The 144,179-nt window shown below is 37.6% G+C and overlaps 4 protein-coding genes across 14 annotated transcripts; 1 reads left to right on the forward strand and 3 right to left on the reverse strand.

The window, feature by feature from the left end:
* The first annotated feature begins 6,173 nt into the window (after positions 1 to 6,173).
* Positions 6,174 to 20,459, forward strand: LOC126827865 (chitin deacetylase 7). Of its 2 annotated transcripts, XM_056102384.1 has the most exons (2): positions 6,174 to 7,190; positions 17,789 to 20,459. In XM_056102384.1, exons 1-2 carry the CDS (start codon positions 6,515 to 6,517, stop codon positions 18,757 to 18,759), a joined length of 1,647 nt encoding a protein of 548 aa, XP_055958359.1. In that variant the 5' UTR covers positions 6,174 to 6,514; the 3' UTR covers positions 18,760 to 20,459. The 2 variants fall into 2 exon arrangements, with proteins under 2 accessions (XP_055958359.1, XP_050413391.2); XM_050557434.2 differs by lacking the exon at positions 6,174 to 7,190 and having other exon boundaries at positions 15,661 to 20,459.
* Positions 20,460 to 24,018: 3,559 nt separating this feature from the next.
* LOC126826749 (serine/threonine-protein kinase TBK1) lies at positions 24,019 to 71,663 on the reverse strand. Of its 5 annotated transcripts, XM_050555822.2 has the most exons (20): positions 71,359 to 71,663; positions 61,539 to 61,602; positions 45,469 to 45,642; positions 44,543 to 44,680; positions 43,553 to 43,679; positions 42,835 to 42,925; positions 40,387 to 40,477; positions 39,362 to 39,522; positions 38,384 to 38,494; positions 37,873 to 38,052; positions 36,935 to 37,137; positions 36,044 to 36,194; positions 35,024 to 35,279; positions 33,969 to 34,078; positions 32,513 to 32,629; positions 31,172 to 31,273; positions 29,947 to 30,043; positions 29,130 to 29,179; positions 28,727 to 28,831; positions 24,019 to 25,426 (listed from the first exon to the last, which is right to left on the reverse strand). In XM_050555822.2, exons 3-20 carry the CDS (start codon positions 45,586 to 45,588, stop codon positions 25,405 to 25,407), a joined length of 2,232 nt encoding a protein of 743 aa, XP_050411779.1. In that variant the 5' UTR covers positions 45,589 to 45,642; positions 61,539 to 61,602; positions 71,359 to 71,663; the 3' UTR covers positions 24,019 to 25,404. The 5 variants fall into 5 exon arrangements, with proteins under 5 accessions (XP_050411779.1, XP_050411781.1, XP_050411778.1 ...); XM_050555824.2 differs by lacking the exons at positions 61,539 to 61,602; positions 71,359 to 71,663 and adding an exon at positions 59,621 to 59,753; XM_050555821.2 differs by lacking the exons at positions 61,539 to 61,602; positions 71,359 to 71,663 and adding an exon at positions 56,723 to 56,794.
* A 4,707-nt stretch (positions 71,664 to 76,370) lies between these two features.
* On the reverse strand, positions 76,371 to 99,334 carry LOC126826752 (proton myo-inositol cotransporter). Of its 4 annotated transcripts, none has more exons than XM_050555833.2 (10): positions 99,266 to 99,334; positions 94,950 to 95,583; positions 88,855 to 89,011; positions 86,267 to 86,478; positions 85,134 to 85,245; positions 81,302 to 81,465; positions 80,777 to 80,891; positions 78,715 to 78,956; positions 77,275 to 77,427; positions 76,371 to 76,750 (listed from the first exon to the last, which is right to left on the reverse strand). In XM_050555833.2, exons 2-10 carry the CDS (start codon positions 95,467 to 95,469, stop codon positions 76,584 to 76,586), a joined length of 1,842 nt encoding a protein of 613 aa, XP_050411790.1. In that variant the 5' UTR covers positions 95,470 to 95,583; positions 99,266 to 99,334; the 3' UTR covers positions 76,371 to 76,583. The 4 variants fall into 4 exon arrangements, with proteins under 4 accessions (XP_050411790.1, XP_050411789.1, XP_050411791.1 ...); XM_050555832.2 differs by having other exon boundaries at positions 99,161 to 99,299; XM_050555834.1 differs by having other exon boundaries at positions 76,730 to 76,845; positions 99,161 to 99,299.
* Positions 99,335 to 109,836: 10,502 nt separating this feature from the next.
* On the reverse strand, positions 109,837 to 121,146 carry LOC126826765 (steroid 17-alpha-hydroxylase/17,20 lyase). 3 transcript variants are annotated; one of them, XM_056102554.1, is made up of 11 exons: positions 121,003 to 121,146; positions 120,095 to 120,330; positions 118,607 to 118,690; positions 118,345 to 118,443; positions 116,907 to 117,000; positions 116,490 to 116,645; positions 115,314 to 115,525; positions 114,133 to 114,258; positions 113,269 to 113,373; positions 112,491 to 112,625; positions 109,837 to 111,609 (listed from the first exon to the last, which is right to left on the reverse strand). In XM_056102554.1, exons 2-11 carry the CDS (start codon positions 120,300 to 120,302, stop codon positions 111,263 to 111,265), a joined length of 1,566 nt encoding a protein of 521 aa, XP_055958529.1. In that variant the 5' UTR covers positions 120,303 to 120,330; positions 121,003 to 121,146; the 3' UTR covers positions 109,837 to 111,262. The 3 variants fall into 3 exon arrangements, with proteins under 3 accessions (XP_055958529.1, XP_055958530.1, XP_050411812.1); XM_056102555.1 differs by having other exon boundaries at positions 121,000 to 121,122; XM_050555855.1 differs by lacking the exons at positions 116,490 to 116,645; positions 116,907 to 117,000; positions 118,345 to 118,443; ... (1 more) ...; positions 120,095 to 120,330; positions 121,003 to 121,146 and adding an exon at positions 116,443 to 116,473.
* Between the last annotated feature and the right edge of the window lie 23,033 nt (positions 121,147 to 144,179).

Genomic DNA, 144,179 nt, shown 5'->3' on the forward strand with positions numbered 1-144,179 from the left:
AATATTTAAGAATAAATAAAAATTTTACCATAATGCGTCTCAGCGCCATTTGTAGCAAGAGACCCGAAGAACAAGGCTAGACATATTCCACAAGTCATGTCAAACGGTAACGGCATATTGTTATCTTGAGAGCATGCGCAATAAATAATATCGGTGTAGACTGGAATAACTAGACGCTAGAGATCGTCATTCGATTGAGACTTCTGGCGTAATTCGCCGATCATAATTACAGTAAAAACGGAAACGATCGAATGTAAATCAATTTATATACATTAATATTACATTATTATATGTGTTCGATCCCTGCATTGGCCGAGAAAGTTCATCCAGATTTTCCGGTGTGGTTCCCCATTGTCAGTGATACAAGACGGAGGGCCTGACAAGGACAGCTGTTTAGTCGTGTACACATTGGGGTGCACGTAAAAGATCCCTTGACAGTTGGAATTCGATATAAGAGTAGGCCGTAGTGCCGTTGTCCGAGCAAAATTTCCCTCATAGCACACTGTGTGGCATATGCCCGTCTTCATTAGCCCAGTTCATTTACATTAGTATATGCATTGCGACCGATTTGTGTCAATATCACGCTGGCTATTTTCTGAAAAGCATCATGCATGACTTCGAAATGAAAAGTATTAAAACTAACGCTAGTTACGCGAATTTTCCGACAAATAAGAATTAGTGTCAACGATTTCGAAAACTAGCATGCCCAAACTAGTGCACGGCCTAATGCGTGGTTTCGATTCCTAGCTTATCAAGGAGTAAGGTCGACAATCAACCTCATGGTTTTCACCGGGTCTTCTGGTTTCCTCCCACTGCGAAAGACCCATACGCGAAAGTTATTTATTTAAATAAAATTGAACAATGTGTTAATTCCGAAATGATCTAGTTTGTGTCGAATGGACGTTAAAAGTTAAACTCTCTCTCTATCTATCTATCTATCTATCTCTCTCTCTCTCTCTCTCTCTCAGTGTGGTGTTTCCTTGCTAGAAGTGCAGGATGTCGGGCCGCGCCCAATCGTTCAGATTGCACGGAAAACCGAGTGACATATAAATGATGAGTATGTAAAGGAACCCCAGACAGATAGAATTCCATGAAAAAAAGACCCTGTTATGATGCTGAAACATACAGGGTTCCGTAAACTAATGAACATTACATTATCATCTGAGTGGATTTGTCTTTTCTCTGGAGTCAGGTTATCAAGATAGAATCAGCATACTCGTGAGAAACATATCATCCCTGCTGCCATAAAGTCTTACTATCCGCCATCTTGTTGGGTTTTTTTTAAATCAGAATTCCGATCAAGTGAGTCGGTATTTCTTTTCACAGTAAATATTCTACCAGAACCTTGTGTAAACCCTAAAATCATTAATTCTATTGACCTTTTATTTTCCTTATTTTTTTGTTAATTGATTGTTTAATCGGTTTTTTATTTGCCCGTGTTCTTCTAAAAGGATGTGGAATTATTTGTTTTGGGTCTGTTGGTTATTCGAGATGAGTTTCCACACAAACGGATGACGCCAGAATCTAAGAGGGTTTGGGTTGGTAATCGGGTTTCAATATCGGTCAATAACGCACCCATCTTTAATAGTCTGTAACTTTTTTTTCTCACATTCTAGAGCGCATGTCCCTGTTTGCCTTCGTCTGTGACCAGTTCTTGTGAAACTTCCAGAATGCAACAACATGAAAAAATCATTACACCAAAAATGGCGGATGTAACGGTGACAATGTCGAAAAACATCCACAATAATGACAAAAAATGTGCATTTCTTCTCAAAATAGAAACACATTTAAAATTAGAAATGACCCAGTAAAGCCTGAGACATTGTGTGGATTTTTTCAACAAGAAAGACATCTTTTTTACCATGAGGGAAAGAAGTCCCATATTAGTTACAAGAGAGAGAGCGAGAGAGAGAGAGAGTGAGAGGAGGGGGGTAACGTCCACCTGACACAAACTCGGTCATTTCGGGACTAACATATGGTTCATTTTCATTTCAATAATTTGTATGCGCGTAGGGATATTTAGCAGTTGGGCGGTGGGTATCTCCATTTTCTATAGGATGAAATTCTATAGTATTCTACAGAATTTGGAGGGCTTGTAGGAAATAATGGCCCCAAATATTCTACAGTGCAAATCCCATAATTTTTCCTACAGATTTATGCTAAAATTTCTAAAGGGAAAGATCAAGTATTCTATAAATGTTTTTATAGTGTTATCTGTGGTCAAATCTACATTTGGTTTGATTTTATTTTAATAATTAGCTTGCGAATAGGGGTATTTAGCAGTGAGAGAAAACCAGAGGACTCGGAGAAACCCACGAAGTTGGACAGGCTACTACTTGTACAACCTTGGAATAGAAACCACACAAGTTGACTCGATGACAGACCTTATGATACAATGACAGATCAGTATTAAGAAGTAGAATTATCTGTAACATGACAAGCCAATTAGGACTGTGTTTTAACATTTTCTTACGGCACCCCGTGTTAACATTTATATCACAGAGAGAGAGAGAGAGAGAGTGAGAGAGAGAGAGGGAGAGAGAGAGAGAGATAGGGTTTAACGTCCACTCGACACAAACAAGGACATTTCGGGACTAACATATGGTTCAATTTTATTTACAATAATTCGCTAGCAGTTGTAGGAAACGGAAACCGGAGGACCCGGAGAAAACCCACGAGGTTTGACAGGCGAACCTACTCCTTGCCACGTACAACCGATTAATCGAAACCACACCAGAAGACTCATTGACAGATCTTATGATAACGCGCTTGCGCTAACCATTCCGCCCCCCCCCCCATATCATAGACGTATGAAGCGGAAGTACAAATCAATAATCTAACAATATATTCGCGAATTCGATTTTAAAAGAAATTCCATCTGACTAAAGTAAAGTTTTTTGTTTCCTTAATGCTAGATGATGTTTATTTGCTAGTATTTCATTCAGTAATATAAAACCTCCAAATATCCATACTTAAATAATTTACTTCTGATCTCATCCAGATAATTCTTTAATACGACGACAGAAAACAAAAAAATGTTTATAAAGGACAGAAATATGGTAAAAATTTAATATAGAGTGCTTGTTTTTCTTGATATACATCCGATACATGTAAATAGTTAAAGATAGGCCATGTGAAATATGATAAAAATAATATTTGAACCAATAAATGCAAGTGTTGTCGATCAGTGGATATACATGCCATGATATTCTATACATGTTGTAAGTTATTGAGCTTTGATCAGGTTTCTGTGTTTGGTATGATAACAGTATTCGTGACAAAACGTGCTGTGTCTATAGGATTACAGATATCATAAAATACTTCCGGAATAATATCAAATTGGAGAAAGAAAACACTTTTATATTGTACTTGAAAAATCTCGAATAATATGAATTTCTTCTAGGAAAAAGCAAGTCATTTTAAAAACGTTTGTTCTGTGTTAAAATCAATTAGAAATTATTTGGTTCGTTCTAAAAAATTATTTGTTTTGTTCTAGAAATTATCTGTTTCGTTCTAGAAATTATCTGTTTCGTTCTAGAAATCGTCCTGTTATTTTAGGAAGAAGACGATTTAGAACGAAAATAGGAGATCCTGTGTCCATTTGCTTCATTCCGTCAATCTTATTGGGGTTTTCTCATTCATTTTTGTTAGGGGTGTGGGGGTCAATGCTTTAGATCATAAGGTCTGTCATTGAGTTAACTAGCGTGCTTTAGATCCCCCACTTGTTCGCTGGGGTGGGATGGCCGAAAAGTTAAGGCGTGCGCGTTGTATCATAAGGTTTGTCATTGAGTCAGCTGGTGTGGTTTTGATTCCCCGGTCGCACGAGACAAGTAGTAGGGTAGCATATCCATCCTCTTGGGTTTTCTACGGGTCCTCTGGTTTCCTTCCACTTCTAAAGTCACCTACGTTCAAGCGAATTGTGGAAAAATACAAACATCAAACGTTCTAGAAATCTTTTTATTGTTTCATTTTGTATTAACAAAATCTTACTAAATATCGACAAACATCCTATATTCTTTTCTTCTTTCTAGTAATAGCTTTTGGTTTTTAAAACTAATTTAATATTTTTCTTTTCTGAAACAGGACAAGTATAATTTGAAAAAAAAACAACAATTAACCCCGTATTATTATTCAAAGGAAGTATTCTTAAAATTTCGCCGCGAACGTTGCATTGATAATATTTGAAAATATAATATCCTACGTTTATGTTTGGCAATAAGTAATTTCATCCTGTTATTTGTAAAAGGAAGGTTGTCGAAAATTTTCGAAAAATCAGGAAATGAAATCATCTCTCAATACGGCTTTTAATCGTTGATTCTTGTATAAAATAAAATCGTTTTGAAATTTATGATAAATAGTTTTTGTAAAATCTAACTATAGATTTCAGCATTGTTTTAATGACGGCGTTTTAAAAATGGTTGTCTTCAATGATGATGGGACTACACCTCTTCAACCCACACAAAAACGAGAACGGCTCTTTGATGAAATGCAACGGGTGGAATATATTTTAACCTAAAAGGCCTATATTTATTCTGTATTCAAGACCTCAAATTTATTAACTAATTGATTATTTCTTGTGGTGTATATACTAAATATTTAATTTGAATAGTGGATGGGGTTGCTGATAGGTGTTGAAACATCTTTCTTTATAACTTATTTTCAAGTTCAGGTCGTACTTGACAAGGATGATACTGAACAACTAGATGTTCTTTCCGTGCGACTATATATATATATATGGTAAGAAACCAATTTTCACGCATAATATCCCTTGGCAGTAGGATTCCCCCCCCCCCCACCCATCCACCCTGACCCCAAAGAAATTGAGATTTCCCAAATGTCCGACGAGACGCGGGATTCTAATCAAGGGACGTTCGCCGGTCCCGTACTACCGTCTCGGGTTCATGTTGGTACAGTCCTCAGTAGTGGAATTCAATTTATAAATTTGTGGAAACGTGATAAAGTAGCAAGATACATAATAACACATTCTAACCGTGTTTTATTTAAATATGACATTTTCCCAGGGGGTGAGGATGGGTTGTCTCAATCACAAAAATGTGATTTTTCAACTGAAAGCATTCCGTGACGAGAATTGTAGATTTGTGTTTAAGACAACTGATATGTAGACGGTGTGTTCATCAATAAATATATTTACCATGATCCCAGTACAACGTTTAGCATTACTCGGGGACGGGGGTTGGGTTTTACTGAGATGTGAGAAACAAATGTTTTAAAAAAAACATTCCACAAGTCATACGGCTACATCGGATAAAATATTTAATTTTATCAAAGCTGGTGATGAGGGTTGAATAAAATATTTACTGGAGACTACTGTCGAACGTTTCTCAGGTGTCTAGAGTTGGTTCTGTTCATGTACAAAAATGGAGGGATGAATAAAATCAATCAATATTTACTGGAGACAATTGTCGAACGTTTCCCAGGGGTCTAGGACATGTTCTGTTCATGTAAGAAAACTGTATTGATATGTGGTGGGAGTGTTTTTTCGTCAACTCCAGTCTTTGCAAACGACATGTTGTAGATGTAAATGTCGTTCATGCAAATCTAGATTTTGCCTACCAGTAAATGTTACAACGTTTCAGCTGCTATCTTGTCTGCTAACATGAACGTATGAATTGTTAACACCTCCGTGTGGTGAGACCGCCGCTGTATCATCAACTAAAAATCACAAACCGACGTGAGAAGTCTATCTTGATTGTAACAAAGTTACCTAAAAACCACAAAGCGCAAGACTTTAACAGATAACTGCCTTCCCTCGCAACCCTTCTCCACAAAAACACATACAACAGCACGAAAAATAAATAGGAGACAAAAAACACGAAATATTGGCACAAAAAACTTGTTTTAATTGGGTACAAGATGACATGATTGTCCCCCTAGAAGAGTTCCAAATATGTTAACCATTTGTAAGAAAAAAACTAAATTTAAAATAAAAAAAACGTCGATTAATCGATATCCTGTAAATATTGACTGGTTTTCTGGTGGTGTAAGATTAGTGATGGAAAGAGGGAGAAAAGGAAGCCGTGTTTATTTGGAGCTTCTAAGCTTTGTCTACAAGCAAACATGGAGAAGTTAACACACACACAATTATGTCAACACTGTAAATAGCTTTGTTTCTTTCCTCATCGTCTCTCGAGCCGTATAAAAGGCCCAAGTGTCATCGTTTAGCCACATTCAGTGGTAAACCTTCAGAGCGATCACAAGTCTTTCTTTGTATCGTCCTGTTCTACAAGTCTTCCTTTGTAATCGTCTATTCTACAAGACTTAGAAGACTTCCAGTTATCACTGCTTAGGAATACATTTTTATTTTGTTGGAAAGCAACAAGGACTACAGTCGTTATTTCAACCTGCTGTAGGATTATCTCCTGGAGTTTGTCTGTTCACCAGTCAAACGAACTATTCCACTGATATTATTTATACGGAGTGTGAATCTTTACGAGGACTGACAAGAAGATTTGATTTATTTTTTTTGTGATTCTGAAATCTATCACCGATCACAATGCTGACCAGGTTATTCGGACTTATAGTAGTCTTCATGCCCTTGGCATTTCCTGCTACAAGATTAGATGTTAAATGCGGAGAGAATGGTGTCTTCAGCTGCCATCACTCTGATCCGACGATATTCACCCGATGTCTAGAAGGACAACTCTACGAGTTTTATTGTCCCGATGGTCTTCACTTCAATACCCAGACCCAGACGTGTGACTGGCCCGAAGCTGCTGACTGCACGTACAACATGGGCGGCGACAATATGGTCCAACAAGCCGCGAAGCCGAGCGGTAACGGTGACGACGATGTTGTTGATGACAATATGGGTGGTGGCGAAGACTGGATGAATGAAAATACGATGCAGAAGAGCACCGATTTACCCTGGTGGAGACCAGCCGGTGTTGATCCCAAATCCTGGGAAGATGTTGATGGTATTTGGGAATCCCCCATAGAAGTTAAAGGTTTTGTTCCCGGACAACCACCAAGAAAGAGCCCCGGTGGTGAAGGCGGTGAAGACAAACCCAAGTCGAAACCATCGAAACCCAGCAAACCCGCACAACCGCCACCAGCCTCCTCATCAGGCTCATCAGGCTCTTCAGGCTCATCAGGCTCTTCAGGAGTTGTTTCTGCTTCAGCTGAAAAGATTTGGAGACCAGATTTGGCTAGTGCCTCTAAACCCGATGGACGTAAGTACCTAGATTTACTAAGTCTTAATAGTTTAAGTTTCTAAATTTTATCATTTATTGTTTATTTTGAGAACAAGGTGCTTGGGTATATGAAGTATTTCTTGTTTTTGGTCGATTTAAGCAAAGTATTCAGTTCAGAAAGAGTTACATTCCAGAGTTTAATAAATTTGCTAGTGTCGGTAAATTGTCATCTGTGATCGTTTTAAGATCGTGGGAATCTCTCGTATTTAGTTAAAGAAGTTCTGTACTGAATTATTAAAAGATAAACCTAAGTCACACGTCTAACATTGGCAATACATACACTTGGAATTATTAATGAGTATCACATAGTAAAATTTTAAAATTTTCGGAAAGTTAAGCTATCGTATAAGTCCTTTCTATTGCATAGATGTAGTTAAAATTCTAATATAATGATATTTACGAACACCCATGACAAGTTCCTCCAAGAAAATCAGCTATCGTATAAAAGTGTAAATGCGTGCTTTATGTTGAGTAAAATTCTAAAATATTGATATTTGCAAACACCCATGACAAGTTCCCTCCAGAAAAATCAGCTATCGTATAATAGTGTAAATGTGTGCTTTATGTTGCATAGATTTAGTCAAAAGCTAAAATAATGATACTTACAAATACTCATAAAAAGTTACAAAAAAAAGATTTTTAAAAGAGTGAGAGTTTAGATACATACCTGGTGATTAACAACCACTATGGGTGGATTAGTAGATTTGTACTCGGAAAGTTAAGCTATCGTATTACCGTGTTAAATCGTGCTTTATGTTTCATAGATTTCAGTATATTTATATGTCCGTTTAAAGGCTGTAAGGTCTATCAAGATATTGTTAACCAAGTCATTAAAACAATCAGAAGTTTCTATAGCTTACTGCACTCTATAAGGTTGAGATTGGTGTTCATCCATGGTAAAGGTTTCTTAAGAGAAAATGTGCTTGAAATCGACAATATAACCGCGGTAGGGACGTAGATCTGATTAAAAAAAGTAATTGTTTTACATGGAACCCTTAATTTAATGTATTTCCAAATAATCAACGCTACACGAGTTACAGCCATCTTTAAAGGGAAAGATTTGGTCTATTGCTTAAATTCTGAATTTCTCGTAGGGTTTTCATTTAACAGGATCTTTGTTGTTTCAAGGTTGACGGATAGTTACTATTATTGAGGTTAATCCTCGATTTAGGTCTAAAAGTTCGATACAGTAGGGATAATTTTTGTCGACGTTGTTAAATGGTCTTTTTACAAGAAATGTTCATGCTTTATCATTAAAAAATGTCCTTTAACACCCCCTCCCCCTTAAAAAAGTAACAACCTATTTACACAAATAAAATCTGCTGAATTGCCTTTATTCCGTTACCATGTTATAAACTTGATTAAGAACCATGTTTAGGCTTTGAAATATTCTAAATCCTTTTAACTTAATGCCACAGCTCCGTTTGTGTTCGGAGTAACCGGAATAACGCCCTTTCGGTCGTCACTATCAAATATTTAATAGCCGGGTGCGCTACTTTATAAAAAATTAAAAATAAGTCACTTGTTTGTTTTCTCGTGGAGACGAGTGGCTGTTGGTTGGCTGGCTGACGATTTCTACTCCACTTTCGACAAATAATCCATCGAAAAAAGAAAAAGAAATAGAGATTAACAGGCTACAAGATCTGGATAGATCTCAAAAATCTTATTTAAAAAGATTAATACATTTAATCTGTAGGTTAATGGCGGCTAAATTTCTATTGTCTTGATAGTTGGAAATCAAAATAAGAGTAGAGCGTAACGCCGAGTTCTTGGCCACAATTCCTCATAGCGCACCTTATGGCGTACCACCGTCTTCATTAGCCCAGCTGGCGCTGAACAATAGGACGTTAAATCCCATTTCATCTGATTTCATTTGTTAGCGATTTTATGGTTGAAACGATATTTTGCAAATACTTTGCCGACTAAGAAACCATTGTATGACTTAAACAACATTTTGTAAATATGTCCCCAGCTAAGAAACCATGTCGATATCAACCTCTTAAACTATTATATCGATGAATCCTGTTTTGTTTTTCCTTCAGAAGTTTATTTGTTACATTAAAAACATAAATTTGATATGGTCGTTATAAATTATTTTCACAAACAATTAGAAATGCGTGTTTGGCATGCGGTTAAAAGATGATTATTCGACGGATTCCGAATTTAAATCCTTAATATTTATTCAGAGGCTTAAATCATATTTATTGTGTCAATTCTGAAGCTCATCCGTATTTGTCTCTGTGGATTTTTTCGGTTAAACTAATATTTAATCATCCGCAAAGTAAATCATTTAAATTCGCTAAAGCAAGAAACTAAATGAAAATAAATTTTTATCAAGATTCATAAGAGTTTTGACGAGTGATCTGAAGACTGCGGCAACATTTTACGAATGGAGCGGATCTGTCTGTATTTCTAAGTTTCCCCTCCGGCTGATGTTTGATCTTGCAAACAACAAATAATTTAAAATCGCTAAGCAATGAAACTAAACAATCATAATGTTTTCGAAATATAGATATTCGATATCCCGCCTTGTGAAACGCTTGGTGCGCCGTGTGCAATTCGGGGAAAGACGTCATTGAACAAGCGACTAGCGGTATTATCAATAACAGATCAATAGATGGCTAACATTCAGTCGTGTTTTAACATTATATCAGATTGCTCTCTGTTGGCGATATCACTTCGACGGAAGCTAACGTTACACACGATGTCTTGGTTTATGGGTTTGGGCGGCGAATGCATGGGAAACTTAAATCAATCCGTACGGCTCCCAGCTTTATGAATTTTTTAGAATCAATCGCAACAATCGGTGCGGGACATTAGAATTGAATCAACCAAAATATTCTCGCCCATCGAGGCATCGTGTATTTAGGGCGCGAACTACGAAAATTCTATAACCTGTCACTGTTAATTTCAACACTTTCCAGATTTCTTGAAAAACAAAAATTGTTTGAAATTTAATTTTAATTTTTTGATTAGTGCCTGTTCAGTTTACCAGGTGTATGAATACACCTGTAATACACCTGTAAAGTTGAAGACCAACAAGCAAGTTCTAATAATCCTTCAACAAGATTTAATACCTGGGTGTTAAAGTCGTTTAAATCGTTGTAAAGCTCGCGATCAACATTGCAACGAGTTTTTATTCTTTCTGTGATAAGATCTCGAGATAATTCACGTTTACATGTGATATGTTTCCTCTCACTAATATTTCCTATTCTAAATTGCCAAAGAAAATAAAAATGTAAAAATCCACATTGAAAAACAAACGTAAAGGGTAAAACATAGAGATATACGAAATTATAAGTATGGCTACATATCAATGATGTTTCAATTGTTGAATTTTGTAAATGATTATTTTAACTTTCTAAATTTAATCAAGCAACTTTTACATTATGAAAGGTCCGTTTTCCTCGAGTGGTTTATTTCAAGTAGGTCCGTGAACCACGGTGGCTCATTGGGTATGGTTTAAACATCTCAATGGATCTTCTCGGCAGTATTGGGAATCCGAATTCAGGTCCCAACGAGACCGTAGTAACCCCATTCAATCCCCACCCGAGACAAGGTAGGACAGCGTCGCTGTCTGGGCAATTCGAGTCTACATTCGCCTCGTTTTATGAAGTGTCTAGTCTTGTATTCATTGTCCTAATCATGGCGATTCAAACATCAATTAATACTAAATGTACTTTAACTGATCATTGTTACACTTTAACTCATCTTTTGTATTACCTTCCTGTACAAGGACAACCATCACCAACTACAAGTTTCACACCTTGTCAATAAATGACTTACATGACGTCACCCTAGCTATTACAATAGTTGTTCGTGACATGACGAAGTGATATGACTTTTAGGACGTGTGTAGGACGATCTCGTTACTGTCTCTTGTTTTAGGGTGTTTAAAACTAGAATGTCCTCGTTCAGCAGATGCCGGAATCACTTCATTTTTATCTCCCGATTTTTCGACATCGGTTATCTCAAACCATTTACAATGGGTTTAACCGCCTATTGTTCCACACCAATCGAGTTATACGTGCTATGAGGCACATTTGGCCCAGTACTTTTGATTACAATTTTAATATATTCATTTTGCAATATCCATCTTTTAACTATTATAGTAAGAACGACCAAATCTTTATCTAAATCTTACATAATGAATCTTTAAGGAAGTGGATTTCTTTTCTTAAACGTCATCGTTAAAAAAAAACTTTGTAGATTAGATGTAATATTTGGCTTATCCCTAATCTTAGCGGAAATTTGATGAATAAGACGCGGGGGCTTTTTACTTTACTTAGTGACCTGCTGACCTAGCCAGACAGGAATGTAGACGACAATATTTATAATAAATCAACGATAATGTTCAATGTCTGATGTTTAATAGGAGAAAAAACACAGATTGTTAACTGGATTATTAAAGATTAAAATAGGGCTTTGTTAAATATTCAAATTCCGTGAAAATATCCTGCGTTATTTTAATAATATAAAAGTTCAATGAACGTTATAGGTAGCGTAGTCCTCAAAACACCGACAGACAGAAATGGCGGTTAACGTGCACTTAACACAATGATGCTAAATATTCAGAGACTTCCTACTTCTAGAATAGATCTCTGCCGTGAATGGCCGCCATATCCAAAAATTATTTTTTTTAAAATAGTATGATATTTAATAATGCGGTACTACTCCATTTCACACAACGATTAAATAACGTTTTCAATTTAATTACATGAAAGCGGAATACTTCTCAATCTTCTCTAAGTCTTCGAATTAAACCGTCGATTTGGGACTCAAAGTGTCAGTCAACTAACTTAGTGTCTGTTCTTAAGCAGAGCTAACAGGCAGCCTAAGTTTTATATGGTCCATTCAGTAATGGTCTTAATATTGTCTAAATATTGTTTAAAACACAAGTCAGGATATTGTTAAATGTTGCTTGAACCATAATAAATTAAATACATTTTGACAAACAATATGTAATACTCAGGGACCCAGTAACGGACTAAATGTTTAATAAAAACGAAAACCAAGACGGTGTTTATAAAAACAGAAATAAGCGAGATTCTAGTTAGATATTGCTTGAACTACTATTAATTAAAATACATTTTGAGAAACGGAAACCGGACATGTAATACTGAATGATGTTTAATCGGATTCGTTAACAACATTTGTTAAATATTTTTATAAGAAAGGGGTGAGGACAGTGGTTAATTATTTGTACTGTATGGTCTCAGTGTTTAAAGTACAAACAGCCATTGTTAGTGGGTATAGGTTTAGTGCCAAGGACGTGCCAGAACAGACTGGGTTGTATTTAACAAGTTGTTAGGCCATTGTTTTACTTATCTAACATCTAGTCCATGGTCTATCAGATGATAAACTCCTCCTATTCCTTAGAAACCCAAATCAGCAAATTTGTGAGGTTTTTTTTATGACACTAATTCTCATCCATGATCTATCAGACGATAGACCCACTTTTCACTAGAAACAGATTATGGTGTATATCGTTCTAGTTTGTGCCTTGACATAAATACGTAACCTCCCTGCCCTTCACTAATACGATATTAATTAGGTTTTATAGCGACCACAGTTTAATTCTAAAAATGCTTACCCCCTCCACCCACCCCGATCCATTCTCTTCACTGACGCTGTTAGTCAGACTCCTAGAGCGACCAAAGTTTAATTCTAGAAAAAAATTTAATGTTCGGTGCGGAAATGTAGGACGTTAAATTAATTTCAGTTCAGTTCAATTCTTTCCGTTCGTTTTTACACTCCTATTATTTGATATTTGTTTTGTTCGAGTGTTGACATTAAACTTACCGATTAGTTAACCAAATGGCGGTCATGGCATCATTTGGCTAAACTCTCTCAATGTAGTGTTGAGTATTACAAATATTCCTATTGAACTCAATTTTTAGACTACTCTCTTAACATTAAATAAATATTGACGAGGTGGCGCAGTGTGAAAAAAAAAATCTCAACTGTACATAATAATAAATCCTAATAGCTTGATCAGCGGCGGTTATATTCATGTAATCTCCGGCTCAAATCCTAATCCCTCGCAAAAAAACAATTTCTTTAAAGGACTGCCAATTATGTCACTTGGATTTATTTTGAGAATGTGGGCTTGGCTAGTTTTTGGCAAGCAGATTAACCTCAGTGATGCCAAAGAGGGCTAACAAGTTTGTTTAGAGATGGTCCTTAAGCCTGGGACAAAGGTTGTACTTGCACAGATGGCTTAAGATTTTCCTTCGTTTACAAACAGTTCATCATGTTTTTGTGTCGTGGGCAGGACATGTTGAATTATCACGCATCTAACAATCTTTTTGAAATTTAAAAACAACTGTTCGTGGTGGAATTTTGTAAAGTCGAGTGTCATAGATTATAAAATTTGGATTCCCCTTGCTACAGTTTTATTTGTCCTTTCTCTGTTTTGTTGTATCGTATTCTTGTATTGGTAATAATGTTATGTCCTATAGCGTGCATTATTTGTTCTGCCTATGTATTGCTGTGCTGTGTAATGTATCGCCAATGTTTCATCATTGACCATCAGTATGTTTAGAGTATGTCCCCAGTGTTATGCGTTCGACAATATTGTTGGGTGGCCTCTACCTTTAGAATGTATCGGCAATGTTTCATCACTGACCATCAGTCTGTTTAGAGTATGTCCCCAGTGTTATGTGTTCGACAATGTTATCGGGGTTGCCACCACCTTTAGAATGTGCCGGCAATGTTTCATCATTGACCATCAATCCGTTTAAAGTATGCCCCAAGTTATGTGTTCGACAATGTTGTTGGGCGTTCTATAGAACCTATGGTATATATATTTGTATAAACGAGAGATTAAACGCAAGAAATTGTTTACTCGACCAACAGACTGGGGCAAACAAAATTATAGTACAGAAAAGTTACTGAGCTGCTGAAATTAAACTACATGCATTTCCAAGCGGGAACATATCGGTTTAATAGTACAAAAAGTTACAATATTGTTAAAATTAAATGACATTCGTTTCCAAACGGGAAAATATCGGTTTTATAGTACAAAAGTTACAGAACTTTTGATATTAAACTATATTCGTTTACAAACGAATTTAAGGCTCTTGCCGAGTCATATGTTTGCTCTAACATTTGTGTTAATAGAAATATACACACGGGAGTTCTAACAATGTCACGTGATTAATTATTAGCCATCTTGTTTCTAACATTGACATCGGATATTGGTATATTGGTCCGTTAGTCTCTATCATCCAGAAAAATATTGACAACGGTCCCAGACTATCCGTATGTTGAAGACTAGGATGTTCTGGGTGACCGAGACTAATTGGTCCGTCAGAAAGAAAGGACCGATTGTTGTTTTGTTTTATTAGTAGGTGGTTGTTAAACTGACATCATGATTATAATTTATATTCTCGAGTAAAAATCACATTATTTAATTGGTTTGAGTCGAGATCAGCGTTAAGGACTTTAAGGACCGTGTGCATTTCCCTTCCAAGGGGTTAGGGTGGCCGAGTGGTTAGCGCGTGCGCGTTGTATCATTGGGTCTGTCATTGAGTCAACTGGCGTGGTTTCGAGTCTCCGGTTGTATGTGACAAGGAGTAGGGTCGCCTGTCAAACCTCGTGGGTTCTCCGGGTCCTCCGGTTTCCTCCCACTGCTAAAGATCCCTACGCGCAAGCTAATTATTCAAATAAAATTGAACCATATTATGCTAGTCCCGAAATAACCTAGTTTCTGTCGAGTGGACGTTAAACTCGCTGCTCGCTCTCTCTCTCTCTCTCTCTCTCTCTCTCTCTCTCTCTCCCTTCTCTTGTGCTTATGAAGGATGTGCTGGGGTTATTTATGCCCTGGGAATGTCAGTCACATAGGCATAATATTTCTCCTTTTTAAAAGTCCACTACCCTGACTGGTCTTTAAGTTGTCCAAATATGATGACTATGACTATGTATATTTCACTGTTTGCTGCTCTTAATGGGCGTATTGATAAATCAAATCTTATCTTAACTACTTATTAATCAATCTTTTCTTTTTCTCTCTTTTATATTTCAGGTAAGTACAAGGCGACATTTTAAGTAATGTCTACAAATTGTTACAGTATTTAACCACCTGCACTTTTTAATATATTTTTGCAAAATACAGTAGATTAATCGTGATTCAAGGTAAAACATATGAAACAAAACCGTAACGTATCAAAAATATACAAAAGAGAACTACTACTGGTTTCGAGAAACTAGTTTAGGTAAACCGGTTACAGTGAGAGGTGTTACTTCCTGTGAGTATAATCTATATATAGAATATGTCGTCATTGTGACGTCAAATTACGGTGGAGGAATTTGTAACAAGACTAACCCGTTTCTTCTTTATTACTCGTTGTCTTTTTGTCTTCTAACAAATTAACAAATCTAACACATTTTATTAATCCTAAATTAACAAAAAAAAACTCGCGCCTTTTATTGTTTGTATCTTATATATATTCACAGTTTTCGCAATATTCTAAAATATCTAACAGTTATTTCGCTTTCGTGTTGATTTATTTTCTTTCTTCGTGTTGTTACTTTGCTTGTATCGTGACTATTAATATCTTAACAAGCTTACACCCCGTGATAACCTTTAACCTTTTTTTAACATGATTAAAATGTTTTGATCCTATTGTGCTGCTATACTCTGTATTTTTGAGAATCGTTCACCATGGTTTCGGGGCTTTTGCTTTGCATTATTATTTAGTTGTTGGTTTCTGGTTTTTGGTAAATTAGGGATTAATCAAACGGTGCAGATCTAAAGTTGATTTTCACTGATGCATGTTGATAGAAGGAATTGGAATTAATTAATAAATGTGCACGACAAATGACTCACGACTTTAATGCATTTCTGCGAACAATGATCCAAAATTTGAACGCAACAATCTTAAAATATAAGAACGAAGTTGTTCATTTGGTAAAACGAAATTTTATGAACAACGATCCAAAATTTGAACGCAACCATCTTAAAAAAATAAGAACGAAATTGTTCATTTTGTAAAACGAAATCTTATGAACAGCATCCAAAGTTTGAACACTACCTTCTTCAAAATTAAAGGGATTTCTTCTATGAACATTGAATCTATTTAGACGATCAACTTTAGACAGGAATATATTAAGAGTCAGTTCAGTACCGTAGTCGAGGTAAAACACTTTTTTGGCTTTATTCTATAATTGTTGCTAAAATAATAGACTAGGTGGCGGAGTCTATGTGATCAATTTTGCAGCTATTTTCGAATGACCAGTACGTAATTTCACGAGTGTGTTTTGAGGTATTGTCGGCCCGGTCTATAGGTTTTGGCATTTGGTCGCTGTTTGATCGAGTCTACACGCGTGTTTTATATGTTTATAGTTTTAGAGGGTAGTCATTGGCTGGGATAATATAATATAATCAGCTATTTTAGAATTAAAAGTCCTTATAAGGCGGTGAGGAGTGAGAGAGTGTGTCTTGTACCAGCCTATCACTGAATGCAATCTAACCAGATAGGATGTTACTCGAGAGCTTTATTTTTGGAGTGGCTAAATAATGTAGGACTTCCCTTATAGTGTACATGCATATACATAGACATTGACAACCCTGGTGAGATACCAAGCTTAATGGTATGTCTATATAAGGCAACACCATACCCAGAATGCTTTTATTTTAGACACCATGGCACTTCCGGTTTTCTTCGTCCCGGCATGAGTTTGTAGCCCCGCCCCCTTCGAAGCAGATAAAACACTGGTTGGTTAAGGTGTTGTATGCCTTGATTCATGGGTTTGGTTTTTTGCAAATTCAAATAATCTTTTCCTTCCTTCGTTAGAACATTTCATAGGGTCGTCCCCCATTTTTTAAGTGGCTCGAATTTTGCTAGTTGATTGAGAGTGAGAGTTGGTGTAGATCAAACCCGGATCTTAAGAGTAAGTATGGAAAAACTATTTAAACCTCTACACGAGAATTACAGTAAGTATGTTCAACCCTGGATCTCAATCAATCCAGATGTTTTCAAGTCTAGATGTAGTCTTTCTTATGGTGTTGGTGATTTTTTTCTGATTTTTTTTTTATTGTCATTCACCCCATCCTTCACCTTCTTTGGATATTTTTTTTCTTGTCGAGTTTAGTACATAAACGTCCCGTACTTAACTTAGTCTAGTTTTTGTTTATTTTATATTTACATTTATACCATTTCACTCTCTGCTTTCTTCTGCTCATCAGCACATATTTCTATCTATGAACGCTTTTAAATAAATAAACACAGCTTTTATATTCTTAAGCACCGATATCATTCTAGAATATTCACAATCAGCAGATTCTGTCCCACAAACGCCAATTTGGATGATGCATCAGAGTCTTGTATCATTTTTTTTAAAAAAAAATAATTTTTGATTCGATGCTATATTTTGGATTTGGTATTAAGACGAATTAAAATGATAAACAAACAGATGCAATATCCAAATAATGGCATTTTAGTTTTAAGGATTACTCTTTTCGGTGACAGCAGGTGTCCGTGATGTGAGTTGATTAGCTCTGTGACCAGCTATCACCGGGAAAAGTGGTCTCTAGTATACAGTACCTATAATAGTTTTTATTGATTTATTAACAGCTTGTGGAGACCACAATTGTCAACTGCCCGCATGTTACTGTGCTGGTAGCACCATCCCAAATGGTATGCCACCAAAAGATACACCACAAATGGTTATGCTCACCTTTGATGATGAAGTCTCTGCTGCTTATTATGGTTACTTCCAGCGATTGTTCCGACCAGGCCGTTACAACCCCAATGGATGCCCAGTACGAGGTGGTCTATTTGTTTCTGGTGATGGTACCGATTATGATCTTGTCTATCCACTTTACGCCATGGGTGTCGAGATTGCTAGTCACACCATGACCCACAGATTCCCTCACACTTGGTGGGCAACTGCTTCTTATGATGAATTTTATGCTGAGATTGAAGGTATGAAAAGGGCCCTAGCCGAGAACTCCGGTGTACCATATGATGCTATCCACGGATTCCGAGTTCCCTTCTTACAACTTGGTAGCGACAACATGTACAAAGCCATCTACGATTCCAAACTTGTTTACGATACCTCCATGTTTACCGGTTCCGTCTGGGAAGGAGGAGAACCAGTCTGGCCATTCACTCTTGATTTCGTACCCCAAGAACAATACTGTCAACATGGACCCTGCCCTAAAAACCAATATCCAGGACTTTGGGAAATTCCTGTCCAGCGATGGTATGGCGTTGATGGTCACTCCTGTGCTATGGCTGATGGCTGTACTTCAACTGGTGATGCCGATGAAATGTTGGAATTCCTCCGAACCAACTTCAAGAGATACTACAACACCAACCGAGCTCCTTTCGGTATCTTTGTACACGCCAGGTGGTTCCACACAGAACACCACATCGATGCCTTGGATGCATTCATCGATGAACTCATGAGCCTCAATGATGTCTATATCGTCACACCCAAACAAGTTATAGAATGGATGAAGAAACCCACGCCCCTTAGCGAAGCTCAGTATTTCCGACCATGGTCTTGTGAAGGATCAATCCAGGACCAACACAGACGATAGTTCGTTTAGGTTTTGTGAGAATCAAGATGACATTTTGGGACTTTCATGCAATTTTCTGTGATTTATGTCAATTGTCGGTCAGTACATGAAAACTATACAGGATGTGACGTCAGATCTGAATGAGATGAATCTGTGAGTGAATGGACAAGAAGTAATGGCTGATAGTTTTGTTAACCGTTTGTTAGATATTTATTAATTATAAAAAATCTCATTCAATGTCTAATCCTTAAACTCGAACTATTTTCAACTCGAACTATTTTTGTAAGAGTATTAGACATATACAACCTGTATAAAATGTAAATATGGCGGACGATAATCCATTGGGAAACCTCAAAAACCTCAAATTAATGAAACTGGTAAATTGGTTCTTTTCATTCCAGGCTACTAACAAAACATAGCCAAAAACAACGAGTGTTTAGTAGAGTTTAACAAACATTGAAGCAAATGGATGTGAAATTATCTAAATAACGAAATATATTTTCAAAAGTTTCTTTTTTTGGCAAAAATGCTAGTACACACATAAAAGACAAATGTGGTATATTCGACTAAAAGAAAATTCAATTGGTGTAAATAAACTTTGTATATTTTTGTTGAAAACCCCGCTCGGTTTTATCGTCCAACACGTAGTCATAGTTCATTATATATCTTTTAAACATAATATATTGATAACAAGTTCCTCTTAATATGGCGAAACTGATTCGGTAAAACAGGTTCTAGATCACCATAGCAACAACAATCTTTTTGGCTCTCTGTCACGATCTTTTGTTACCCGATTTTTTACCCCGAATATATCAAAACGCTCACAACAAAAATTGAAGTAGACTAATTTCTCAGAAAGTTCAAGCATCTTGTCGCATAATAATAGAACTATATCATAATGTTTGGTTAGCAATAATGACGTTAACGTGAACGAATATTCGGAAATTTCGGGAATTTAAAATTTAATGATGCTTTGATATAGTATCGTTTCCGCTCTTGAATATCCATGTTTAAAGAGGCACGGGCAGATAACTCGTAACATTTTTTTTAACCCGGAACTATTTCCATACTCTTGGTAGTCATCGTGTTAGGGTCACGCTCTTCACAAAACGGGTAAGGCTTCGAAAGTTCGATTACGATCGAAATGAAATTTGACATGCCTATTTATTGTAAAATTGCGCATCGAACGAGGGACTTCGATCTTTGATAGAATTTTACAATTCCAAGATGGCTGCGATGACGTCATGATCGGTTACTTGTTCATATAGTGCGGTCGTATACTTAGTGATCGACATTTCACTTTTTAAAAAAGAAAAATCTAATAACAGCGACTCCACTCGTTCTTATTCCAAAACTAAATGACCCAATGCTGCGGTCTGGAGTTGACCTCGGTATGGCGCGTGATTCGGTCTAGAGTTGACCTCGGTATGGCACGTGATTCCCTCTAAAGTTGACATCGGTATGGCGCGTGGTACGTGATTCTGCTCGTGTTTCTGTTACATCAGGAAGATCTAGAAACGGCGAGGTACAGTTTCGTCAATCAATGGGGAGCTACTTGTATAAAAAACACTCTTAAATTATGTATAAATTGTTTAACATGTACAATTGTATAAAATCACCCCCGATGTTTACATTTTTTAGCACTGATGTCAATAGGCTTGTGTTTTATGGCAGTGTAAATAAACACCGTGCATTTATAAATAAATCTATTTTATCAATAACTTTTGTCTTGTATATTTTAACACGATGCTGTTACATTGGCAATAATGTAAAATGAAATGGGGGTTCAAGATCTTACTATCATGTGCCAGCAGAATTAATGAAGATGGGCATTGTGAAATGAAATGGGGTTTAACGTCCTACAGTCCGACACCAACTGCACTAATGAAGTCACCAACATGGCGGCGCTGGACATGGTTTGTTCATCTGGTCATTCATTGAGTTTAACGTCCTACTGTTCTGTTCAATTGGGTTAATGAAATGAAATGGGGTTTAAAGTCCTACTGTTTGACAGCAACTGGGTTAATGAAGTCACCATACAGTATGCTATGACAGGTGTTTTGTCTTTATGAAATGAAATGGGGTTTAACGTCCCACTAATCGACACCAAGAAGACTTATGAAATCACCATACAGTATGCTATGGGGGCAATTTTGACCGGACAGTGGTACTACGACCTACTCTTATTTCGAATCCCAACTGTTAAAAATATGGTTCTTTTACGTGAACGCCCATGTGTACAATAGACAGTTTCTGGTTTCCTTGTTATTTGCCTTTATGACTGGGTGAAGTGGGATTTAACGTCCTACTTTCTGGTAACTACCGGGAAAATGGGCATATCATATATCATGTGCTATGAGGAAATGTGTGCCCTGGCAGCGGCATTGAAGGTTATTTTACGTGTGCGTGTCAATGTCGGGTGGACCTCGATTGTTCGTCTCACCTGAATGACTAGACGCCTTTTCTTCCTGCACCACTGACAAAGATGGAATAAATAGACTGGACAATCTCGAAGACCTTTATCAGACAACATAGGGATGGAATGGGGGACCACCTTGATGGTGACTCAGCACTGCACACTCCAGAATACCAATCATATGAAACGTATCTATTTGATTTCAACTCTATCCCTAGTTTGAATCCCTTGTTGTGCCGAGTACCTCGGAGGTTTTCAAGCCTGGTCACCAATTGTCTCGTTTCTATTCCATCTGAACACGGGCCCGTGGTGGTCGGGTAGTAAGAACACAAGACCTTCCGGGTTTAGATCCCTCTGTGTGCCGCATCCCAGTTACCAACCCACGGAACTGACATGTGCAGTTGTAATCCAACCGTGTACACATTGGTATGCACTTCAAACAGCTCTTGAACGTTGAAATTCAGTGGTCAGTATAGGAGAACACGGCGTTGTCTTGGACAAAATCTTCTCCCCGTCATTTCACAAAAGAACATAGACAAAAGGTATGCTAGCATCAGAGAAAGAGAGAGAGGGGGATTGGGTTTAATGTTCACTCGATATTTCGGGACTAACATCTGGTTCAATTTTATTTAAATAATTCTCTTGCGCGTAGGGGCCTTTAGCAGTGAGAGAAAACCGGAGGAGCCGTTTTTTTTCCAAATTAGTTTTTTTTTTAAATAAAAACGCATGTATATTTGTTAATGTCTTATATGCTGAGACGCAGTTAAAACACAACACTGATTACACTGAAAGTGTTGGCGATCGCAACAGAATGCAACTGATTATAAGCTGGATATTTACCCACACAAGACAATCAACAACAACCTAGGGAATTCACCTCTTATAGCAACACACGCCATGAAATATCATCTCATAAAGTCCCTGCTTGTGGGGTCCTGCTGCACGCTTAGTGCAATGCTGCTTCCGGTGGCTCTGATATTCAGCTCCACTTAATTTAAAGATATGTTGCCAGGCAACGAAACATACGCCTACAGTAGCTAAATCGTCCGTGCTGTGGCTTATTTATTATTTTATTGGTTCTGCAAACTGAAACATAGACCTTAACTCTTCGTGTCAATAATTTAAATGATGCATATAAATATCATACAAATCGGATGATAACTTTTGTTGTTAGAGCTGAAATTCAACAGAATTCTTCGTTTCACAAATTTAAATGATATACATATATATAAATTTTATATCGATTGGATGATAACTTTTGTCTTCGGGCATTCACAAGGTTCAACAAGGGTCATAACTCTAGACGTAATTAACGGAAATTGCCGAAATTCAATAGGCTTCTACGTTTCACTAATCTAAATAATGCATAACTTTTGTCGTTAGAGCGTTCACAACGTGCAACAAAGTGAAACAAGGGTCATAACACCAGGAGAAATTAACGGAAATTATTGAAATTAAATAGGATTCTTCATCTCACTAATGTAAACCATAATTAGGTGATAAATGTAGTACGTAGAGTGTTCACAAGAAATTGTGGAGGACGGGGGCGACGGCCATATACGACTACATTTCCATGTCGGGGTACAAAAACACTAACGTGTTGTCGGTACTAGACTTTATTATACACCCACCTGCAATGTTTTTCAAGTTGAGGAGAGTATTATCATATAAACACATAAAACAAACTGTTGTAGATCAGTTATAATCGAGTGTGGTTTATCAGCGTGTTTGTCTCTTCGGGGTTGGCCGCGACTCAAATTTGGGTTAGACGGTCAGCTCAAGTCGGTGAGTAACATAGGTCTGCCGACGTTGCATTACCATTTCTAATATTACAGGGAGTGTTTAGATATGTGATGTTTTCCAAAGCCCTAAATTGTACAATGTTCCCAAGGTGCCGGTGCAACGTGTAATAATTCCGCATAAAGTGGATGCCGGACTCTGAATTTCGATATTATTTCTTTTAAAAACATCTCACTAATTCCATTTAGAGACCTCTGATGGTTAACGAGTGCGTGTTGCATCACAAGGTCTTTCATTGAGTCAAGTGGCGTGGTTGTACGTGGTTTCCTCCCACTGCTTACACATACATTATGCAAGAGCTAAATCTGCCTATAGTAGGTCTTTCTTTAGGCCTGAAATGTTATCTAAATTATTAATTATATATCAACTAACTTATCAACTCTCGATGGCATCGCTAGCCTATGATGTTTATTGGATTAGGTTCCATTCATAATTTAATCATGAAATGGATAATCGAGACTATGTTTATTTTATCCTACCGACTTTAGTAATAATGATCGAGGCTATAGGCCGAAAACTCAATCGCTAAAATCTCGGTTCATAGTGGATCAATTTGACTTAAATTTTCAGCATATTCCTTTTACAGTATCTAGTTTCTAACTATTATAGCGAGAACTGTCAGCTCTCTATCTAATCTCCCACAATGTATCTTGAAGACCCCTACGCGCAAGCGAATTATTGAAATAAAATTGAACCATGTGTTAGTCCCGAAAAGACTTAGTTTGTGTAGAGTGGACATTAAACCCCATTTCTCTCCATCCGGGTGAATGAACATGGGCATCCGCCATGCAGTGTGCTATAGCGCAAGTTTTAACATCATGGTCTACTCTTATTTCGAATTCCAGCTATCAAGGGTTCTTATACACCCCAATCTGTACAACTAGACACTGTTCCTTATTAGCCCCTTAACCCTGCACCAATGATAAGGGGAAACACCACCGGAAATTCACAAGAATCCTTTTCTGCCTACATTGGGATCTAACCCTGGACCTTTAGGTTAGCGAGCCACCATCTTACTCGCTGAGAAGATGTAAAACAGTTTTGAAAGACAAAAAACACATGAAGAATAATTCCACGAGGCATAGCTTATATTGTTAACTATATTATTGACAGATAATTACAACAGATGAGACTGTTAGCAATGAAACTGTGATGAAGATGAAACTGTGATGAGGGTGAAACCGTGATGAGGGTGAAACCGTGATAAGGATGGAAGTGTGAGGTAGATATTAAGCAGGCAAGGCTTATTTTATTGGATATTATCAATAGCAGATATTAATTTTACCATCCCTCTAGAAATACATAATAACATTATTATAATATTTAAAATTACAATATTACAGCACAGTTATTTATGGTTGCTGTTAGTGGCCATTCTATATTTCGGCTTGTCGGATTGTGAAGGCAAGTGTTCCTGGTGCTCAAAGTCAAAATTACAATTTGCTGATTTTGTACGATATGGGTTGTATTAACCCCTTTTTCTGTAAATATTTCGATCATTTCTCAAAAAATAAATGATTATTTCATACTCCGAGGTCTTTGAATATAAAATACTTCCGCCATGTTCAGTAGAGTACATAATACTTATATATATAACTTTTATAAATCTATATAGTTAAACCTAAATAATACAATATGTTGTATTTAGGCCTCGAGTTATAAAGATATATACCCATGTACAATTTATTACAGAATCTATAAATAGCTTAACAATATTTTGTATTATAGCCTTGAGTTATAAAACAATATTATCTTAATAACAGTTCATATTTAATTAAAATACAGATCTATATTTCGTTTCGTATTTTTTATATTTTTGATTGCCTCTATTACATAAAGATCTGGCTGGTTGTAATGGAAGTTCGCTTCAGATGCCATACGAGCGGTTTTTTTTTTTAATCTATGACGTCAGACACTCGATTAACCAATCAGCGTTGATGTTTTTAGTGGGTTACCCACAGTTCTGTGCACCTTATGCCAAAACCTCGCCGTAACAGCCCGTTTCATTGGCTAATCCTTTACAACATCAAGAACGCGGCTTTTTTTTATATAACTCTTATAGATCCTAGTTTAGTAAAGACAAGCAAAACGAAATTTTGAACTATGAAAAACGAAACGAAATAGGATCTGTGTTTTAATCAGATTGTAATTACAGTTCATATATGGTACTCGTATAATTCCAAATAAATACATTTATTAAACTTGATTAGAGCCTGGGGGAAATATATGATTATACGGACAATATAGATAAAAATAAAAACAACAAATAAAAATAGCACAACACCAGCTTCTATCATCCACTGTACATCTTTTTTATGTTCAACTTTATGTACAAAAGACCAAGGCCTTAAACAAATATACTGCACATTGTGCACATTACACGTATACACACATTAACTTTTCTTTCCTATCTTTCTCTAATAGTCTACACCTTTACCTACTAATCAGATCTAATAATTACTTGCAATCTTCCTGAAATTTAATATGAAACAGTATTAAACATACATTATGACGTCACATTAATAATGACGTCATTGTATTAATCATATTAAACATACATTATGCAAGAGCTAAATCTGCCTATTGCAGGTCTTTCTTTTAACCTGAAATGTTATCTAAATTATTAATTAGACATTAATTAACGTATCCAGACCATTATCAACTCTCGATGTCAATGCTAGCCTGCGATAATTGTTGGATTATGATCTGATTTGCTGCATAACTTTCCTTCTCGATTTAACGCTTAAATGGATAATCGAGACTATGATTTTTGTCGTACCGACTTTAGTTATGTAGACCGAGGCTATGCGGAACTTTCGATCGCTTATTTCTCGGTTCATAGTGGATCAATTTGACTGAAATGTTCAGCAAATTGCCTTTACATTATCTAGTTTTTAACTATTATAGTGGTAACTGCTAACTCGTTATCGAATCTCCCATAATGTATCTTTAAGGCTAACAGACATTATTTATTATATCCGTTGGTAAGGAGGGGGGGGGGGGGTAGAGAGAAAGAGAGAGAGAGGGGAGAGAGAGAGAGAGGGGGATTTAACGTCCACTAACAGACATTATTTCAATCTGATTAAAATACAGATCTATAATTCGTTTCGTTTTTATACCTTCGATGGGCTACATTATATGAAGATCTGGTCGGTTGTACTGGAAGGTCGCGCCAGAGGTCATACGAGCGGCGGTTGACCCTATGACGTCAGATATTGATTAATCAACCAGCATTGACGTTACTAGTGGTTTACCCACAGTTCCGTGTACAGTACACCAAGAACTCGCCGTAACAGACCGCTCCATTGGCTAATCTCTCACATTAATCCGAGCGCGGCTTATATAACAACTCTTCCAGATCCTAGTGTAGTGAAGACAAGTAAAACTATAAAAAACGAAACGAAATAGGATCTGTGTTTTAATCAGCTTGACATATTTATTATTTTCTTTGGTAAAGGAGTCACATAGGGGGAGTTGGGTAGTCAAGTGGGGTAGGCCTGGTATACAGTTCACATGGCGAGTTGGGTAGTCAAGTGGGGTAGGCCTGGTATAAAGTTCACATGGGGAGTAGGGTAGTCAAGTGGGGTAGGCCTGGTATACAGTTCACATGGGGAGTTGGGTAGTCAAGTGGGGTAGGCCTGGTATCGATTTGCGCACGGTCAATTGTAAAATCGCATGTTGATTCTTTTTTTCGGGTTCTCCGACTTCCTCCTACACCCTCAGACACGCAGCTGCATACCCCCCCCCCCCCCACACCCCCTAACTTTCGGGCAGACGGGTAAAGTGAAAACAAAAATTATTATTTCATCTAGTTGGCAAAATAAAGTGCCCGAGATCTTATAAAACACTAATTTTACTTTATTTTTAATTGAACATCACAAATTTGTACTGAATTGATTAAAACGTTTTGTCGGGAGTCTTTCTAATTTCTGTGACATTTTTCGGCCATCGATTATTATTTATGGATGCAGCTGCAGCATTCTGATTGGATGGTTGGAACTCAGGTCGGCATAAAGTGAGATTTCGGTTGCAAACCCATCGGAAACTCTGCGGTTGTTTAATTCACGGGCTAAAATAGCAGAAAAACGCATTTGCAGTGGTTAAACTTTCAAAATTTTCTCGGGGGCACGAGGTCTCCATACCCCGCACCGATTGCTTGGTTGTTTGGGATTTGGGATTCCGGTAAGTCACCTAAGGTAGGCTTTATTGGACCACTTTGAACTTGCTGTATTCACGGGTTGGAAGAGCCGAAAACACGTTTGCGCCAGTTAAATTTTTAAAACTTTCTCTCGGCGGTCCCATATTTGTGGACTGCAAACGACAAACGATTGATTGGAATTTAAGTCAGCCACCTATGTTAGGCTATATTAGACCACTTTGAAGTTGCTGTATTTCCGGTCTGGAATAGTAGAAAAACGCTTTTGCGGCAGTCAAATATTAATTTGGTTTTTGATCGGGAGGGTGGGAGGGGGTCCTACGAGGTATGTTCCGCTCCTTCGCCTCTTGTAGACGACCGGCGCCGCCGAGTGTAACCCGAAATTATTTCGGGCATCTCAGGTTCTCCCCTCTCCCCACAACATTCATCGAGTCTGTACACCTATCCTTCACGAGGCCATTTTATGTATAAATTTATCTCTTATCTCTAGTTTTATCGTGGTAAGGGGTCGCCGGTGAATAATGAGCTGTTTGGTCTTCCATAGAATTAAACCAAGCATATATTTATCGTTGATGTTATACATACGTATACAATTTCACACACCGTCTTCTTTATATTATATACGTATGTTATACATACATGTATTTCATACACCGCCTTCTTTATATTATATACGTATGTTATACATACATGTATTTCATACACCGACTTCTTTATATTATATAGTCGGAGTGGAACATTATATTATATACGTATGTTATACATACATGTATTTCATACACCGACTTCTTTATATTATATAGTCGGAGTGGAACATTATATTATATACGTATGTTATACATACATGTATTTCATACACCGCCTTCTGGAGTAGGATCTTATATTATATAGTTTAGTCTATAGTCTATATTATATATTATTATTATTATATTATTATTGGCATACTTATTCAACAAGGGCGTTACTCAAATATCTAGTTCATGTTTACACAAGTGACAGCGTTAAGGAGCATAAAAGGTTTGACTGTTTACTTTATTCGTGCAAACCAATAGGTATTACAATAGAAATAGAAATGAAATGAAATGGGGTTTAACGTCCTACTGTTCTGCTCCTAACCTGGGCTAATGAAGACGGGCATACACCATACAGTGTGCTATGAGGGAAATTTTGCCCGGGCAGCGGCACTATCGCCTACTCTTATATCGAATTCCAACTGCCAAGGGATCTTTTACGTGCATTCCAATGTATACACGGGACCTCGGTTTTTCGTCTCATCTGAATGACTAGACAGCTGTCCTTGTCAGGCCCTCGGCAATAGAAAAAGAAGATGTTAAGACAACCATCGTAATGCTAGCTTCCCACTTTCACGATTCGCGCCAAGAAAAAATATATGTTTGTGGCCGTCAAATTTTCAAAATTAACTTTGGGGTGGGGGCGGGTCCTACACTCTAAGCCCAGCCCATTCTGTCCCCCACCCCATGACATTCATGGTCTCCGTACGCCTATGGAAATATATCACGTTTGTCAAGAACCCGTCCCCCTCTCTCTCTCTCTCTCTCAAGGGGAATAACTAGTTACAGCTTGACCTTGAAATATGGAGTTTATAGAATACATACCTACTAACGTCACCACCATTAAAACAACCTTTCGGAACGGTGACAGGAACTGGGACGTCCCCGTGGAATCTACTAGAACTGTCCACATTCTTCACGCTTCCACTTCTACAGGAAAATAGATTAATTTTTAAATTTATTACTGTAAACTAAACGAGCTAAACAAGGCTTATAACTAGCTCTATCTGATCTATCGACGACTGGCGAGGACCCAGGAAAATCAAAAATTGGGACCGGCAAGAACCCAGGAAATTGAGAAATAGGAACAAGCAGTTGAAAATGAGAGAGATAGAGGCAAAGACCAACCATAATAGTACCGCTATAAAGCGTCCATATTGTCAAAGCAATTGCAGTGCTGGTTAATTTTTAAATATAACCAATCATCGCTATAAAAACTCGGGCTTACCGAATATGTAGCGAATCAATGGAATGTTCATTTTTCACAAGCTGGACTGACTAAAAATAAACATAATCTATTTTATTTCAATCTGATTAAACACAGGCCCTATTTCGTTTCGTTTTTTGTAGTTCAAAATTTCATTTAACTTGTCTTTACTACACAAGGATCTGGAAGAGTTGTTATATAACTCTCGTTCTGGATGATGTTAGGGATTAGCCAATGAAACCATGTGTTACGGCAAGTTTTTGGCGTGAGGTGCACGGAACGGTGGGTAAACCACAAGAAACATCAACGCTGATTGGTTAATCAAATGTCTGACCTTATAGGGTCAAAAGCCGTTCGTATGACCTCTGCCGCGGCCTTTTACTACAACCGGTCAGATCTTCATGTAGTGTAGGCATAATAAAACGAAATGAAATATAGATCTGTATTTTAATCAGAATGATTTTAGTAATGAGCAAAATCAACTCTTCAAGTTGTCAGTGATGCGGGATGGGAGACCTGGTAAAGAAACACGTCTAGTCATTCGGGTGGGACGCTGGTGTCCACGTTAAACAATCGCTGACCATTTGAATTCTACAAAGAGTAGGCGGACAAATTTACCCCCATTAGCACACTGCATGGCGCGTGACAGTCTTAATTAACCCGGTAGGACGTTAAACCCCATTTCATTTCTTTTCTAAATCAAGATCTGTCAAGCTACTAGAGTTATAGCTGGCTTTAAGACAATAAATAAATGAAAATGAAATGGGGTTTAACGTCCTACTGTTTTGCACCGACTGGGCTAATGAAGACGGGGAATAAATAAAACATATTTAAATACCTTGCGTATCTGGTCATTAAAACTATTACATTTCTCTCTGATCTTCCTCAATCTATCATTGGCTTTTAAAGTCAGGTCGTGACATTCATGGAAACTCCTGAAATATAATTAAATATCCCGGTCAAACCTCTCCAACAGATATTTTATTTCAATTACATACAAGGGGATGCGGTGGCTCAGTGAGTAAGACGTCGGATCGCTAACCTGGAGGTTCCGGTGATGCATCAACCGGTCTAAGGTAGGTATCACGCGTGCGCTGTCGTTTTCCATGAGTTCGATTCGATCCAAAGTTGTAGATCAACCCGTATGAACACGTGGGTTGTGCCCGGGAACTCCGGTTTTCCCCAACCCTCTCCCTCTCTGTTTCTCTGATTGGGTGCTACCTTCTCTTTCTCTCCCTCTGATTGGGTGCTACCTTCTCTCTCTCTCTCTGATTGGGTGCTACCTTCTCTTTCTCTCCCTCTGATTGGGTGCTACCCTCTCTCTCTCTCTCTGATTGGGTGCTACCTTCTCTCTCTCTCTCTGATTGGGTGCTACCTTCTATCTCTCTCTCTGATTGGGTGCTACCTTCTCTCTCTCTCTCTGATTGGGTGCTACCTTCTCTCTCTCTCTCTGATTGGGTGCTACCTTCTCTCTCTGTCTCTGATTGGGTGCTACCTTCTCTCTCTCTCTCTGATTGGGTGCTACCTTCTCTTTCTCTCCCTCTGATTGGGTGCTACCTTCTCTCTCTCTCTCTGATTGGGTGCTACCTTCTCTTTCTCTCCCTCTGATTGGGTGCTACCCTCTCTCTCTCTCTCTCTGATTGGGTGCTACCTTCTCTCTCTCTCTCTGATTGGGTGCTACCTTCTATCTCTCTCTCTGATTGGGTGCTACCTTCTCTCTCTCTCTCTGATTGGGTGCTACCTTCTCTCTCTCTCTCTGATTGGGTGCTACCTTCTCTCTCTCTCTCTGATTGGGTGCTACCTTCTCTTTCTCTCCCTCTGATTGGGTGCTACCTTCTCTCTCTCTCTCTCTCTGATTGGGTGCTACACTCTCTCTCTCCCTCTGATTGGGTGCTACCCTCTCTCTCTCTCTCCTCTCTGTCTCTCTCTCCTCTCTCTCTCCCTCTGTCTCTCTGATTGGGTGCTCGCTCTCTCTCTCTCTCTCTCTCTCTCTCTGTCTCTCTGATTGGGTGCTCGCTCTCTCTCTCTCTCTCTCTCTCTCTCTGATTGGGTGCTATACCTACCTCTTGCTGTGTATAAACTGCTTGTAATATTGCTGTTTCTTCACCCAACAATGGTCTTGCCACAGATTTAAACAACTTGCACTCAATTCTTCTACGTCATTACTGAAATATCAATCAGCAAAACGCTATAATTACTAGGCTAAGTCTAAACCATATAGGAATTTGGTCACTTGATTCGTGAGGAAGAATTCGGTGATTTCGTTTTTAATGGTGTTCTAGTAGTTTAGACATTGCGTTCTACTGCCAGACACTGGAGATATAGGCATTGCGGCCTTTTCACTTGATTCGTGAGGAAGAATTTGGTGATTTCGTTTTTAATAGTGGGTTAACGGGCTGTACAGGACCGATGAATCGATTCACCACAGTGAGTTAATTCATTCCGTAGTTTGAGAAATAGACTTTGGCGTATAGATTTCATGATTTGTTTAGCATTTCGGGCAAATCAATCATTTTGAGACATTAAGGGCACACGTCACATTTTCAGAATCCATTGTTGTTTAATTTATAATAACAAGTATCAAATTATATCTTGTTTATTGTTTGTTTCATGACATTAGCTGCCGCTGCATCCAGTATCCGAACCCTGTCCTACTACAAATATAGACTAATTCAGGAGATATCAACTATATACCATACTAATTTCATTATAGAGTCATGAGATATTAACCATATACCATACTAAAATATAGACTAATTCATGAGATATTAACTATATAACATACTTAAATTCATGAGATATTAACTATATACCATACTTAAATAGACTGATGAGATATTAACTTTTATTCCATAATTAAATATAGACTGATGAGATATTAACTATATACCATACTTAAACATAGACTGATGAGATATTAACTATATACCATACTTAAATATAGACTGATGAGATATTAACTATATACCATAATTAAATATAGACTGATGAGATATTAACTATATACCATACATAAATATAGACTGATGAGATATTAACTATGCATACCTAAATAGATATTCTAAATATAAACTCATGAGAGACTAAAATAGATATTCTAAATATAGACCCATGAGATATTTATTATACCATAATTAAACAGATATTCTAAATATAGACTCATGAGATATGCACTATATACCATACTAACATAACAACACATATTCTAAATATAGAATCATGAGATATGCACTATATACCATACTAATATATTATTAACAGATATTCTAAATATAGAATCATGAGCTATGCACTATATACCATACTAATATATTATTAACAGATATTCTAAATATAGAATCATGAGCTATGCACTATATACCATACTAATATATTATTAACAGATATTCTAAATAAATCCTTACCGATCTTTTAAATGCAGAATACGTTCTTCCTCTGGTAAAATCTCCATTTTTTTTCTTCGCTTCATTCTAGTTAAAATTATCTTCATGTCATCTGCATATTTCTTGGCTTTCTGAAGACTGTATTAATACAAACAGTTTGTAAACAAAATGCCAGCTGTTGGATGTATAAAATATATTCAATTTTTTTTATTTTAAATAGGGGATGCACGATTGGGAGTCTGTTATTTCCCGAAATCACAGAATTACAATCGAGTGATGGCAACCTGATTAAAACATAGATCCTATTTCGTTTCGTTTTTTATAGTTCAAAATTTCATTTTCCTTGTCTTTATACACTAGCACCTGGAAGAGTTGTTCTGCAACCCGCGTACTGATTGAAGTGACGGATTGGTCAATAAAACGAGTTCTTGGCGTGTTGTGCATGGAACTGTGGGTATTCCACTAGAAACATCAACGCTGATTGGTTATCAGTTTCAAAAGTCGCTCATATGACCTCTGACGCGACTTCCCACTACAACTGGTCAGATCTTAATGTAGTAGAGGCCATCGAAAGTATAAAAAAACCGAAACGAAATATAGATCTGTATTTTAATCAGACTGGAGTGATGCGGAATTAAATTAGATCACAGATCCGTCAGTCCCGACAACTGAGGTGGTGTGAGTAGAATCGAGTCACAATGAATATGTTTCGGTTGTCATGCTTGGTTGATATATTTTTCTTATAGAGTAGGCGAATGCGTTGTAGCCCGAAACCTCCCTTTTCACTGGGCTGTCGCTAATTTTTGGATTGAGAGAATTATTTTTAACTGGAATCAAAGACGAATCAATCTGGGCCCACTCGGCAAACCTCAGCAGATTCCAGTACCCTACATCTAGCCTCGGCTGTATAACGAAGTCCGGCATTGGAACTGCTTTCAAGTTCCCGGATTACCAACGGCGTTCCCCATTACGACGCCTTTGAAGAATGTTTTATCATACAAATATTTCAAAGTCGGAAGCTGTTTTTCGTTCAAGTTTATCCGATTTTCTTCAAACAAGGACAACTCTGCACTGAAAATTCTAAACAGCTTCGAACGACGCAATTTAAATAACTTCTTTTTAAAAGCGGCAAGTTTTCCTGATAAGTAAACCGGTGCCGCATCGCAATTGTATAGGCGTAGGTACATATCATTTACGGTCATACAGCCGAGGCTAGATGTAGAGTAACGGAATCTGTCGAGGTTTGCCGAGTGAATCTGGGCCCTTATTCAAGAAAATTTCAACTGATATATTTTAAGGAAGCGATATTTTCATTGGTTGGAGGTTAAAATCATAATCCACATTTTATCTCTTAGCCAATCAAAGGGCTGCGTTCTTAATACGTTTTAGTTTGAATTTTCGTGAATATGGTCGCCGAAGTAAAATACAAATAATTGAGATTTTATTTTATGATTTTAATTAAAGTAGGGAGACGAACCATGAACAAGTGCAACTGTCTTGAGGAACCGCCATCTTGTTGTACTGTGCCTCCATCATGATATTCAGGCGTCTGATAATATCACGTACAGGTTTTATATCTACTTCCATCTGTCAATCAAATAATACACTGAGAGAGAGAGAGAGAGAGAGAGAGAGAGAGAGAGAGATGGGGGGCTAATATTGCTTATTTCACTATTACAGGATTCTCCCCCTCGAGGGAGAACTCATAGGAAACTCACGAGGTTATACAGGCAACAATAGTTCGTGTCAATCCAAGCCTTTGATCCAATTCTTGCATTTGACCAGACCATATGATCTAGAGTGGAGAAATATTGAAAGCAGGTGGCTTTATTCCTTGTCACGTACTAGTTTGGGATGAGAACCACGTCACTTGACAAAATGTCAGACCATTATGATCTAAAAGAGGACACGTTAGACCGCACGACAAATCAACATCACCCCCCCCCCCCCTAGTGTTGGTCGCGAAATGGGTTATCGGGTGCCGTTCCTGCTTGTCAGTGGCGCAGGACGCAGGTCCAGGCAAGCGATTAGCGTATATAGTCTTTCGGATGGGAAGAAAACCCAAGGTCCAGTGTACATATTGGCATGCGCATAAAAGAACCCATGACACTTGGAATTCGAAGTAAGAGTAGGATGTATTGCCGCTGTCCGGACAAAATTTCCCCCATAGCACATTGTATGTCCATTTCTATTTTTCTCGTGTTCTCTAATCTCGTGACATTCAATTATTTTTTTTGAATTGTCAGATTCCGAAGGAATTGTGAGTGAGCAGAATTTCGACCGTGTAAATGTTATTACTCGTCACTTCATAAATGTTATCACTCGTCACTTCAGTCAGTTATATAGAAGGGTAACTCGTGTTCTCCTTTTGTGTTCGTCTGTTGTAGCAATAATCTCTGTGTTAAAATTATATTTAGAACGTGTTTAACCAGTTTTATCATATATGATATTGACTGACACCAATATTGTCCTTTAACCCAATATGAACAGAACAGTGGACGTTAAACCCAATTAATGACCAGATGAACAAACCTTGTCCAGCGCCGCCATGTTGCTGACTTCTGGCGAATATGTGCTGTATTTCTGCGCCGACGCGTTACCATTAACAACACGGTGGTCTATGTGACGTATATCATCACTGATTGATTTTAAACTAAATTTTGACAGATCTTCTTCTTCTCTGACTTCTCTACGGTAAAACTGTAACATATATCTCATGTTATTCATCTCCAGTAATAAACATTCATACCCCTTCTCAATCTTCAGAGTAAATGTCTTGATCATCGCCCTGGAAAACAATTCAAATATCACATTATACAACCTCACTTCGTATGTAATCTTGTGCGTGTAGTACGTGTATACGACCTCACTACGTATGTAATCTAGAACGTGTATTATGTGTATACGACCTCACTAGGTATGTAATCTAGAACGTGTATTATGTGTATACGACCTCACTACGCATGTAATCTAGAACATGTATTATGTGTAAACGTCCTCACTACGTATGTAATCTAGAACATGTATTATATGTATACGACTCACTACGTATGTAATCTAGAACGTGTATTATGTGTATACGACCTCACTACGTATGTAATCTTGAACGTGTATTATGTGTATACGACCTCACCACGTATGTAATTTAAAACGTGTATTACCTACATACAGCCTCAGTAGATAAATAAACTTATGGGAAACAGCTATACATCACCACTACTCATTGGCTTTTAGATAGTTAATTAGTCCATTTTATCTTGTTTTTGTATATCATAACCCTACTGTGTCATAGGCCTTTGATCTTGTTGTTGTCATGTATGGTTTCAACCGTGTTGCTGTAATTTTGTCTATATATCTTGCTTCAAATTTTGTTATATTGTATTAGCTTGAAAACTTTGAGAGAATACTCTTCGAAACGTCGCCTAAATAAATCAGTAGCTGTTTTCCATAAGTATGTTTATAGTTTTTGTACTTACCACATTGTTACTGATGATAACAAAACCATCGCACTTACCAGATTGTTACTGATGGTAATATAACTATACTACTTACCACATTATAACTAATGTTCTCACTGTTTTCTGTTGATAATGAAACGAGTCGTATACTAAATCTATTATCTGATATACTATGACAATTCGTTTAAACGTTATATCATAATCATTAGCAACTGAACTCGAATTATTATAAACACCAAACGATTCTGAAAACAAAGAGGTGAAAACGATAAATAAACTATCAATTGGTGAAACTTTGAAATAAAATCTCGTTGTAAAATACAGTATTTTACACTACATGTGTGGTTATCATTACAAATGCATCTGTTACCATGGTTACAATACCATCATGGTTACAATTGTATCATTCATATACACATGCATCGTTGCTATGGTTACAGATGCAATGATTATAAATGTCATATATCTATAGTTACAAGTGGAGTTTACTGCGATTGTAAACGCTGTGCTGCTATAACCACTGTTACGTGAATACAAATAATTCAAGAAATGGGGTTTAACGTTCACAAACTAGGTAATTTCGGGACTAAAACATGGTTTCATTCAAATATATTTCAATAATTCGATTGCGCGTAGGGGACTTTAGCAGTAGGAGGAGCCCGGGGGGGGGGGGGGGGCGGAGAAAACCCACGAGGTTGAACAGGCGACCTCACTCCGTGTCAAGTACAACCGGGGAATCGAAATCACGCCAGTACAACGTACACGCGCTAACCATTTGGCCATCCAACCCCGCTCCGAGACGTTAACCATTCGGCCATCCAATACCCCTCCCCCTCCCGGTCATGGAATTAAAGTCAATACACTGCCTTAATGGGAAATCATCAGAATTATAAACCAAGCATCAGTTTCAAGTCTTCAGTTAGGATTAAGCATAATCTGCCCCGTGGATGGTACCCGCCATACCACTTGACATAATCTTATTTACCTAGTTTGAATAGTTTCAGGCCTTCCTCCAAGTTGTGTTTAAATACAGCTGGGATGTAGTTAGTCTGTCGTTGATTGAATAGATCACCCAGACTTGATCCCCTGATAACCGCCTTATCTAACATCAAATCATCATAATATAATGTCTGATACTCGGCTGGAACATCAGTATATCTGGCGATCTCTTCTTTAAGCTGTGTTAAACTAAATAAATAGAAAACACATATAACAGTGGCCAGAGTAGAATGTGACCCGAGACGGCAGTTCAACATCAATAAAAAGAAAAACAGTCTATGTAAAAGAGTAATTTTAATATTGAAATTAATAAAATACAAAAGGTAATTTCAACATTAAGAAAAATTTAAAAAAATGTTTTTTAACATTAATAATAAAATTTCTAGTCAATATTAGCACAATGGATGCAGTTTGTTACATTTATGAAATGAAAATAACCCATATAATTACCTATTATTTGGTTATATTAATTTCGTTATAATTATATATAATAATCACTTGGTTATAATTATGTATAATTATTACCTATCATTTGGTTATAACTATGTATAATTACCTATTATTTGGTTATAATCATATATAATTATTTAATCATTTGGTTATAATTATATCTCATTACCCATCATAGGTTATAATTATATACAATTACCTATCATTTGGTTATAATCATATATAACCTATCATTTGGTTATAATTATATCTAATTACCTATCAATTGGTTATAATTATATCTAATTATCTATCATAGGTTGTAATTATTTATAATTACCTATCATCTTGTTATAATTATATATACTTACCTATCAATTTGTTATGCATATATATAATTACCAATCATTTGATTATAATTATATATACTTACCTATCAATTTGTTATGCATGTATATAATTACCAATCATTTGGTTATAATTAGATATAATTACCTATCATTTGGTGTAAAATACAAATTAAAGTTGGTTCCGTCACTAGTGTTTATAATATTTAGCTGAAATCTTTTATTTAGTTTTCTCTGTTCTGAAAATAGTTCTTCATATGACAGCTGTTTTTGTGGATCTGCTTCTAATAGTTTAGATATGATATTCTTTAATAATTCTTGTAAATGGCTGAAAAATAAATAAAAACTTATATAACCGAATGGTTAGCGCGTGCACATTATATCATAAGGTCTGTCATTGAATCAACTGGCATGGTTTCGATTCTTCGGTTGTATGTGAGAAGGAGTAGGGTGGGTTTTCTCCGGGTGCTCCGGTTTCCTACAACTGCTAAAGACCCCTACGCGCAAGGGGAATTATTGAAATAAAATTGAACCATATGTTAGTCCCGAAATGACATAGTTTGTGTCGTGTGGAAGTTAAACCCGATTCCCCCCTCCCTCTCTCTCTCTCTCTATCATTGCCATTTTAAAAGGTTCAACTAGAAATATGATTGATTTACCGTGACGATCTGCAGCCTGTCGGAAAATCTGTCATCCATTTTATTTCGCCATTAGCCTCGTCTTGATATCCACTTAAAGCTCCAGAAGGTTTGCACGATATCATCTCATACCTGGTTGTAAAATATATTATTTGGTTATTATTATCTCTGCAGCAAGGGAGCCACGTTGACTAAAGTGGGTAAGACGCTGCAGCTGGCTGGCATGGAGGTTGCGTGTTCTCTCCCGATGTTGACCGAGTAAGTTCATCGAGATTCTTCGGTGTGGTTTCCTCTTGTCAGTGGTGCAGGACTGAGGGCCCAACAAGGACAGCTGTCTAGTCGAACGGATGGTACGAAAAGCCTAGGTCCCATGTACACATTGGCAGTGTGAATTCGATATAAGAGTAAGTCGTGGCGCCGCTATCTGGAAAAACTTTCCTTCATAGCACAATGTATAGTATATGCCCATCTTCATCAGATCAGTCTATATAACTGACTGAAGTGACGGTTGATAACAGATACAGTTTTTATTTTTCTCGTGTTCTCTTATCTAATGACATTCAATTACCTTTTTTAATTGTCAGATATACACTTACATTCTCATATAACAACTTTTGGTCTTCCAAAGAATTATTAGTGAGCAGAAATTCAGCCGTTATCGCTCGTAATCCTCAGTCAGTTATATAGAGGGATAACTCGTGTTTTCCTTTTGCGTTCGTCACTTCCGATTGTTCAAGCATTGATTACGCATCTATCGTAGCAATGATCTCTGTGATAAAATAATATTTGGAACGTGTTTAACCAGTTCTATCACATATGTGATAATGACTGGCACCAATATTGTCCTTTAAAAGTTCTTCATCAGTTTTTAAATTAAGCAGACATTCTGTTGTGCCTGCATTCCTATGATGCCCTGAGCATGTACTTATTTTGTTCAATGATTAATCCAGTCCTGTATCTTTAACAATTTCAAAATAAAAAAAAACCCGATATAATTACATGGCGTTCTTGTCTTCCCTGGCTCCAGCATTTGGTATAAAGGGCATCTTTGATGTAACAGCTTGATACAGTGTGCAAGCTAAACTCCATAAGTCTGTTGATAACGTAAAAGCTGTGCGTACATTACGATCAACAAATGCCTTCTCATACACAGCTGGGTGCTGGAAAGAAATTATAAAATTCTAAATAGAGTTGTTGATACTCATCTGAGGAAGTTTGAAATATCACTCCAAAATAGTTCAATTCTATTCCAATCTGATTAAAACACAGATCCGATTTCGTTTTGTTTTTTATAGTTTAAAATTTTGCTTTACTTGTCTTTACTACAAGAGTTGTTATATGACCTGTGTTCTGGTTGATGTGGGGGGATTTTTATGAAATCTTTTGATGGGTACATAAATCTTTTTAATCCTAATGATATTTTGATATGGTTTTCTTTATTAAATGTTAAATAATCAATCTTTATGTCGAATGGAATAAGATATTGTCCAAAACTTCAATTAACGATCCGCAGTGGAAAATTGTATTGGTATTTAGTTTTCCTGGCTGAATCAGTTAATGGGGGGGGGGGGAATTACGTATAAGAGTAAGCTCTCGCTTTCGTGAGTGGTTGAGAAAACCTTGTTTTGAGTTTTGTAATAATATAATCTGAAATGCCAATGTTGGTATCCACCTGTTTTACAACATCGCAATAGAACTCGTTAAACATAACAATAATTTTAACATATAGATTTTCGCTACTCCCAAGTGAATTATTGAACTAAGATGTGAAATAAGATAACCCTGAATATATAATAGATAAAGAATCAGAACTTAAATAAATAAGTACTCCTCATATCCTTTAGAGACTTAAATAAATAAGTACTCCTCATATCCTTTAGAGACTTAAATAAATAAGTACTCCTCATATCCTTTAGAGACTTAAATAAATAAGTACTCCTCATATCCTTTAGAGACTTAAATAAATAAGTAGGCCTTCTCCCCCAGCCTTTCACTGAATTAGATTCAGTATTTTTAAAACTTACTAAGTATTCTTCCGTTCCAACCAGTGAATAATAGGTGCCTTCATCTTCCAAACTACGACTAGTTCCGAAATCGGAGAGAATATAAACTATGCTGTAATGATAATAAATAATAGTTTTAATTTGAGCAACAAATTCTACTTGTTAATTCACAAAATACATTAATATCTAGTCGGTTTACAGCAGTGGTTCTTACTTTTTTCAGGAGACGAACCGATGCCTAATTTTATTCAAACAAATCTAGTCAATCAAGAGTCAGGGGGGAGAGGAGCTTGGGAACCGAATTTAGACTGATTAATGGTCGGCGAGAAGTTTACCGTTCGTTTCTCTCTGGGAACCAAGAATGGCGCCACTCTGCTCTAAGCGCGACATGTGTTTCATCAGTAAAATTGCTGGTGTCATGTGAGTGGTTGATTTGTTGACTGGAGTTTAGATGTCTTCATTATTATAGACCACTTTCAGGTTTCTGTAGGACGAAAGCACGTTTTCTCGCTTTAATTTTCTAACGTGTTTCACGACCTCAGCACTCGACGGTGACCTTTAATTTCAGAAACATTAAAATCCATTTATAAGACCTAGTAAAAGTCAAATCTTGCGAGATTATCGGAAAAATGCCATTTCAGAACCAAATTTGGCAGTCAATTTGAAAGAAATGCTCGGCGTCATGCGAGAGCTCATCTCCCCTTTTTGTTCACTCAATAGTTATAGTACTTGTTTCCACCGACATTGACATCGCGAACAAGTGTTCACTCTATAAAAGCCTCCATTCCCACAAAATGATGTTTTATTGTGGAGGGGGAGGGGGGTAAATTCATTTGAACAAATATGAATAGGCTAAATGGAGCAATAAAGCAGGTTCACCTTGATGTTGTCAAATACGTAAGACGATATGAAAAAGATATATTGTATGATGCAACTGAAAGGTGATATATATGCACATAGATAATTAATATCTACATTCAAGTTAAACCAACTGTATCTATTTATTTTAAATCATACGTCGAACTGAATAAACTATATGACTTATTGTTAGTAAAACACCAATGGATGGTTAAAAGCTTTAATTGGATCTTTGTAGAAATAATCATACTAATTAAATTAAGGTCATACGGTTGCACATACTTCCAAAGTAGATTCAAAGACATAATATAAACTAAAATATCATTAGTTTCTTTAATTATAATTCTTAGTAGGGTGAGGGGTGTAATTTATTACAGTCTGTAATTACAATACTCAGTAGCAGGTGTAATTTATTGTGTAACATTGTATTATAATCAAGACCACAAACAAGTCATACCAAGAAATCTTTTCAATGTACTTGAATTTCCTACACCAGGTTTATTGCCTCTAGATATCTAAACCGCGTTAACAATATATTCATTTTTAAAAGAGAGACTATGTCATTTCGGGATTAACATATCACACAATCCATATTCATTTGACTGTCGACCTCCTATTATCCGAACTACAGTGTAAACATGGTTTAGAGACTTTATCTGTATCTGACCTACAGGGTACCTCATGGTTTAGAGACTAAAGGATACATCATGGTTTAAAGACTCTATCTTGACTACAGGGTACGTCATGGTTTAGAGACTCTATCTGAACCAAAGAGTACATTGAACTACTCGAAACCCGGTTGTATCAAGACCGATAGTTATCAGGGGTTTATTTCGGTATATTATTCATTTCACGACAGGCACTTGTGATTGCCACAGTAGTACAGTTGTTCACAAGCAATGGACACTAGGGGTCCCAGGGTCCTAACACTTGGTCTCACAAGGGGTAACCACTCTATTGGGGGTCCGGTGGGGTTCTCTCTTTACTTTTATAAACTGAACATAAAAAATGTTTTCTGTAATTTGTCCTGGTGGTTCTGGCTTACGCACAAATTTGGTGTGTGATAATCCTATCTGAAATTAGGTTTTGAAGCCAATATTGAATTCAGTAACCCTAAAAATCCTTATTTTGATTTCTATTTTGATCGTCGTTTTAAATTTACACCATCTGGACCATTCTTAATTAGTTTTTTTAGATAGAGATTGAACCCAACAACCACCAACCCCATATATAAGACATATAACAAGCTATATCAAAGGGACAAAAATTAAATGACGGTTAATTAAAATTCCGCCAATTAAGATTTCATTTTTTAGGCCATTTTGAATTTCTACTATCAAGATTAACGATTGAACATATTACAAACATTCCACTATTGGATTAAATTTTGCCGGCCATTTTGAATTTCTGCCACCATGGATTCATTTTTGAACCGTGTAAATGATAAGTTACAAGTAATATCTAATAGAAAAAAATGACGATTAAATTAACATCCGTTGCTGCCATTTTTGATTTTCGAAACTTATCTTTAAATTCTGAGACATCGAAAATCATATAAAAGACATAGCAAAAGTCATATGTGTATTGGCGTCATATCCGGTGCCATCTTACCTTAAATCTGGTGCCGTATATCTGAGTACGTTGCCTGGCTTTATATCACGGTGTATGATGTTTCTGGTGCGCATATAAGATAAAGCCGAACCTGGTGGAAACAGATAGAGAAATATTATTATAAACTGTTTCAATGGCATTTAGTAATTGAACTAGAGTATACAGGTCACAATTCTATGGAATACAATTACTGCTTTTTACTGAGCGACGTTTCGACTAGGCTTCTCTAGTCATTATCAAGCTTAATAGCTAAAACAAGCTACCAAACTAGTGGCACAATTATCACGTCCGTAGGAAAATTTTGAAAAATGGTAAAATCTTAAGACTTTCGTTTACGAATTTGGTACCCTCCCCCTAGATTACCGATACACGCCTTGTGTTACATTGTTCCCACACATAGCAAACCTAAACAAATACAGACTTTAGTTTTAGCGACGGCAGATAGCTACACAAATCATGTATGCGCCCATACAGCAGTTATGTGTTATTTGGGTATATTATGTTCTTTTACTGTAATTCCATGCCACAGTGGCTCAGTGAGTAAGACGTTAGCTCACAAACTTGGAGGTCCCTTGTTCGATCCCCGCGTTGGCCAAGAAAGTTGGCAAAATGTCCTTCATAGTACACTGTGTGGCGTATATGCCAGATCGGAGCAGAACAGTAAACCCCATTTCATTTCACTTCGTTTATTGTAATCGACATGCCCTGACATACTTACATAAATCTTTGAAGAGAATGATCAGTTCGATGTCACATATACCGTGAACATTTTCTGGTTCCTGGAGGAAGGAATGAAGACTTGATTGACAGTACTGTAGAAGTACGACTTGTCGTCCAGTATCAAGCTGAAATAAAAACAGTTTGTGAACGTAAAACTGAGGGCGCGTTTGATTCGTATCGGGCCATAATACTCACCCCCGCAAACAATCAATTTTCCACTAAGAGTTACTCCGCCGATGTCTGCGAAATGTCTATTGTAAAGGCGCGGCCACTTTGTCAAGAAACGTTGAGTAAATTCTTAACTTAAGTCTGAGCATACTTTGTGAACTCGGGTCAAGGACGCGGATCACCCTCAAGACTCTCTCTACCACGCTTAAATTCCACAGCCCACTTCTGTACTGTGGAAAAGGAAGGGACGTTCTCCCCTTAAGTGGAGAACATTTCGGCATGTTTGTGTGTTGGGGTTAGTCCTTTCAGTTGCAGGTACTTGGTGACAGCTCTATATCCAATTTTACTCATTTCTGGAGATTTCAATTGGTAGGTTCACAAGATGGTCTGGTATGAAGACAATAATAACACCACAGTTGTTGTTCTTATGTCTATGATTCATTCAATGATTGTGGCAAAAGTTTGATTCAACCCAATTGATCTATCCTTTCAGACTGAGAACTTTTCAGCCAGCCCTAGTATATAACCGACCCATTTTTGGACTGATATTCCTTTTTCCGCGAGGGGCTGGGGGGGGGGCTGAATGGTTAGCGCATATCATAACGTCTGTCATTGAGTCAATTGGCGTGGTTCCGATTTCCCGGTTCTATGTGACAAGGAGTAGGGTCGCATGTCCAACCTGGTGGGTTTTCTCCGGGACCTCAGGTTTCAAACCACTACAAAAGACTAATACGTGCAAGTGAATTATTGAAATAAAATTAAACCATATGTTAGTCACAAATGACCTAGTTTGTGTCGAGTGGACTTTAAACCCCATTACCTCTTTTTCGACGCCATAGAATTTGATAATGTTTGGATGATTCAGTTGACCTAATGAAAGAATTTCTCTTTGTAGATCTTGTAGATTGACTTTAGAATGATCTTTTAAAACTTTAGCCGCTACAGTCTGGCCAGTTTTCTGAAATAATAAACACAGCGTTCTTTAACGCATTGAGATAGTTGCGATTCGTCATAGTCGTATATACAGTCTTTATAGTCGTATATCCAGTACTGTAAATGCCCATTATATTCTACTTAGTTTATGACTGGACGATGTTTCGTCATAGTCGCATATCCAGTACTGTAGATGTCCATTACATTCTACTTAGTTTATGACTGGAAGATGTTTTGTCATAGCCCCATATCCAGTAATGTAGAAGGCAATCACATTCTAAATATTTCAGTGTCTTCGTAGTTTTCATCACGTGTAAGTGCCGTGTCGAAGTACCTGAATTGACGGAAATTTTGACTTTTTTGTTTTCGAAGAGCGGCATGCTCATGAACAAGAAGAACAGTAGGGTTTCAGTCGCGTGTGCGGACCCTCAACCCCCCCACCCCACCCCTGCTCATTTGCCGGCGTGGTGCAGGACGGAGGGCCTGACAAGGACAGTTATCTAATCAATCGGATGGGACGAAAAACAGAGGTCCCGTATATACATTGACGTGCACGTAAAAACACCCTTGGCAGTTGGAGTTCTATATAATAGTAAGTGATAGCGCCGCTGTCCAGGCAAAATTTCTCTCAAAGCACACTGTATGGTGTATGCCCGTCTTCATTATCCAGAACTGCCATTGATCACTTACCCGGTGTACAGCACAATAAACGGGTTATATCAATAACTAACCTGATGTATAGCACAATAAACAGGTTATATTAATAACTTACCTGATGTATAGCACAATAAACAGGTTATATTAATAACTTACCCGATGTACAGCACAATAAACAATAGAAGAAGCTCCGCTACCTATGATATTGTCTCTAGTATAAGCGAACGAGGTAGTTAATATAATATTTCTAATAGTCCGTCTCTCATCGATCATCATATAATATCAGACATTAATATACCGGAAGTAACATATTAAACAAGGGTTAGGTTACTGAAAAGATAAAAACAACAAAAGTGTGTCATTTTATACAAGGAAAAGGACAGATTGATTACTGACTAGTTATTTCAAACTCCTCTGTCGACAGGTGGCTGAAGCACGTGGTTTAAAATGTCCTCGGTAAAATACGTCTAACATGTTATTGCTCGGGTTGGGGTTGGGGGAAAGGGGGGGGGGGTAGGGGGTTTCAAGGGCAAAGGGCAGAGGGAAGAGGGGTGGGGGGGGCAAATGCGCATTAGATCTCATGGTATGTCAATGAGATATTGGCGAACAATATGTTAGTCCCGAAATGACCTAGTTCGTGTCGAGTGGACGTTAAACACCATTTGGCTTATAGCCATGTTCCCGGTCTCTCACTCTCTCTCTCTCCTGACTGTTCGTCCCATCCGAACAACTAAGTATTACTCGACTAACACGGCCCCCGTCACTAACACGAACCTCAACACTAGACCAACACGATCCCCATCACTCGACTAACATGGCAAAGTGCAAAGTCCCATCTACAGAACAAAGAAATAGAATAAGAACATCTGATATTGTTTCTTTTCTTTTTTTGTATTTCTAGGAATCAGAACACAACCGGTTTCATACTCTTATAGTGGAATATCAAAACGAGGAAAACATAAAAACACACCCAAAGTAATTTTGTATTCGTTGGAGAGATAGCTTAGTAGGGTATTGTTGGTTCGACTGGCATAGTCTATTGAAATAACCAACGTGTAAAAAGTCCAAGCATTAAAGATACATTATGGGAGATTAGATAAAGAGCTGACAGTTCTCAGTATAATAGTTAAAAACTAGATAATGTAAAGGGAATTTGCTGAAAATTTAAGTCAAATTGCTCCGCTCTGAACCGAGATATTACCGATTGAATTTTAGGCTTAACCTCGATCATCATTACTAAAGTCAGTACGATAAAAAAAAAGCAACAAAATCTCGATTATCCACTAGCGATGACATCGAGAGTTATGGTCTTGTAAGTTAATTAATGTGTAATTAATAATTTAGATAACATTTCAGGCCTAAAGAAATATCTGCAATAAGCAGATTTAGCTCTTGTATAATGTATGTTTAGCCAGTTACAAAGAAGAATCTCTGTCAACTTAGCTATGTATTTCTTATTGCTGCAAACAGTGGTTGTATTAGAACTCAGATATCCATCCATTAAGAAAATCTCACAACTAGGCCTGCATCTTCAACTTTATTCTGTGATTATAACCCAAAACTATAAACTCTGATTTATCATTATATATTCTAAGCCCGTTGCTAAACAACTAATGTTTAATAGTGTCCATCGGGGAAGACATACCTTGATTTATCATCGTGTTGCTAAACATCTCAAGTTTAATAGCGTCCATCGGGGACGACAAACCTTGATTGTATCCAATTCCAACGAAATATCGCTAGTTTTAAAACTACCACAGCCCGTTGCTTGATAACGGTGAGAGTATCCTCATTGAAACGTTGCAGTTAATAAATCTAGTGAATGTTATCCATAAAGTTGTAGTTTACCACAGTGATATAGAATAGCACCTTTAGCAAACACGGCCGCTTATAATACCTTGGAAAACAGAAACAATTTATACTGCCTAAGAAAATAGAAAAAATCATACCCACGGGAGAGATAGGAAACTGCTATTAACATGTGTTCAAACAACGGGGAACTTTTCAAGGATCTGAAGTAATACTAAAGTAATATTATATAATACTAAATTCTAAAGCTGACCCAACGTGATTTATCACATTCACAATACTGTCTCTTTACTTCCTGATTAACATTATTAAGAAATAAAAGATTTCTATAACAGAAACACGGGAAATCCCCTCTCAAAATCCACCTCAAGTCGGAACACAAAATTCCTAGTAAGTGTCTTCCTCTTCCACCGAGGATGATATCGCAGAAAAGTTGTTTTATTTTTATTATCTTAGCGCACGCGCAGGGGTCATTATTGTGAGAGGAAACCGGAGTACCCAACTTATATACGCTCAGATCAGGGATCGAAACCACAACTCACCAGCTAGAGCTCGATGCGAGACAGTTGATTGATCTTTATTTCCCCGGTTGGTGCGGAAAGGTGGGACGTAAAATCTCCTTTCAGTTGCTTATACCCAGTACAATGTACGTATAAACTACAAATGGATAAACGCGTACGCATTAGATCTCAAGGTCTGTCAGTGTGTCAATGGGCGTGGTTTCGATTCCTCGCTTGCTCGTGGGTATTCTCCGGGTCCTCCCACTGCCAAAGACCCCTACGTGCAAGTTAATTATTGAAATAAAATTGAACCATAATATGTTAATTATATTTCACTTATAGTAATGCTCTCTCTCTCTCTCTCTCTCTCTCTCTCTCTCTCTCTCTCGCGAATCCACAAATCCATCAAGGCCAATAACTGTGGAAGTTATTAGCTGAAATCGTCATCAGGCTAATGTTGATAACATCTTTTTTTTCAAAAGATCGCATAATAAATGTAGTCCGTTCAGTGTTCACAAGAAATTACCCCAGGGATATGCGGACGGACGGATCTGTCGACGGACAGGGGCGACAGCAATATACTATCACATTTTAACGCACATTTTGTTACCATTCAGTAAATACCATACCGATACAGCTGGCATGCGTATCGGGGGGTTTCACGGGAAATCCCCCAACTAAGTAGTGCGTGACGCGACCACAATACGGAAGACAATTACTATTAAAAGCGACGTTATACACAATCACAAATAATGGTCGGTCTTTATTTGCCTATTTTCAAACCTTCTTTCATATCATTTCATTTTATTTAATGTCTCGCTATGTACACACCAACCAGGCACACCCATAAGTATACACACACATACATATATATAACAGACGTGCTGTTGATCAGAGATAGAGAGAGAGAGAGAGAGAGAGACGGGGAGAGAGATGTGGTTTAACGTCCACTCGACACAAACTAGGTCATTTCGAGACTAACATATGGTTCAATTTTATTTCCATAATTCGCTTGCGCGTCGGGGTCTTTAGCAGTGGGAGGAAACCGAAGGACCCGGAGAAAACCTACGAGGTTGGACAGGCGATCCTACTTCTTGTCACGCTGTGTCAAGTACAACCGTGGAATCGAAACCACGCCAGTTGACTCAATGACAGGCCTTATGATACAGCGCGCACGTGCTAACCACCCCCCCCCCCCCCGCCCCCGTGTGTCAAATACAACCTTAGGAGTGGTATGGAAACTACAACATGCACGTAAATCGATGACAAATCTAATTTAAAACGATTTTTGTTACGTGTTTTGCAGATTGCTATATGACAGCTGTACTTTTATTCAATAATACGTTATACAAACTACATGGTACGATGTTATGTAAACTAGACATGCTTAGAATATAGTTGTTCATATAATATATGACGGTACACTCTCTCTCTCCCTCTCTCTCTCTCCAACACATTGGCATGGCTTGCATAGACGTAGTGTTGGTTTAGCCGTTCTATTGTTAATTGTTGTAGGTAATCTCTTTGTGTGACATATATTATATTATATATATATATATATATATATATATATATATATATATGTCACGCACAGTTTGTTGTATAATACTGTATGTATATATATATATATATATATATATATATATATATATATATATCTTGTATTTCACACACACACTGTGAACCTAGAGATCCGTCTACTTTATATATATATATAATATATATATATATATGTGTATAATATATATATTTATACATAGATCCATCCACTTTATAGCCTATTTTATGACCTCCGTGTGTAACGTATTAATGCATAACATTGCTATAATATAATTTTCTATCTCTATTATATAGCTTTCTCTATTCACTATTGAATGGACTGATATGGGGGTACAACCGGGGAATCGAAACCATGTCAGTTGACTCAATCAATGACCGACTGTATGATACAGCGCGCACGGGCTAGCCATTCGGCAATCCAACTCCCATCTCTGTAAATAAATCTATGCTATAGGCCTATATATCAAATAATGTTTCTTGGGAAATTGTTAATACACTTTTTAACAGAGCTATAAGTATCTTAACCAGTCAGTTTGCTTTAAGTGCGTCATTCAAGTTGCATATCTAGTTTTAACTCAAGGTGATCTAGTTTTATAACAGCTGCAAAATGTGTCACTAGGTGACTGTACGACACTAAACATTCTAACATATGCATTGTTCGATTTGAATGAAAATCTTTAAAATCACTGGAATATCAAATATTACCTGTTGTGCACAGTAGCCTGGTTGATTTTTGAATCTTAACTGCTGTCCTGACTCGGGAAGTAAAAAACAAAACTAGAAGTAGACCGACCTCGTCCTCGTTCGTTTTTGCTATCGGAAGTATGTGTTGTGTGCAGTAGCCTGGTTGATTTTTTTAAATATTAACTGCTGTTCGGATTCCGGAAGTAAAAAGCAAAGCTACAAATAGACATCGACCTAGTGTGTTTTTTTTTCTATTGGAGGTATATTACGGCTTCGCTATCACAACTAATAGTATGGAAGAACGAACAGCTCTTTAAGTGTTCTTAATTCTTAATCCATAGCCCTTAATTCTTATTTCTTGATTTGTGGTCGTATTTCGACATTTCTATACTACAATTAAAGGACAATAATGGTGCCAGTCATTATCACATATGTGATAGAACTGGTTAAACACGTTCCAATTATTATTTTATCACAGAGATCATTGCTACGATAGATGAGTAATCAATGTTTCTACAATAGGAAGTGACGAACGCAAAAGGAAAGCACGGGTTATCCCTCTATTTAACTGACTGACGTGACGGGTGATAACAGATACATGGGAGAATTTCTGCTCACTAATAATTCCTTTGAAGACCAAAAGTTGTTGTATGGGACTGTGAAAGGATATCTGACAATTCATAAACAAAATTGACTGTCACTAGATAAGAGAACATGAAAGAAAAATAGAAAAAGTCCGTGCATTACCATGTTTTTATAAGTATAGAATGAATAAACACCCGTGAATGTAGGGACTGTTTCTATTTTCCTCGTGTCCTCTTATCTAATGACATTCAATTACTTTTTTGAATTGTCAGATATACTCTTACAGTCTCATATAACAACTTTTGGTCTTCGAAAGGATTTTTAGTGAGCAGAAATTCGCCCTTGTGTCTGTCAACACCCGTCACTTCAGCCAGTTATATAGAGGGATGACTAGTGTTTTCCTGGCACCAATCTGTATCTTTAAATCAATATTGTTTTATAAATCAGGCATGTATTGTCATATCAGATTTGTAAATTGTATTTTTGTTTAATTTAATTGTATTTTAATATAAAGATAAAGTTTATTTTAGAAAATAGAATAAATTAGCCTACATTTACATTTCATTGTTACAGACATACAACAAAAAAACAATCTCGAACAACACATTTCCAAATACCAATCTTTAAATACCAATCTTGCGAAACATTTCTCCAAAAACATTTCTGTGAGAACATGAGAAATGTGAAATGTTCGTACTCGGATGTACACATTGATGTGCACGTAAAGGGTCCCTTGACAGATGGAATTCGACACAAGAGTAGGGCATAGCGTCATGTCCGGTCAAAATTTCCCTCATAGCACACTGTATGGCGTATTTTATATAAAATGTTTTAAAACCACACAAAGTACATTCAACACACCATCCTTTATTATATCAAACGTAATGTGGTTTCGAATCCCCGGTTGTACGTGGCAAGAGTAGGGTCACCTGTCCAACCTCGTGGGTTTTCTCCGGGTCCTCCGGTTTCCTCCAACTGCTAAAGACCCCTACGCGCAAGCGAATTATGTAAATAAAAATTAAAAGCATATGTTAGTCCCGAAATGACCTAGTTTGTGTCGAGTGGACGTTAAACCCCATCTCTCTCTCTCTCTCTCTCTCTCTCTCTCTCTCAAACGTAATAAATATCAAGCTTCAAAGAGGTTTTCTTGAGAGAGAGAGAGAGAGAGAGAGAGGGGGAGAGAGAGAGAGACAGACAGACAGGGAATCCCACCAGGTTGGACAGGCGACCCTACTCCTTACCACGTCTAAGCGGGGAATGGAAACCACGCCATTTGAATCAATGACACACCTTATGATGCAACGCGCACGCTTTAACCCCAACCCACCCCCACCCCCCACCCCAGGAAATAAAAATGTAACAAAGTTCTAATTTCACCGACAAATCACTAGAAATAGTAAAATAAAATTATAATTCGCTACGCTCGGCGAGTATTTCCTATCCATCCTCATTAATAATAATTATTGATAGTCTGTGAGATTTGTACATTTATCTCATAAACCGATAGTTCCAACATCTGTATCTCTGCGACAGTTTGGTATATTTGTTTCTACATGAGGGGTTGGATGGCTGAATGGTTAGCACGTGCGCGCTGTATCATACGGTCTGTCATTGAGTCAACTGGCGTGGTTTCGAATCCCCGGTTGTACGTGACAAGGAGTAGGGTTATCTGTCCAACCTCGTAGGTTTTCTCCGGGTACTCCGGTTTCCTCCCACTGCTAAGGACCCCTACGCGCAAGCGAATTATTGAAATAAAATTGAACCATATGTTAGTCCCGAAATGACCTAGTTTGTGTCGAGTGGACGTTAAACCCCATTTCTCTCTCTCTCTCTCTAGTTTTGGAACTAGCATGTGGTTCAATTTTTTTAATTCAATAATTCAGTTGTGTGTAGGGGTCTATGGCAATGGTGAAAACGGAGGACCCGGGGTAAAGCCACGAGGTTGTACAGGTGACCCTACTCCTTGCCACGTCCAAGCGGGGAATCGAAACCACGCCTTTGACTCGATGACCGACATTGTGATCCAACGCGCACGCGCTAACTATTCATCCAATCAATCCCCTCGACTGTCTCGCTAAGCTCGTGGTCTCGTATTTGATCACGGGGTTGTCTCAGAAAGTTCATCGGGATTTCCAGGCTTGGTTCCCATATTGTCAGAGATGCAGGACGAAGGGACTGGCTGGGGAAAACGTATAGTCGTTCGGACGGGACGAAAAACTGAGGTTCCATGCGTACACATTGGCATGTACGTAAAGGATCCCTTGAAAATTGGAATTCGATATAAGAGTAGGCCGTAGTGCCGCTGTCCGGGGAAAACTTTCCTCATAGCACACCGTATGATGTATACCCGTCTTCATTAGCCCAGTTCGGACATTTGATTGGAATTTAATTGAAGAGTAGGCCGTAGTGCCGCTGTCCAGGTAAGATTTCCCTCCAAGCACAATGTTATGGCGTATGTTCATCATCATTATCCCAGTAGGATGTTAACACGTTTTCATTCCATTTAACATAAATCAAAATGTGGGGGGAAATCACACTAGGGGGGTTGGATGGCTGAATGGTTAGCGTGCGTGTCATTGAGTCGACTGGCGTGGTTTCGAATTCCCGGTTGTACGTGACAAGGAGTAGGGTCGCTTGTCCAAACTCGTGGGTTTTCTCCGGGTCCTCCAACTGCTAAAGACCCCCATGCGCAAGCGAATTGTTGAAATAAAATTAAACCATATATTAGTCCCGAAATGACCTAGTTTGTGTCGAGTGGACGTTAAACCCATCTCTCTCTCTCTCTCACACACACACTACATGTTTGTCATGCTAGTAAAGGGGAGAGAACTCCGGATAAAATTCATCGCTTGCTCGAAATCCCGTCATTCACGTCTTTCCCCACAATAGAGACAGAGAGAGACAAAACCATACCACTTGACTCAATGACAGACCTTATGGTCGGACGCATGGTCGGGGGGGGGGGGGTCATATTCCATGTGGATACAGACTACCGAAGATTAACTTCCACTGCCCAGTGTGGTTTTTTTTCTACTTATAATCGTTCCCTCTGGTCTTAAATAAAGAGAACGGCTTTTTTATTTTTTTTTATTTTATTTTATTTTTTTTTCTTAGTATATCTTATTTATTTCTAAGTTATTAATTAATTAAATCTGATACCAATATTATAGAGTTAATGTGTTGGAATTCTAACTCGTCTATTTAAAATAGCTAACTCATCTATTTAAAATAACTTACTCATCTATTATTAGGCCTATATGACGCCACGACGAAAGGCATTTCAAGATCCTAGAAGTAGTCCATGTGACAGACCGATTTTTATTACTAATTTGATGAATCAATTTAACCATGATTTTCAGTTAGCCTTAGGTCCAAAGTCTCTAAAATTGGTTGATGGACTTCCAGGTCACATTGCCAAATGTCAGTTTGGCGACCATCTTTACAACTGGCTGCCATTTTTTTATTTGAAATAGTGAAAGTCAGGGAAACTTTGATAACTCCTCAAGACCTATGGATATGTAATATGGCCCAAAATGTTCATAATATAATTCTACATCTGCTGATATATGATACATGTTGTTTAATCAATACTATCAGTTTTAAAATTTTCTGAAAAAAGGAACATTTATTATTTTTTTTTCATGATGTCTGTTCATAAGTTCACTAACAATTCTTGTTCAGGTCCATATAAGCCAAATTATCTATTTGGTCAACTAAAGTGCTTTACTAGATATCAGAAACATTGATCATAAAAAAATAATCTCTAAGATGAGTGTCCCAAATCCAAAATCCCGGATATTCAAAATGGCGACAAAATTTGCTAAAATGGCCAATTTGTCATATAATAGTCATTTCACTGTTTAATATGACATGTCATATCCAATTGAAAGGGTTTTAAGTGTTACTGAATTTAATTAACCAAAACAAAGAGTTTTAAAAATCTAAGATGGCGAATATTCAAAACGGTGGCCAGAATTTCCGTAAAATGATTAATTTTCTGTTTTAGTAGCTTATAATATGTCTTTTATAAGGTTTTTAGAGTCACTGAACTTGAAAAAAAACCCTCAAAAATGAATGTTGAATGCTAATGATAATGCTAAAAATGACACATTCTTTAGAGACTATAATATCTGGCTTATCCAACCCTTCCACCCCACTCCATAAACAATACAATGGGTAATCCGAAATTGATTATACTGGATCTCACAGATCACACGACATTCCGCCATTTTTAGCGGAGTGAGAATCATTTACGATATCACATGGGGTTTTTATTTTGATATTATGAAATCAAGGTTGAATATTAACGAATAAAGTTATAAAAATAATCCACGAGTCTAGTCAGATATATAATCGTTGTTATTTTTAACCTCTGTATACGTGGTTTAATTCATTATGATCATAATTTAAGGTTGGGCATTACGTGGTATAACTCACTATGATCATAATATAGGGTTGGCCAATATACCGTTTTTTCGGTAAATAGTGATAAGTTCATCAAGGACTTGTTTAAAAATATCGAAAACCGGTAAAGCCAAAATTATCTCGATATGATAATTATCATGTCCCAATATTGATGCTAATACACATGTTTTATAGTTAAACATTTCGCTCGCTAGCCTGGAGGTCGGGTGTTCAATCCCTGCATTGGCCGAGAAAGTTCATCCAGATTTTCCGGCGTGGTTCCCCCTTGTCAGTGATGCAGGACGGACGGCCTGGCAAGGACAGCTGTCTAGTCCTTCGGATGAGGTCCCGTGTATACACTGGAATGCCCTCATAGCACACTGTATGGCGTATGCCCGTCTTCATTAGCCCAGTATAGGAGCAGAACAATTGGACGTTAAACACCATTTCATTTCATTTCAACATTTCGTTTTACTTATCTTCACAACACTAGGATCTGGAAGAGTTGTTATATACAAATAAAAAAACGAAACGAAAATAGATCTGTATTTTAGTCAGATTGAATAACAGTCTGTCAATTAGGTAAATATTTATATGAATCCAAGGAGATATCTATTCAAATTATTCAATTAAAATTGTTTGCGGTTATGAGGTGCATTTCGGTTGACGTCATATGTTTAATATTAACTTTATGTATATCTATATATAAATTATTTTAAATATTTTAATAGGTTTTTAATGAGAGTAGTAATACAGACAGCTGCTAACATTCACTAAGTTTATTAAATACAAAATTTTGATGAGGGTACCCCCATCATTATCAACCATAATGAATGATATCCATGAAGCTGTTATTATTATTATGATTTAAAGATGCGAATATTATTTCTGTAGATTCAAATATTATATAAGTTAGTATTTATATGGCAAGCGAGGGGTTGGGGGTTGGATGACCTAGTGGTTAGCACGTGCGCGCTGTTTCATAAGGTCTGTCATTGAGTCAACTGGCATGGTTTCGATTCCCCGGTTGTACGTGACAAGGAGTTGTGTCGCCTGTTCAGCCTCGTGGGGTTTCTCCGGGTTCTCCGGTTTCCTCCCACTGCTAAAGACCCCTACGCGCAAACGAATTATTGAAATAAAATTGAAATGACCTAGTTTGTGTCGAGTGGACGTTAAACCTGATTTCTCTCTCTCTCTCTCCCTGCACAGAAAAGACCACGTTTCAGTATCTTTAAAACAAACCTTAAAACTCAATTATTTGAGAAAAATTTCAATTGAATGATAATTCTGTTTCAAAGTATAAATTTCTTACATAATTTTAACATATTAATATGGCGGTTAGAACGACCCGTTACTTATTTCTTATTCGTTTATTTACATTATGTATATTGTTTATATAAATTTTCTTCGTCATGCAACACGTACCTTATTATATTCTTGAAATATCACTAGTAAATAAATGAAATGAAATGGGGTTTAACGTCCTACTGTTCTGCTCCGAACTGGGCTAATGAAAACGGGCATACGCCATACAGTGTGCTATGAGGGTAATTTTGCCCGGGCAGCGGCGCTACGGCCTACTTTTATATCGAATTCCAACTGCCAAGGGATCTTTTACGTGCACGGCAATGTGTACACGGGACCTCGGTTTTTCGTCACATCCGAACGACTAGACAGCTGTCCAGACTTATTATACTTAGTCGAGGCGCTATTTTACTTTTGTCGGAGATATTACTTCGCTGGAAGCTGACTTTAAATAAAGCTATTTCACAAACGTTCAGTTACAACCAAGGAATCAAGTAAAACCGTCTAGTTAGAATCAAATGAAACTGTCTAGCCCTACGTCAAAGGAAATAAAAGATATTTACCTGCGACTTGTTGTTCCAGTTGTAAATTTACATCCTAGGAATAGAGTGGAATGTTCAACTGCGTCAAGTCATCTATGCAGATATATAAAAATAAACAACCACGCGCAGTGAATAGTTTGAACAACGCAAAAAGATATTAATCATCTTAATAGCAATCACGAAGTCATACATTGAAGTGGGGGGAATTGTACTTTTTAAGGCGACCACTCCCTATTTATTACGCAATAGGCCTATGATAACGCAAGAATAAAATGGGAGTGTTCTTAACCATTTTAGACTGTGCCTTTAATCATGTAATATTTTTCTAGTCCCAAAAAAAATCCCAGTCCAAATATCAGGAAGCAGTCTTAAAATATTTTTGTTTAAAGTTTCGTGAATAAAAGAACCGTTGTATTCATTATTTTTTTTAAATGTGTCAGGTGTTCAAGGGAGATAACTCTCTTTTATGAATTTATGGATGCAGCCCACAACTAATTGCACCACCCAAATTTTGTTTTTGTTGAACATTTTTCACTACAGACAGAGCAATAAATGGGTAACCACTGACGTTTTAATATACGCAAACTATAAGAAGCATAATAAACACGTGTACCTATCCGCCAAACATATCATCATAACCAACCTCGTAACTCTGTTATCCTTCCGCCATGGTTAATTACCAAAACAAGCTCGAAAATGCTAAATCATCTCTTCTTTGATTCTATGCCGAAAATCAGCAAAACTGACCGCAGGAAGAGAGAGAGACAGACAGACAGATATAGAGAAAGGGGGGGGGGGGGTAGAGGGAGGGGCATTGCTATCAGTAGACGAATTACAAATAATTTATCAGCATTCCGGTTTTAACATTTAGATTATTATTATTATTTAGGAGGACTGAAATTTTCGAAGGTTTCGACACCCTTTGCAGACGGTATTAACAAGTCGGCGCCACAATTTTTTTTAATTAAATCCAACCCTGGAGATTATCTACCCTACCGTTGATGTTTTGGTTTTATTTTTCATTAATTAAATGTTTGATAATTAATTAGAGAAAATTAGAGAATTAAGCCTTTAAAAATAATGATATAGTGCGCTATGGGGGATATTTTGCCCGGAAATGGGGTTTAACGTCCTACTGTTCTGCACTGACTGGGCTAATGAAGACGGGTATACGCCATACGGTGTGCTATGCGGGTAATTTTGCCTGACCAGTGGCGCTACGGCCTAATTTTATTTCAAATTCCAACTGTCAAGTGTTCTTTTACGTGCACGTTAGCGATTTTTTTTGTCCCAGCATTTATATTTACATTAATAGTCCGGTCTTTAGCGCCGTATTATAATTACAAATTTTATAGCGCACAGCTGCAACATGTGCGTATTAATTGGAAAAGTTAATTAATGTCGAATTAAGAATTTAGAAAACATTTCAGGCCTAAAGAAATACTTGCAATAGGCAGATTTAGCGCTTACATAATGTATGTTTAAATAAATAAGTCTTTAGTTTTTAAAGTAGCAATAGCAGTGACATTGCGAATTTGAGGTGGTCATTTTTTCAATAACAATGGTGCTAGTACATAAAATGACAGGTGTCCAAATGATGAGAGAGAGAGAGAGAGAGAGAGAGAGAGAGAGAGAGAGAGAAATGGGATTTAACGTCCGCTCGACACAAACTAGGTCATTTCGGGACTAACATATGGTTTTTAATTTTATTTCAATCATTCGCTTGCGCGTAGGGGTCTTTAGCAGTGGGAGGAAACCGGAGGACCCGGAGAAAACCCACGAGGTTGGACAGGCGACCCTACTCCTTGTCACGTACAACCGGGGATTCAAAACCACGCCAGTTGACTCAATGACAGGCCTTATGATAGAGCACGCACGTGCTAACCATTCGGCCATCCACCCCCCCCCCCCAAAAAAAAAAAATTATAAGAGCGTTTTATAAGTAACTAGCAGGATACCCGGTTTCGCTCGGGGGTCATAACTCCGAAACCGAAAGTGGTAGACTAACGCCACCTGGCCTATGTTACTCCCCGGTCCGAGCTACCCCTATACCCCAAATTTCAGACTCGGGGCGGACCTAGTGTAGCCGCCAACCCCGAACAGACAGACAGACAGACAGACAGACAAACGACAATCACAAATATATATATAGATGATATGTCAGTAGAGAATCGGGGGGGGGGGGGGCGGGGGCAGGGTTCTAGAGTGTCACGCTTCCACCTCTAGCTGGTCGGTCACCTCTGGCTTGCAGTTGTGGTTTCGATTTCTAGTGTGAGCGTATGTGGCTTTTCTCCGGTTTCCTCCCACAGGAAAGACCTCTGCGTGTGCGCGAAGATAATAAAAATGAAAAACAAGACTTGTCTGCGATAGTTCACCTTCGGTGGAAGCGGACGTTAAATAAATTAAGTACTGGACGTTAAATAAATTATGTGAATTGTGGGCAAATATCATTTGCTTGATAAAGACGAGAGTATCCTCGTCGAAACGTCGCTTAGTATTAAACTCAGTAATTGTGTATCCATAAAATTATACCTTGTGTTAACATCTAAACAGTTAAACACAAGCATTGACGGTGAGATCCAGGGGGGTGGATGGGCGAATGGTATAGCACGAGCGCGCTGTATCATGAGGTCTGTCATTGAGTCAACTGGCGTGGTTTCGAATCCCCGATTGTACGTGACAAAGAGAGTAGGGTCGCCCGTCCAACCTCGTGGGTTTTCTCCGGGTCCTCCGGTTTCTTCCAACTGCTAAAGACCCCTACGCGCAAGCGAATTATTGAAAAAAAATTAAACCATATGTTAGTCCCGAAATTATCTAGTTTGTGTCGAGTGGACGTTAAACCCCATTTCTCTCTCTCTCTGACAGTAAGATCCAAACATGGAGTTAAATTTAAGAGGTATTGTATATACTGTAACTTACCTAATACGATGAAAATACGTTTCTGCTTGTCCACACAATATTTATCAAGTTAACATATAGAAAATAATTAAACAACTGACTATAGGAAATTAGATTGGAATCGACGCATTGCATGATATATGTGAAAAACCCCTTGCTAAAGTCTATATATAGACGAGGTGACACGTGGCCAACATATTTAGGTATTTTTTTATATAACTTATGTAATAACAGTAAGTATATAATACTATCATAGTGTCTATATCACATTAACTTAAATTTACAGAGAAAGAGAAATTAGGTTTAACGTCCACTCGACACAAACTAGGTCATTTCGGGACTAACACATGGTTCAATTTTATTTAAATAATTATTTATTCATTTTTTTTTTTATTTTTTTTTTTATTTTTTGACTTTTTCATTTTGTACAGTTTTAAAAGTGTATATGAACTATGGTTGACAATATAAAATCTTTTAGATATCTTAATAAATTAATTAATTTTTTTAGTTTATTTTGAGATTAAAGTAACGTAAGGTTGATTAGTCAAGATATTTATTAATGCGTAATTTGCGTAGAGAATTAGCGTGTGGACCTATTTATAGAGGCGAGATTAAACAATATCTATATTTAGCACAGTTGGTCGTTAAATTGGAGTTATCTCCCTTTAATAACAATCCGAATATTTTTCACGCTCATTGTTTCCTTGCAATCACAGTGTTAGACAATTCTTGTGTAAAGGCGATATTAGGCGACGTAAAAACTACATCGGATTACAGCAACCAGTCCCCGGGAAAATATAACGTTTGAACCGCGAGAATCGCCATGGAAACGTGCCTGAGTAATAAACATGTAGCCTAGAGTTATTTCATCAAGCCATATGTTTCATACACATGCACGGTTGAAGGGATTAAAATAAAACTTCTTACTACTGATTAAAATAAAACTTCTTACTACTGCTTGCCTATATATTATCCCTTCAAGTGCCTGTGGTTTCATACTATTGAGAAACATTCGTGATAATATGCACAAATTGTATCAGTTTAATTTCAATTATTTCCTGGTTTTTGAAACACAAAAAAAAAGTTTAAAAAAATGGAATAGTAAATATTTTGTGTGATGCTTAAACATGCATTATGCAAGAGCTAAATCTGATTATTGCAAGTCTTAATTTAGGCTTCAGATGTTATAGAAATTATCAATTAGATCTTTTTTTAAACAACAAGACCAAAATCAACTCTTTAGACCCACGGATGGCTCGGCTACAGCTCGGATTTAAATAGGATTTCACTAATTGATTAAATCAGATAAGAGGTAACCTGATGAAAATACGTCAGTTAGATCGAGGCTAAATGATAGAGTGTACTTAGCGAGGCCGCTGTAAAGCGTTTCCGTATGCCATTGAAAACTTTACTTGATAATCGAGATAAGTAGGTGGAGTTAACGCCTGTCAATCAAACGTTCAGCGTAGGTGAAGACACATTTCGCTACCATTTCTAGGCAAATATTACAACGATGATAACTATGTTCAGAATAAAGTAATTTGACTGAATTTTTCAATATATTCTTCTTTCATCATCTACTTTTGAACTGTTATAGCAAGAATGGCCAACTCTCTATAAATATCTCCCATAATGTATCTTTAATTAGGTGGTCTAGAAAGAGTTAATATATCGTAGAAGTGGTATCGGACGGTCTAGAAAGAGTAAAATTATCATACTCAGTGCTAGAAGTGGTATCAGGTGGTCTAGAAAATTAAATATATCATACTCAGTGCTAGGAGTGGTATCAGATGGTCTAGAAAGGGTAAGCAAATACTAACACATATTCAACACAACCAACTGTTTGTAGCTAAACGAATCTGAACTTGGATTTTAGAAGCCAGAGCTAAAAGAAGGTTTGGAAAAGAAAAACTATTTACCTGGAGTTAAAACTATTTACCTGAATTTGAAAATTATTCTTAATTCATAGAGTCGTCTTCAGATTCGGGAATCGAAAAAAAAACCTGAAGAAAACAGAAAAAAACACGCAAATAAGAAAACCTGGTTATAATCCCTTGATGTTAGCGACTTTCAATATCGAATTATAACCAAACATTATTAACAAGGCCCACTACTCAAATTCGAAATGTTACTGGGTGTTCTAGAAAGGGAGAGCACATCCTGCCAAGTATACAATACCCAATAAATAGTTTACTTATAAGTTGACGCATCAAAAACTATTGACGAATTACATAATAATACTGTATACCGTTATATATGGCGGGGTATCAGGTTCAAAATGCAATCTGCAGTTGAAAGTAGAAAATAAAAAGCAAAAGAGAAAATTCTTATCCAAAATGGACATTTTCGTGTGGGAAACATATACCGCTCGTGCTTTTCAACCTAATACGTCCACCTTTTCAACTTTAAGTCGTAAATATTCTACTTTCAACAACAGAATTTCTACTTTCAACAACAGAATTTCTACTTTACTTTCAACAACAGAATTTCTACTTTCAATAATCAACTTTTGACATTCGACTTTCAACTTCAGATTTTCTACTCAAGATTTTCTGCTCGAGATTTTCTCCATGCATATTACGGAAAGAAAATCTGCAGTTGAACCTGTATAATTCTCTATACATACTGTATTCACTATAACATCGGTATTATACTGGGTCTTAACTCTACAGGAAGCAATATTAACATTATCGTAGTTTTATATTTCGATACAGCTATATGTAGGCTGACTACAGACTGTAGTCTACTTCCTCCTGAAAACTAAAACCATTCATGTTGGCGGAAATAAAAACAAGAAAAAGCACGCTGATTCATTACCATTACCATTTAAAGATACATGGGAGATTAGATACAGAGCTGGCAGTTCGCACTATAATAGTGATAATGTAATGGGAATGTGCTGAAAATGTTAGCCAAATTGATCCACTCTGAAGATACATTATGGGAGATTAGATACAGAGTTGGCAGTTCTCACTATAATAGTTAAAAACTAAATAATTTTCTGAAAAATTTAGTCAAATTGATCCACTCTGAACCGAGAATTTAGCGATTAAATTTTCGGCCTAGCCTCGATAATCATTACGAAAGTCGGTGCTATAAAAACATAGTCTCGATTATCCAGTTTTTGATTTAATCATCAATGAGCGTTGAGCAGCAGATTGTGTTCTAATCCAGTAAATATCCTGGGCTAGCGATGACATCAAGAGTTGATTATGGTTTGGATAAGTCAATTAATGTCTAATTAATAATTTATATAACATGTCAGGCCTAAAGAAAGACCTGTAATGGGCAGATTTAGTTTTTTGCATAATGTATGTTTAATCACATCAAATCAGCTTTAAAGATTCACGGGAGGTTGGATGGCTGAATGGTTAGCGTGCGCGCGCTGTATCATAAAGTCTATCATTGAGTCGACTCCCCGGTTGTACGTGACAAGGAGTAGGGTCGCCTGTCCAACCTCGTGGGTTTTCTCCGGGTCCTTCGGTTTCCTCCCACTGCTAAAGACCCCTACGCGCAAGCGAATTATGTAAATAAAATTAAACCATATGTTAGTCCCGAAATGACCTAGTTTGTGTCGAGTGGACGTTAAACCCCATTTCTCTCTCTCTCTCTCTCTCTCTCTCTCTCTTAAAGATTCACACTAATGTCATTTCGGGATTAACATACGAGCGTATTATGGTGTAATTTTGATTCCAATAATTAGATAAGTGAGTTGAGCAATGGGCGTTTTTTTTTTTTGTTGGTTTTTTTTTATTGTATCTGTTTACTTCCATTTCCTTTCTTTGATCTGACCAATAAAAAAAGTGTCTTATGTATGATATCAACCAATGATAATGGCCGAAGCCAAACTTGAAACACATACAAGGAAGTTATCTACTACAACCCTTAGACTGGATGGTACAACCCTGCGATTCTCGTTAGTCGGCGTGATGTCACAGATCACGTGATAACACGCCGCCATATTTGTTTGGGGTAAAATTCCAATGACCCGGAAGTTTGTTAGTTTTATGTAAATATTTATTTATTGTTGTACAAATATCGTATTGTTGGGCGGAAGATGTTGAAGGAATATGAAGAGTGATTGTCCCCGGGCGTTTAAAAAACCTATTTCACACAATTAAACAACCTTGTGTAATGTAGGTCATTGGAATTTACACCCGGAAAGAAATAATTTATCTAAAGTGGACTAAAGATTTTTCCTTGTTTGCATTAATATATGGCCTTGTAAAAACGACAAGTTATTGGTATAATGCTATACCTATGTCCTCGGAGAGAGAGGGAGAGGGAGAGAGAGGGGGGCGAGAGAGAGAGGGGGGCGAGAGAGAGAGGGGGAGAGCGAGAGAAACTAGGTCATTTCGAGACTAACATATGGTTCAATTTTATTTCAATAATTCGCTTGCGCTTAAGGGATCGTTAGCAGTGGGAGGAAACCAGAGGACCCGGAGAAAAACCAGGAGGCTGGAAGGCGATCCTAATCCTTGTCACGTGCAACCAGTTAATGGATATAGGCTAAACTCAAAAAGCATTTCTCCCGAAGAACGAGTGCAATTAATAAAGCTTGGGTACGAAAACGCTATCCCAGTTAGATCAACTGACTCAGAGTACTAATGCGGGATAACACGTCCGACAGGATAGTTAAATATTGGAACTTTCGTTACCCATTACCTAGTCATGGAAAATCACAAACGATACGGGCCGTGATATAAATAAAGTATACGTGTCATCAATATAAATTCAACTTGATTTACCAGACGGACACAATGTGATTACTGACAAAACTGACTTTGAAGAGTATATTTTAGTTACGTTAAACTTGTCATTGAATATGCCTAAAAATTATAATTGTATGATATACATTTAAATACAGTTATTTAAATAAAGGGAGACAATAATATTCAACAATACTGGATACTGTATTATGGAACATTCCTTCTGTGGGAATTTTTCATTTTTTAAAAATCCCTTTATCACCAAACTAGCAAATGACTACTTATAATCTATTGAAAACACTCTCCACTTTCGTGTTTAGGACCATTTGCGCATAGAACATTTGTTTGTTTACAATATTATATGAATAATTGCTAATTTTCATTATTTACCTTTCAGAAGTCGGCCATGCTTGATTCAAGCCTCAAGTTTTCGCTACGTGCGACTGCGAGTTTACGTAGTTGAAGCGAAATCAAGCCTTCAATTGAAGATGTTGGTAGCTATAATTTGAAGCAATTCTTAACAGGCAATTCAAACATTTTGATTTAACAATTCCCCAAAAGACATAAATGAGTATAAAGGAAATATTCTATAAAAAGCCTGTTTCATAACTGAGTAGACGGAAATATTCTACAACAGTTCTGTTTCAGATTTGAGTTTCCGTGTATAAACGACTTGTGGTACTCAGGACATCACTTGTAGCACCTAACGTGTACGACCTAGCGTGTACGACCTAACATGTAGGACCTAACGTCTAGGACCTAACTTGTACGACCTAACGTGTACGACCTAACTGTACGATCTTACTTGTATGACCTCCCGATTTAAGCCAACTGGTAACACGATACAAGAATATATTGTGTGGCGCGCTTTTTTACTGCTTCTTCTCCTGTCTTTCGCCACGAAATGGTGTAGCGGTTTGGTAGTGTGAGGAATTCTGCTGCAACTGTTGCTCAGGACCGATACCCCGGTAATTTCTCTGCCACCAGTGATCTATTGGCCGATCACAAGCCGTTTAAAGTAGAGCCTCTTCAGAGGAGAAGGCGGACTAGCTAAAAAGTAGTTGTGCTATGTTCGTCTCTCTCTCTCTCTCTCTCCCTCTTCGAACAAACGGAACAAAACTGTATAATAAAACTATAAAGTTTTATTATGTATAATAACATATATACAGGTAAGTTGTAATGGACTGGGAAAACTCTTTTATACTATTTATAAAGAGGCGAACTGTCCCAGCTCAAGCCGTTCTGTGATCTGTTCTGTGTAATAGCTAAAAGCTATACTGTTCATTAACTGCAAACAGTTAAAGGCTGTATCTTTTCATTAAACGCAAGCGTTTAAAGTCTGTATCTGTTCATTAGATGCAAGCATCTAAAGGCTGTAGCTGTTTTTAAACTGCGGGCAGTTTAAAGTCTGTTCATTAGATGCAAGCATCTAAAGGCTGTGTGCTCAAAGAGCAATCCTCGAGAACTATAGGTGTATTTACTAGAGCTTCGCTTCGACCCTGGAGACGGATATCCCAGTGGGAACAACTGACCCAGGGTACTAGTGCTGGATAACACGTTCGCCTGGCCGTCTCGACAGGATGGCCTCGATTCTGAGAATTCATTCTCACTTCATGCTCCTTATGTAAACAAAGTATACATTGTCAACAATATAAATACAACATTATTTAACAGATGGACATAATGTGATTTATGATGAGTTTCAGTGGCGGATTAAGCTCCACCAAGGCCTGAGGCGGCAGTTGCTGGAGGGCCTATTTAGTTTTTAAAGGTAGTTGCTAACATTAAAAACGGGATTCGTTACTGAGGTTATCCAGGGGCCTACAATCGCGTCATAACTAGTATGACGTCTTAGACTATACTAAGCCAAAGTCGTTTGATATTGGTAATGTAACTTTATATGCCCATAAATGACGTCACGTGGATACAATATATTAAGCAAGACATAACCAAAAACTTACAAGGATTTAACGTACATTGTAGACCTACGTTTAAAAGATAAGATCAGATCTCCAAACAATAGGTCCTATTTAAAATGGCGTGGGCCTTATTAATTTCGGGTCAGAGCCTATCTTGATTCCCGTTGGGCCTAATCCCTACCCCCCTAGCATTCATTGTCTATGCGTATTTAATCGTATCAGACAAGTCTAAAAAAATTTTTTTACAAAACCTTTGGGCCTGAGGCTGCAGCCTCATCAGCCTCACTGATAATCCGCTACTGATTAGTTTGATATACAAAAGTATTATTTAGTTACGTTTAATAAGTTATAGGGTATGCACATAAATTATAATTGCATGCTATATATTCAAATTCAGCTATTTAAGTAAAGGGGAGATAATAATACTCAATAATATTAGACAATTTATTATCGTACATTTCCAACAAAATAGATTATATAATAGGGATATAAACTCACTAATGGTATGCTAAATAACAAGACATGGGTTTCTATTAAATTATAAAATTAAACATAATATATGGCAGATAGCAATATTATTATAAAACTTAGAAAGAGTCTGTCAACATACTATTCACACAGTTATCAAATATCCTTTCCCTCACTATATAAAACTACAGTGACCTATATCTAAATATAGCTGTTATCAGTCTCGACTATTTAGGCATCTACAGACTATAAATAAAACAATACTAACAAAATGAAACTAGCTTTGCCACACTTGTAGGTGGGGAGAGCACAATAGCATGACCTGACATGATGCGGTGTCTAGTCGTTCGGATGGGACCAAAACATAGGTCCCGTGTACAACCCTTGCGGCAGAAACTGATAAAGAATACCCGCTGTCTGGGCATAATTATTTACTGATAGCATACTGCATGGTGTGGTACACCAGCCTTACAATGGAGGACAATAGGAATTGGTCCACCAACCATACAATGGGGGATAGTAAGAATTGTTACACCAACCTTACAATCGAGGATAGTAAGAATTGTACACCAACCTTACAATGGAGGATAGTAAGTATTGATACACTTACCTTACAATGGAGGGAAGAAAGAATTGGTACACCATCCTTACAATGGATGACAGTAAGAATTGGTACACCAACCTTACAATGGAGGATAGTAAGAATTGTTACACCAACCTTACAATGGAGGATAGTAAGAATTGTACACCAACCCCCACAACGAAGAACAGTTATAATTGGTATACCATCCCACAATGGCTGACAGTAAGAATTGGTACACTAACCTTATAATGGGTGAAAGTAAAAATTGGTACACCAACCTTACAATGGAGGGTAGTAAAAATTGGTACACCAACCTTACAATGAAGGACAGTAAGAATTGGTACACTTACCTTACAATGGATGACAGTAAGAATTGGCACATTTACCTTACAATGGATGACAGTAAGAATTGGTACACCAACCTCACAATGGATGACAGTAAGAATTAGCACACCAACCTTACAATGGCAGACAGTAAGAATTGGTACACCAACCTTACAATGGCTGACAGTAAGAATTGGTACACCAACCTTACAATGGCTGACAGTAAGAATTGGTACATCAACCTTACAATGGCTGACAGTAAGAATTGGTACATCAACCTCACAATGAGGCACAGTAAGAATTGGTACACCACCCTTACAATGGATGACAGTAAGAATTGGTACACCAACCTTACAATGGAGGACAGTAAGGATTGGTACACCAACATTACAATGTAGGACAGTAAGAATTGGTACACCACCCTTACAATGGAGGGAAGTAAGAATTGGTACATCAACCTCACAATGGAGGACAGTAAGAATTGTTACACCAGCCTTACAATGGAGGACAGTAAGAATTGGTACATCAACCTTACAATGGTTGACAGTAGGAATTGGTACATCAACCTCACAATGGGGGACAGTAACAATTGGTACACCATCCTTACAATGGAAAACAGTAAGAATTGTTACACCAACCTTACAATGGAGGATAGTAAGAATTGGTCCACCAACCTTACAATGGAGGATAGTAAGAATTGGTCCACCATCCTTAAAGTGGATGACAGTAAGAATTGGTACACCATCCTTACAATGGAGGATAGTAAGAATTGGTCCACCATCCTTACAATGGGTGACAGTAAAAAGTGGTACACCAACCTTACAATGGGGGATAGTAAGAATTGTTACACCAACCTTACAATGGGGGATAGTAAGAATTGCACACCAACCTCCACAATGAAGGACAGTTATAATTGGTATACCACCCCACAATGGCTGACAGTAAGAATTGGTATACCAACCTTACAATATAGGACAGTAGGAATTGGTCCACCAACCTTACAATGGCTGACAGTAAGAATTGGTACATCAACCTCACAATGGGGGACAGTAAGAATTGGTACACCATCCTTAAGAAGTGGTACACTAACCTTACGAAGTAGGTCAGTAAGAATTGGTACATCAACCTCACAATGGGGGACAGTAAGAATTGGTACACCATCATTACAATGGGGGACAGTAAGAAGTGGTACACCAACCTTACGAAGTAGGTCAGTAAGAATTGGTATACCACCCGTATAATGGAGGACAGTAAGAATTTTACACCCCAGACACCAAACTTAGGTGGGTGGGGACTATTGTCTGCCAGTATTTCATGATTTTATCAAAATGTTATGATGTGTACACAACAGCCTGATCCACGCATGTTTATTACGTGCGATTTTATATACATACGTGTCCCACTTGAAAATTACAGAAAATATGATATTGAAAATGTTAATTAGAAATGACCTGTAGCAGATATTTGGATATGTATGGTTGTTAATTTAATATGTGAATATCTCTAAATTGTTTCATGAACAAATGAATGAATGAATGAATGAATGATGTTATTATAATAAATAGTTCATCTAACCTTGTACAATAGTTGTATATATATATTTGACGGGTCAACCTGGCATCTGCACGGAATCAATGTACGTGTAATATATTCATATAATGGACTTCCCAGTGACTATTTATAGATATTACACATTACTAACAGATATAAATAGGCGATCTAAATTGCCAAGCGCGAAGAGAGAAAGAGAGAGAGAGAGAGAGAGAGGGGGGGGGGCTTAACGTCCACTTCAACGTCATTTCGGGGCTAATATATGGTTCACTTTTTAATTTAATAATACGCTTGCGCGTAGGGATCTTTAGGGTCGGAGGACCCTCAGAAAACTCACGACCCTACTCCTTGTTACGTACAACCGGGGAATCGAAACTACACCAGTTGACTCATTGACATACCTTATGATACAAAGCACACGGCCATCCACCCCGCGTCAAGAGAAGAAATTTGAAAGCTAGCCAATATGGTTAAATAGAGCCAGTACGAGAAGGAGAATATTTTTATTTGTATTCTAGCCATCTTCTGTTCAACCACGTGGGTTTTCTAGGGTCTTCTGGCTTCCTCCCACTGCTAAAAAAAAACCTACGCGCAAGCGAATTATTGAAATAAAATTAAACCATATGTTAGTCCCGAAATGACCTCGTTTGTGTCGAGTGGACGTTAAACTCCATTTCTCTCTCTCTTCTCTCTCTCTCTCTCGCCATCTTTCTGGGCATTGCGAAGAAAAATCATAAAGTTTCTCAAACTTCTGCATCCCTACCTGTGGCATCCCTACCTGCATGTGGTATCCTAGGATATACATTGTCAGTTTCATCGTGATATAATGCATATGTTATGTAGGTAATATATCGATCCAAATATCCTGTGTGTGAATAAATGACTACCAATGAGATAAAATGAAATGGGGTTTAACATCATATTGTTCTGCCTCGACTGAGCTAATGAACACGGACATACGCCATGGCATAGGGAGTGTAATAATATTGTCTCTCAGACCATATTATGTCCTTGACCAAGTGTATAGACCAACGGAAATGGATGATGTACAGTTTGATAAACACATCTTATTTGATGTCAAAATAAATCGTATCCTCTCTTCTCTATGAAACGGCATCAACGGTGATAAAAAGTATTTTATTGGACTAATTAAGCAATAACTCCTGCTGGTATCTATTCCATATTTGGGAATTTAGTAAGTCTATGACGTGTAGGCACCTATAAAAGAGATTGGGATTTGGTGGAACCCATGCAGACTTGTCCTAACAGCCATATATCAAACGATATAATACGGCTTTGAGAACGGCGGAGATTTGTGACTAAAAACTACCCCCTATCATAAGGAAATAAACTGAGAGAGAGAGAGCGCGAGAGAGGGGGTTTAACGTCCACTCGACTAGGTCATTTCGGGACTAACATATGGTTTAATTTTATTTCAATAATTCGGTTGCGCGTAGGGGTCTTTAGCACTGGGAAGACCCGGAGAAAACCCACGAGGTTGGACAGGCAACCCTACTCCTTGCCACGTACAACCGGGAATTCGAAACCACGCCAGTTAACTCAATGGCAGACTTTATGGTACAGCGCGCACGTGCTAACCATTCAGCCATCCAACCCCCCCCCCCTCGAAGTTGGACAGGCGACCCTACTCCTTGTCACGTACAACCGGGGATTCGAAATCACGCCAGTTGACTCAATGACAGACCTTATGATACACCGCGCACGTGCTAACCATTTAGCCATCCAACCCCAAAATCAAATAGTTTGAAACAAACTTTTGCCATCAACAATCATTGGATGAATCTAAGTTGGCGGGCTGAGGCTATTTGCCAGAAAATTTTCTTTGCTTTGTCACCCGAATTTTCTGAATGAATGAATCAATAACTAAAACGAATTTTCAAGCTGTGATGGTTGTTTATTTCTAATTATTTACACAATTACACAACAATAAAAATTTACATTATGTTAAGCAAAAACAATTTAAATGTTACCCATTGTCTGATATTTGTGCCAGAAATACGGAAATAAATTGCTGGGAAAATAGACGGTATACACCGAATCTCTAAGCAAGAAAACGTTTATATTTTCACTCATGCTACGCATTCGTGAAAATATAAGTTTTCTTGCTTCTCGATGAAATAAAATATGTTATTCACTCTAAAACGACAAATATCCTCTATGTATATTATTCAGATTAGCACTTACCTTATCTTTTCCAAAAGATCCAGTCTTGGATCATGTCTACACGGAATCCCAAATCACACTAAACACGTCGGACATTACACCAATATACTTTGGAATACCGATAATTTTCTTCTGTTGGTTGACAAATTTACCTGTTAATTCACATACCTGTTGTTTTACTATATATGGTGTTTCCTCGGTGTGGCCATTTGTCTCGAATTATATCAACATTTCTTTAGAATGATGTTATCATTTCTGTCCAAATATTGCCTAGGGTTTTCCTTAAATTCCAGTGTAGGTATTTCCCATTTACTACAATGGGTGTTGTTGTTTTTATGAATCAGGAATGTCGGTAATTTTAACATTGTTTGTTGTTTACACTGTGCATGTGTCATGTTGTTTTAGTATTTATTTTAAACATTTCTGCCTGTTTTATCTGTTTAAAGAGAGACATGTAAAGGTTGATCGCGTTGTGTGGAGAGAGAGAGAGAGAGAGGGGGGGGGGGGTAACGTTCATTGGACACAAACTAGGCTATTTCGGGACTAACATATGGTTCAAATATATTTTAATAATTCGATCACGCGTATGGGCTTTAGCAGTGGGAGAAATCCGTAGGACCCGGACAAGCCCCACGGCAGTTGACTGAATGGCAGACCTTATGATGCAAAGCACACGCGCTACCCATTCGGCCATCCTTCAGATCGTGTTGTGTTGTGTTCTATAAAATGTAGTCGTTCGTTTGGGACGGAAAACCGAGGTCACCCGTACACACTGGCGCGCACGTAAAAGATTTCTTGGCAGTCGGAATTCGATACAAGCGTAGATCGTAGCGCCGCTGTCCGGGCAAAATTTCCGATTTTTATATGATCTGCAGGACTATATAAGTGTGTATAGAGCGACAGATAGAAATGGGGTTTAACGTTCAATCGACACAAACTAGGTCATTTCGGGACTAACATAATGGGTTCAACTTTATTTCTATAATTCGCATGCTCGTAGGGGTCTTTAGAAGTGAGAGGAAAGCGGGGGATCAGCAGAAAACCCTCGAGATTGAACAGGTGATCTTTGAGTGTATACAGAAATCATTGGCGCCAAACCATAATTAAAATGGATTGGGATGTTTGGTTCTATCCGAAGGACTATGGGTGGTAAGTAGAGAGATCACTGGCGCCAAGCCATTTTATTTTTAACATTGTATTATAAATACTCAAAATGATGAAAATTTGATTAAGATAACAATTTTATTGTTATATAAAACAAAACATATACATATAACAAAAGGCCCAGGGGCCTTAAACATCTACTATAGTAATTAGATTTAACTGAGTGATGATATGCATGCTTACACCACAACGCCATCGTGTTATCGTGGATAGTCACGATCAACCAGTTACAAAAACTCTATAAACTAGATAATAAAAAAAGTCAAAAATATCATAAACAGCTGCGTATCCATGGCGCTGCATCAAGCTGGCTGCCCGGTCGGGTGTCGAACCTCCCCATTTTTGAATATGTCTTTATTAGGCATATCCAGTAGGTTTATCAGATGAACAGGGTGTGGTCACAATTTCAGAGAGAAAAATGGGGTTTAACGTCCACTCGACACAAGCTGTCATTCAGGGACTAAGATATACAATTGTTCGCTTGCGTGTAAGGTCATTAGCAGTGGGAGAAAACCGGAACACCTGACTCAATCATAGACCTTTATGATCACCCAAACCCGTATCATGACCATTGGTGGTGGTGGTGGTGGTGGGGGGGGGGTATACAAAATCCCTGATTATGTCAGGAATTTCATGAAACCTCGAATTCCAGTAACATACACATATATAGATATCAAAAATAACAATTTGAGAAGGCACGTGATATGTAACATATTCATCTAGCACAGTGATTCTCAACCTTTTTTGCCAACGACACGCCTTGGAACACATGAACAAAATAGCTGCACACCTGGCTAAATATATATTTAAAATATTTGAATTTTGCAAAATAAAAACATGGTACGTCATAGACGGCATTCAACCGTAGACACAGACTAGTAATAGGCACACAGAATGACTCAAACTAAATAAAGAAAAACACAGCTATGAACTTACTTTATTGCAGTATTTCGAATTTCATCAGTAATTCGAATAGCTGGTTTCTTTAGTGAGAAGTTTTCTTAGTGTGCCGTTCAAAATTTTGTGGCACACTTAGGAAAATTTCACGGTACACTGGTTGAGAATCACTGTCTAACTAATAATAACACACGAAATAATTATAATTATGGAACTGCTGTGATTAGTTAAACAGACATTATGTAAGAGCTAAATCTGTCTATAGCAGGCCTTTCTGCATATTCCTGAAGCAATGACCCGAGAAATCCTTCTCTAGCCATTGCTGGATTGGCTTCTGATACTTGAGCTTTTGAGGAAGTGTGTCTATTCTTCTCGTTCAATCAAATCTATCATTTAAGCACAGTAACATGACAGTCCTTCGTTTAATCTTGGGTCTTCCATAAAACTTTGGACAAAGATTTAAGGTATTAAAAACGGTGAAAGTCTGTTCGTTTCCATACAGTGGTGTTTACTTTATGTCAATCCCGATAGCCTCGTTTGTCACGCAATTAGTTTTACTGCAATATCCTGCTATGCGCTGGTTAATTGAGCATAAAAAAACGTGCAGCCATGACGTAAAGTTATGTAAACACAGGTGGCATAATTTGACGCACTGTTTTAAAGGTAATGCCTTTGTAACGCAGTCAGCGATTGGTTGTTAATGGGACTATCAATCAATCATAATTTAGGACAAGAATGTTCCCTCAATCTAGCAGTGAGTAGTGGGATTAGCTCTAATCAAACTGAACACTGCGAGGAGTATGGCCTTTCTGTGGGCCTTACATGTTATATAGATTATTAATTAGTAGATATTTATTAACATGACAAGAAGCAACTCTCGATGCCATCGGATGGTTCCGATTTTAAGTAGATTAGATCGGTTGGTCATGTAATGATTTTATTTAAAAATGGAGAAGCTAGGCTAAGACTCGAATGGCCAGTACGGCGGTTACGATCAATGCATACATCGCTCAAAATATTTGGTTCCTTACGATATTCGTGCATTTCAAACCGTAACCTCATGGATTATGACCCCTGATTGTACGAAAAATGTGGGAGTATCTTGCATGGCAACCACTTGTTTCTGTCAGCACTAGATATATGACGAATTTATAGAGAGAGAGAGAGGGGGGGGGGTAACCATATCATAGATCATTTCGGGACTATCATATGGTTCAGTTTTTATTTAGATGTTGGGGTCTTTAGCAGTGGAAAAATCCGAAGAAAACCCACGACGTTGGACAGGTGACCCTACTCTTTGAAACATACAATCGGGAGCAGTGCAAGAAGTGAAAGACACATTATTACCAAAAACATGTTGTATAAAGTGATAGGAAACCTATCCCATTTTCCATATTTTTCGTGATTTGGGGTAAATCTCAAGCTGTCGGTTATCAGATTCACCTTATATATGGGGTCATTTATTAAGTTGGGTAGTTTAACTAATGGTGGGATCTACAAATGAATCAGAGGAAGAATGTGGGGGATATGATGGATACACCTAGTGTGTCTGCATATTTTAATCTCGTGACAAGATATGTATATTTCTACAAATGTAATCTTGAAATCATTTCTAGATATTTCGAAACAGCCCAATTAGCATATCATTAAAGGGGCATTACGGAAGATTAGATAAAGAGCTGACAGTTTGCACTATAATAGTTAAAAACTAGATAATGTAAAGGGAATATGCTGAACATTTCAGTCAAATTGCTCCACTCTGAACAGAGCTATTAGCAATTGAATTTTAGGCCTAGTCTTGATCATCATTACCATAAAAAACATAGTCTCGACTATCCATTTTTGCATTTAGTCATCAATGAGAATTGAGCAGAAAATATGATTCAAATCCAGTGAAAATCGAGATGGCATCGAGAGTTGATTAATGTCTGCTTAAGTTAAATAATGTCTAATTAATAGTTTCTATAACATTTTAGGCCTAAAGAAAGACCTGCGATAGGCAGATTTAGCTCTTGCATAATGCCTGTTTAAGTGAAGCTGTGGTATTTTGAACTAGAATAGTTTTTATATTGTTGTGTCTAGGAAAGTAAAAACTACTTATGTCCAAAGAAACACCCTGTTGATGTTGAATACATAACATTTTATCTAGTGTAGCTCTGGTTGGTTTCTGTTCTGACAGTCTAAATTCAATATCAATTTCTACCCAAGATAAGATTATAAATAATAAAAATAATATTATAAAACAAATCTCTGACCAGCTATAATATCTGTCAAGCTTTCAAGATTCAAATTAAATACAGGTTATATCCACTCATATTCTCAGAGTTTATACAATATAAATTAAGCTCATTTACTCGGACTTGTGCAAGTTGAACTAACAGCTCTTGCAATAAGAACTCAAGAACTCACATAATTTGAACTCGGAACTCTTGTAATTTGAACCCAGAGATTACATAAGTTCAACTTGAAGATTATATAATTTAGAATAGTGCATACAATTTGAACTCGGAGCTCATACAATTTGAACTAAGAATTCATACAATTTGAACTTGGAGCTCATATAATTTAAAATAGTGCATACAATTTCAATTCGACGGTCAAATAAATTGAACTCATAGTTTGTAGAATTTGAACTCAAGGAGCTTTTACTATAATTTGAACTTTGCACTCATAGAATTTAATAAGAATTTAGAATCACATTGTATTATCCTTTAGAAAACAATTTCAGCTGCCAAGGGATTGAATAACATCATGTATATTTGCATTATGTATAGTTGCATTATGTATAGTTGCATTATGTATAGTTGCATTATGTATAATTTCATTATGTAAAATTTCATTATGTATAATTGCATTGTTTGAATGACATTTAGTAATTGGAACATAATCAAATAACATACTATTTATGGGTAACAATTACTATGGTTTATTTCACTGCCATGTTTCAACAAGATTTCATAAGTCATTATCGAGCATATAACGATTTGTGAAATCTTGTTGAAACGTCGCAGTGAAATAAACCATAGTAATCGTTGTCCATAAATAGTGTGTTATTGGATGTATAATTGCATTTATGTATATTTGCATTATGTATAATTGCATTTGTGTATATTTGCATTATGTATAATTGTATTATGTATATTTGAGCATGTTGTTTTCGGTTACCGAATCACGAATATTGTTTGTTATCTTGCCACGTAATCCACACGACTTTTATTTGAACAACATTTACACCAAGGTTCTTGAAACAATGTTTCCACATCTTCTAGTTGTCTCCCCTTAGTTTCAGGTAAAACACAGGTAAAGAAGACCAGAGCCACTAAACAAATACCAACAAATAACCAATATGTACCTGTAAATATACAATATACCAATATGTACCTGTAAACAATCCAACATGTAACCATTATGTACCTGTAAATATACCAGCATGTAACCATTATGTACCTGTAAATATACCAATATGTATCTAAAAATATACAATATACCAAATATACAATATACCAATATGTACCTGTAAATAAAATACATATTACTACACAATCACCAGGATTGCAAAATCTGGAAGATTATTCTTGGAGGATGCTGGCATTAAAACCTGAGACAGTCTGGTCGAGGTCAGTACCCTACTAGATAGGCTCTCAAGCCGGGTCAGTACCCAATCGAAATTAGTGCCAAAATATGCAGGTATTATGTGAAGGTCTTGATAAGATGTACTGAGTTAAAGCGAGATCAAGTCTTCTATTCAATATAGGTTCTAATCTACTTTCTAACAGATAAGCTAAATGATTCAAATAGCTTCAGCATACTTTAGAAATTGCTATAAATAGACTACATCAAACAGACAATGGACTGATGTATATAAAAATTACTTACCATATTTGGTTAGTGTTTCTGTTAATGTTAGGAATGTCATGGAAACTAGTAAATTACTGAGCCAGTTCGTTGCGGACGAAAAAGAATTGCCTGTACTTCGTGCCCATAATGGATATATTTCAGAATTATACGTCCATGGCATTGGTCCCATACCTAAACAAAATAATTACATGTATTACGTTAACCCTTTAACACCAGGTACATGTAAATATTGACTTCCCCAGTTAACCCTTTTAAGTTTCCTCAAAAACAGATAAAAATTGTTACCTTTAGAGGGTCCACAACTCTGGTATTGCATACTTTTACACTGTTTGCGCATAAGGAGCAACCATTTTGTCTGTCAGTTTTAGTCAGATTTTCATGAAATTCAAACTCATTAGGGTGTAACAGTGATATATGTAAACGATTTTTAAAACTGGATACAATTTGTGACCTCTAAATTTTTTCAAACAATCAGGGGCGATAATCCAGGAAGTTATGGTCTGATATGCAGACTTAAAACTATATTTTAAGTTTCATCAAAATCAGATCAAAATTGTGACCTTGATATTACATACGTGTGCTTTAACACTATTTGCGTCAATTTTGTCGAGCAGATTCAGTCCGATTTTCAAGAAATTCAAACTCAACCATCCTTATGGTGTAATAGTGATATATTCGAATGTTTTGTTTTAAATTGGATAAAATTGTAACCTCCAGAAACACCATAAGCCAAAAACAAGATTTTTCGCACAATCAGGGGCCATAATCCAGGAAGCTGTTGTCGATATGCACGGATATAGAAAGGCTCTGAGACCTTTGTGTTGTAAACTTACATTTCAAGTTTCTTCAAAATCGGATAAAAATTGTGACCTCTAAGATTTTTCATACAATCAGGGGTCATAATCCATGATGTTACGGTCCAATAAATGCCAATAGCGAAAGGAACCAAGATCCTTGGGAGATATACCTATATTTCAACTTTCGTCAAAATCGGATGAAAATTGTGAACTGCAGTGTCCACAAACAAATTGTGGATGGAGAGAGAGAAATGGGGTTTAACGTCCACTCAACACAAACTAGGTCATTTCGGGACTAACATATATTTTAATTTTATTTCAATAATTCGCTTGCTCGTAGGGGTCTTTAGCAGTGGGAGGAAACCGGAGGACCCGGAGAAAACCCACGAGGTTGGACAGGTGACCCTACTCCTTGTTACGTACAACCGGGCACTCGAAACCACACCAGTCGACTCAATGACAGACTTTATGATACAGCGCGCGCACGCTAACCATAGAGCCATCCAACCCCCCAATTGTGGAAGGACGGAATAGGGGCAACGACAATATACATGTGGGAATATAAAAGAACAGTTGACCATACTCTCTCTCTCTCTATATATATATGGATCTACTGTTGATCCCGTTATGCTCTTATATCACAACAAACTTTAATTCTTACCTGGGGCAAAACACATCAAATATAACACTAGACCTAGAAGTATGATCCACGAGTAAGATGTAGGACAGTATTCATACGCCCAGACCAAATCACCGGGTAAATCTGTGTTATTACATCGCCCGTAGATGGAATGTGTGTTATCTGTTGATCTTGTTGATAAACAGGATCCGTTTGTACGTCCTTCACCAGATTCCGTAAAACAAAAACCACAACTTGTATCTTCTATACAGTTCTCACAATAACTACAATCATAATCCAATTACAATAACAATAATCAAATTACAATAACAATAATCAAATTACAACAATATAAATCAAATTACAATAATCATAATCCAATTTCAATAATATAAATCAAATTACAATATCCACAATCAAATTACAACATCCACAATCAAATTAAAATAATCATCAAATTACCAAATTACAATAACCATAGTTAAATTAAAATAACCATAGTCAAATTACAATAACCATAGTCAAATTATGATAATCATAGTCAAAATCAAATTACAATAATCATCATCAAAATGAAATGAAATGGGGTTTAACGTACTACTTTTCTACACAGACTGGGCTAATGAAGACAGACTTTTGTCATTCAGTGTGCTATGAGGGACATTTTGCCATTTTAAGAGACAGGGTCTCACTGGTCAGGTCATGAATCCTGATGTGGTGTGAGCAGACTGGATCTCACTGGTCATGGAAGTAGGATTAGCAGTATGGATCGAATGGAAGTACAGGGTCATGTGTACAAATTGTGGCAGTGCACATGAAAGATCCCATGGCGAGAGAGAGAGAGAGAGGGAGAAATGGGGTTTAACGTCCACTCGACACAAACTAGGTCATTTCGGGACTAACATATCTTTTATTTTTATTTCAATAATTCGCTTGCGCATAGCGGTCTTTAGCAGTGGGAGGGAACCGGAGGACCCGGAGAAAACCCACGAAGTTGGACAGGCGGCCCTACTCCTTGTCACATACAACTGGGGAATCGAAACCATGCCAGTTGACTCAATGACAGACCTTATGATACAGCATGCACGTGCTAACCATTCGGCCATCAAACCCCCAGCCTATACGCTGCTGTCTGAGCAAAATTTCCTGCCTTGTATATATTGCACTGTAGAAATTCAAAATGTATGTTAATCTCAAAATTACTGAGGGCAGTATCCACTCGACCTCTGTTAAACAGAAAAGATCCCAAAGTCGACTGGAATTCAAAGATAAGTAAGTAAAGCAGAACAGCAGTTATCTAAGCAAAATTTTCTGTCTTGTTAACAGACTAACAGACTAATTAATCACTCAACACTTCTCTAGAAACTAAACAGTTATAAACCAACACTCATTATCTAATCTAGACAGACCCTTTAAACTACACAACAGTAGAAACCCAATGGTTTTCTATCATTCTCAACAGATTTGAATGGTTTTTTAACAATAGTTTGAAATTAAACATTAAATACAGAAATGAAATGAAATGAAATGGGGTTTAACGTCCTACTGTTCTGCTCCTAACCTGGGCTAATGAAGACAGGCATACGCCATACAGTGTGCTATGAGGGAAATTTTGAACGGACAGCGGCACTACGGCCTACTCTTATATCGAATTCCAACTGCCAAGGGATCTTTTACGTGCACGCCAATGTGTACACGGGACCTCGGTTTTTCGTCCCATCCGAACGACTAGACAGCTTTCCTTGTCAGCCCCTCTGTCCTGCATCACTGACAAGGGAGAACCACGCCGGTGATGCAGGACGGAGGGGCTGACAAGGAATACCGAAACTCCTGCTAAAATAACACAACTATATGATACCCAAGTTGTAGTGGATTGACCATAAACTCACCTGTATCTAGTACATGAAGAGTTATCTCCAATCATAAACTCACCTGTATCGAGTACATGAAGAGTTATCTCCAATCATAAACTCACCTGTATCGAGTACATGAAGAGTTATCTCCAATCATAAACTCACCTGTATCGAGTGCATGAAGAGTTATCTCCAATCATAAACTCACCTGTACCGAATACATGAAGAGTTATCTCCAATCATAACCTCACCTGTATCGAGTGCATGAAGAGTTATCTCCAATCATTTCATATTGACTGACATGTGGTGAATTAATGGCTGCTAGTTGAAATCCAACAGCTAATACAATACAGCTGATTATAACCCCTAAAATATAAACAATTTAAACCCTAAAATACAAACAACTTAACCCCTAAAATATAAACAATATAACCCCTAAAATATAAACAATATAACCCGTTAAATATTAACAAGACCATGCCTTCAACCCTACAATATAAAAAATTTAACCGCTAAAATATGAACAATATAACTTAGTGTAAAAAATAATCCCCTCTAGACAGTTTACTTTTAATTCTAGATATTACCCTGCCAAATGACTATTGTCAATTTACAGAAACACAACTGGCTGCTCAGCTAGTTTTCATCAATGTTTTAGCTTAATCTATATCACCAGAAAATATTACATTTCGTACAAAAGGAAAATCAAAAAAGAAGCATTTCAAATACTTTCAGTTTAATTCACTGAAGTTACAGATAGAGTAGAAAATATTTACCTAACAAACTTGTAAGAATGAGTGGTCTTCTACCAAATCTATCCACAGCCCAAACACCCACTAACGTAAAGATAAAATTTATACTAGATGTAACCGCTGACAACCAGATAGCCTCGTGTTCATTTGATATGCCCGCCATTTTAATTATAGATGCACTGTAATACCTGAAAAACACATTTATACATTCCTTCATATTTATTTATTATTATTATTATTATTATTATTAAACATTTATATAGCGCTAGTTTCACCAACGGTGTTCAGAAGCGCTTTACAAAACAATGAGTACAATCATATACCAGTAAAATAAAAAATAAAAACAACTAAAAGACTACAAAAAGATGCAATATAATACAATAATATATATCTAAGTAAAAGCTTTTTTGAATAAGTAAGTTTTAAGAGCACATTTAAAAGATTGTACCGAGGGGCAGGAACGAATATCAGTATCAGAACCAGATGGTTTTAAATTATTCCACAGGTTTGGGGTAAAAAATAAAAAGGATCTTTCACCATATGTAACCATTCTAGCAGATCTTGGCTTGAGACGATAGATGTCATTTGAACTACGGAGACTACGAGCATTTGTTTGTTTTTCAATTAAATGACATAAATAAGATGGGGCACTTTAGGTCACAAGGTCTGTCAACGAGTCAGGTGGCATGGCTTTGATTGCCAGGTTGTACGTGACAACGAGTATGGTAGCATGTAGTCCAACCTCTTGGGTTTTGTCCGGGTCCTCCAGTTTCCTCCGGAGGTTGGATGGTTGAATGGTTAGCTTGTGTGCGTTGTTATATCATAAGGTCTGTCATTGAGTCAACTAATGTGGTTTCGATTTCCAGGTTGTACGTGAGAAGGAGTAGGGTCGTCTGTCCAATAATCTCGTGGGTTTTCCTCCTGCTACTAAAGACCCCTATGCACAAGCAAATTATTGAAATATGTTCGACCTGAAATCACGTAGTTTGTGTCTGGTGAAGGTTCAACCCTATTTCTACCTCTTTGTTTATTGATTAAAGATGCATTATGGGAGATTCGGTAACAAGTTGGTAGTTCTCACTATAAATAATAGTTAAAAACTAGAAAATGTAAAAGCAATTTGCTGAAAATTTCATTCAAATTGATCCACTATGAACCAAGAACTAGGCGATTGAAATTTCCGCCTAGCCTCGATCATCATTACTAAAGTCAGTACGATAAACAGCATAGTCTCGATTATCCATTTAATCATTTAATCGAGAAGGAAAGTTATGCAGTAAATCATCGGCTTACAATTCACTAAAGATCGCAGGCTAGCGCTGCCATCTAGAGTTGATTATGGCCTGGATAGGTTAATTAATGTCTAATTAATAATTTAGATAACATTTCGGGCCTAAAGAAAGACCTGAAATAGGCAGATTTAGCTCTTGCATAATGTATGTTTAATACTAGCCATTAGCAAAATCAGATTTTCATTAATTAGGCAGCTAACTAAGCATGTACCATGGACTAGTAAGCAATGGAATAGAAAGAGTTAAACATACATTATGCAAATTAATGTTATTATGTTTATCAGTGAGAGTGGTATTGTCACTTTAAAACACATGTCTGTTCATTCTCAAAGTAAATTTAAACATACATTATGTAAGTGCTAAATCTGACTATTGCAGGACTTTCTTTAGGCCTGAAATGTTATCCAAATTATTAATTAGACTTTTATTAACATGAAAAGAACCGGAACCTAATGAACTCTCAATACCATCTTATCTGTCCGATTTTCATTGGATTAGTATCCGATCTGCTGTTCAACGTCTGTTGATGATTAAACTCGAAAATGGATAATCAAGACTTTGTTAATTATTTTGACAGTGAGTGACAGTGCTAAAATTGACAATGGAGGCTACAAAGATTTCAAAATAAGGTTTTCGCGGCTTAGAGTGAAGCAATTTGACTGATATCTTCAGCATATTCCCTTAGTTTTTAACTATTATAGTGAGAACTCCCATAAATCCCCTTTAAAAAAGTGACCTACGTCTTGTTTTAGGTGTCAACATGTTAAAGATGAATTAAGGACTGCACCACACACAAATAAATTACAAGACAAATGTATGTTATATTAGCAATGTATCTTTAACAGAGAGAATTTCATATTTTCTAAAAAAGTCAAAACATAATTATTTGTATGTCTATTACTCAATAGGTTATCAACTCACTATTGTACGATCATAGCAGGGACGTCACTAACTTTTCAAGTAACAGGAAATTTTGCTAAAGTAAGGGGCAGCAAATGTTTAGGGCCTCAGGCCTGAATCTGCAGGCAAACCGAAGGGTGGGGAGTGTGTTATGGCGTTAAGTGCATTTCGGGTCAATATTTTAAATGACAGAAAGGTTTTTTTAAAACATTTTGTGAAAATATACATAAAAAATCTATCCAAAAAAACCATTAATAATCGAAATAAGTGCTTTTCAGTCATATCTGAGTATGGTCTTAAGATAAGCCTTATTATAGAATTGCACGTCTACAAATTTTAAAACTGAAATCTGTGAATATTAGTTTAGGCTTTGCTAAAACTTATAAAATCGTAACAATTTGAAAAATATATACACTATTTTTAATCTTCATGATACCAGATAAAAGACAGGCTGCATTTATTCGGAATTAGCAAATTTTAGTCTGCAAAACCGATAAATCCCGTTTTCTAATTATGGGTGTAATCGCGTGAATGGAAATCCCTGGAAACGTGACATCCGAGTGCCTCCCACATAAACAGTAATAGAGTTTATATTTCTATAACTTTTGAGTCCGACTATTTTCGTATATTGAGATCGATATCAAAGCATTATAATACAACCGGTAGTAATATATTTAAACGAAAAAGTAATCTAAAATCTCAGATTGAAAGTCAGCTAAATTTCAGTCGATCACTCAATGCCAATGGCTTTCGATTTCACGCTCAAGTCACGTAGCGTGAAACGTTTTCTGTTCATGGGAGAACTGTCAAAATCGTATAGACGTTTACTACTAGATATGAGGAAAAATGACAGTAAGGGAAAGGACCTTGTACAGGTAGTACAGGTCTCTATTTTATTAGGTACGCTCATGTACCTATTGATTACAATATACTTATAAGAATCATGAGGTTGATTTATAAAACGGAAGTAAGGGGGTTACCTCCCTTTTTGAAAGTAAAACTAGCATTGGCATAATTATGAACATTTACCGTGAGAAATAGCCTTCCGTGCGGGAGATGGGGAGAAAGGTCGTACATCTTTGAGTATCACGGAAAAAACTGGTTAGTTGATACGTCTGTGTGCTTTGCGTTAGGGAATTAAATTAGTTTCAATTAATATAATGCCAAATTATTTTATTAAAATTAAATTGCTGATCTTTTTTAGCTGAAAAGTAGCCGGAAATTGGCCTAATGTAAACGGCGAAATTTGCCGGTTGCCGGCTTCTAATGACATCCATGGATCATAGGCATTATTTCCCACACTTAAAAATCATTGACACAGGAAATAATAACACAATTACCTCCCTTGTTTTCGTATTCCCCTCATGGAATAGCTATCTTCAAACATTTGAATTTGAAGTTGAAAATGATATTTTTGCCAATTTCTTAACTGGCAATAGTGAATTATAGGATTAATAGGATTATTCTTTAACAAGGTAGGACTGTTTATAGATACCATCTATTTTAAGGCTTTATTCTAATAAATTTTAAAAATATACCTTAAAAATATGAAATTGTAACTTTAACAGATAAAGGATTAAGAAAATCATATTCCCATCAGGATTATTTCGGCAGATATCTTTTTGAATCCGAATAATACACAAGATTTAATTTGTTGAACTTACATGACCGTATTGATACCACTTAGTTGTTGGAAGAGCTGAAGACCACACCCAACCACTAATGCTTTCCTCATATTGGAATTTTTTAACATTCTAATAATTGTCAGACCTCCCCCTGAAAAACACAGAAACAGAATAACACTACATGAAAATGAACAGAAGTTAAAGTTGAATCATTTTATTCAAAGTGGGTTGGATGACCAAATGGTTAGCAAGTAGGCACTGGATCATAAGGTTTGTCATTGAGTCAACTGGCGTGGTTTCGATTCCCTGGTTGTACATGACAAGGAGTAGGGTCTCTTGCCCAACCTCTCAGGTTTTCTCTAGGTCGTTTGGTTTCCTCCCTCAGCTAAAGACCCCTACGCACAAGCGAATTATTAAAATAAAATTGAACCATGTGTTAGTCCCGAAATTACCTATAGTTTATGTCTAGTGGATGATAAACCCCATTTATAACTCTCTCTCTCTTTTTAAGTGATGTGTTCGTATCTGAGAATTATTTGTTTTTCACATCCTTATCAGGGAATTATTCTGAATTTCTTAATACCTCGTCAAACAATCTCAAAAAGTTCACCTTAAAAATCTAAAAAAAAACGATCCAGAGACCGAAATCGTTATTCCTCTCCTGATATTACCATAATTTATCCAGGAAATTATAAATGGTTGTGATTTTATAATCCTTTAGTGGCATTTAGCAATTGGAAACATAACAAAACTATACAGTTATATGGGACAACAATCACTGGTTTATTATACACAAGCACGACGTTTCGATAAGTATTCTCTTATCGTTATGAAGCACAATGACATTTAGTAAACTTGAGGGTCTATATATATGTACAATGCGAAACCATTCTTATTACTAATCATTAGAAGAGTTCAACCAATTAACAGACATATTTAACATCAAAGACCTGAAAAGCACCTTGTGATGACAAGGATATAGTTGTACATGAACCTTAAAACCACCCTGATATTGAAAAAGAAAAATGATTAGGGGGAAACTATACATTAAACAAGCAGTATATAACAGATAGAGCTTATAAACACACGGTCTTGTAAATAAAACCACATTCACAAAATGTTATGAAAACAAAGCATAATAGCACTAAGATAACACAATAAACTGATTTTACCAGAAATTGCCTTGGCCCTCCGTTCTTCTTCACAGATAGTTTTAATATCGTCTAATTCTTGGTCAATATTTCTCGTATTGCGGATGGCTATTAAAACGTCACGGGCATCCACTTCTTTATTTTTGCTGACCAACCATCGAGGGCTCTCAGGTAAAAATATAAAACCTATACACTGTATCAATGCCGGGATCGCGGCAAGTCCTAACATATACCTGAAAAAATAAAAAAAAACAATTCAATATTAAATGCTGACATTCAGGAGTAAAAAAAATAAATTTATTTTGAAAAAATGAAATGAATGGGGTTTAACGTCCTACTCTGAACTGGGCTAATGAAGACGGGGTTACGCCATACGGTGTGCTATGGGGGAAATTTTGCCTCGACAGCGGCACTATGACCTACTGTCAAGGGATCTTTTACGTGCACGCCAATGTGTACACGGGACCTTGGTTTTTCGACCCATCCCAATGACTAGACAGCTGTCCTTGTCAGGCCCTCCAACCTGCATCACTGACAGGGGGGAACCACACCGGAAAATCTGGATGAACTTTCTCGGCCAATGCAGGGATCGAACACCTGATCTCCAAGCTAGCGAGCCAGCATCTTACCCACTTAGCCACTGTGACCCCGCAATTTATTTTGAAAGCTGACTGACTGACAAACATGGTTAACCAATGAAAGATTACACAACAGCCTCTTAATAACTCCAATGGTGTAAGGGTGTGGTTAATTAAAGATACATTATGGGAGACAAGATAAAGAGATGGCGGTTCTCGCTATAATAGTTAAAAACTAGATAGTGTAAAGGCAATTTGCTGAAAATTTCAGTCAAATTGATCCACTATGAGCCGAGAAAGAAGCGGGTGAAATTTTTGCATAGTCTTGGTCATCATTACTAAAATCATTAATATAAACAGCATAGTCTCGATTATCCACTTTTTTTTATTTAATTATCAACGGCCGTTAGCGGCATATAGGAATCTAATCCAGCCAACATCGAAGGCTAGCCTTGACATCGAGAGTTTATTATGGTCTGAATAAGTTAATTAATGTCTAATTGATAATTTAGATAACATTTCAGGCCTAAAGAAAGACTTGTAATAAGCAGATTTTGCTCTTGCATAATGTACCAGCGGCTGCCAGGCAGGATACGCCCACATTTTCGAGAGATGGATAGAGAACAAGCTAACAAGAAAGTGATTTTTCCTACAATCAAGGGCCATAATTCAAGGGCCAATTTTTGGCCGATTTTCACGAAATTCGAACTCAGTCATCCTTAGGGTGTAACGGTGATATAATAGAATGGTTTTTTAAATCGGATAAAAATTATGACTTCTATAGGGTCCACAAGCTAAAAACGTGATTTTTCGTACAATCAGGGGCCATAATTCAGGAAGTTACGGTCCGATATGCACGAATATTGAAAGGAACCGAGATCTTTGGGTTATAAACTTACATTTCAAGTTTCAACAAAATCGGATAAAAATTGTGACCCCTATAGGGTCCACAACCTTGATATACCATATTCTTACGCTATTTGTGAACGAACGACGGCCATTTTGTCTGTCAATTTTGGGCCGATTTTGACGAAATTCGAACTCGGTCATCCTCAGGGTGTAACGGTGACATAATAGAACGTTTTTTTAAATCGGATAAAAATTATGACTTCTATAGGGTCCACAAGCTAAAAATGTGATTTTTCGTACAATCAGGGGCCATAATTCAGGAAGTTACGGTCCGATATGCACGAATATCGACAGGAACCGAGATCTTTGGGTTATAAACTTACATTTCAAGTTTCAACAAAATCGGATAAAAATTGTGACCCCTATAGGGTCCACAACCTTGATATACCATATTCTTACGCTATTTGGGAACAAATGGCGGCCATTTTGTCGGTCAATTTTGGGCCGATTTTCACGAAATTCGATTCCAGTCATCCTTAGGGTGTAACGGTGACATAATAGAATGTTTTTTTAAATCGGATAAAAATTATGACTTCTGACAGGGGCGACGGCATAATACGTCCACATGAAAATGTGGGCGTATAATAATATGTTTAATACAATGAAATGATATGAAGTTCAACATCCTACAGTTTTGCTCCAAATGCAAATGAAATGAAATGAACTTTTAACGTCCTACTGTTCTGCTCCAACTGGGCTATTCAAGATCTGTCTGTGTGAAATTTTGCACGGACAGCAGTGATACGGTCTGCTCTTATATCGAATTCCAACCGACAAGGGATCATTAACTCAAGAAAGGAAAGTTGTGGAACCCCATTTCATTTTCGAAATTCTTTTTCTGATTGGGTGGAGGGTGGCGTTCAAATGGTTTAACATGTGCATGTTAGGTCACAAGGTCTGCTATTGAGTCGGAGGGGGAGGGGAGGGGGTCAATAACCTGCTTGTACGTGACAACGATTAGAGTTGCCTGTCCAGCTTTGTTTCTTTTCTTTTGTTCCTCAGATTTCCTCCAACAGCTAAAGAAACCTATGTGCCATTGAATTATTGAAATTAAAATCTGAACCATATCGAAGACGAGTGGACTTAAACCTCATTTCTGTCTTTGTGTTGACCTTGACCTACCTCCACCCATCGTCCATATAACTAAAGGCACCATCTATAACGCTGGCTATAAACTGACCTCCTGTTATAAACAATACATTTAACGTCACCATTTTACCTCGGATATGACATGGGGCACACTCTGCTATATACACTGGTACTGTCATAGAAGCCAACCCTAAAAATATACCACACAAAAATTAACACTGTAAACAATAAACAAAAACAGAGAAAGGCGCATACTGGCGTCTTCAGGAGTGGGGGAACACCGAAATGACAATAATTCTGATACAAGAAACTGGAGGACCCGGAGAAAACCCTCGAGGTTGGATAGGCGACCCTACTTCTTGTCACCAACAGGCTGGGAATCAATGAGAGCATAGTTCTGTCGAGACAAAATTAGCCCTTTTCGCAAAATTGACTAGCAGATTCAAAACTTAATCAGCAGTTTTTCAGTTTCAAAATGGAAGACTACATGTATTATTACATGATTCGTTCATAGCCAATGTGAAACAACGTGGCAAAAATATTTTACATGATTTTTAAAACCGCTGAAGTGAAATATGCAACGTTAATTGCGTTCAATATTTGTTATCGGCCGTCCGGTGCCTGTATCACGCATACACATACTTATATGAGAGAGAGAGAAATGGGGTTTAACATCCACTCGACACAAACTAGGTTATTTTGGGACTATTATATGGTTCAATTTTATAGCCATAATTCGCTTGCGCGTTGGGGTCTTTAGCAGTGGGAGGAAACCGGAGGACCCGGAGAAAACCCATGAGGTTGCACAGGCAACCCTACTCCTTGTCATGTACAACCCATACTTATATGACTAGAGTTGAAAGAATTTCACTTAAATAAAAGCAGGACGCTATAGGCTACCCCATTTCATTTGGTTCAGTAACAAAAAATACATGTAACACTCATTAACAGTCTCATTTCTGACTGTCAACGTGAGGCCCTGACATATTGTCTAGTTGTTCTGATGGTATAGGGGAGGGTTGGATGGACGATTGGGCTAATATGTGTGCTTTAGGTCATAAGGTCTGTCATTAAGTCAACTGGCATGGTTTCAATGTAATTTACAGAAATTGTTGAAATTCAACAGACTTTATACTTATTTACGGATTTAAATAATGCATATAAATTTCATACAGATCGGATGATAACTGATGGCTTTTAAGTGTTCACAAGGTTCATCAAAGTAAATCAAGGGCTATAACTCTAGAAGTAATTGAAAGAAATTGCTGAAATTCATTAGGCTTCTGCGTTTCACTAATTCAAATAATGCATATAAATGTCATACATAGAGGATGATAACTTGCGTCATTCGATCATTCACAAGGTTCACAAGAGAAACAAGGGCCATAACTCTAGAATAATTATTGAAAATTGTTGAAATTCAAAAGGCTTCTTCGTTTCACTGGTTTAAATGATGCATATAAATTTAATACAGATCGGATGATAATTTTTGTCATTCGAGCACTCAACAAAGTGAAACAATATCCATACCTATAGAAGAATTAACAGAAATTATTGAAATCAAATAGGATTCTTCATCTGACTGATGTAAACAACATATATCAAAACAATCAGATGATAAATGTAGTCTATAGAGTGTTCACAAGAAATTGTGGACAATGAACATACAGATCGATGTACAGTGTATGTACAGATGGAAGCGACGGCAATATACGACCATATTTCCATGTGGGCATGTAAAACATATAACTACACCATAAAGTCACTCAGATATGACTGAGAAAACACTTATTTGGAGTACCGTATTAAAGTCCTTTGGGTAGCATTTCACAAAATATTTCAACAAAAATATTTCTGTCATTCATTCAAATTATCAACTCGAAACCCAAAAAGAATTTCCATTTGTTGTACGCAGCAAAAACGAGTGCACAGTGTAAAAAGTGCTAAAGACTTTGAGCATTAGCCTATGATCAATATAAACTAAATGAAGTTATTTGATGAAAAAAAAAATCTCCTGGATTCTCCAGTTTTTTTCAATGCTTGTCTCGTTTTTTCATACCTGGGGGTTGACATGTCTGGTTGTAATGTAAACAATAGTGGTATCTAAGATAACAATAATGTCTATTTGATACAGGTAAATATATTTTTAATACAATTTGTTTTATCGTACAGGTTAAGTGTTATCATGAATCTATTCAATCAAGGTGAAATATTTGAAACAATGACCTAATTTTGTTTTATTTTGTGTTACGGAATTCGTGAATCTATTCAATCAAGGTGAAATATATTTAAAATACAGCTACCTAATTCTTAAACATACATGTACATGATGCAAGAGCTAAATCTGCCTATTGCAGGTCTTTCTTTTTCTTTAGGCCTGAACGTTATCTCAATTATTAATTAGACATTAATTAACTTAATCAACTCTCAATGCCATCTTATGTGTCCGATTTTAATTGGTTAGAATCTGATCTGCTGTTCAACACTCATGATGAATAAACACAAGAATCGATAATCGAGACTTTGTTTTTTATAGTACCAAATTTAGTAATGATGATAGAGGGTAGGCCTAAAATTCAATCGCTAAATTCTCGGTTCATAGTGGATCAATTTGACTGATATTTTCAGCAAATTCCCTTTACATTATCTAGTTTTTAACTATTATAGTGATAACTGGCAGCTCTTTACCTAATCTCCCATAATGTATCTTTGAAAAAGTGACCTACATCTTGTTTTAGGTGTCAACATGTTAAAGCGAGAATTTCATATTTTCTAAGAAAGTCAAAATATAATTATTTCTATGTCTTTTGCTCAATAGGTTGTCAACTCACTATTATACGATCATAGGTATCATTCTCACACTTAAAAATCATTCACCCCGAAAATAATAACACAATTACCTCCTATCAATAGCTATCTTCAAACGTTTGAATTTGAAATTCCCGTCTTCATTTTAGCCCAGTTTGGAGCAGAACAGTAGGATGTTAAACCCCATTTCATCTCATTTCATTTGAATTTGAAGTTGAAAATGATATTTTTGCCAATTTCTCAACTGGCAATAGTGAATTATAGGATTAATAGGATTATTCTTTAACAAGGTAGGACTGTTTATAGATACCATCTATTTTAAGGCTTTATTTTAATACATTTTAAAAATATAACTTAAAAATATAACTTAAAAATATAACTTAAAAATATGAAATTATCGCTTTAAAGATGCATTATTAGTAAGTGCAGGGCGACTGCACCACACACAAAAACAATTTTCGATCCCTGCATTGGCCGAGAAACTTCATTCAGATTTTCCGGCGTGGTTTCCCCTTGTGAGTGATGCAGGATGGAGGGCCTGACAAGGACAGCTGTCTAGTCGTTCGGATGGGACGAAAAACCGAGGTCCAGTGTACACATTGGCATGCACGTAAAAGATCCCTTGGCAGTTGGAATTCGATATAAGAGTAGGCCGTTGCGCCGCTGCCCGGGCAAAATTTCCCTCATTAGCCCAGGTTAGGAGCAGAACTGTAGGACGTTAAACTCCATTTCATTTCATTTCATTTCACAAAAACAATTACACAAGACAAACCTATGGACAGGACACAATAAACAGATACCACAACCAACAAACGTACATATCTGATCAAGTGAATGAATCCGGGAGCTAGCCGTAAGAGTTCATTGAGCTACAGTCCCAGGCCTTTTAGGGAAACAGATTTCACTCAAAATGAAAAATGAAATGAAATGAAATGGGGTTTAACGTCCTACTGTTTTGCTCCGAACTGGGCTAATGAAGACGGGCATACGCCATACAGTGTGCTATGAGAGAAATTTTGCTCGGACAGCGGCACTACGGCCTACTCTTATATCGAATTCCAACTGTCAAGGGATCTTTTACGTGTACGCCAATGTGTACACGGGACCTCGGTTTTTCGTCTCATCCGAATGACTAGACAGCTGTCCTTGTCAGGCCCTTCGTCCTGCATCACTGACAAGGGGAAACCACGCCGGAAAATCTGCACTCAAAATGAAAAATGAACTAACAATAAGGGAATATTTACCAAACGCTGTAAGAGCTAAATCTGCCTATTGCATGTCTTTATTGTAGCCTCAAACATTATATAAATTATTAATAAGACATTTATTAACATGACAAGCCCACAATCAACTTTCTGGGCCATCCGCATTTAATAGTTTAACGATAAAATAGTTACACTCCCGACGTGCAAGCAAATTGTTGAAATAAAATTAAACCATATGTTAGTCCCGAGATGACCTAGTTTGTGCCGAGTGGATGTTAAACCCTCTCTGTCTCTCACTTTAAGGTTGATTATATAATAACTAAGATAAAAGGGTACAGTGAGATATATACTGACCTTGAGATATTTAGACATAACTCCATTGGCCCTTTTACCAAACATTAATGTGCTAATAACATAATTAATCAATGTCTTCAATTCAGGGTGGGGGCGGGCTAATTAATTCGGGGGGTTGGGGTTCTAATTAATTTTGATGGGTTGGAGTTGTATCATAAGGTCTGTCATTCAGTCAACTGGCATGGTTTCGATTCTCTGGTTGTACGTGACAAGGAGTAGGGGCACCTGTCCAACCTTGTGGGTTTTCTCTGGGTTCTTTGGTTTCCTCCCACTGCTAAAGACCCCTACATGCAAGCGAATCATTGAAATATAATGAACTATATGTTAGTCTTGAAATGACCAAGTTTGTGTTGAGTGGACGTTAAATCCAATCTCTCTCTTATCCATATCAAGAACTTAATCAATTACCTACATGTACTTCTGGCTCAGTGAGTAAGAAACTAACCCTGTATTTGATCCCTGTTTGGATAGAGAAAATTCATCAGGGTTTTCCGACAGGGTTCCTCCTTGTCAGTGATGCAGGGCAGAGGCAAGGGACAATGTATAGTCATTCAGATGACACAAAAAAATTTGGCATGCAAGTAAACCAACCGTTGATAGTTGGAATTCAATTTTAGAGTATGTCATTTCGCCAGCGTCCGGGCAAAATTTCATTCAGATGATATGAAAAACCTTGGCGTGCAAGTAAAACAACCGTTGACAGTTGGAATTCGATTTAAGTGTATATCAATGTGCCGCTGTCTGGGCAATATTCCCCTCACAGCACACTGTATGGCATACGCCCAGTCAATGCCGAAAAGTAGGATGTCAAACCCCATTTCATTTTCTAGAACAACCCATAATAATAATAACAAGCCAACAGTGAGGCTAATGTCCCACGCCGAGTTCCCCAAATAAATAGATGACACATGTTAATTAATCGCACATCTATTTTTTTCAAAAGTATCGAGCAATCAAACTGATTATCAACTATACACTAAGTCTCACCACTCTCTATCAGATAGAATCAAAGTTATATGTTAATCATTGAACTCAGTCAAGACAAACATCTACATCAAGTTTAAAAATTCTAGCTCAATTAGAAGCAGAGTTGTTATGTTCCAAAGTCTTGACCAATCAAAATGCTTATTGCTCCTTAGCCTAAGCAGACAATTCTCATCATCGAACTTAGTCAAGGTATTGATGTAATGAAACTATACACCAAGTTTCATCACTCTCACTTAATTAGAACTAAAGTTATCGTGTCCCAAAGCATCAACCAATCAAATTGCTTATCTCTACTTACCATAAGCAGAAAATGCTCATCTTCACACTCTATCAAGGCATTGACCTAATAAACACCTACACCAAGTTTGAACATTTTAGCTCAATTAGAAGGAGAGTTATTGTGTTCCAAAGTCTCGGCCAATCAAATTGCTTATCGCTCTGCTTACCCTGAGCAGAAAATGCTCATTATCGAACTTAGTCAAGGTATTGATGTAATGAAACTATAGACCAAGTTTCATCACTCTCACTTAATTAGAACTAAAGTTATCGTGTCCCAAAGGATCAACCAATCAAATTGCTTATCTCTGCTTACCCTAAGCAGAAAATGCTCATCTTCGAACTCCATCAAGGCATTGACCTAATAAACACCTACACCAAGTTTGAACATTCTAGGTCAATTAGAAGGAGAGTTATTGTGTCCCAAAAAGTGTGACAGACAGACAGACGGACAGACAGACAGACAGACGAACCCATTTTAATAGCTTATTCAATTACCTATTCCTAGTCCTAGAACAGCCCGACCAGATACCAACATCTCCACATTCTGAGCGGCTCCAAGAATAACTGCACCCACCGCAAATACTAAACTCGCTAAAACTGTGGTAGCTTTACGCCCAAATTTATCATTTAAAAATCCACCGAAAAGAGCACCAATAAAGGCTCCAGCTATCGCTATGCTCACAATAATCTCCTGCCATAACGACGATAATTCAAAACGCTTTCTCAATAACAACATGGCACCGGAAATAACGCCAGTATCATATCCAAATAAAAATCCACCAATGGCCGAAAAGAATGCCAATATCCACACAAAAGATGAGGACGTCAGTTTGCCTGTTTTGTTCACACTAATCTTCTCTTCTGACTTACAGTTAACGGTTTTATCCGCGGCGTCCATGTTCTCGCCCGGCTCCTTCAATATGCTATACTGATAATCTGAGCTCTCCATTTCTTCTGGGTCGGATGTTTGGGTTGCTATGAGACGATCATATTCCTCTCTACTTGACAGCTCCATTCACAGTTGAATTAATCACCTCCATTCACCTTTGACCCTGTCATTCAGAATGACCTTTGAACCTTGTCATTCAATGATAGTGTATATCATCTTAAAGGGGGGAAGTAGGTTTAACTGAAAAATAAAAATGAATAATTTTTTTTAGACAATTTACTTTCATAATTTCATTTTTACATGACAGATTAAAGGGATCACAGCTGATTTAAATCAGTGCTTGAGAGATCTTTACAGTTATATTGGTCAGTCGTGTCAGTGCAATCAGATTAAAATACAGATCTATATTTCGTTTCGTTTTTTATACTTTTGATGGCCTACACTACATGAAGATCTGACCGGTTGTAGTGATAGGTCGCTTCAGAGGTCATACGAGCGGCTTTTGACTCTATAAGGTCAATGCATATCAACTCTTCCAGATCCTTGTGTAGTAAAGACGAGTAAAACAAAATTTTGAAATATAAAAAAATGAATCGAAATAAGATCTGTGTTTGAATCAGATTGATTATCAGTGGCTCAGTGATAAATCCATAATTTAATTTACAGTATTGTATATAATTTTTTCTGATCATTTTTATGTTAAACATACATTATGCAAGAGCTAAAAAATCTGCCTATTGCAGGTCTTTCTTTAGGCCTGAAATGTTATCTAAATTATCAATTAGACATTATTTAACTTATCCAGGCCATAATCAACTCTCGATGGCAATCGGATTTCTCCGATATTAAATAGATTAGAACAGTTCAGCCATATTTTGATTTAAGCTGAAAATGGAGGAGCGAAACTTAATTTGCTCGCAATAGAGTAATTTGAATGAAATTTTCAAATTACTCATTTTACATTATCTATTTTCGAACTATTATAGCAAGAATGGCTAGCTCTTTATTTAAATCTTACATAATGTATCTTTAAAGTAGCTAAGTCTCCAATCATTTTTATGTTCATATCAATAATTCTTAAATTGTATAAATTTAAAACTCCTTTTCGATTTTAATAATCTATTATTGTACAGAAATAAATTTATAAATCCTGTAACGTCACCACCATTGTGTATATAAAGGTGCCAAAGCAATAGGATATATACGATAAGTATTGAGTTCATGCAGTTTACAATTTGCCGGTTATCTCCCATTAATGAACATATTATTGTTATATTTTCAGGGTCAGGTTCGATTAAATAATGCTGTAAACATGTCACAGACTGGTATTCCCAGAAGAAATGGTATTTATCATCATATAGAGAGTGTTCTGATTCCTGAGAGTATCAGAGAAATTATTCCTAAAGCCTAACTTATGTAGCCCTACAACGTGGTAAAACTGACCGCGACTCAAAATCGGCAACTGGTTTACGATCAAGTGGAACTGATCTGTCATGACTATGAGGGCAACTTGAGCGCTCTTACGAATGGTGTAAGTCGGACGTCAACCAGTCACTGTCCAGTCATCTCCAGTCATCTCTTGAGTTGCACATGTTCTACTCCTACGACTGCAGACAACTAGTTATCCCTAGTCGCAAGCGACATGAGCGCACCTACGAGTGGCTTAAGTCAACACTTCGTTGACGTAGCCTATAAGATTCGGTTATTTAATCACGTGGTACCCGGGGGGCGGTAACAACCACAGGGGACAAGTGGAATGAGGGTTATCACATGTCAGTCATGTGATCAGTTGTGGCTCTGATTCATCAACTGACGCCGGACAACATGAGCGCTATTACGACTATGATCAACTGGTTGCTCGTTTTTGCGTCCAGTCCTGGATAAATTCAGTCGTAGCAATATAAGCTGTCAGTTGCAGTTAATCGCTGTCAGTTTTATCACGTCGTAGGGCGACATAAGCTAGGCTCAAGAAATGTGATATAAAATCCTACCAAGTAGTTAATGTAAGTTTAAACAGTATAATTGATAAACAAAAACTTTATGATTTATGAGGATTAAAAAATCCCTGCTTTACTTTAACATAAGTCTGTTGTACTGCTGTTGAGCGGAGATTTTTAAATATTTGATTTAATATTTGTTGGTTATTTCTGTGTGGTTTGTCGTTTTCGTGGGTTTATCTGATTGGTTTTGTTTTGTGTGTAATGGGGTCCTCCTGCACTTACTATTATAAACACGATCATTTTATATTACAATTATCGCTAATTATCGTTACCAAGCACAATGTAGACTTGGTCGATCATGACAGTTCATTTATTCACTTATTAATATAAAATGGGGCTCTAAAGCTTCATGCCAATGACACTGTCACAGACTGTTGGTTAAAAAAAATTCATACTGGAACCGGATGCATTGGGCAAAACAGGCATTGTGCATGTCAACATGGAGTTATTTCCCCTGTATTAAATCTCGTACAAAGAAGCGAGATTACGCGTCTAATCTATGACGTCACACATGTGTGACGTCAATTAAATAATTCTAACACTTTTTTGTTATTTTTTTTAAACAAAAGTAATAGGTAATTTATCTAATACTCATACAATTTAGCTCTAAATTAAAGGAGTTAAATCGCTAATATCTGGGGCCTAGAAATTGACACAAATGGGTCGCAATGCATATAATAATGTAATATGAATGTATATAAACTGATTTACGTTCAATCGTTTCCGTTTATACTCTGATTTTAAATCAGTTATATTCGTCTAAATATGCCAGAAGTTTCAATCGAATGGCGGGGGGTTGGATGGCTGAATGGTTAGCATGCGTGCGCTGTATCATAAAGTCTGTCATTGAGTCGACTGGCGAAGTTTCGAATCCCCGGTTGTACGTGACAAGGAGTAGGGTCGCCTGTCCAACCTTGTGGGTTTTCTCCGGGTCCTCCGATTTCCTCCCACTGCTAAAGACCCCTACGCGCAAGCAAATTATTGAAATAAAAAATGAACCATATGTTAGTCCCGAAATGACCTAGTTTGTGTCGAGTGGACGTTAAACCCCATTTCTCTCTTTCTCTCTCAATCGAATGGCAACCTCTAATGTATTCCTGTCTATACCGATAGTAAGCTATTTATTACGCATGCTCTCCAGATAAGAATATGACGTCACCATTTGGCATGACGTGTGGAATATGTCTAGCCACTTTCTTCGAGTCCGTTGTTACAAATGGCGCTGAAAAGCATTATGGTACACGATTCGGTTAAAATTGGTAAGATGATTTTTTTGTCTTAAATATTGGATATCAGAAGCCCATCTTTTCCCTGGTAAGATTAAAAACAGAAACAATTTAATGTAAATCAGTTTATATACATTCAGATTACATTATGATATGCGTTGTGACCCATTTCTTGTCAATATCTAGATCCGAAATATTAGCGATTTAGCTCCTTTAAATTGACAAATGATTTCTGTTTTCAATGTCAAAGACTTAGGATGATATTGAGTTCTTAGCTACTAAAATTAAAAACAATTTGGGAAAACAAAGAAATTATTTAACATTTTTCTGCATCACTTGCTGAGAAACTTAATTATGAAGGTTTTAAATTTGACAACAACCAGCTTCGTTCTACTCATTAATCATTAACTATATTTGATAACATTTTCACCATTTACAAGAATTTTAATTTTGTAACCCTGGCCTTTATACTATATTGGATTATTAATTATTATTATTCACTGTAATGGGCATGGCTAGAAGTAGGCTACTACTACTACTACTACTACTATACTAGAACTAGTAGAAGCAAGTTGGCAGCAATCTTCTTACAATGACAGCAGTAGAGATCTTTCTGAAGTCAATTTTGGGTATCGTTCACAAATTGTGAGCTATGTAAGAGAACTTGTCTGACTGGACAGTTAATTTCTAAATTACCATAGAACTGGTGACGCAAACATCAATAAGCTTTTATCTCCCAGTCTTTCATATTCCTTACCACTAGAGTGTTCTCCCCTGATCGATTTTCGCAAACAAACGGACACAGATCACTAAAGATTTCCCCATTGACTCCAATGTTAATTCTCGTATCTTAGACCGGCTCTAACTTTTTCCCAAATTTTCGTTGGGTAGAACGCTTTCTACCACAGATGGAGCAACATGTGGCAACCACTAGCCCAAAAGCACGTATGAGGTTCTTCATGAAAAACTTGAGATACACAAGCTGGAAGTAGAGACAAGTAAACATGCAATTTCAGGCCCTACATTTCAACCTAACCAACCTCTCAACTCCTGTATCCTTTCGCATCAAAATTATGAATATTCACCAAAACCTGGCAGAAAATGTATTTTCAAACCCTTTTCCTCGATTCTACACCAAAAAGTCAACAAAAATCGCCATGCAAAAGGGGGAAAAAGGAAAAGGGAGAGGAAGACTAAAAATAGCTTTGGCTTTTGTTTCGTGGGTGACGGCGTAGGAATATTTGGTGATCTGTGTCCAAACGGTTAAATCTATTTGTTAAGGCCAGCTCTATTTTTGTCAAGATCGCTGAGACGTAAATAAGGTTAGGGCACGTGATTGTTGGAGAGATTTTATGTTAGGGTTAGTGTAAGTGTTGAGCGCAGATTACCCTCCTCGGACAGATTACTCCCGCGCATGCGCGAATCTCCGTCTAATTTCCGATGAGTAATCTGCGCGCGCGAAGTGAACTTTGTCCGGACTAATGGATTACCGCGATGATAATCCGCCTAATCTTACTCGGTATTCACTATGGATCAGTGCGTTAGTATTAGTCATTTTAATGATTACATTTTAATGAATTTTGTGACCGTCAGTTTTATGGTCGAGTTGTGAACCTACATACGGGTCTCTAAGACTTCGTTACTAAAGTAACTACGATCGGTCAAACTATTATTACACTAAATACAGCAAATATTTTTGACATTCGGTCACGTGGTCAGCACCGATTATGAGATACTGCTGACTAGAATTAAAAATCTTATTTTCTAAGCACACACGCTAATTATGCAGTGATTTTGAAAATTATTTCACTACAAAGACCACAGGAGGCAGGTCATATATAATATAATATATAGTTGCGTCTGACACACTACAATATCTCTAAAAACATCGTGGGGTAATCAGCGCAAAGTTGGCAATCTGCGCGCCAGCTTCATAAGCGCGGGGTCCAATCTGCGCGCGCGGAGTGCAATCTGCGCAGGATGTCAGCGCAGATTGCAATCTGCGCGAGGGGTGAAGATTGCGCCTAACATAAGCATTGGGGCTATGTCCAGGATTAGGGTTAAAGGAGCTAAATCGGTAATATTTTGGAGCTAGATATTGGCACAAATGCGTCGCAACTCATATTATAATATAATAGGAATTTATATAAACTGTTTTACATTCAATCGTTTCTGTTTTACTGTGAATTGTCATCAGTTATGTTCGGCGATATACGCCAGAAGTCTCAACCGAAAGTCAGTTTCTAGCGTCTGGTTATTCCAGTCAACATCGATAGTATTTATTGTGCATGCTCTACAAATAAGAATATGGCATTACCGTTTGATATGACATGTGGATGTCTAGCCTCATTCTTTGAGCACCTTGTTACAAATCGCACTGAAACGCATTATGGTACACGATTCGTGTACCAATGGTAAAATGTTTATTTTGTCTGAAATATTGGATATCAGAAGCCTATCTTTTCCAGGTAAGATCACCACACCAATGCTGATTTAAATTGCACAAAAGTTCGTGTTTTCAATGTCGAAGATTTTGGATGATATTGGGTTACGGGTGGGAATTGAATTCAGAAAATTTCTATATTTAATTATCTGTACAGATAAAAAGGAAATTTTCTGACTACTTTAAGGTTGATATTAGCGCTAGCCCTGTTTACATCTCGTGACTTAAGACGAAAACTGAAGCTGACCTTATCATTTAGCGCTTACCCAAATAAACCGAAAAGAAATGAAAATATACGAAACCTACCGAATGATGACTATCCACTTTGAAAAATGCTCATTGGGTTCACTAGCATGTGTTTTAAAATTAAAAGAGCAGACTTACCCCCATTGGAACAGGTTTATCTGTTTTTGTGTGTGTTGGGGGGGGGGGCTGTTTGTTTTTGTGTGGGGGGAGGGAGGGAGTCCCGGAAAGTTCATATTACTAGCATAGTATTTGGTGCGCTTCATGCTACACGTCTTCGCAGTTTTCTTGGAGTTCTCAGAATTTATCAAATTAAAGTGTTCATTTGTTGTTTTTCTTTCTGTTGAAGTTGAATGTTAAGTTAATGGTATATGATCGTATACAAGGGAGAGCGGGGCGCAGTGGGCATGGGGATGACCTACCAGCACCAGTCATCTGAGGATGACCTACTAGAACACCAGTCATCTGAGGGTGACCTACCAGCACCACTCATCTGAGGATGACCTACCAGCACCAGTCATCTGAGTGTGACGTACTAACACCAGTCATCTGAGGGTGACCTACAAGCACCAGTCATCTGAGGATGACTTACCAAAGTGAGAGAGAGAGAAAAGGGGTTTAACGTCCATTCGACACAAACTAGGTCATTTCGGGACTAACATATGGTTTAATTTTATTTCAATAATTCGCTTGCGCGTAGGGGTCTTTAGCAGTGGGAGGAAACCGGAGGACCCGGAGAAAACCCACGAAGTTGGACAGGCGACCCTACTCCTTGTCACGTACAACCGGGGATTCGAAACCACGCCAGTCGACTCAATGACAGACTTTATGATACAGCGCGCGCACACTAACCATTCAGCCATCCAACCCCCGGATGACTTACCAGCACCAGTCATCTGAGGATGACCTACTAGAACACCAGTCATCGGAGGGTGACCTACCAGGACCAGTCATTTGCGGGTGACCTACCAGCACCAGTCATCTGAGGATGACCTACTAGAACACCAGTCATCTGAGGGTGACCTACCAGCACCACTCATCTGAGGATGACCTACCAGCACCAGTCATCTGAGTGTGACGTACTAACACCAGTCATCTGAGAGTGACCTACAAGCACCAGTCATCTGAGGATGACTTACCAAAGTGAGAGAGAGAGAAATGGGGTTTAACGTCCATTCGACACAAACTAGGTCATTTCGGGACTAACATATGGTTTAATTTTATTTCAATAATTCGCTTGCGCGTAGGGGTCTTTAGCAGTGGGAGGAAACCGGAGGACCCGGAGAAAACCCACGAAGTTGGACAGGCGACCCTACTCCTTGTCACGTACAACCGGGGATTCGAAACCACGCCAGTCGACTTAATGACAGACTTTATGATACAGCGCGCGCACACTAATCATTCAGCCATCCAACCCCCGGATGACTTACCAGCACCAGTCATCTGAGGATGACCTACTAGAACACCAGTCATCGGAGGGTGACCTACCAGGACCAGTCATTTGCGGGTGACCTACCAGCACCAGTCATCTGAGGGTGACCTACCAGCACCAGTCATCTGAGGGTGACCTACCAGCACCACTCATCTGAGGATGACCTACCAGCACCAGTCATCTGAGTGTGACGTACTAACACCAGTCATCTGAGGGTGACCTACAAGCACCAGTCATTTGAGGGTGTCCTACCAGCACCAGCCATCTGAGGATGACCTACCAGCACCAGTCATCTGAGGATGACCTACCAGCACCAGTCATCCAGTGTTCCAAGTGATTATCACCGAGCCTACCATAGTCAGATCACCTTTATATAGGCTTTAAACCCACCGAGAGGAAGCTGCCATGTCCTAAAGTCGTCTCTCCATCCTAGTGAGTTTTCACCGTGTCCTCCGGTTTCCTCCCACTGCTAAAGACACCTACGCACAAGCGAATTATTTGACCCAAAACTATTGGGTACAGACATGACGGACCCAATAAATTTGGGTCGCTTTGACCCCAAAATGTCTGTAGGCCTACCCAATATTTTTGGGTCAACCCATATTTTTTGGGTCGATTCGACCCAATCCTTATAACAGTGTACATTCGGGATTTTGTCCAACCAATATTCTACGGCCTGAAAGCAAAGGTCGTGTGAAATGTCGCCATGTTTATTTCCCAGCAAACAAATATTTATTAAATTTGAGAGAGAGAATGCCTAGGTTGGGGCCTAGGAATCATTCTCTTTACAAGATGTGAAAATAAATATAATTAATTTTAACATTAATTTGCAGAAAAAATAAATTTTGTATTATTATACACACACAAGAATTATTAGGAACGAAGTTGACGATAAAAGTATAGTTAACACAAGTATTTGGTAATTTGGACATTAGCATCTAGTAATTTTGTTATCTGTGGTAATGTTTGCAATGGAAGGGAGGCCCAATTTTCCCGGATTATATTCCAGTTGTCGTGGCCTTTTTTTAATGTTCACATCGGGATTGGAATACAGAAATTCTAATCTCGAGATTATTGCCCCGGCGTCTCGTCTAGAGCTGCACCCAATTTAGTGGACGTTTATTCTCATGCGATAAATTTTATTAATACCACGATAGCCAGTAAATAATTGCCAATCACTTTACCGGAACATAGATTCGTGGATTGATGTGGTGGTGGCAATTCAAGATTATGGTAAGTATGGCACTGATTAATATTTGTATCTGAGCATGCTTTACTATTTACCATTACACACACGGAAACATTACTAGAAATCCCAGTTTTCTCAAGGCCTAGTTCTACAGACGATAGATATATTTCATTAAATTGCCTAACGTTTAAACCAGCTGTTTTATTGGAGAATTGCCATTCGTAATGTAGTAGCTTAGTTATTTTAAAGAATGTGGTATTGAACGATCCAAGGGTAATATGCATTTGACTTAACGTAGCTACCGCTTGCTTAGACAATAATCCAGATAACTTGTCCATATTAATATTTTGGTCAATCAGTGATAAGTTAGCAATAATGACCAAACAAAAGATTTTATTCTTAAAGAGACATTTGCCATCAGTAAGTGGAATGTTTTGTTTACATTCCTGAAGGGTACAATTGGTAATGTCTACACCAAATTCCTCTTTTAGAGGTGATTTACATTCAGCAATTGACCAAGGCATCATATTTCGTGTGCCGTAAGATTTTACGCTGATATTATCATTATCCCCCATCTCTAATAAAAATGAAAAGCGCGGTATCTTTTTCCTGTCGAGAACACCCATTCCATTCCATTGACAAATATCTGGATATAAATTCTTATTGCAATTAGCACAGAAATGATTTTTAAGACAACGTTTATGATCACGACCATATTTTAGATAGAAACTATGAGAACTAGAACATTTGTCTTCCATGGTAGTTGGGGCTTCACAGTAATCAATTATTTTATTACAACAGTACGTTAAATTAATTCCTGATTGAGGAAGTGGATTGACGGAGAACTGACCGCTTTGAATTAGTTTTTCAAACCCTCCCGTAATTAAATCAAGATTGATTTTGTGGGGAATAATTTGAAGATTCCAATAGGTGGTATGATTGGGATTAAAGCCATTACAGATGAGACAGTGAAGGTTGATAAAATGTAGGTTTGTGTTGCTTAATGTAACAGGTTTTATATTAGTGGGATTACATAATCTTTTAGATTCTTCAAAGGCTTCAATTCCACATCCGCTGATTACCTGGAAAGAAACATTACAAACACTTCCTAAATATAATTGGAATATTGATTACCATAGCAATAAGCTTTATGTCGCATTTGTTTTCATTCACGACTTTCACTGCGTTTATGGGGACGAAATTCTCATATCAATTTCTTGATATAAATAATAAAAATCAGTCCTCATCATCTACAGTAGTTACGTGTATGAAATCGAGATAATTAATTGAGCATGGTGCCGAATTTTCTGCCTTATATGCTTCGAAGTATGGAAGCGTATAGGGGTCAATAGCGCGATAGATACCACAATATTAAGTTGGTAATATGTCAACATATTATAATAATAAAAGACAATTTATATGGAAAAAAATCACTGAGTTTATTTCACACTACGTTTCAACAAGTTCATCTTGTCGTTCTCAAGGAACTTGTTGAAACGTTGTGCGAAATTAACTCAGTGATTGTTTCCGATATAACTTGTGTTTTAATATTATATATTCAATTACTAACTGTCAACATATTGTGATTATTCTGATGATTTGATCTCTAAAAAGACAATTTTTGCCGAGTTAACTGAAGAACTCGCTATATTGTATGTCGTCATTTCGTTTTAAATGCACCAGTCGACATAGCGCATGCCGATATTTCGCGAACAAGTCGACATACTATGGCAGAATGGAATATGTCGACAAAGCTTCAGAATAGCAATATCTTAACGCAAACGTGCACATTTAAAACGAAATGCGGACATATAGCACGTTGATTCAATTATCTATCGCGCTATTGACCCCTGTACGCTTCCATACTTATCGTTTATAACGAAACATAAAATTATTTTACCTGAATACCCATGTGTATATCAAAACTTGGACTTTCTAGACACGTAATGTCTACATCTATAAGATCGGAATAATATTCTCGGAGTATTTCAGCATCTTGGGAACACACCATCTCATAATCAGGACAGCAGTTCTTGTAGATTAAACAAAATTGGTCACATGAACACGGCAATGGACGATATACCCCACATTGTTGACTACACGAAGCCATAACAAAGTCTGGACAATTGATAAGATCGCCCTTGGATGTTGAATTCAACGATTGTGCGACAGTTGATGTTACTACGTCTATATCCGTGTTTTTTACTGTAACTGGTCGTGTCACTGCATCTGTATGGCTATCTACATCTTTAGCTGGTATCATCAACCTGTCTTTATCCATTTCCAAAGATGATGTTGTTAAAACGTCTAAGTCGTTTTTATCGGCATCTATAGCCGATATCAACGCCGTGTCTGTAACGGATCTTGACACGGTGTCTATGTTGTCTCCGTTGGTCGATATGTCTCTGTTTAGGTTTGTAACATGTGTTGTTGCATCGTCTAAATACATGTCTGTAGCTGGCACTGTTACTGTTTCTCGATTAACGTATGTAGCTGATGGTGTCATTTGGCCTCTATCAACGACTGCAACTGGTGTTGTTATTGGGTCTCTATCAACGACTGCAACTGGTGTTGTTATTGGGTCTCTATCAAGGACTATAGCTCGTGTAGTCTCGATCTCCCTATTGACGCCTGTAGCTGATGCTGTTATTGGGTTTCTATCAACGACTATAGCTCGTGTAGTCTCGGTCTCTCTATTGGCGTATGTAGTTGATGGTGATATTAGGTCTCTATCAACGACTGTAGCTGGTGTAGTCTCGATCCTCCTATTGACGTTTGTAGGCGATGGTGTTATTAGGTCTCTATCAACGGACGTAGCTGGTGTAGTCTCGATCTCCCTATTGAAGCTTGTAGGCGATGGTGTTATTTGGTCTCTATCAACGGGCGTAGCTGGTGTAGTCTCGATCTCCCTATTGACGCCTGTAGCTGATGCTGTTATTGGGTTTCTATCAACGACTGTAGCCCGTGTAGTCTCGGTCTCCCTATTGACGTATATAGTTGATGGTGTTATTAGGTCTCTATCAACGACTGTAGCTGGTGTAGTCTCGATCTTCCTATAAGCGTATTTAGTTGATGGTGTTATTAGGTCTCTATCAACGTATGTAGCTGGTGTAGTCTCGATCTCCCTATTGGCGTATGTAGTTGATTGTGTTATTAGGGCTCTATCAACGTATGTTGCTGATGTAGTCTCGGTCTTCCTACTGACGTATGTAGTTGATGGTATTATTAGTTCTCTATCAACGACTATAGCTGGTGTAGTCTCGATCTTCCTATTGACATATTTAGTTGATGGTGTTATTAGGTCTCTATCAACGTTTGTTGCTGGTGTAGTCTCGGTCTTCCCACTGACGTATGTAGTTGATGGTGTTATTAGGTCTCTATCAACGACTGTAGCTGGTGTAGTCTCGATCTTCCTATTGACGTTTGTAGCTGGTATTGATAATGTATCGCTATTGACATTTGTAGTTGATGGTGTTATTAGGTCTCTATCAACGAACATAGTTGATGGTGTTATTGGATGTCTATCAACGACTGTAGCTGCTGTGGTTACTGTATCCCTATTGACTAGTATTGCGTCTCTATCAACGACTGTAACTGGTGTTGCCTCGTTCTCTCTACTGACTACTGTAGTTGATGGTGTTATTGGGTCTCTATCAACGACTGTAGCTGGTGTTGTCTCGGTCTCCCTATTGACGTATGTAGGCGATGGTGTTATTAGGTCTCTATCAACGACTGCAGCTGGTGTAGTCTCGATCTCCCTACTGACGTATGTAGTTGATGGTGTTATTAGGTCTCTGCCAACGACTGTGGCTGGTGCAGTCTCGGTCTCCCTACTGACGTATGTAGGCGATGGTGTTATTAGGTCTCTATCAACGGGCGTAGCTGGTGTAGTCTCGATCTCCCTATTGCCGCTTGTAGCTGATAGTGTTATTGGATATCTATCAACGACTATAGCTGGTGTTCTTAATGTATCGCTATCAACGTATGTAGCTGATACTAGTATTGGGTCTCTATCAACGACTGTGGCTGGTGTAGGCGCGGTCTCCCAATTGACGCTTGTAGCTAGTGTTGTTAATGTAGCCCTATTGGCGTATGTAGTTGATGGTGTTATTAGGTCTCTATCAACGTATGTAGCTGGTATTATTACAACGGGCGTAGCTTGTGTTGACTCTGTCTGTCCATTGACGGCTGTAGCTGGCGTTGTCTCTGTCTGTCCATTGACGGATGTGGCTGGTGTTGTCTCTGTCTGTCCATTGACGGCTGTAGCTGATGCTGTCACTGTGTCTCGATTGACCTCTGTAGCTAATGGTGTCAAGTAGTCACCATCGTTGTATGCCGAGGTTTGAATTAGTCTCCTTTCATCGGTAACAATTTTACCAATCAGATAAATCAGCAATGCCAACGTGAAGAGCAAAGCTATTTTAACCATCTTGTTTGAAGATAAAACTATTATAATGGAGAAAAGAATGACGACCCCTATATATATAAAAACAAAACAGGTTAGAAATCAATATTGTTGTCATATAATTCCAGATTTAATTACACGAGATCAGATTTGGCTTTTCCTATTGTATTTCCCCTCTCATCTTTAGTTACCACCTACGTGATAATATTCTAATTTCCGGCATTTTCTTGAATCTCGCACCAACTCCTGTTACTTAAAGATATTATATAATTATGTTCACAAAATAGTCTCCTGGGCGCGTGGTGGCTCAGTGCATAAGATGTTGGATGGCTAACCCGGAGATCCGGGTGTTGGTTGAGAAAGTTCATCCTCCTTGTTATTGTTACAGGACAGAGGCTCTATATCAGCTAGGGTGTAATGTCTGCCAGAAAAGAGTTGTCCCCCCTCCCTCCATCTACGCGCGATCTCGATCATGATATATTTGTCACTGGAACACTTTGTGTTGTTGACAGTATCTGATGTTAATTCTAATATGAATGAATATATGCAATAAGAGACACGACAAATGGGTGCTGGTATATACATGTATTTTGGATTTATCATAGGCGTGCTTATCTCTGTGGGGGGTTGGATGGCCGAATGGTTATCATAAGGTATGTCATTGAGTCAACTGGCGTGGTTTCGATTCCCCGGTTGTACGTGACAAGGAGTAGGGTCGCCGGGTCCTCCGGTTTCTTCCAATTGCTAAAGACCCCTATGCGCAAGCGAATTATTGAAATAGGGTTGAACGATGTGTTGGTCCAGAAGTGACATAGTTTGTGTCGAGTGGACGTTAAACCCCATTGCTCTCTCCCTTTCATTTCTCTCCCTCTCCCCTCTCTCTCTGTCTGTCTGTCTGTCTGTCTGTCTCTCTCTCTCTCTCAATACTATAGAATAATAATTATTGGTTTTTATATTCCATATTATCTCCCTCCCTCCCTCTCTCTCTCTCTCTCTCTCTCTCTCTCTCGTTAACAGATTTACAACTATTAATCATAATATGAACACAAATATATAGTATAAAACATGTATAATTTAGATGATAGTTTATGACTTCTTAAAGGGGTACTTCCACATTTTCAAGGGTCGAATACTGAAATTTATATGTTATTTAATGAATACATCGTTGTTTATTTGTTAACGTCGAGTTGATTTTGTTTTCATAGATTCTCTGTTCCAACATGTTCAATTTCTGATTTGTTTACTTTTGTTCAGTAAGATTATTTTTAGATCAAACACGTGGGAATTTACCTTTAAAAGAACAAACAATAACAAATAAAAGGGTATGTGATCAACACCACATCGACAAACGATTTTAATTTGTCGTCTCCATCATATTAAATTTAATGGAACTGAACCAAAGACAGTCTATTAAAACCGACAAATAAGGTTAGAGGATTTCTGGCAATATACTTATAACGATTTCCAAGATACCCTATTGGACTAGCCAATAGCCATGAATCATAAGCTTTCGATGTTTTTTTGTTTTATCTTTAACATTATGTAGGCAAACAACTTTTAAAAGGTGATATATTTATTCATGAACTACATGTTTACGTTTGATTTCTACATGTTTCAATAATACTAGATAAAACAGTTTTAAAATCACATATATTTATAAGTTAAACACATATATGTAAATATATATTAAAGTAGATAAAGTACGAGTACTTCTTTGTTTACGGTAGATAAATGCATAAATAAATAAAAAAAATACGTCCAGGTAATATTTATATATTTAAAATTTATAAAATAAAGTCGATGACACCACGAAAAGGAAATTAATGAAAACCCATTTTATTTAAAAAAATACGTTCCTCGACTTAATAGTCAAAAGGTAACAATTGGCCATTAGCTTCATTAATTTTCTTAAATCTATCAAATGATTATCTTTCACTCATTGTTCCTAAATTGAACCCATATACTACAGATTTACACACGCGTGTACGTGTGTTCTATTAGTTAACGATATACTATGTAACCATAGACAATGGTAACTATAGCCAATCAAAACCACAGTGTAACTATGACATCATTTATGAATAGTCCCAAGACGGCGAAAAGTACTTTAAAATGTTATTAAACCAGTGTTGAGATCTGTTTGTGTCGGCATACCTTTTCTTATCTTTTCATCATTTACCGTAAAACAAAGTAGTGCAGCTTTACGGTTGTGCTAATATTTTTGGATAAAGTATTAAATATGTATATAACCATAGTTTGTTAAAGTCAGAGTATTAACCAGAATATTAAATACGCATAGATATAACCATAGTATTAAATACGTATATATACATTTATTTTATGATCAGTAGTGGAATACCGCGTTTTATCAGTGAAATAAAAGTGTTATTCCACTGGCTAGTCGTTTTTACCTAAAATGATTGTAAAATCATAGAATAAATAGAACATTTGTCGTTTTGTCGTGAATAACATATTTTATTTCATCTCTAAGCAAGAAAACGTTTATATTTTCACTCATGCTACGCATTCGTGAAAATATAAGTTTTCTTGCTTCTCGATGAAATAAAATATGTTATTCACTCTAAATCAACAAATATCCTCTATATATGTATATAACCATAGTATTAAATATGTATATATACATACATGTATATAAACATAGTATTAAATACGTATGTATATACATACATGTATATAACAATAGTATTATATATATATTAAATATGTATATATACATACATGTATATAAACATAGGATTAAATACGTATAACCATAGTATTATATATATATTAAAGACAAACAAGGGCGTGTATCGTTTATAGTTTATAATATTATTTTTAAAGGTGAATTCTCAACCTTTTCATGTCGATGATTAAATTGGGTTGTATTACGGAAATCAAACGCACAAATATACCAAAATATCCAATTTACCTTGTTTAAAAGATTTTTAAAGTCAGGTGTTTAAACCTATATACCTAGTTCAAATCCTTTCTTTAATGGTTATTTTATAGGGATTGGGTAAATTAACAATCTGAGCATCTTTAGCCTTTATATTAACCGGTACTCCTGGTTCTAGTGAGATATGAACACGTTGACATAATGACGCAATGATCAGATGTAATTCTGATTTCGCTAAAGGTTCTCCAAGACAAACTCTTCTTCCAGCACCGAATGGAAGCCAGTTTTCTGGTTTTGGTGCCATTTTGCCATCTTCATCTAGAAATCGTTCAGGTTTAAATTTATCTACGTCCTGCCAATTATCTGGATCGTTCATTATGGCCCACTGGTTGATGAATACAGTAGTACCTTCTGGAACGTCGTAACCAGCTGTAATAAGAATGTATATTAGTTAATTAGAATTGTTAGTAATCAAGTTACAGTTATTAAGTAGGTGTTACGTCACTAAGGTGTAACTATTGAATGATACACAAGGTTTGTGTATTCAATAGAAATGTGTATTAGAATTAGTCTCTTTTATGCTAGAGGTGACATCTTTTACAGCTAGTTACACAACTGCTAATTAATGACTACCGTATAATTTCTAACCACTGTACACTGTAAATAATATTTGTGTATTTTTACCGTAAATGGACTGGCAGAAAGTGGCCAGTAAAATGACTGTATTTTAACTCAGTTCTAACGTGTAAAACTAAACTTTTATGGTTAATTTACCATTTTTATTTACAGTAATCCCATGTTATCGCACAAATACTGTAAATTTATAGTATAAAAACATGCAGTGGTATTTTTACAGCATTATGTTAAAGAAATTACATATTTTTCACTGTAATTTTACATTTATTTTTATCTATAAACATTAGTTTAGAGTTCTGATCACTTGTGTGATTTAATGTCAAAATATTCATTAGTAAATGGCCTAGGTTCAAAAGTCAATGGTGTCAGATTAACAATGTAAATAAAGCTCAATCAGGGAGTAAAAAATAACAGCCTCAGTTTAGTCCAGCGTTATCTAGAAGATACTGTTCAAGTTGCGGTAAGTGACAACGCCATAACACGGGCGACATCGCCGACAAGCTACAATTTATAACACTGGCATACACAGTGTCTAAAACGTCTGATGCCAGTCTATTCATGATATAGAAATACAACAATCAATGAATTCATTTAATTTACTCCCTCTACCCCTCCCCCTCTCTCTCTCTCTCTCTTAAAACAGGGCAATAAATATGCAAATGTGCAAATCATACCTATGGTAGTATCACATGACGTATTACGTGGAACACCCAGTGGCGCCACCGTTCCTAATCTCATGACCTCGTGTAATACAGCATCCGTATAGGAAAGATTCTCTCTGTCAGCCATACATGGATATCTCTCTCTACCTGTAAACAGAAGACGTTCGTGAAGCAGGAGAAAACATTAAAGCCCCCAGCTGGGAATTTATTTATTCTCACGAAATTGCCCTTGAATATGGCGGTTGATTTGTAAAATTGCATGGCACCTGCCTTTAACGGTAAACAGAAGACGACCGTGATAAAATTAAGGACTGCATCTTAGTCCATCCACGTAAAGGAACTATCGATGAAATGAATGAATCTAGGCCCTGTTTTCCCGAAATATGCACTGTTTTAAAAACGTATTTCCAGCTCTCGAATAATACTGTATTCTCTTCTCAAAGAATGTTTCAGTGGTTGAGGTATTTATTCAAAAGGAATGGTCTGGATCGGAAAAAGGTCCGTTTTCTATTTTGTAGCTTAATAATTGGAGTTTCTTCTAAAGAGAAATGTCAGGGTAAGGATAATTCTGCTGGTCTCAACAAGACCTTTTATATCAGATGGACTCTGGTCGTTTTACGGTTTGGAAAGCGTTATGAAAAATAAGGGCGCTGCAGAATGTAGAGTAAGTATAGCGATGGCAATACAGGGATGATGTGTATTGATAGGTAATTCGATCATCCAGACATTGGTCGACTGAAACTCGCGATCGTCAAGTATACAAAATAATAATAAAGTTTTATTTCCTCACCACAAACAGAATCAACTTCTTGTTGTATTTTAGTTTGTATATCGGGATGAGCAGCGATCAGAAGAACAGCCCAATATAAAGTCTGTCTTGATGTGTCATTCCCAGCTAAAATCAATAAATAACGTATATAATTTCCGCCCTCCTGTATCGTGTAATAATATATTGCCTAAATTCAGATTGGTTCTGAACCAAAGTAGGACGTTAAACCCCATATCATTATATAAATACGCTACGCTTCCTACCTAATAGAGAGGTTACAGAACTCGTTTAAAGAAATGAAGACGGGCATGCGCAATGCAGCGTGGTATGAGAGATATTTAATCTGATTAAAACACAGATCGTATTTCGTTTCGTATTTTACAGTTCAAAATTTCGTTTTATTTGTCTTTACTCTACTAGGATCTGGAAGGGTTGCTATATAACCCACGTTCTGGATGTTGTGAGGGCTTAGCCAATGAAACGGACTGTTACCGTGAGTTTTGGGCGTGAAGTGAACGGAACTGTGGGTAACCCAAAAGAAACCGCAACGCTGATTGGTTAATCAAATGTCAGATGTCGTAGGGCAAAGGGCCGCTTGTATGACCTCTGACGCGACCCTCACTACAATTGGTCAGTTTTTCATCAAGTAGTAGCCATCAAAAGTATAAAAAAACGAAACGAAATATAGATCTGTATTTTAATCAGAATGAAAGAAATTGTACCGGACCAGCTTGATAACCGCTACGATCACCATAATGCTTCAAAATCATTGTAATAAATCTGGGATGGTCCCACCAGAATATTTTGAGAAGGTATTTTGAGATGGTATTTTGAGGCGGTATTTTGAGATGGTATTTTGAGGCGGTATTTTGAGATGGTATTTACCAAGAAAGACATCAAAGAGTGTAAGTGTGATATGTAAATCATTGAACTCCGCCATGTTGTCTTTGCCTTCCGCTTCAACTTCTTTCTGTGCTAAAAGGAGGTTGTCAGTCAAATCTGAAATATTGTCTGAAAAAGAAGAAAGTTATATGGTATAAGTCTAATTGGTTTAGGAAATGAACTGAAATGAAATTGGGTTTAACGTCATCCCACTTTTCTGCACCGACTGGGATAACGATGTGCATAGAGCTACGAGAGCAATTTTGTCCGAACAACTGCTCTTATATCGAATTCCTACTATCAAGGGTTCTGTTACGTGCACACCAATGTGTACACAGGACCTCGTTTTTTTTGTCCAATCCGATCGACTAGACGCTGTCCTTGTCAGGCCCGCCGACCTGCACCAAGAAAATCCCGATGAACTGTCTTGGCCAACACCCTGATTGAACCCGCGACCTCTAGGCTAGCCAGCCAGCGTCTTACTCACTGATCCCCCGTGTCTCCGTACTGGGCATAGGACCATAACAAGATGAAAATTATATGGTATAAGTTTAATTGTAATAGGACCACAAAAACCAGGATTTTATATAAACAATAAACAAAGAAAGATATTTTAGCTCCGTGAGCTAGTCATTTAAAAAGCTGTATTTAAGCATAAACAATGTAAGTATACCCTGCTTCATGCACGGGACCCACCACTACCTGTACTGTGGTATTACAAACTATAAGGCAGTCAACAATATTAATGTGATAAACAAACTCTTGACACATTCTGGAATCGACTTTTGGGAAATGAGACAACAAGTAAATAAAAGTTATCGTTATCTCCATATTAATCGCTAATGACTTTATTGAGGGTTAATATGGGGAATAGTTGCTACTGGAGATATAGTCAGCCATCTTAAAACAGCTATTGTTGCTATTGGAGATATAGTCTGGAGGTGTGTAATATGAATTAGTGTGGTGAGTTATTCAAATAAATATAAATATAGAACAGTTGTAGATTTACCTGGTCATATAAATATAGAACAGTTGTAGATTTACCTGGTCATATAAATATACAACAGTTGTAGATTTACCTGGTCATATAAATATTCAACAGTTGTAGATTTACCTGGTCATATAAATATACAACAGTTGTAGATTTACCTGATCATATAAATATACAACAGTTGTAGATTTACCTGGCTGAAAGTTTCGTCTGTGATCTTTCATATGTTTATCGATGTACTGGAACAGCTCGTCGAAATTGTTCTGGAAATCGAGTAATTTCTTGGAAGGAAAAAGTCTCATTGGCGGAAAAATATCTTCAATTAGAATACCGCCACTCATTGATTCTGTTATGGTCTCTAAACGTCCCATTATAAATTCAAAATCATTGTCCTTATATTTATAGCTGAAAAATACAGCACGTGTAGATTGGAAACCAAGGGCATTCAAATACAGCACGTGTGGATTGGAAACCAATAGCAAACAATACAGCGCATGTGTGGATTGGAAACTAAGGGCATACAAATACAGCACGCATGTGTGGATTGGAAACCAGGGGCATACAAATACAGCACGCATGTGTGGATTGGAAACCAAGGGCATACAAATACAGCACGTGTGTGGATTGGAAGGTAACAATATGCATATGGTTGAATGTTATAGAAAGATAATGATATACATATTATGGTTGAATGTTACAGAAAGTCACAGTTTATAAGTTGTGCCTTCGACTATCTCTATACGTTCACCCAAATGTTACAGAAAGCCACAGCTTAGAAATTGTGCCTACGAGTATGTTCATTCGTTCACCCTAAATGTTGTAAAAAGCCACTTTTAATAATTGTGACTTCGAGTACGTCTGTAGGTTGCAGAAGGTCAAATTATTAATTGTACCTGCGAGTATGTATGTAGGTTGCAGAAGGCCATATTATTAATTGTACCTGCGAGTAAGGTCATATTATTAATTGTATCTGCAAGTATGGCCATATATTCATTCTAAATGATGCAGAAAAACACAACGTATAAATTGAGTCTGTCATGATGTCATCGACAATAGCAACGTACAAATTGTGCCTGTCACCTTGTCATAGACAGCTTATAAATTGTGCTTGTGTGTATATCGATATGTTCATCATAAAACCTTTATTTACATTTTTCTAATATTACATACACTAGGACGAACACTATATCAAGTAGTTAAACTGATATAATGTGGTATTTATCAAATTCATCCTCGCAAAACAATGGAGATGGAATAAAAAGGACGGGGATTTACCTGGTACCGAAACACATGCCCGCTAGAATATTCACCGTTAAACTTACCTGGTACCAAAACACATGCCCGCTAGAATATTCACCGGTAAACTTACCTGGTACCAAAACACATGCCCGCTAGAATATTCACCGTTGTGAAATATAGGAAAGGCATCGGGTCAAATGGTTCTGTTTCTTTCATCATAGCTCGAATTGTTTCTGAGACGGCTTCCTCTATTTTGTTGTCTATAGCACCGCTGATCATAAATAACCTGAAATCAACAGATACAAATCTTGAGTATTGTGTTTAATGTAGACTAATGATGTGTTTCAGATCTAATAGTCTTCGACACCCAGACTATTACAAAGACTATTGTCTTCGACACCCAGACTAACTTATATAAGTTTATCAAACCGCCGTATCTATGGTTACAAGGCCAGAAATTCAAACTCATCAAACCAGGTGCATCGAAAATGCAGTGCCATATCAAATGGGTGAATATTGTTTCTATTGTACTGTATAATGCGCTAACCTGATTCCCCTTGAAGCAATTTTCCTTCTTAATTTCCAAGCAGTTCCAAATCGTCCAAATGCTATATCCTGTCCGTTATATGAAGGTTTCTGCACTAAAAGTAAAATCATGATAAAGGCAAATCCTCCACTATCTACTTTACGATAAGTTACCAATACAGACAGTCAAATTCACGTTTGAAAGAAATGAAATGAAATGAAACGGGGTTTAAAGTCCTACTGTTCTGCTCCGACTGGGCTAATAAGGACGGGCATACGCCATACAGTGTGCTATGAGGGAAATTTTGCCCGGACAACGGCGATACGACCTACTCTTATATCGAAATCCACTTGTCAAGGGATCTTTTACGTGTACGCCAATGTGTACACGGCGCCTCGGTTTTTCGTCCTATCCGAACGACTATACGTTGTCCCTTGACAGGACCCCTGTACTACACTACTGACAATGGGGATTCACGCCGAAAAACCCCGATGAATGCTGGGATCGAAGACGGAACCCCCAGGTTAGCTAGCCAACGTCTTATTCACTGAGTCACCATGGCCCACTACTCTTGGAAGAGTAATGGCATAAATAGAATATAGATCTCTCTTGAATATTCGCGTAACTCAGCCTATCCTTAGTTCAGACCATTGGATTGCCATCAGTTGATAATTCAATTCATATATACGAAACATTGAGGTTATGACCACCAGTCTTGCTTTGTATAGCCCGATTCCTAAACTAGAATATCCTAGTAGAACACATACGCAAGATCGCAGCAGAAATCACGAATCTATTATTAGACATTTCCTGAACTTCATCGAAACACTGGTCTACCATGGAAACACTGGTCTACCCTCGGAATGGTCATCAATATACATCCCTAGAAACGCATTTGTGAATATTGACATGATTGGCACCATGAAAGAAATGAATTTGTGGTCTGAATCCATAAAGGGTGATCACTCTTCCGCTTGACCAAAATCAACACAGAGGTCAAATGAAATGAAATGAAATGGGGTTTAACGTCCTACTGTTCTGCTCCTAACCTGGGCTAATGAAGACGGGCATACGCCATACAGTGTGCTATGAGGGAAATTTTGCCCGGGCAGCGGCGCTACAGCCTACTCTTATATCGAATTCCAACTGCCAAGGGATCTTTTACGTGCACGCCAATGTGTACACGGGACCTCGGTTTTTCGTCCCATCCGAACGACTAGACAGCAGTCCTTGTCAGGCCCTCCATCCTGCATCACTGACAAGGTGAAACCACGCCGGAAAATCTGGGTCAACTTTCTCGGTCAATGCAGGGATCTAACACCCGACCTTCAGGCTAGCGAGTCAGCGTCTTACCCACTTAGCCACGTGATCCCCCACACAGAGGTCAAGTCGTTCATGGTCTTGCAATGCTTTAATTAACAAGGCTTTTATTAAACACAAAATAAAACCCATAACGAACCTGAATACCGTGCTATCCGATCTGAATAATGAGTCGCCTTTTTTAATATGGCTTCATTGATGACATCTATACGATTTAAAACAATCGCGGGATATGGTCCTGAAACAGAAAGAAACACGTTAGGATATAGTCTATGCAAGAAGACGTTAAGTTGTCGATGTTGTATTATCAAATGATGATGATGATGATGATCAAAAGATGGTGAGGAAGGCTAAAAAATGATGATGATGATTTGACGCTGTATTTCAATAAGTAATTTTACCTAAATACAAGGTGAAGACCGGGCCATACTTTTTAGATATTTTATGAAACACACGGCCTAAGTTTTCTTTACTTGAGCTTAAAACTGAAATCAGAAATACACACATCCAAAAACATAAGCAACATATAAAATAGAAAGAAAGTAAGAAAAGTACAATTAAATTATACACCGAGAAATAAATAAATATAAACAAAATATGAAGGAAATCAGGGGCCTAATTCACAAAAACTTAACCTAAGAGTGTAGACATTTCATTGGTTAAAAGATAAAATTTAAACTAAGAATGTAGATTCTTCATTTTAAAAACTAAAACAAGGGCGGTAACTCTGGAAGTAATCTACAGAAATTGTTAAAATTCGACAGGCGTTTTCATTTTACTAAAATAATGCATATAAATTTCATACAAATCGGATGATAACTTTTGTCGCTCGAACGTTCACAAGGTTCAACAAAGTAAAACAAGGGCCATAACTCTGGAAGTAATTGACATAAATTGCTGACATTCAATAGGCTTCTTTATTTCACTAATTTAAATGATGCATATGAATTTCATACAGATTAGGTGATAACTTTTGTCGTTCAAGCGTTCACAGGATTCAGCAAAGTGAAACAAGGGCCATAACTCTAGCTGTAATTAACAGAAATTGCTGAAATTCAATAGGCTTCTTTTTTTTACTAATTTAAATGATGCATATAAATTTCATACAGATCGGATAATAACTTTTGTCGTAAGAGCATTCACAAGGTACAACAAAGTGAAACAAGGGCCATAACTCTAGATGTAATTAACAGAATTGCTAAAATTCAATAGGCTTCTTCGTTTCACTAATTTAAATGATGCGTATCAATTTCAAACAGATCGGATGATAACCGTTGGTATTAGAGCGTTCACAAGATTCAAGAAAGTGAAACAAGAGCCATAACTCTGGATGTAATTAACGGAAATTGATGAAATTCAATAGGATTCTTTGTTTTACTAATTTAAATGATGCATATAAATTTCATACAGATCGGTTGATAACTTTTGTCGTTAGAGCGTTCACAAGGTGCAACAAAGTGAAACAAGAGTCATAACAGAAATTAACGGAAGTTCTTGAAATTAAATAGGCTTCTTCATCTGACTAATGCAAACGACATATATCAATTTCAAAACAATCAAGATCATAAATGTAGTCTGTAGAGTGTTCACAAGAAATTGTGGACGATGGACGGACGGACGGACCGACAGACAGACGGACGGGCCGACGGACGGACGGACGGGGGCGACGGCAATATACGACCACATTTCCATGTGGGCGTATAAAAACTGCATTCTTAAAATGCAGGAAATTAAATCGTGGTGGATAAAGCATCAGAACACTATCTATCTATTCATTAGAACAATCGTATACCTAATTATCAATTAAATTGTGGTGAATAAAGCATCAGAACACTACCTGTCTATTCATTAGAATAGTCGTATACCTAATTATGATTTGATGTACTTACATTGAGGACTTCCAATTATGGGTAGAGCGAAGGGACCAGGTGGTAAACGATACCTCTTTCTAAAGAGGAGATAACCCAGGGTTCCTGTTACAGCTCCAACCAATAATGATCTGGTTATAAGAGATTTTGGTATATATTTGTAAACTTCATCTGGTATATATCTAATCAGCTCATCGTAAACATTCTCCAATAATTCTGTTAACGTCATCTTTAGTTTCAATTTAATTACACCTTCTCTGAAATATGAAGCAAGGGATTCGTATGTTAAAGAGAGAGAGAGAGCGAAATCGAGAGAGAGAGAGGGAGGGAGAGAGAGAGAAATGGGGTTTAACGTCCACTCGACACAAACTAGGTCATTTCGGAACTAACACATGGTTTAATTTTATTTCAATAATTCGCTTGCGCGTAGGGGTCTTGAGCAGTGGGAGGAAACCGGAGGACCCGGAGAAAACCCACGAGGTTGGACAGGCGACACTACTCCTTGTCACGTACAACCGGGGATTCGAAACCACACCAGTTGACTCAATGACAGGCCTTATGATACAGCACGCATGTGCTAACCATTCGACCATCCAACCCCCCGCACCTACTGGACCGACGAAGACGGGCATACGCCATACAGTGTGCTATGGGGGCCTACTTTTCGACTTCTAAATGTCAAGGAGTATTAACGTGCATCCAAAATGCGTACACGTGACCTCGGTTTATCGTTCGTCCGAACGACTATACATTATCCCTTGCCAGGCCCTCCGCCCAAGACCACTGACAAGTGGGTGCATTGTTACTGTAATAAATGGTTAAAAGTTGCTCAATGCGTACAGTCGTTGGTTTTCTACTACCCCCCCCCCCCCCACACACACACATACACACACACACACCCTCCTTCAATAAGAAATGTAACATACGACCTGTTGAAGCAAGTTGTTTACACCATTACTGCGAAATGCTCTAATAATATCAGTTGCTGTCCTAAAACTATGTTAAAGCATATATATACAGTAGTTGTGACCTATTTGCCACGAAAATTGTATCAATTCATAACCGACTAAAAGGCAATTACACGTGTATGGAACACCAAACCTGCTACACCGAAATTATCTGAGTCTATAACATTTTGGTATATGCTCAACGAATCTGTCCAGTTGATAACGTTAAAGATTAGAGAAATAAAATGGGGTTTAACGTCCTACTGTTCTGCTCCGACTGGGATAATGAAATGAAATGAAATGAAATGGGGTTTAACGTCCTACTACTGGGATAATGAAGACGGGCATACGCCATATAGTGCGCTATGAGGGAAATACATCTGGCAAGGGTTCTTTTACATGCAAGACAATGTGTACACGGGACCTCGGTTTTTCGTCCCATCTGTTCGATTAGACACTGATCTTGTCAGGCCATCCGTCCTGTACCACTGACAAGGGAAAACCATGCCGGAAAATCCTGTTGAACTTTCTTGGCCAACACCGGGATCTGAAAGCGATATATGCGTTGCCTTTTACCATGTGGCGACCTCGTGTCAATCTGATTAAAACACAGATCCAATTTCGTTTCGTTTTTTATAGTTCAAAATTTCGATTTCACTTGTCTTTACTACACTTGGATCTGGAAGCGTTGTTATTTAACCCGTGTTCTGCTTGAAATGTGGGGTCAGCCAATCAAATGGTCTGTCGAATGGAGCGTTTGACCTTTTCGCGCGGAACTGTGGGTAAACATTAGCGGCAATAGAAACCAAAACAAAGCAAAAGTAGATAAAAATAATACATGGCGGTCGCTAATTGGTTAATCAATGACTGATGTAATCGGGTCAAATGTCGCTTGCTTGGTACCTGACGTCATAGATCTAACTATAACTTGTTAGATCTACATGTAGTGTAGGCCATCGAAAGTATAAAAAACGAAACGAAATATAGATCTATTTTTAAATAAGATTGGGCCTCATGTACGACCTGGTAGGCTTGATCTGTTCACCCTGGGCCAGGTTTCTCGAAATCCTAACTAAAGATAAAATCCAAATTTTAGTAGATACTTCAATTTTGATTGGCTAAGCACTAAACTCAATCTAACATTATCCAATCATATTACTAAAATTTGGATTTTATCTTAGTTAAAATTTCGTGAAACAGGCCCCTGGTCATTAAATAGCACCAATGGCTGAAGTTGTAGAAGATAAAGGGCCGTTTCGTCCCTAAAATCCGCAATGTTTCTTCTAGGTCAAGAACTCACTGGCATCGGTTTGTATTTATACGTTTTGGTTCATGCCTTGAGTTCGCGGGTGTCTTGCGTAAAAAGTATAAACCTGGCTTAACGCGACACCATGATCGAGTAACGCTACCACGTGACACCCCGACCAAGTAATACATAAACGCGACAACCGAGTAACACGACAACATGACTCCCCGCCCGAATAACACGACCTGGCGACACCCCAACTGAGCAACGCGTTCAAATGACCAAGTAACATGACAACACAACCGACAACGTGACACCCCACCCGAGTAACACGAAAACTCGACCGAATAACAGGACAACGCGACAACCCGACCGAGTAAAACGACAACGCGACAACCCGACTGAGTAACACGACAAGGCAACACCCTGACAATGTCTCTCTGTGGCCCATTAAATACCGCATTGCCTACATAAAATGGCGTCTTGTCGCATTGCCAACAAACGTGAAAGTGGCACAAATCGGCTACCATAAGTATGTCCTATAAACTGAACTTTAAGTATGTCCCATTATTTGAACCACAAATAAATCTTTTCATATGGACACAGATCACCAAATATTCCTACGCCGTCAACTACGAAACAAGGGCCAAAGCTATTTTTAAGTCTTCCTCTCCCTTTTCCTTTTTCCCCCTTTTGCATGGCGATTTTTGTTGACTTTTTGGTGTAGAATCGAGGAAAAGGGTTTGAAAATACATTTTCTGCCAGGTTTTGGTGAATATTCATAATTTTGATGCGGAAGGATACAAGAGTTGAGAAGTTGGTTAGGTTGAAATGTAGGGCCTGAAATTGCATGTTTACTTGTCTCTACTTCCAGCTTGTGTATCTCAAGTTTTTCATGAAGAACCTCATACGTGCTTTTGGGCAAGTGGTTGCCACATGTTGCTCCATCTGTGGTAGAAAGCGTTCTACCCAACGAAAATTTTGGAAAAAGTTAGAGCCGGTCTAAGATACGAGAATTAACATTGGAGTCAATGGGGAAATCTTTAGTGATCTGTGTCCATATATGACCCTGATATGTATACTGGTCACGGTTAACTTGATACGAGCACTCGGCAAACCTCGGCAGATTCCATTACTTTACATCTAGCCTCGGCTGGATGGTGGTAAATGATATGTACCTACGCCTATACTATTGCGATGCGGCACCGGTTTATTTATCAAAATTGCATCGGTAGAAGCGTGTGTAGAATTTTCAGAGCAAAGTTGTCCTTGTTTGAAAAAGATCGGATAAACTTGAAAGAAAAAAGCTGCAGACTTTGAACTATTTGTATGATAAAACATTCTTCAAAGGCGTCGTCATGGGTTAAGCCGTTGGTAATCCGGGAACTTGAAAGTAGTTCCAATGACGGACTACGTCAAAAAACCGAATCTAGATATAGGGTACTGGAATCTGTTGAGGTTTGCCGAGTGTTGATACGAGATAATAGAAATACAGTGAGTTTAACGTCCGCTCAATGTTCATTCAACATGATATGATGATTTGGGGGCTAACCTATGGTAGGCTACTTATATACAGAGATTGGGTGTGTGAGTTAGTTGTATTTTACGTCCGCTTCCACCGAAGCGATATCACAGGCAAACAGAGATTGGGTTTGCCCAGAGCCTTTAATATAGAGAGTCTGGACCACATTGATCAGCAGTGAATATTCGCTAGGCCGCTACAATATTAACTTTTTTTCCCCGACAAATTAAATTCTAAAACATTTTTTTTTATGTACATGTATTAGAAAAATAAATAAAGACGTTTGAAGTATTTGTAGGTAAAAATAATTTCCTATTTTAGTGAAAATGGATATTAAAATGAGTAAAGGCAGCATGATTCAGTAACTTTTGATATGTAAACATTGCACGCGCCATTGAGCCAATGATTGAAGTAGCGTGATGTGACAGAGATATTAGAAGACTTTCGTAATCCTCTGTGAAACAGATTTGAGTCTAGGCAACTGACGTCATGGGTGCAATTTTGTTACCCGTCCTTACGTTGTAGATAGAGCCACAGGTACAGCGTGTGACCGATTTATATGTTTTAGATCTGGACAAATGTATTTTTATGTGCATTCAAGTGTAGAGGTAGACAATAATTTCAATACATCAATAAATCACAATATGTAAATTTTATTGACATTATCTATTTTTTATTTCATTAACATTAACAATACCGCAATAATCCAATATATCGTTTGACTATAGATTAAATCGAAAGTATCGAATAATGATTGACTTTGAAATCAATTATTTTATTTAATTTTTATCGTACAGGCCCGGCGGAGTGGGGGGGGGGGCTAGGTGGGTGGGGCTTTAGCCCCCCCCCCCCAATAATTTGGCCCCAAGTTCTCTTTTCTCCAGGTTATTGCGGCCCCTGGACCCTTGCCTATAAGGACCTAGGTTGGAAGCCCCCCCCCCCCCCAATCAAGAATTGCTTCCGCCGGCCCTGTCGTATGTTATTATCCCGAGCCGACGGAACTAAGGGGAAGATTTTGAAACGAGCTCTGTCCATCCCACATTCGTTTCCGGAGCATATCACAAGATATCTTTATATGAAACTTTGTTATTTTGTAAACACATCAACCTATTATAGTAGTTGAGTTTGGTGCTAATTAGAAATCTTTCAGATTTAATCATTTTTGTGTTTCCTTGGAGACAGAGAGTTGGGTGGTCGAGTGATCTAACACGTGCGCTTTAGATCATAAGGTCTGTCATTGAATCAAGTGGCGATGTTTCGAAATAAAGATTCTACGTGACAAGGAGTATGGTCGCCTGCCCAACCTCGTTGGTTTCCTCTGGGTCCTCCAGTTTCCCCCCATTGCTAAAGCCCCTACGCGCAATCGAATTTTTGAAGGTATACCATACGTTAGCTCTCTCTCTCTCTCTCGCTCTCTCCCCCTCTCTCTCTCTCTATCTCTCTCCATTGAAACAAATCTGACATAGTTTTTGGTATACAATTTTTATTCAGGAGCATAAATAAATGCTTTAGCCTTTTAATTAAAATTGCAGGAAAACGAAATTCAAACTTAGACTCTCCACTTAGACTAGAAAAATAATAATAATGATCATAATAAAAACAAGTTTTTCAGACTAAACGGCTTAATCCGAATAATAACACGCAGTGTGAAATACTAATAATGAGTTCTGACAGCTCTGCATAAGATATATAGTCAGTGTAACATGCGGAAACTGTGTTTCATACCGCAACACTTTATATCATACCGACCATATTTGAATCGCAAAACACGTAGACCTTCTTGGCTAGGCCTACACTCAGTACGCTGTAGACCTTCTTGGCTAGGCCTACACTCAGTACGCTGTAGACCTTCTTGGCTAGGCCTACACTCAGTACGCTGTGTGTCTCAAGCTTATAGCAAATTGTTGAAAATTCACTCATGGATGAAGATATCAAGCATAATCACTTATTAAAAAATAAATGATGAAGTTTAAATCGAAAAACATCTACTAACTAGGCCTATAGATACTACTGTAGGCCTACACTGTGTCAAACTCAAAGGTGTCATCCCCAAGTACATACATTTATTTCGAAAGTTCACTCATGGATGAAGTCATTAAACACATTTATACATATTAACCAAAACCGCAACACGTAATGCCATACAGACGAAAAAATTAAATAAAAAAAAACATCTACTACTTAGGCTAGGCCTATACATGTATTTGGGACTACACTGTTAAAGTGTCATTCTCAAATTCATAACAAATCTTCGAAAATACATTCATCAAAAAAAAAAAACAATAAAAAAAATAAAATAACCATTGATGTGAATGTCATTAGGTTGGGAACTTCTTTGAACTGCAATAACAATCTACAGTCGTTTGAAATCGTTAAGCAAAAAACCCCGAATGATAGGCTACTAGCATCACACAAGAAAGAAATTTTACCAGGTATCCATCCACTAATTTTTACTTTCCCTTCCCCCAATCGACGCCTTTCTGCATTTTTTGAAACCCGTGCTCGACACAAACTATGTGGTTCAAGTTAATTTCAATAATTCGCTTGCGCCTAGAGGTCTTTAGAAGAGGGAGCAAACCGGGGGACCCGGAGAAACCCCACGAGGTTGGACAGGCGACCCTACTCCTTGTCACGTACAACTGGAGAATCGAAACTACGTCAGTTGACTCAATGACAGACCTTATGATACAACGCGCACGTGCTAACCATTCGGCCATCCAACTCCCCATCATCTTTAAGACATTTATTCATATGACAAGTCAATAATTAACTCTCAAGGCATTCGGAAGGTCGTGCCTTTAAATAGACTGAAACACGATCGTCATATAATAATATAATTGATAATTGAGACTTTGTTTATTATCGTAACAATGGTAGCAATGTAAATCGTGACAAAGCTTTCCGGATCAAAAGTTCAATCAATAACAACTTCGCTTAGAATAAAGTAATTAGACTGAAATTGTCAATATAGTATTATATCATTACCTATTATTAAAGAAATGAAATGAAATGGGGTTTAACGTCCTACTGTTCTGCTCCTAAACTGGGTTAATGAAGACGGGCATACGCCATACAGTGTGCTATGAGTGAAATTTTGTACGGGCAGCGGCACTACTGTAACATAATCAGATCATCTAATAATTGTGGATTTGACTTCTTTAATTCAGCAAGACGGAAATGAAATGAAATGAAATGGGGTTTAACGTCCTACTCTTCTGCACCTAACCTGGGCTAATTGAAGACGGGTATACGCCATACAGTGTGCTATGAGGGAAATTTTGCCCGGGCAGCGGCGCTACGGCCTACTCTTATATCGAATTCCAACTGCCAAGGGATCTTTTACGTGCACGCCAATGTGTACACGGGACCTCGGTTTTTCGTCCCATCCGAACGACTAGGCAGCTGTCCTTGTCAGGCCCTCCTTTCTGCATCACTGACAAGGGGAAACCACGCCGGAAAATCGAGATGAACTTTCTCGGCCAATGCAGGGATCGAACACCCGACCTCCAGGCTAGCGAGCCAGCGCCTTACCCACTTAGCCACGTGATCCCCCTCAGCAAGACGGTAACAAACATTAAACTACACTACATGTATAACAACCAATACATATTATAATATTGTAATCTTTACGGCCATCGTCTTAATTCACGTCTGCCTCCATGGTTCTGTGTTGAGCTATTCAACTCAACTAACTGACTGACTTCATCAGAAACCTAAACCAATTTATAGGTGAGGTATGAAATTACATATTATTGATATTGAATAAAAAGAATTATGATGACAGCTGAATACTAATAAATAAATAAATTAAAGGTCGGCGGGTTCTCCGGCATGACCATTTCAATATGGCAGTAGCTTATCTTAACAATATTCATATCGATGTTAGAAACAGCGGTTAGGTCAAAAGGACAGCAGAGACTTCACCCTTTGTTACATTTTGCTCCAATGCCAACAAGTTTGTGAATCAAACAAACAAAAATATAATCACCCAATCTTCAAATGGAAAAAACGTATGTGAAAAGTTCTTCTATAAAATTGTCATTACAAACTATTCATCTACGGAATACAATACGAAATAATAAATACGCATCACAAACAACAGGACCAAGGATCTTGTCAAATTGCTTTTACTCGAGATAAGCGTTTATGAATATTTTGAACACATATAATTATCTTCAATAAGATATTTTCTGTTTTATAACACATCAAATTTGTAATTGATTTATCTTCCTATACAAAACAAACAACACAAAATCTACCATATTGCTCTTAATCTGAGCCAACTCCACCTCTGAGGGAAATACACATTAAAAATCTACCACAATGCTCTTACTTGAGCTAACCCTACCTCTGACTGAGGGTAATACATATTAAAAATCTTCCATAATGCTCTTAACGTGAGCCCATAACCCTTCCGCTGGGGGTTACATATTCCTCTCTTTTAGGAATTCAACATAAAATACGCCCCATTAATCGTCGGGAAAAATATATACATTAAACATATTTATAGGAAGATAAAGCATTAATTTTGGGATTGCCTCTCTAATCAAAAACCGAAAATTAACGGAAGACGTCTTAAGCATTTTACAAAAATCTTTGAGACAACCACAAAACATTTCAATTCATTTAAGAATACATACTTATTCTATTTCTCTTAACCAAATATTTCTCATATTATGCCAAAAGATGTGTTCAAAATTAAACAAAAATCGGTTATATTCTTTTAAAACAAAATGACCCACCTTCTACAAAAATCTTTTAAACAAAGAGTTCATATTCCACAGTTTTCTTCTTTTATGTTAAAGTCTCAGTCTTTTAGAGTTTTCTTTATTCTGGTATTTGTTGTACCCTAACTTCTGTTTCGGCATAACTAATGTTTTCTCGTTTTTTTTATAACGGCTTTGACGTTGTGTTCTCTTTTAACTGTTGATGGAAACGAATTCTGTCTTCTTCTCAACATCGACCAACAGGTTCTTCAGTCACGGACACCAAATGATTGAGTTGTAACATAATCAGATCATCTAATAACTGTGGATTGGACTTCTTTAATTCAGCAAGACGGTAACAAACATTAAACTACACTACATGTATAACAACCAATACATATTATAATATTGTAATCTTTACGGCCATCGTCTTAATTCACGTCTGCCTCCATGGTTCTGTGTTGAGCTATTCAACTCAACTAACTGACTGACTTCATCAGAAACCTAAACCAATTTATAGGTGAGGTATGAAATTACATATTATTGATATTGAATAAAAAGAATTATGATGACAGCTGAATACTAATAAATAAATAAATTAAAGGTCGGCGGGTTCTCCGGCATGACCATTTCAATATGGCAGTAGCTTATCTTAACAATATTCATATCGATGTTAGAAACAGCGGTTAGGTCAAAAGGACAGCAGAGACTTCACCTTTTGTTACACTACGGCCTACTCTTATATCGAATTACAACTGCCAATGGATCTTTAACGTGCACGCCAATGTGTACACGGGACCTCGGTTTTTCGTCCCACCCGAACGACTAGACAGCTGTCCTTGTCAGACCCTCCGTTCTGCATCACTGACAAGGGGAAATCACGTTGGAAAATCTGGATGAACTTTCTCGGCCAATGCAGGGATCGAACACCCGACCTCCAGGCTAGCGATCCAGCGTCTTAAACACTTATCCACCATGGCTCCTGTTATTAAAGAATCTAAACCTTAAACTCATTATATTCTATAGTATATGAAATTAAAAACACGAATAACAATTCATTATCATTTCATCTCAATCACTATCTTACTGTGAATATATGTGATCCGAATATTCAATATTTAAGACACAGTTAACATTTTAAAATCAGTACACGAGTCGTGTATTTACGGTTTGGGGCGCCATTTGGACAACAGTGTGCAAGTAATCAGTAATGTCGGATTCGCAAACGACACAGATGTAATTGAAAAAACGTGTAGAACTAAGAAGGCGTAAACGACTGCCGTTCAATTTTGACTTTTCGCGTTATTCACTGAAAATAATTAATTGTTTAGAAATTGTTTTTAAAAATTGAATATAAATCACTTTATATACATTTATATTACATTAATATGTGCTGTTAGACCCATTTTTGTCTATTTTAAGGGTCCAAAGGATAAAGCTATACCCCCTTTAAACTAGTATAACGAGACCTGCTAGCTCTTTATCTAAATTTTATATAACGCATCTTTAATAGAGCAATACCCCCTTTAAACTAGTATAACGAGACCTGCTAGCTCTTTATCTAAATTTTATATAACGCATCTTTAATAGAGCAATACCCCCTTTAAACTAGTATAACGAGATCTGTCAGCTATTTATCTAAATTTTATATAACGCAACTTTAATAGAGCAATACCCCCTTTAAACTAGTATAACGAGATCTGTCAGCTATTTATCTAAATTTTATATTACGCAACTTTAATAGAACAATACCCCCTTTAAACTATTATAACGATATCGGCCAACTCTTTATCTTAGTTTTATATAACGCATCTATTTTAATTAATAGGGGGCTGTTTTAAAGCTGACACTGTGGGATTTGTTGATAATGTTTTGTGAGTTGGCATGGGTGGGGATTATGTTGCTGGTGATCGTATTTGGGGTCCTGACTAGCCCCTGGCTATCTTTTACCTCAAACCCCAGTGGTGCAGAACGGAGGGAATGACAAGGTTCCGTATATACATTGGCGTGCACGTAAAAGATCAATTGAAGTTATAATTCGATACAAGAGTAGGCCATAGTGCCTCCACACTGTATGGCATATGCCAGTCTTCATTAGCCCAGGACATTAAACCCCATTTCATTTCATTGTTACAGTTGGAGCAGAACAGTAGTACATTAAACCCCATTTCATTTCATTTCATTTCATTATTGTGGCAATCTTTTCCTCGTAAAGATTACCATCAACCAACAGAGCAATGACCGCGCTCTGTTAAAAACTTTTTGATCTCCTCGTCTACCAGTATCTTTTCTTTCCCATTCCTCCATTCCGCGTTCCTGTTAACTAAACCACAACATTTTAAGATAGCTATCAATCACTTGGTCTGGAATACTGAAACGTAAAGGATGTTCACTACTAATATTCTAAGGCATTATGTAAGATTTAGGTAAAGAGCTGACCATTCTGACTATATTCCAAAGGCAGTGGCTATTTGCCACATGTGGTAAGCAAGAATTTCAAAATAGCCTTACGACTACAGACCGCAACTGTTACCCTATTTTAATGAAACTTACAGATTATGATAACATTGATAACATCTCCGAGTAGCCAAACTTTAGGCCACTTCCGGTTGGCGGTTTCCGAGATATGAGGGTTAACACACATTTCATGTGGCAAGGCTACAGACCGCAATTATGAACCGATATCATGCAACTAACAGAATCCGATAACATTAATAATATCTCAGAGTAGCCCAAATTTCGACCACTTCCGGTTAGCAGTCTCGGAGATATCAGGTTACTACACATTTCATTTTGCACAGCTACAGACCGCAATTACCAACCGATTTCAATGAAACTTACATAAAATGATAACCTTAATAATATCTCAGAGTAGCCAAAATTTCGACCACTTCCGGTTAGCGGTTTCCGAGATATCAGGTTACCACACATTTAATGTGGCACGGCTGCAGACCGCAATTACCAACCGATTTCAATGAAACTTGCAGATTATAACTACATTAGAAATATCTCAGAGTAGCGGTTTCCGAGATATCACGTTACCACACATTTCATGTGGCACGGCTACAGACCACAATTATCAACCGATTTCAATGAAACTTGCAGATTATAATTACATTAATAATATCTCAGAGAAGACAAAATTTCGACCACTTCCGGTTTTCGGTTTTCGAGATATCAGGTTACCACACATTTCATGTGGTAAGGCTACAGACCACAATTATCAACCGATTTCAGTGAAACTTGCAGATTATAATTACATTAATAATGTCTCAGCGTAGCCAGAATTGCGACCACTCGTATGATAACATTAATAATATCTCAGAGTATTATTAATGTTTTCGTGATCTGTGAGTTTCATTGAAATCGGTTGATAATTGCGGTGCGGAGACTTGCCACATGTGGCAAATAGCCCCAGCCTATTTTTAGAAAAAAAATAATGCAGCGGGACGACCGGCCAGTCTCCTTACGTAATACTTGGCATCGTTGTGAAGCCGTGAATCTCTATTTACAACATATAGCCAAAGTATAACCGATAATCCCAATTTTAACGACTACAAACGAGTTTGAAAAAACCCATACAATACGTAAAAATTCTCGGTCCAGACACCCCGTGCGGTGTATTATGATGTCATGGCTGTGTTTATCAGTCAGATTCTGATACCATTACGGTACCTGAAAAAAACAGTAGACCTATCGTACACACAAAACCTTATTTTAATTGAGGCGTGTTATGAAGGTAACAGATTACAAGTATAGCTGTGGCGGTTTCTTTTATAATCAAGAAACTAAACTTGATTACCCAATCAACATTCTTAATCCCGAGCACTAACACAAAGGTGCCAAATTAGCTCTTTAAAAGATGACTGCTTTTAAACTGTGACGTCATATCACGGGGCGTCAATCATTGGCTCAATGGCGCGTGTATTGTTTACATAAGACGTTATTGGTCCGGTCACTCCTTTTACATACCCATTTACACTAAAATTATAGGAAATAAGTTTTACCTATATATACTTCAAACACCTTTATTTATTTTTCTAATGGTTAAAAAAATTGTTTTAGAATTTAATTTCCCTCATAGCACACTGTATGGTGTATGGCCGTCTTCATTAGCCAAGGTTGATAGAACTAGGGTTTGTAAAACCATTTCGATCCCTGCATTGGCCGAGAAAGTTCATCCAGATTTTCCGGCGTGGTTCCCCCTTGTCAGCGATGCAGGACGGAGAGCCTGACAAGGACATCCGTCTAGTCGTTCGGATGGGACGAAAAACCGAGGCCCCGTGTACACATTGGAATGCACGTAAAAGATCCCTAGGCAGTTGGAATCGATATAAGAGAAGGCCGTGGTGCCGCTGTTTGGGCAAAATCTCCCTCATAGCACACTGTATGGCTTATGCCCGTCTTCATTAGCCCACTTTGGAGCAAAACAGTAGGACGTTAAACCCCATTTCATTCTTCCTTCACCTCATGTTATGAAAACATGAATATACCAGAAAATTATTTACATAATCGAAAAGACCAACTAACGAGTTTTTCTGGAATTTCGTCACCCCATGAATTCCGTGAACAGTCAAGTGCTAATTTATTTATAAGTATTGTTGACTTACTACAACTGAAAACATTCTCTTGACAAGTTGCAAAAAAAATCTTGGAGAAAATGCAATATGTAACGTTCTAAATAAAATCGTTCGGATGGGACGAAAAACACTCCAAATAGACCTGCTATCGTCGCTCAGAATAACGTAATTTGACTGAAATTTTCCAGATGTTCTCTTTTCATTATATATACTCTTCAAAAAAAAAGTAGGGGATATTCAGAAACAATACAAAACTGCGGAAATGCACTGCTGTTTTTATTAGAGGTAACCAGTGTATGTTAATAACAGGCCAATTGCCTACACATGAACATAAACAGTTTATCTGACGGCCCCATTTCACTCGCAAAGAGATACACCGTCCAAAGTGAAAATGGACGTTTTTGATTTTTGTCTTAATAATGAGTAATTGCTCCACCAATCCTCAGACATTCAGCAATTCGTCGTGCCATGCTCCTAATCAACCGTCCAATCACGATTTGGGGCAATCTGACCCACTTCTCTTGCAGTGCCACGGCCAAATCTTGCAGTGTTGTCGGTTGACGTTGACGTCGACGAACACGTCTCCCGATCAAATTAAACGTAAACACACTAAAACAAAGATACGCTAAACAGTAAATCTTATGCAAAAACCGATAGGAAAGCAAGAATGGAAAGATAACCAGCACGCGGCAGTTTTCATCAACCCTTCCCTGAAGTGTCAAATTTGACATGTATGGCGTTATTGCGTGTCGCATGTGCAGCTCAGTGGTTCGGTTGGGGCGATAAGTTCTTCATCTGTGAACATACTCTAAAAGCATGTCAAGTGTCCATGACTATTTATCATATCACAACCTACATAGCTATTTGCATTTCAATATCCCCTACTTGTTTTGAAGAGTATATTATATATTTTTGAACTAATATAGCAATAACTGCCAGCTCTTCCATAATTCATCTTTGCCAGCTCTTCCATAATGCATCTTTGCCAACTCTTCCATAATGCATCTTTGCCAACTCTTCCATAATGCATCTTTGCCAACTCTTCCATAATGCATCTTTGCCAACTCTTTCATAATGCATCTTTGCCAACTCTTCCATAATGCATCTTTGCCAACTCTTCCATAATGCATCTTTGCCAACTCTTCCATAATTCATCTTTGCCAGCTCTTCCATAATTCATCTTTGCCAGCTCTTCCATAATGCATCTTTGCCAACTCTTCCATAATGCATCTTTGCCAACTCTTCCATAATGCATATTTGCCAACTCTTCCATAATGCATCTTTGCCAACTCTTCCATAATGCATCTTTGCCAACTCTTCCATAATGCATCTTTGCCAACTCTTCCATAATGCATCTTTGATTAGATTTCTCACTATCTATTTGGTTTTATATATTATATATATATATAAAGGGGGGTTGGATGGCCAAATGGTTAGCACGTGCGCGCTGTATCATAAGGCCTGTCATTGAGTCATCTGGCGTGGTTTCGAATCCCTGGTTGTACGTGACATGGAGTTGGATCGCCTGTCCAACCTCGTGGGTTTTCCCCCGGGTCCTCCGGTTTCCTCCCACTGCTAGAGACCCCTACGCGCAAGCGAATTATTGAAATAAAATTAAACCATTTGTTAGTCCAGAAATGACCTAGTTTGTGTCGAGTGGACGTTAAACCCCATTTCTCTTTCTATTTTTTATAGCTATTATAGCGAGAACTGTCAGCTCTTTGACATTGATTTTTAAGTCATTCTTTTGATAAGCTACGGTATCACCATGCCTCGCTGATTTCATTTAAAACAAATTAATCAATAACTAATTGTTTAAAGACGATGTTTCAATTAATTATGAACGAATTTGAATTTAAGTGTTAATGTTAAAGGAGACAGGAGACAAGTCGCTAACTCAGTATCATCGACAGTTTTCAACATTGCAAACACGACTTGGGGCCACAGTGGATAAGTGGGTAAGACGCTGGCTCGCTAGCCTGGAGGTCGGGTGTTCGATCCCTGCATTGGCCGAGAAAGTTCATCCAAAATTCCCTCTTAGCAGACTGTATGGCGTATGCCCGTCTTCATTAGCCCAGTTCGGAGCAGAACAGTAGGACATTAAACCACATTTCATTTCAATTCATTTTTGCAAACACGACTTATTGGTCAATTTTCATCAACATTGATGTTGTTATCTCTGTGAAAGGTTGGGCTTCTGATTTCGGTCCAGGTTTTGGCCGAAAAAGCCTTTCGGCATTTTCCAGAACGGTTTCCGCGTGTTAATTGTGCAAGACGAAGGGCCTGACAGAGTCGAACAGCATTGGCGTGAAAGTAAAATAATTAATCGGCATTACGTCTAAGTTCTTTTATTGTCCCGATTCCGGAGTGCTTGAATATGTTATAATATAGACCGGACTAACCAGACTGGAATATTTCGACGAACAAAACTGACAAATTACATTAAATCAGTTTATAGACACTCATATTACATTACAATCCTGCATTGGCCGAGAAGTTCATCCAGATTTTCCGGTGTGCTTCCCCCTTGTCAGTGTTGCAGGATGGAGGGCCTGACAAGAACAGCTGTCTAGTCGTTCGGATGGGACGAAAAACCGAGGTCCCGTGTACACATTGGCGTGCACGTAAAAGATTCCTTGACAGTTGGAATTCGATATAAGAGTAGGCCGCTTTCCGGGCAAAATTTCCCTCATAGCACACTGAAAGTCCAATAAAAGTATGGCAAATTTGGTATATATGGAAAGTACACACATCTAATCTTACTAGAAAATAACTTGATTCCTCGAAAAGCACGCATGGATTGTATACAGGACAAAAAAGTTGCACGCGAAGATTATCTGATCTCTCATGTATATGTTGATTAACTTTGTGGTGAGCTTACACGTACAATAGTTTCTGAGATAAAAAAAAACACAGAAAAGGACGTGGGCAGTGGATAATCCGAGAATTAATTATGCTTCGATATTGACGATAAATGGACAGAGATTAAAGACAACATCGTTTTCTTTTTGCAATGAATTCTCCACCGGCTTCGCACCCGTTGCTAGGTACTTCGTCGGCCAAGTCACGTGACACAAACATGGCTTCTTTTAATAGATTTTTTTTATAGCAGGGGTATTCGCTCGCGAATACAATGCTTTGAGAAGGATTTGAAGCACTATTTTGATAGGATAATTACTTTTAATATGTTTTTAGTCCAAATATATCATCAAATCCCCCAGTTTGTTGGCGGGAAGGTACCTTTAACATTTCCCCAACATAATATAGATGTTGGGATGTTTTATCAAAATTTCAGATAGCTTACGTTTGGATAAACACATACATCCCCGATACATACAAATTTTGAAAAAAATTAATTTGTCGAAAACAATACCATGCAAGGCATCTCCAGTTGCATGGAACGCGTTGATATAATTGTAAAAAGCGCCATCTTTTGACGTCATTGTGCGTAGTGATTCATGCATGACAAGGTTCACAATAGTGCGTAGTAATAAATACAATGGTGCACACACAAAGTAGAATCATAACCGTCTGAGGATAACGACAGGACAACAAGATGGCTATCGTGTTACAGGTGTTAATATTAATTATAACCATATCTATTATTACAGGTAACTTTTCTTTTAAAATTTCACAAATCTATAAATATGTCACCAAGAAAGTTATTTTAATGATTTTGAATACTATGATATCCTTGTAAAAGTATATTTTTACCCTCCATCCGGTTTAGTACATATGGTGGCTGATTGGTATCATGTCGTAATGTCGTGACAAAAAGAGAATGAAATGGAGTTTAACGTCCTACTTTTTTTTGCCCCTACTGGTCTAATGAAGACGGGCATACGCCATACCGTGTGCTATGAGGAACATTTTGCCCAGACAGCGACACTACGGACTGCTCTTATATCGAATTTAATTGTCAATTGTGCACGCCAATGTGTACATGGCATACACACAAAAACCGATATTAAAATATTGTTAATATTTAAGGTTAAATAACATTTATAATAACACATAACAATGTCACTTCTCAAATTATAAAGAAAGCAATGTTGAAATATTGTTAATATTATTTTTAAAGTCTCATAGTGTCACCTTAGCGCTATAGACACCCTTGAGAGGGGTCTAGAGGGAGAGGGAGAGAGAGAGAGGGAGGGAAAGAGAGGGAGAGAGAGAGGGGGGATTCAGAGAGAGGGAGAGAGAGAGGGAGGGAGGGGGGGGGAGAGGTTAAGGTCCAATCGACACAAACTAGGTCATTTCGGGACTAACATATGGTTTAATTTTATTTCAATAATTCGCTTGCGCATAGGGGCCTTTAGCAGTGGGAGGAAACCGGAGGACTCGGAGAAAAACCTACGAGGTAGGACAGGCGACCTTACTCCTTGTCACGTACAATCGGGGATTCGAAACCACGCCAGTTGACTCAATGACAGGCCTTATGATACAGCGCGCACGTGCTAACCATTCGGTCTTCCACCCCCCCCCCCCCATCTTTTGAGGAATATCAGGCCAAAAATGGTTCAATTCCGTTCAGTATTTATAAAGATATGTGGAATTGAAACTTCGTCGATCTGTGCTGCTCGCTAAGCAATTATCCCACCGCCATATAGTTGATAGGCCTTTTAAACAAAAAATCCATCCGATTGAATCATAGCAAAGATATTATCTAGCGGTTATTTTGGATTTCTTAAACATACGACAGCGAATTATAACACCTTTTTATAAAGTGGTTTTTTTTTATACACAAAGACATTTTTTATGTTTTTAGCGATTTTTGTTATTACTCCTTTATATGTAAACTAGAAGAATGCCCGGCTTCGCTCGGGGGTCATAACCCCGAAACCGGAAGTGGTAGACTAACGCCACCTGGCCTATGTTACTCCCCGGTCCGAGCGACTCAGGGCAGACCTAGTGTAGCCGCCAACCCCGAACAGACAGACAAACTTCACAAATATTAGTATAGATAACTTAAACAAACATTATGCAAAAGCTAAATCTGTCTATTGAAGGTCTTTCTTTAGGCCTAGAATGTTTTCTAAATTATTAATTAGACATTAGTAGTATATATCGACTTTGAGCACATTGTCGACCAAGGGGAGTTGATGCCTTTGTTCTATTCAATAGATTGACTAGGATATTGTTGTCCAAATAATGGGGGTTATGAATAATAAATGAATAGGTATTGTTTTAATGAACTCTTGTTTATTCTTTGATCTCGTTTGACTTTTGTAACGAGGTTAGGTGGGGGGGGGGCATGAATTGTTTATTGGGGGCATTGCCCTTTATACACTGCTGTGTCGAGTTCGTGTTGAGGTCATGTCACGTGTAGTCTGAGTTGTACCGGTTAAGGGATAATGACCCTCTAGTAAGATTGACAGGTGATTGTATGTCGATTTTGTACTAAGCCAATAGTTTTAATCTACATAGTTCGGTATTTAAATTAAGTTTCGAAAATCTACGTATAAAAGGGGATGCCTACATGCTCAAATGTAGAATTGTTTTATGAAGTTGAACAAAACGTTAACATCATAAGTTCCAACTTGTATCGAAAGGATGTTGGAAATGATTATTTTGTTGTGAAATGTATTTGGCAAGATGTTGCGTGTTATCACATCAGAGAGTATGGTTACAGTCTTAAGAGTGATAGATATCCAAATGTTTTTCGAGCGGCAATAGCAAATGTTGATAAACACCGCACCTGTGATAGATGAGTATTGTAAGACATCAATCCATATTGGTAATGATGTGTACATGACGGTTGACAACAAATTCCCTGGAGTCAACATTCGTAAATTTTGGTGGTATGAAGAGGAACGAATGTCAAAACATACTCCGAAAGGGTATTCATTTAAACTTGAACCAATGGACGGCATTGAAAATTATTTTCAAAGAGTTGTGTGAAAATAACTTTGCGAGCTTAGATCCGCCTTAGGGTGTGAAAGGCTTCGTAAAGGAGGGTTCACCCGCCAATGTAAACACGGGCCTTATCGTCCCAGCCGGACGACCAGACAGCTGTCCTTGTCAGGCCCTCCTTCCTACACAACTGACAAGGGAATCGAAGGCAAGACTTATAACACTTAATGGATGCAATCAACCGTGAATTTACACAGATAAAACAAAACTTAATGGATGTAATCAACCGTGAATTTACACAGATAATACAAAACTTAATGGATGCAATCAACCGTGAATTTACACAGATAAAACAAAAAAGAAATGTTTTCTGGCAATATCAACCAAAATTGACATTTACATATATCTCAATTTTTATGTATAAAAGGATAGAAACCGATTAAAGCAAATACCATTTACTCAACACATGTTGAATCTAAATATACTAAACCATTATCAATAAATAAATGGAGATGAAGGAGAGATGAAATGGAAAACTCCTGCATATTCAAATTTAGCAATAAAATAAGCGGTAACCCTAGATTACCAAGAATTCATTCCACATACAAGACACTATTTTCTATCGATGATTATTTATCATAAATAGTGAACCCCAATAAATTCTCGAATTATACACTGCAGCAGTATGCGGAGTACTTTCTAGGTAGTAGGGCATTTCGTGAGTTTCGCTGGGGTAGTTTCGTGAGTTTCGTCCTGGGGCAGTTTCGCTAGTTTCGTCCTGCGGCACTTTGGGGGCTGCGGGACTTTGACGGCTTCGGCACTTCAGGTGATTTACAAATGATCATGTAACAACCACGTAATTTGAATATGAATATGGGTCGCATATGTTTTATTTTTACCGCGCATGGTCCCACGTCGCCACGCCCCCGCGTCTGGTTGATATTGCCAGAAAACATTTCTGTTTTGTATTATCTGTGTAAATTCACGGTTGATTGCATCCATTAAAAGTTGAGTCTTGACTTGGCCCCCCTTTCAAGTTGTGTAAGAAGGAGGGGCTGACAGGGACAGCTGTCTAGTCGTCCGGCTGGGACGAAAAACCGAGGCCCGTGTATACATTGGCGTGTGAACTCTCCTTTCCGAAGCCTATTTGTGCGCGCGCTGTATCATAAAGTCTGTCATTGAGTCAACTGGTGTGGTTTCGAATCCCTGGTTGTACGTGACAAGGAGTAGGGTCGCCAGTCCAACCTCGTAGGTTTTCTTCAGGTCCTCTGGTTTCCTCCCACTGCCAAAGACCCCTACGCGCAAGCGAATTATTGAAATAAAATTAAACCATATGTTAGTCCCGAAATGACCTAGAGAGAGAGATAGAGAGAGAGAGTGGGGTTTAATGTCCACTCGACACAAACTATGTCATTTTGGGACTAACATATGGTTTAATTTTATTTCAATAATTCGCTTGCGCGTAGGGGTCTTTAGCAGTGGGAGGAAACCGGAGGACCCGGAGAAAACCCACGAGGTTGGACAGGCGACCCTAATCCTTGTCACGTACAACCGGGGAATCGAAACCACGCCAGTTGACTCAATGACAGGCCTTATGATACAGCGCACACGTGCTAATCGTTCGACTATCCAATCGCCCCCCCCCCTTAATACAAGAACAGGTTAAAATCTAAATGTCATGATCTTTGTACCTGCTCTATTTTCAGGTGATGTGTTTTATTCCAATACATATGGATTCAGCAGATTCCTTAATGTTTCACTAGTAGATCATTTTACAATAAATGCGAAATTCACCGGAAACTTGAACGTTGCTTTCTATAGTAGTTCCACTAGATTACTTGGCATGTTTCTATCAGCATCGGAATATTCTAGAATTGGTTATTATGCAACTACATTCCCGGTGCCACTACCTTCTCCCAACGAGTATAACATATACTGGTTTAAATATGGTATGGACAGAGTAATATTTGGTCTTGGCTCGGAACCAGAAACTAATGTATTAGGTGAACTGTCTATGATTACGAATGGTGCGGTGATGTACGTTGCATTTTGTGCTTATCAACCCGGTGAAGTCTTTCTGAAGTTTCCAGATACAGCGAGTAAGTATACTTCCAACATTTAAAGTTTCCATGACAACCCTTAATACCATTATAATAATAGATTTAAAGAGACACTGCAGCTTTGTAGAACATGGCTGGATAAACAAGAATTATATCAAATTTGAACGAAATCTGATAACACTAGGGATTTGGTATCGTTTAGAACGGGGTTTTTAGCGCTGTAAAGTATGCATAGAGTTTACTTTTAAAACACCGTTCGATAATTGATAAAAATCGTTTAAGATTTACATAAATGGTTTAGTTAGTACTATGGCTTAGTTTATTGGTAACGGGTTTAGTTTCTCCGAGAGTCGTTTAAAAATGGCCGACCCGTTCACTTATCTACTACGTTTACTTATTAGACGAGCCGTCTGCTTTCCCGAGATACGTTGAAAAATCAACACACCGTTTACTTATCTACGGCCTTTACTTATTAGACGAGTCGTTTACCTTCCCGAGATACGTTGAAAAATCAACACACGATTAATTTATCTACGGCGTTGAAAAATTAGATGAACCTTTTAATTTCCCGCGAGCCGTTTATCCGATCGGTTAATTTTGGTAGCACGTCATTTCGGTCCCGCGTCATTTCGGACTCAGCACAAACGTCGTTTCGGACTCAGTATGGCGACTTTTCGGACTTACTCGGTGTCATTTCGGACTCAGTCAAACGACATTTAGGACTCGGACCGGCGACATTTCGGACTCGGACTCGGACTCAAATAAAACTTAAAATTATGTGTGTATATATTAGTAATAGCTGTTTTTCTTTCGTTGTAGGTGAGGCTCAAGACAGACCATTCACATTAATAAAGATTTAAACATTGTTAGTCTTGTTTTATTTATCCCATACAGGCCATTACTTGACAACACGCCTTTGAACTTGAACTTGAAGTAAAACCTATGCTACTTGCCTTTTTTGTATTTGTTTATTTACTTGATCGGATATTATTGTATTTTGATGAGTAAATTTTGATTGTTGACGATGAATTAGTTTAGATTGTTGACGATAATCGATCCGCGATTGTTGTTTTAATCTAGCGATTAGTGAATCCAGCGATTAGTGAAACCATCCCATTGTTGTATTTAAGATTAATAGCGATAATTGATCGGCGTTTCTAATAGCCGCTAAGAAATGATTGAGAAATAAAAACACTGATCGGCGTTTCTAATAGCCGCTAAGAAATGATTGAGAAATAATGAAGCCGTTAAGAAATGATTGAGCCCAAGCTCAAATGTATTATATATATGTGCCATATTTCAATTCAAATCATTCTCAATTTTTACACGAATCTATCATGGCTAGTGGAAATTGCGTAAAGTGTACCAATCCTGTCCGTCCTCGACAAGAAGGCCTCCAGTGCGATTCTTGTCTTTTATGGCAACATCGAACCTGCGATTCCGGTACGTAATGAAATTTTCTTTATTGTTATTTATTAAAACGTTTTAAATTTGTCGTTTCTTGTAAGTTATTGTTATTTATTAAAACGTTTTAAATTTGTCGTTTCTTGTAAGTTATTGTTATTTATTAAAACGTTTTAAATTTGTCGTTTCTTGTAAGTTATTGTTATTTATTGAAACGTTATAAATTTGTCGTTTCAGCTTGTAAGTTATTGTTATTTATTGAAACGTTATAAATTTGTCGTTATTGTTATTTATTGACACGTACCCGCAATCCGGGAATATTATTATTTTATTTATCACTATTTCAGGCATCACTCGGGATGAGTACAGGAGTTTAAACCGACATAGAACTGCTTTTGAATGGAAATGCTGTAGATGTGTTGCCCCGCTCCCCCCTACAGAAGAAGAAATGGACATCGAAGAATCATTCACCATTGAACGACCATACCAGCTACCTGATCCGGTTATCGAGTCTTCAATGTCTGAAGATGAGCAAGATATTAGCGTATTTGCTGAAGAAGAACCTGAATTAGCATACACTATAGAAGAGGCAGCAACAACACGTGGGAAAAAGAAGCTGTTTGACAACATTGGTTTTGCTTATACGATAAAGGTATGTGTTATATATATGTATGTTATAGACAAATATGATATCTAACTAGAACTTATATATTAGAACTAATGTTACGTGTAGACGAATATGATATCTAATTAGAACTAATGATGTTTTTTTTAGACGGACAAGAAAACGACCGTATGGAGGTGCTGCAAGAGAAATGGTTCCCTGACTTGTCCTGCAACGGTGATTCAGGATGGTACCGACTTCAAGAAAGGTTTGAAAGAGCATATTCACCCAGCAGAACCTGGTATATTGACTGCTGCTAAAATTAAAGTAACGGTATGTATATAAAAATACAAATATTAAAGTAACGATATGTACATATATTAAAAGATTGAAAGAACAGATATTCATTCCTCCAGCTATAAGAATTCAAGGATGCGTGTTTCATTGGACCCAGGCCGTTTTCCGGAAAATTCAAGAAAAGGGATTCCAGGTATGTTGTGCGTTCTTCTTATAATAAATCTTCTTATAGTAAAATAAAAAAATTCTTATTATAATATCTTCTTTTAAAGTACAAGTGCACAAATAGATTTTCAGTATTAATATATTTCTAATATTTTATTATTTCAGACAGCGTACAACGAAAAGGGGGACGTGTTTAATTATTTGAGGCGATTGATGGCTCTCCCTTTCCTGCCCGAAGAACACGTGGCGGGCATGTTTGCCCATTTGAAAGACAGGTGCCCAGAACAGTTAGAGCCGATATGTACATACATAGAAGATCAATGGATTTCATCTCGTCTGTTTCCAATAGAAGATTGGTGCGTGTTTATGTTGCCAGTGAGAACCAATAACGACGTGGAGGGCTGGCACAACAGACTAAATTCCCGTGTCAACGCCAGAGGTCCTGTGCCATTTTATCTATTGATTTGCGCACTTTTTTCAGAAGCTACAAAGATACCACTGGACCTCACAATGATGTCGGAAGGTTCATTGAGACGACACCAAAGACGTCGGTATCGACATGTAGAAGGCCAACTTTTTAATATATGGGATTCATACAATGAAAAACAGATGAGCACTAGTAGACTATTAAAAAAAATAAGTCATTTGTATGGTCCACCCGCTCAGTGAAAAACAATTACATAATTAAAAAAATGAAAAAAAAAAAAAAAAAAAATGAATAG

This window comes from Patella vulgata, chromosome 7 (genome assembly GCF_932274485.2).
Source record: "Patella vulgata chromosome 7, xgPatVulg1.2, whole genome shotgun sequence".
Taxonomy (NCBI): Eukaryota; Metazoa; Mollusca; class Gastropoda; family Patellidae; genus Patella; species Patella vulgata.

Bases quoted from the DNA above. Each gene is read 5' to 3' on its own strand.
- LOC126826752 (XM_050555833.2), bottom strand. From the start codon at position 95,469: ATGGAGCTGTCAAGTAGAGAGGAATATGATCGTCTCATAGCAACCCAA. The intron at 77,428-78,714 runs GTAAGAATTAAA...TATTTTGTTTAG, and splicing joins TTTGATGTGTTTTGCCCCAG to GTATGGGACCAATGCCATGG. The intron at 76,751-77,274 runs GTAAGTAATTTT...GTATATTTACAG, and splicing joins AGAAACACTAACCAAATATG to GTACATATTGGTTATTTGTT.
- LOC126827865 (XM_056102384.1), top strand. From the start codon at position 6,515: ATGCTGACCAGGTTATTCGGACTTATAGTAGTCTTCATGCCCTTGGCA. The intron at 7,191-17,788 runs GTAAGTACCTAG...ATTTATTAACAG, and splicing joins TGCCTCTAAACCCGATGGAC to CTTGTGGAGACCACAATTGT.
- LOC126826765 (XM_056102554.1), bottom strand. From the start codon at position 120,302: ATGACGTTAACAGAATTATTGGAGAATGTTTACGATGAGCTGATTAGA. The intron at 116,646-116,906 runs GTTAGCGCATTA...TGTTGATTTCAG, and splicing joins ATTGCTTCAAGGGGAATCAG to GTTATTTATGATCAGCGGTG. The intron at 111,610-112,490 runs GTATGATTTGCA...TTCTTATTACAG, and splicing joins GTCATGTGATACTACCATAG to CTGGTTACGACGTTCCAGAA.
- LOC126826749 (XM_050555822.2), bottom strand. From the start codon at position 45,588: ATGATGATCGATGAGAGACGGACTATTAGAAATATTATATTAACTACC. The intron at 40,478-42,834 runs GTAAGATGGCAC...TTATCATTACAG, and splicing joins TATACGGCACCAGATTTAAG to CATAGTTTATATTCTCTCCG. The intron at 38,495-39,361 runs GTAATTATATCG...TTTTACAACCAG, and splicing joins AGGGAAGACAAGAACGCCAT to GTATGAGATGATATCGTGCA.